Below are 144,179 nucleotides of genomic sequence, written 5' to 3'. Positions count from 1 at the left end.
AAATGGCAATTTTATAAATCTTCACTTAGGAATAATGACAAAGAGAATTTATCTTCCAGATTAATATTTATGTTGCATAAGCTTATTTCAGACATTGCCTATTTGGTGAAAATGCTTAGGAAAAAATGAACATTGGGAGATTAGATTGATGTATACACAGTACTATATATAAAATAGATAACTAGTAAAAACCAACTGTATAGCGTAGGGAACTCTACTCAGTACTCTGAAATGGCCTATATGGAAAAGAATCTAAAAAAGTAGATATATGTGTGTGTATATATATATATATATATATATATATATGATTCATTTTGCTATACACTTGAAACTTACATAACATTGTAAATCAACTGTACTCTAATAATTTTTTTAGAAGAAGAAAGATTAAAAAATAATAAAAAAATAAAAATAATGACTTTTCATCACAGGTGGGTTTTAAGACATATTTCTTGATTGAACTACTAATACAAATGCAAACATTGGATGGCAAATTAAAGCGTTTTAGGTGTGACTTCGACATGTGCAACTGGGTCCAGTTCTCTCTGGTTCTATTCAACCCATTACCCCCAGAAACCTTCTCCTAGTATTTTGAGTTGAAATTCCCTACAATCAGTGGAAGTGACTGTGGATAAAAACTTTGTGAAAAAGCACATTCAGAGCCAGAATTAAACATTCACATTCCTTTTTCCCTTTCAACTTTCTTTGTGAATAAACATGCAGTTTTCATTTATTCCAATCTTTTGAATTATTTTTCTAATTAGTGACTATTATTGAGCATATTTAGAATTAATCAATTTTATGAACATGTTTATAAGAAAGGATGAATTTAGTCATTTTCCCATTTTCACACTTCAGAATTATACAAGATTCTCACTCACTTTTAAGATGGAACAGTAGCTAATCTCAGCCCTACTTACTTGAGAGAATATACATGAAGGTAAATGTATTTTGAGAAAGCTAACTCAGTGTATAGTAGGATATATTCCTTCTGTCCCTAGTCCAGGCCTAGGGAGAGAAAGCTATGAGAACTCTGAGAGAGACAGTCATTTTCTAAAATATCTGTATCAATAGTATCAAGGAATGTGCTTAATATGTTATAGACACTTGACTCAGGCATTTAACAATATATAGCTGGACTTCCTTGGGCTTCTGTTAGAGCAGAGAATTTTTTTTAAATTTATCAGTACTTGGAGAAGGAAAATGGCAACCCACTCCAGTACTCTTGCCTGGAGAATCCCATGGAAGGAGGAGCCTGGTAGGCTACAGTCCATGGTGTCACAAAGAGTCGGAGACGACTGAGCGACTTCACTATACAATATTTCAGATGGTGATAAGTATTGCAGAAAAGATAAATTCTGGGGAAAGTGATCCATGTTCAATGTGAAGATTGCTGTTTTATATAGGAAGAAAATAAAGGCCTTAACTTTGACATTTAAGTGGATACCAGAGAAATGACTCTGTGTTGGAGAAGAACATCCAATACAGGAAACAATAGCAAGTACCAAGGATTGTGCTTAGCTAGTTTTAGGAAGAACAAGGAGACATTGCAAAAGGGAAGAAAGCTAGTGAGAGACAGCAGAGAGAGTCTCATAGATGATGATAAAGGATTTGATCCCTCCTCTCAGTGAGAAAGGACGCCAAGTGAGGACTGTGAGAAGAGGAATGGGGTGAAGGCACTGAAATATTCAAAGGCTGATATTTTGAGAGTAGATGCTGGAGCATGAGGGCAGTGTCTGGGAACTCACTAAAGATGTTGCAATAATCCAGACAAGAGATCATGGCAAAAGAAGTTTTCAGTTTCGAGAATACTTTGCAGAGTCAAGTGTTTGGATGTGTTCTGTTGATTGGGAAGAAAAGAGAAAGCAAGGATTCTTCAAGAGACTTACTGTTTGTTTTGCTGAAAGTTTTACTTTCATTTTAGGTTCAAAGACTTTGTTAACCAAAGAAGCTATTCATTATACACATATATACAATTTCAATTTTTGTAGATTATTTGACTTGATTTCAATATACAGTCATTAAAAGAAAAGAAATAGAAGCAGTCATTAAAAGAAAAGAAATAGTTTTCTTTTTTTGTGGCATCTTTGTCAGGTTTTGGTATTAGGGTGATGGTGGCCTCATAGAATGAGTTTGGAAGTTTACCTTCCTCTGCAATTTTCTGGAAGAGTTTGAGCAGGATAGGTGTTAGCTCTTCTCTAAATTTTTGGTAGAATTCAGCTGTGAAGCCGTCTGGACCTGGGCTTTTGTTTGCTGGAAGATTTTTGATTACAGTTTCAATTTCCATGCTTGTGATGGGTCTGTTAAGGTTTTCTATTTCTTCCTGGTCGAGTTTTGGAAAGTTGTACTTTTCTAAGAATTTGTCCATTTCTTCCTCGTTGTCCATTTTATTGGCATATAATTGTTGATAATAGTCTCTTATGATCCTTTGTATTTCTATGTTGTCTGTTGTGATCTCTCCACTGTCATTTCTAATTTTATTGATTTGATTTTTCTCCCTTTGTTTCTTGATGAGTCTGGCTAATGGTTTGTCAATTTTATTTATCCTTTCAAAGAACCAGCTTTTGGCTTTGTTGATTTTTGCTATGGTCTCTTTTGTTTCTTTTGCATTTATTTCTGCTCTAATTTTTAAGATTTCTTTCCTTCTACTAACCCTGGGGTTCTTCATTTCTTCCTTTTCTAGTTGTTTGAGGTGTAGAGTTAGGTTATTTATTTGACTTTTTTCTTGTTTCTTGAGGTGTGCCTGTATTGCTATGAACTTTCCCCTTAGGACTGCTTTTACTGTGTCCCACAGGTTTTGGGTTGTTGTGTTTTCATTTTCATTCGTTTCTATGCAAATTTTGATTTCTTTTTTGATTTCTTCTGTGATTTGTTTGTTATTCAGCAGCGTGTTGTTCAGCCTCCATATGTTGGAATTTTTAATAGTTTTTCTCCTGTAATTGAGATCTAATCTTACTGCATTGTGGTCAGAAAAGATGCTTGGAATGATTTCTATTTTTTTGAATTTACCAAGGCTAGCTTTATGGCCCAGGATGTGATCTATCCTGGAGAAGGTTCCATGTGTGCTTGAGAAAAAGGTGAAATTCATTGTTTTGGGATGAAATGTCCTATAGATATCAATTAGGTCTAACTGGTCTATTGTATCGTTTAAAGTTTGTGTTTCCTTATTAATTTTCTGTTTAGTTGATCTATCCATAGGTGTGAGTGGGGTATTAAAGTCTCCCACTATTATTGTGTTATTGTTAATTTCTCCTTTCATACTTGTTAGCATTTGTCTTACATACTGCGGTGCTCCCGTGTTGGGTGCATATATATTTATAATTGTTATATCTTCTTCTTGGATTGATCCTTTGATCATTATGTAGTGACCTTCTTTGTCTCTTTTCACAGCCTTTGTTTTAAAGTCTATTTTATCTGATATGAGTATTGCTACTCCTGCTTTCTTTTGGTCCCTATTTGCATGGAAAATCTTTTTCCAGCCCTTCACTTTCAATCTGTATGTGTCCCCTGTTTTGAGGTGGGTCTCCTGTAGACAACATATGTAGGGGTCTTGTTTTTGTATCCATTCAGCCAGTCTTTGTCTTTTGGTTGGGGCATTCAACCCATTTACGTTTAAAAGAAAACTATAGGCCAATATCACTGATGAACATAGATGCAAAAATCCTAAACAAAATTCTAGCAATCAGAATCCAACAACACATTAAAAAGATCATACACCATGACCAAGTGGGCTTTATCCCAGGGATGCAAGGATTCTTCAATATCCGCAAATCAATCAATGTAATACACCACATTAACAAATTGAAAAACAAAAACCATATGATTATCTCAATAGATGCAGAGAAAGCCTTTGACAAAATTCAACACCCATTTATGATAAAAACTCTCCAGAAAGCAGGAATAGAAGGAACATACCTCAACATAATAAAAGCTATATATGACAAACCCACAGCAAACATTATCCTCAATGGTGAAAAATTGAAAGCATTTCCTCTAAAGTCAGGAACAAAACAAGGGTGCCCACTTTCACCATTACTATTCAACATAGTTTTGGAAGTTTTGGCTACAGCAATCAGAGCAGAAAAAGAAATAAAAGGAATCCAAATTGGAAAAGAAGAAGTAAAACTCTCACTATTTGCAGATGACATGATCCTCTACATAGAAAACCCTAAAGACTCCACCAGAAAATTACTAGAACTAATCAATGATTATAGTAAAGTTGCAGGATATAAAATCAACACACAGAAATCCCTTGCATTCCTATACACTAATAATGAGAAAACAGAAAGAGAAATTAAGGAAACAATTCCATTCACCATTGCAACGAAGAGAATAAAATACTTAGGAATATATCTACCTAAAGAAACTAAAGACCTATATATAGAAAACTATAAAACACTGGTGAAAGAAATCAAAGAGGACACTAATAGATGGAGAAATATACCATGTTCATGGATTGGAAGAATCAATATAGTGAAAATGAGTATACTACCCAAAGCAATTTATAGATTCAATGCAATCCCTATCAAGCTACCAACAGTATTCTTCACAGAGCTAGAACAAATAATTTCACAATTTGTATGGAAATACAAAAAACCTCGAATAGCCAAAGCGATCTTGAGAAAGAAAAATGGAACTGGAGGAATCAACCTACCTGACTTCAGGCTCTACTACAAAGCCACAGTTATCAAGACAGTATGGTACTGGCACAAAGACAGAAATATTGATCAATGGAACAAAATAGAAAGCCCAGAGATAAATCCACGCACATATGGACACCTTATCTTTGACAAAGGAGGCAAGAATATACAGTGGATTAAAGACAATCTCTTTAACAAGTGGTGCTGGGAAATCTGGTCAACCACTTGTAAAAGAATGAAACTAGAACACTTTCTAACACCATATACAAAAATAAACTCAAAATGGATTAAAGATCTCAACATAAGACCAGAAACTATAAAACTCCTAGATGAGAACATAGGCAAAACACTCTCTGACATACATCACAGCAGGATCCTCTATGACCCACCTCCCAGAATATTGGAAATAAAAGCAAAAATAAACAAATGGGACCTAATTAACCTTAAAAGCTTCTGCACATCAAAGGAAACTATTAGCAAGGTGAAAAGACAGCCTTCAGAATGGGAGAAAATAATAGCAAATGAAGCAACCGACAAACAACTAATCTCAAAAATATACAAGCAACTCCTACAGCTCAACTCCAGAAAAATAAATGACCCAATCAAAAAATGGGCCAAAGATCTAAATAGACATTTCTCCAAAGAAGACATACAGATGGCTAACAAACACTTGAAAAGATGTTCAACATCACTCTTTATCAGAGAAATGCAAATCAAAACCACTATGAGGTACCATTTCACACCAGTCAGAATGGCTGCGATCCAAAAGTCTACAAATAATAAATGCTGGAGAGGGTGTGGAGAAAAGGGAACCCTCTTACACTGTTGGTGGGAATGCAAATTAGTACAGCCACTATGGAGAACAGTGTGGAGATTCCTTAAAAAACTGGAAATAGAACTGCCTTATGATCCAGCAATCCCACTGCTGGGCATACACACTGAGGAAACCAGAAGGGAAAGAGACACGTGTACCCCAATGTTCATCGCAGCACTGTTTATAATAGCCAGGACATGGAAGCAACCTAGATGTCCATCAGCAGATGAATGGATAAGAAAGCTGTGGTACATATACACAATGGAGTATTACTCAGCCATTAAAAAGAATACATTTGAATCAGTTCTAATGAGGTGGATGAAACTGGAGACTATTATACAGAGTGAAGTAAGCCAGAAGGAAAAACATAAATACAGTATACTAACGCATGTATATGGAATTTAGAAAGATGGTAACGATAACCCTGTGTACGAGACAGCAAAAGAGACACTGATGTATAGAACAGTCTTATGGACTCTGTGGGAGAGGGTGGGAAGATTTGGGAGAATGTCATTGAAACATGTGAAATGTCATGTATGAAACGAGATGCCAGTCCAGGTTCAGTGCACGATGCTGGATGCTTGGGGCTGGTGCGCTGGGAAGGCCCAGGGGGATGGTATGGGGAGGTTGGGAGGGAGGAGGGTTCAGGATGGGGAGCATGTGATTTTTTTTAAAAAATAAAGAAAAAAAAAAAAAAAAAGAAAAGAAATAGAAGCAATAGAAAGAAGTAACAGTGTGTGTACACGCATGCTAAGTTGCTTCACTCATGTCTGACTCTTTGTGACCCCATGGACTACAGCCCACCAGGTTCCGCTGTCTATGGGATTCTCCAGGCAAGAATACTGGAGTGGGTTGCCATGCTCTCCTCCAGAGCATCTTCCTGACCCAGGAATTGAACTGTCATCTCTTATGTCTCCTGTATTAGCAGGCCAGTTCTTTACCACTAGTGCCACCTGGAAGCCCTAAGTAACAGCATACACCCCAAGTTGGTGATGTACACATCCAGACTTGAACAGCTCTGGGAATTCTTGAATGACTGTAATCTGGAGTCCCAGCTGGGAAAGAGTCCCAGACCATGCATCCACCCAGTGGGTGGGACTTCACACTGCAGCTTTGGGGACTCCTGCTTATAATCTCAGGCTACAAACTGATATCATCATCAATTTGTGAGCAAAAACTCTGTTCTGGTTTTAATTTTTACAGTGCAATTTTTTTCACTTTGTTAGTCATAAGATTTCTTAGACCCTGGGGACTGGCCAGGCCCTGTGGAGCTTAAAAAATTTCAAGATCCACTGCCTTTCCTATCTAAGGTGCTGCTTAACTTGCTGGTAAAAATTGGTGTGCTTGCAGGCAGGCATACATGTCCAGGAAGGGCTTAGGCAAAGTCAGAAGTCAGTCAGAGGCCTGCTACCCTATTTCTGAAGCTTGAACAAGACTACTTCCATTTTAATTTATTTAACACTGTTTCTGAACACTGGGGATGAAAATACAGTTGTTTACTAAAAGAAAGAAAGTGAAGTCGCTCAGTTGTATCTGACTTTTTGAGACCCCATGGACTGTAGCCTACCAGGCTCATCCATCCATGGAATTTTCCAGGCAAGAATATTGGAGCAGGTTGCCATTTCCTTCTCCAGAGGATCTTCCTGCCCCAGGGATCAAACCCAGATCTCCCACATTGAAGGCAGATACTTTATTGTCTGAGCCACCAGGGAAGCCCCTGTTGTTTACTAAGGGAGGAAACAATTCAGGACACGGATAGGGATCTGGACTTGGCAAATTTGAGGTGACTGCTGACACCCAAGTGGAGGCATGGACATTTGACTAACTCTATACATGAATGTTGAGTAGAAGGAAGGCAAGCAGAGAGGAAGAATGCACAGGAAGAAAGGATGCACCAACATAAGTAGTAGCAAAAAGTGTGAAATTTAAATATAACTGAAAGTCAAGAAATATTTTCTCAGTGAATAATTTTAGTTCTCTGTGAGCTAAAGCTAATTAGTAATGTAAGAATTAAATGAGCAGAAGTGGAAACTATTTCCCCAGCAGTGACACCTGGATTTTTAAAAGCTATTTTGGCAGATTCATGGCACTCTTCAAATCTAGCAAATGGCTGAAATTCTGTATTTTAGTTAGTGTGACCTGTGTTCTTGTGTTTTTTCATGAATGCCTCATATATATTTGCAAAGAGAGAAAGATCACATTAATTATAATACATTTTTAAAGGAAAACAATTTCAAAATGATTACATATTTGAAAATATAGAATAATGTTTAGTAATTACATGTCATGTCTAACTATTGAAAGTACTTCCATGTGGATTACTAACCAGTGAACAATCATTCACTAGGTATATACTATGTATATTGCATTGCGGTAAAGAAGTAATAATCACAATGTTGAGCAATCCTTGGTTATGCACAGTGATTAGGTTGGAAGAGTCCCCAGGGAAAAGCGCACTTGACCAGAGGATGGAGGTAAACACTACGAGGGCTTGGAGTTATGAATATTTACCAGCAACTTTAGTCGTATTATTATTATTATTATTTTCTATTGTGTTTTGGCTGATAAGAAGGGTATCTCATTACATTCTCACAACAATCTTGAGGTTTGTGCTTCTTTGAAAGTAGTTGAAATTCATGCCCAGAAAAGTCATACTTTTCCAAAGATCATACAACTTTCTGCTTGCAGTTCTAAAATCACATGAAAATGGACTTGATTAGGGGAAAGGCTAGATGTTTTTAGAATTCCTAAGAGTTGTTGATCCTCAAATCTTCCTTCGCAACTAAATCTTATAATCTCTGTTCTGTCAGTTCAGTTCAGTCACTCAGTTGTGTCTGACTATCTGCGACCCCATGAATCACATCACGCCAGGACTCCCTGTCCATCACCAACTCCTGGAGTTCACTCAAATTCACATCCATCGAGTCGGTGATGCCATCCAGCCATCTCATCCTCTGTCGTCCCCTTTTCCTCTTGCCCTCAATCCCTCCCAGCATCAGAGTCTTTTCCAATTAGTCAACTCTTCACATGCGGTGGCCAAAGTACTGGAGTTTCAACTTTAGCATCATTCCTTCCAAAGAACACCAGGACTGACCTCTTTTAGAATGGATTGGTTGGATCTCCTCGCAGTCCAAGTTATCACCTCTTTAATCTAGTCTAGAAGCATTTTCTCCTCTCATAGCCTAAATATCAAACTTTATTATTGTTTTGTACTTTTATTATGCAATGATATGAAATAAAACAACCTTAAAGTGAAGAACTGAAGAGCCTCTTAATGAAAGTGAAAGAGGAGAATGAAGAAGTTAGCTTAAAGCTCAACATTCGGAAAACTAAAATCATGGCATCTGGTCCTATCACTTCACGGCAAATAGAGGGGAAACAGTGGGAACAGTGGCTGACTTATTTTTCTGGGCTCCAAAATCACTGCGGATGATGACTGCAGCCATGAAATTAAAAGGCACTCCTTGGACGGAAAGTTATGACCAACCTAAACAGCAGATTAAAAAACAGAGACATTACTTTGTCATAAAGGTCCGTCTAGTCAAGGCTATGGTTTTTCCAGAAGTCATGTATGGTTGTGAGTTGCACTGTGAAGAAAGCTGAGTGCCAAATAATTGATGCTTTTGAACTGTGGTGTTGGAGAAGACTCTTGAGAGTCCCTTGGATGGCAGGGAGATCAAACCAGTCCATTCTAAAGGAAATCAGTCCTGGGTGTTCATTGGAAGGACTGATGTCGAAGCTGAAGCTCCAATACTTTGGCCATTTAATGCGAAGAGCTGACTTATTGGAAAAGACCCTGATGCTGGGAAAGACTGAGGGCAGGAAAAGAAGGGGACAACAGAGGATGAGATGGTTGGATGGCATCACTGACTCAATGGACATGGGTTTGGGTAAACTCCATGAGTTGGTGATGGGCAGGGAGTCCTGGTGTGCTGCGGTTCATGGGGTCACAAAGAGTTGGACATGACTGAGTGAGTGAACTGAACTGAACTGAAGCTATATTACAAAGGGATTTTCTAAGTTATTAACCTTTCTTACAACTGTCAAAATGGAACAGAGTTTCAGTTGATTCATAGGTTTTATGTATTTTAGCTATGGGGATTACAACTCTGATGATATTTTTAGGTAAGAAGCAGAAAGATGTACAACTGTGCTGACAATACAATATGAAAAAAAGTGAGAAATTAACTCAGCACGAAATCAACATGATGTAGGATCAATGTGACCGCTAAATAGGTGAGAGTTTGCAGGTCAACCTTTCACATGCTCCAAGCAATGTAGTGGTTTTGTTTTCCTGTTGTTGAACATGATATCTGCCTTTGGCTAAAATCCAATTAAATTAAAGAAATATTTATTTCATTCTCACTATGTATCTAGCATCTCAAATAAGTTTTTCCTGACACCACTCATGTATATATTCAGAAACTAAGGCCTATATGAAATTAACTGGCTTAGACTTTGTTCACATGATCAGAAAATTGACTCTTTCTATAACAATGACCAGTTCTACCTGCCAAGATATCTCCCAAACTTTTGAGTCAAGGATTAGACATTTTGACATTAGAAAATTTTGACATTAGCCTTAACTTAATCTATAGTATAGATTGTGTAAACTCTCCACTAATTAATAATAATGACATCATAGAAAAATATACAACAACACTTGTAAGTGTAAGCCTATAGTAAGAGTGAGAATACTCTTAATACCTCAGTATGGTGTTGTGTTAACTATTTCACTATATAAAGGTTAAAAAACAAAGTATATATATAAAATAGCTATATCTATAATAATCATTAATTGAGACACAGCATAAAGAGATGTAAATCATGACATCAAAAACAAAAGAGAGGAATAAAATAGTGAAGTTTTTGGATGCAAATCAAGTTAAAGTGTTATTAGTGTAAAATAGACTGTTATAACTTTAATAATTTTTACGTAAGCCTCATTGTAACCACAAAGTAAAAGCCTACAGTAATTCATAAAAGATATACAGAAGAAAATCAAAACACCCTACTAAGGAAAAAAATCATCAATTCAGAAATGAAAGCAGCAAGAGAGAAAGAAAGGAATAGTGGAATTAGTAAGACAGTATTAGTAAGTCTTTACCTACTGATAATTACTCTAGATGTAAATACATTGTATGTTCCAATTAAGAGACATGAAGTGGTTGAATGAATAAAAAAAACAAGACTGTGTACTGTGTGTTGACACCAAGAGACTTATTTCAGCTTTAAGAATACAAATATGTTCAAATTGAAGGGATAAAAAAAAACATTCATGAGAGGAGAAACCAAAAGAGAGTAGGAATGGGTATATCTATATCAGACAAAACAGACTTTAAGTCAAAAACAGTACAAGACAAAAAATGTTATTATATAATGATAAGGTTGTCAATTCATTAAGAAAATATAACAAATGTAAATATATATGTACTCAACATTGGAGTACTTAAATATAAGTTAAATAAATACTAATATATCTGAAAGGAGAAATAGACTACAATACTAGCTGGGGAGTTCAATATTACACTTTCAATAATGGCTAGAAAATCAATAAGAAAACATTAGATTTGAACCATACTTTATACCAAATGAACCTAACAGACATACAGAACACTTCCATCCAAGAGGATCAGAATACACTTTTTTTTCCCCCCTCAAGCACACACAGACTAAGCTCCATGATAGATCATATGATATATCACAATACAAGTCTTAGCAAATTTAAGAACACTGGAAACATATAAAGTATCTTTTCTTGTCACAATAATATGAAACTCAAAATCAGCAACAGGAGGAAACTGGAAAATTCATAAATGAGTGAAAATAAACAACACATTCCTGACCAGCCAATGAGTCAAGAAGAAATTTAAAGGAAAATAAGACATATATTGAAACAAAATAAAATGGAAACACAGCATATCAAAACCTATGGGATGATTCACAAACAGCTCTGAAACTGAAATTCATTAGAATAAATACCAACACTAAGAAAAAGAAAGATTTCAAATGAAGAACTTCAATAAACTGGAAAAAGAAAATAAACCCAAAGTTAGCACAAAGAAGGAACTGGCAAAGATCAAAGAAGAAATAATTAAATAGAGATCAGCAAAACAATAGAAACTATTAATAAAACTAAAGGCTATTTTTTAAAGATGAACAAATTTGAACAACTTTAGCTTGACTAAGAAAAGAAGAGGGAAGACTCAAATAAAATCAGAAATGAAAGAAGAAACATTACAAATGATATCATTGAATTACAAAGGCTAATGAAAGACTATTATAAACAATTATACACCAACAAACCTTATAACCTAGAAGAAATGGATGAATTCCTAGAAACATACAACCTACCAAAACTAAATCATTGAAGAGAGAGAAAATTTGAACAGATCAATGACAATTGAATTAGTAATCAAAAACTTCCCAATGGATAAAAGTCTAAGACCCGATGCTAATAATGATAGATCCTATCAAACATTTAGAGAAGAATTAATGCCAGTCTTTCTCAGCCCATGTGCAGATGGGCACAAACATTATATGAAGGTAAAAAGTGGAAACTGTAATTTTAAAAAGTGAGGTCATTGTGGAAAATGACAGAAAAGTTTTCCCAGTTAGACCATCTTTAGGACATGAATTTGAGCAAACTTCAGGAGGTAGTAGAGGACAGAGAAGCTTGGCATGCTACAGTCCAATGGGTTGCACAGAGTTGAACACAACTGAGCGACTGAACAATTTTTTATTTTAGAAAGTGAATTTTGGACAACTTTTCTGGAAAAGGCATGTATATTATATTATCTCATAATATCTATGAGATTCAAGATACTTGGATTCTCAGCTCTAGTCTATTTAAGTCATCTAACCAGTTATAAATTTCTGGACTTCAGATGCCTTTTAGCTCTAAAAATGTGTTTGGAGTTGGAAATAGGTTATTTCCCAATTACTTCCACCTCAAAAAATTCTGTTGGATAGTTTGTCTGGGATGGAGGGCACAATTCTTAACTTTAAAAGTTTATAAGTACATAACAATTAAAACAGTGATTATACAGAGTGAAGTAAGCCAGAAAGAAAAACACCAATACAGTGTTTTATATACTGTATTGTATATAAAATACAATACAGTGTTTTATATACTGTTTAGTATATATATATACTAACGCATATATATGGAATTTAGAAAGATGGTAACGATAACCCTGTATGTGAGACAACAAAAGAGACACAGATGTATAGAACAGTCTTTTGGACTCTGTGGGAGAAGGAGGGGGGGATGATTTGGGAGAATGGTATTGAAACATGTATAATATCATATAAGATACAAATCACCAGTCCAGGTTCGATGCAGGATACAAGAAGCTTGGGGCTGGTGCACTGGGATGACCCAGAGGGATGGTATGGGAAGGGAGGTGGGAGGGGGGTTCAGGATGGGGAACATGTATACACCCGTGGCAGATTCATGTTGAGATATGGCAAAACCAATACAATATTGTAAAGTAATTAGCCTGTAATTAAAATAAATAAATTTAAATATAAAAAAACAAACTGATTAAACAGTGATTTAAAATTAAAACAGTTTTACTTTATAGTTATAAACGTCAGATATTTTTTCTTAGGGAGTTTGTTTTCTATTGCTGATGGAAACTATATTTGGAACCTCTCTAGGTGCTTTTTCAGCATTTTTTTTTTTTAAGTAAAATGCTTTATGAATGGGATGTTCTTATATCTTTCTACATAGTCTCTAATCTCTGTTCAATAAAGCCTTCTCTTTTTATTTCCATGGGCCTTATAACTGATTAAATCTACTCTTTACTGCATTATCTTGTCCTTTTTACGTTCTTGCTAAAAAACACATGCAACCATCCTAATCCTCACGCTGAGAAGGAGATAATTATGTTTAACCCAAAGGACACTTGCTTAACTAGGAATGCTAAGTGTGTCAGCTGCAGACAAGGCCCAGCTGCCTGGTTGGCCATTTGGACATCCTCGGTCTCTTCCTACTGATGCACAGATGTCTGAGGCCTTACAGGTGAACCCCAGTGTGCTTGCCCTTAGGGAATGGTGTTGTGAACTGGTGCTCAGCTAGTGAGGTGGCATATGGCATCGTGTGTCTTTTTAACAACTTCATCAGTTTCTTTTTAGAGTTGAAGTCTGTTGGTCTGTAGAATGAAGGGCTGCTACTCAGTCTAGTGCTGTCATTATTTCCTTCCCATTCAACTTCCAGCCTTTGTACAATGGTGGATTGGATACATTTCACAGGGGTTTTGACAATTCCTATTAAGGCAAAGGAAGATCCAGTGATTAGCCTGCATTTAGACACAGTGGTAAAATTCCAAATCAGATGTTGCTTCTATTGCTGAAACTACAGTTAGCATCATAGATGAGCATGAAAATCTCAGAGTATCTGGGGGCTTTAGAGATACCTACATACAGGACAAACATGTCATAGTTTCCTGTGCAGAGACGCATCACTTCATAAATCTTTCAGTGCAGGGTGCTTGTGTGTATTGTAAGTATTTAGAAGAAAAAAGCTTTTATGTACATGTGGATATGCATGTGTGTGTGTGTGTTTGTGTAAGATACTCTCAAAACAGACTCTTTTGGTTATTACAAAACTCAAGACAAAATTTAAAAGTAAGATAGGGAAGTCTGGATCACTGCACTCCATGATATCACAAAGAATTGGACACATCCTAGTTACTGAAAAACACCAGAAGTTCAATATCAGGAAAATATTAATAGTGATCCTTGAACATATGAAGCCATTTAGTTGATATCGTAAAGGTTATACAACAATGTTAAAACAGTTATCAATTAATGTTAAAAGTGGAAAATATAAATTATCTGTACTCTGATCATATCTAAAACTGAATGTATATAGAAAAAATGTGAAAAAGAACACATTAAATTGTTGATATGATAGGATGATTTTTTGTCCTATTTTAGAGCTTAATTTTATTAAAAGGTAATCTATAAGGCATATATCAAAGTATATATGTATTAGGTTTCAATATAAATAAGAAAATGAAATAAAGTGCACTATTTGTCATCTGCTAAGTCTTTTGTATATTTGATAGTTACAGTTACATTGTGAGGCAGGCATTATGCCCATTTTACAAGTTAACAGACCAAGGCCAATTAACCAAGGCTGAATTAATTTCCCAAGGTTACCAGAGCAATAAGTGCAAAGTAAAATTTAATGTTCTTTCATCTGTATTAGACTCTTACAATGCAAATGATTGAAATGAGGTGCATAAAAAATCTGTTAGCTTACTATGAGTGTATGTATCTGAAAAGAAAGAGACAAAAATCTCAAGATTAAAAAATAATCTTGTTAGAACTAGTTTACTCATCAGTTCAGTTCAGTTCAGTTCAATCACTCAGCCGTGTCCGACTCTTTCCGACCCCATGAATTGCAGCACGCCAGGTCTCCCTGTCCATCACCAACTTCCAGAGTTCACACAAACTCATGTTCATCGAGCCAGTGATGCCATCCATCCATCTCATCCTCTGTCATCCCCTTCTCCTCCTGCCCCCAATCCCTCCCAGCATCAGGGTTTTTTTCCAATGAGTCAACTCTTCACATGAGGTGGCCAAAGTACCGAAGTTTCAGCTTTAGCATCATTCCTTCCAAAGAACACCCAGGACTGATCTCCTTTAGGATGGACTGGTTAGATCTCCTTGCAGAACAAGGGACTCTCAAGAGTCTTCTCCAACACCACAGTTCAAAAGCATCAGTTCTTCGGCACTCAGCTTTCTTCACAGTCCAACTCTCGCATCCATACATGACCACTGGAAAAACCATAGCCTTGACTAGACGGACCTTTGTTGGCAAAGTAATATCTCTGCTTTTGAATATGCTATCTAGGTTGGTCATAACTTTCCTTCCAAGGAGTAAGCGTCTTTTAATTTCATGGCTGCAATCACCATCTGCAATGATTTAGGAGCCCCCCAAAATAAACTCTGCCACTGTTTCCACTGTTACCCCATCTATTTCCCATGAAGTGATGGGACAAGATGCCATGATTTAGTTTTCTGAATGTTGAGCTTTAAGCCAACCTTTTCACTCTCCTCTTTCACTTTCATTAAGAGACTTTTGAGTTCCTATTCACTTTCTGCCATAAGGGTGGTGTCATCTGCATATCTGAGGTTATTGATATTTCTGCTGGCAATCTTGATTCCAGCTTGTGCTTCCCCAGCGTTTCTCATGATGTACTCTGCATAGAAGTTAAATAAGCAGGGTGACAATATACAGCCTTGACGTACTCCTTTTCCTATTTGGAACCAGTCTGTTGTTCCACATCCAGTTCTAACTGTTGCTTCCTGACCTGCATACAGATTTCCCAGGAGGCAGGTCAGACGGTCTGGTATTCCCATCTCTTTCAGAATTTTCCACAGTTTATTGTGATCCACACAGCCAAAGGCTTTGGCATAGTCAATAAAGCAGAAATAGATGTTTTTTTGGAACTCTCTGGCTTTTTTGATGATCCAGCGGATGTTGGCAATTTGATCTCTGGTTCCTCTGCCTTTTCTAAAACCAGCTTGAACATCTGGAAGTTCATGGTTCACATATTGCTGAAGCTGGATTGGAGAATTTTGAGAATTACTTTACTAGCATGTGAGATGAGTGCAATTGTGCGGTAGTTTGAGCATTCTTTGGCATTGCCTTTCTTTGGGATCAGAATGAAAACTGACCTTTTCCAGTCCTATGGCCACTGCTGAGTTTCCGAAGCACTTTCACAGCATCATCTTTCAGGATTTGAAATAGCTCAACTGGAATTCCATCACGTCCACTAGCTTTTTTCATAGTGATGCTTTCTAAGGCCCACTGGACTTCACATTGCAGGATGTCTGGCTCTAGGTCAGTAATCACACCATTGTGATTATCTTGGTCATGAAGCTCTTTTTTGTACAGTTTTTCTGTGTATTCTTGCCACCTCTTCTTAATATATTCTGCTTCGGTTAGATCAATACCATTTCTGTCCCTTATCGAGCCCATTTTTGCATGAAATGTTCCCTTGGTATCTCTAATTTTCTTGAAGAGATCTCTAGTCTTTCCCATTCTGTTGTTTTCCTCTATTTCTTTACATTGATCGCTGAGGAAGCCTTTCTTATCTCTCCTTGCTATTCTTTGGAACTCTGCATTCAGATACTTATATATTTCCTTTTCTCCTTTGCTTTTTGCTTCTCTTCTTTTCAGAACTATCTTTAAGCCCTCCTCAGACAGCCATTTTGCTTTTTTGCATTTCTTTTCCATGGGGATGGTCTTCATCCCTGTCCCCTGTACAATGTTACGAACCTCCGTCCATAGTTCATCAGGCACTCTATCTATCAGATCTAGGCCCTTAAATCTATTTCTCACTTCCACTGTATAATCATAAAGAATTTGATTTAGGTCATACCTGAATGGTCTAGTGGTTTCCCCTGCTTTCTTCAATTTAAGTCTGAATTTAGCAATAAGGAGTTCATGATCTGAGCCACAGTCAGCTCCTGGTCTTGTTTTTGCTGACTCTATAGAGCTTCTTCATCTTTGGCTGCAAAGAATATAATCAATCTGATTTTGGTGTTGACCATCTGGTGATGTCCGTGTGTAAAGTCTTCTCTTGTGTTGTTGGAAGAGGGTGTTTTCTATGGCTAGTGCGTTCTCTTGGCAAAACTCTATTAGTCTTTCCCCTTTTTTATTCCATATTCCAAGGCCAAGTTTGCCTGTTACCCCAGTTGTTTCTTGACTTCCTACTTTTGCATTCCAGTCCCCTATAATGAAAAGAACATCTTTTTTTGAGTGTTAGTTCTAAAAGGTCTTGTAGGTCTTCATAGAACCGTTCAGCTTCAGCTTATTCAGTGTTACTGGTTGGGGCATAGACTTGGATTACTGTGATATTGAATGGTTTGCCTTGGAAATGAACAGAGATCATTCTGTCACTTTTGAGATTGCATCCAAGTACTGCATTTCAGACTCTTTTGTTGACCCTGATGACTACTCCATTTCTTCTAAGGGACTCCTGCCCACAGTAGTAGATATAATGGTCATCTGAGTTAAATTCACCCATTCCAGTCCATTTTAGTTCGCTGATTCCTAGAATGTCGACGTTCACTCTTGCCATCTCCTGTTTGACTACTTCCAATTTGCCTTGATTCATGAACCTAACTTTGCAGGTTCCTATGCAATATTGCTCTTTACAGCATCAGACCTTGCATCTATCACCAGTCACATCCACAACTGGGTATTGTTTTTCTTTGGCTCCATCCCTTGATTCTTTCTGGAGTTATTTCTCCACTGATCTCCAGTAGCATATTGGGCGCCTACTGACCTGGGGAGTTCCTCTTTCAGTATCCTATCATTTTGCCTTTTCATGATTATATATTGAAGATGACAAATAGATTTAAGGGATTAGCACTGGTAGACAGAGTGCTTGGAGAACTATGGATGGAGGTTCATAATACTGTACAGGAGGCAGTGACCAAAATTATCCCCCCCCCCCCAAAAAAAAAAGAAAGGCAAGAAGGAAAAGTGGTTGTCTGAAGAGGCTTTAAAAATAGCTGAGGAAAGAAGAGAAGTGAAAGGCAATGGAAAAAGGGAGTGATATGCCAAATTGAATGCAGAGTTCCAAAGAATAGCAAAGAGAGATAAGCAGGCTCTCTTAAGAGAACAATGCAAAGAAATAGAGGAAAACAATAGAATGGGAAATATTAGAGATCTCTTCAAGAAAATTGGAGATATCAAGGGAACATTTCATGCAAGGATAGGCACAATAAAGACAGAAGTGGTAAGGAACTAGCATAAACAGAAGATTTAAGAACAGATGACAAGAATACACAGAAGAACTATAGAGGAAAGATCTTAATGACAAGGATAATGATAATGATATATTCATTCACCTAGATATGGACATCCTGGAGTGTGAAGTCAAGTGGGCCTTAGAACATATTACTATGAATGAAGCTAATAATGATGAAGTTCCCACTGAGTTATTGAAAATCATAAAAGATGATACTAAGTGCTGCACTAAATATGTTAACATATTTGAAAAAATCAGCAGTGGTCACAGGACTGAAAAAAGTCAGTCTTATTCCAATCTCAGAGAATGACAAAGAACATTCAAACTACCACACAATTATACACATTTCACATGCTAGCAATGTGACGCTCAAAATCCTTCAAGGTACATTACAAAAGTACATGAATCAAGAATTTCCAGATGTATAATCTGTGTTTCAAACAGGCAGAGGAATCAGAGATCAACATTTGTTGGATCATGGAGAAAGCAAGGGAATTTCAGAAAAACATCTATTTCTGCTTCTTTTATTACACTAAAGACTTTGACTATGTGGATTACAACAAACTGGAAAATTCTTAAAGTGATGGGAATATTTTAAGACCTTTTAAATATTTAAGACTCAGACCACCTACCTGAGTCCTGTAGAATCTGTATGTAGGTAAAACAACAACGACAACAACAACAACAAAACAGAGTTGGACATGGAAGAAATGACAGGTTCAAAATTGGGAAAGAAGTATAACAAAGCTATATCTTGTTACCATGCTTATTTAACTTATATGCAGAGTGCATCATGTGAAATGCTGGGCTGAATGAATCACAAGCACAAATCAAGATTGCAGGGAGAAATATCAACAACCTCAGATGAACAGATTATACCAGTCTAATGACAGAAAGTGAAGAGGAACTCAAGAGCTTCTTGATGATGGTTAAAGAAGAGAGTGAAAAGGCTGTCTTGAAACTCAACATTCAAAAAACTAAGGTCGTAGCATCCTGATCCAACACTTCATATCAACCATGTTGCTGCTGCTGCTTATCACTTCAGCATGTCTGACCCTCTATGACCCCATGGACCATGCCCTGCCAGGCTCCTCTTCCATGGGATTCTCCAGGCAAGAATAATGGAGTGGGTTGCCATTTTCTTCTCCAATGATAAAGTAAGAAGTGAGTGAAGTGAAGTCACTCAGCTGTGTCCGACTCTTTGCTACCCCAAGGACCGTAGCCTACCAGGCTTCTCAGTCCATGGGATTTTCCAGGCAAGAGGACTGGAGTAGGTTGCCATCGTCTTCTCTCATATCAGCTATAAGGGGGAACAATGGAAGTGGTGACAGATTTTATTTTCTAAGGCTCCAGAATCACTGTGTATGGTGATCAGAGCCATGAAAGTAAAGATACTTTCTCCTTGGAAGGAAAGTAATGCCAAACCTAGACTGAGTATTAAAAAGCAGAGATATCATTTGGCCAACAAGGGTCTGTATAGCCAAATCTATGGTTTTTTCCAGTAGTCATGTATAAATGTAAGAGTTGGACCATAAAACTCTTTTGCTTAGCACCAAAGAATTAATGTTTTAAAATTGTAGTTCTAGAGAAGACTTTTGAGAGTCCCTTGGACTACAAGGAGATCAAACCAGTCAAACCTGTCATTCCATTCTTGTGTCATTGCATTCACAAGAGTCCTCTTTCCTCCACATAGTCAGAAGTCACACTGGGTACCCACAGGAGAAGGGACAGAATCTATGAGGCTAAGCAAGTACCTGCAAGATAATGTGACTTAAAAGGATTACTTAGACCACTGATTGGATAAAGTCTTAAACCAGATTGAACTAAATAAATGTTCTTTTATATCAATTGAATAGAGGATCATGAAGAAACAGCACATCAGTTTTAAGAGCCATTCTCTGCATTTAGTACCAGTGCAGTTAAATTATCTGTATTGATGCACACAAATCCCCTCATATGGAATGTATGTGTATGTATTTATATACTTATAAGTAAACGTGTGTACGCACATATTCATATATCTTACTGACAGTATAACCATTGCTCCAGTGGTTTTTACCACACCAGAGAACAAATAAATCATCTGATCAGGAATCTATTTGCCAAGTATCTGAATCTGCATTACACATGGATTTTGTTATTTCATACCACCTGTAATTCACATTCACATGGAGCTGGGAATGCTTTTGAAATATTACTGAAATACTAATTGCAGCATATTCTCAAGATTTTTACAGCTCCCCCAAATTTAATGTTTACCTAGAACCTGTATTAATGCTTTTATTATAGCACTAGCCACTCTTCTCTCACTTAAAAAAAATGTAGAAGTAAGAAAAGATAGAGTTGTCATTCTTTTATAATCTTGTAAATATACATACAGTTTCAACATTGATTTATCCAGAAAATGCTTTCTTTTCTGTGTGCTGTATAGAAAGGATTCTACATGACTGTATTTGAAGAAAATAGATCACTTACAGTCTAACTCTTATTTGAAATATTTCCTCATTCAATGTTCATTGCAGCACTATTTATAATAACTAGGACATGGAAGCAACCTAGATGTCTATGGACAGATGAATGGATAAAGAAGCTGTGGTACATATATACAATAGAATATTACTTAGCCATAAAAGGAACTCATTTGAGTAAGTTCTAATGCGGTGGATGAACCTAGAGCCTATTATAGAGAGTGCAGTAAGTCAGAAAGATAAAAACAAATATCATATATTAGCATCTATATATGGAATCTGGAAAGATGGTACTGATGAACAAATTTGCAGCTCAGTCATGGAGATGCAGAAACAGAGAACAGATTCGTGGACGCTGAGCAGATAGGGGAGGATGGGAGAAAGGAGAGAGTAGTAAGGAAATATACATTACCATATGTAAAATAGATAACCAATGGGAATTTGCTGTATGACTCAGGGAGCTGAAACCAGGGCTCTGTGACAACCTAGAGGGGTGGGATGGGGTGGGAGATGAGAGGGACGTTCAAGAGGGAGGGGACATATATATACCTATGGCTGACTCATGTTGATGTATGGTAAAAAAAAAAAAAGAAAAAAAGAAAGCAACACAATATTGTAAAGCAGTTATCCATCAAATAAAGAAATTAAAACAAACAAAAAAGCCTATAACCTTTACCTTTTAAGTTGAATAATGAACGTACAGCAGTTTATTTTAAATGAATCACACATCATTTTTATGGTATATGTGTGTATGCTGTGCGTGTTTATGTATAACTGTGAAGACATGTTCACATACATGTGTTTTTATCTGGACATGTACATAAGAAGTACAAAGTATGATATATAACAGCATTATATGTTGTATAGGCCTCCCTGGTAGCTCAGACAGTAAAGTATCTGCCTACAATGTGGGAGACCTGAGTTTGATCCCTGGGTCAGGAAGATACCCTGGAGAAGGAAATGGCAGCCCACTCCAGTATTCACGCCTGAAAAATCCCATGGACTGAGGAGTCTGGTGGGCTACAGCCTATGGGATCACAAAGAGTTGGACACGACTGAGCAACTTCACTTCTTCACTTCACTTCATGTTATATGGATTTCCTAGATGGTGCTAGTGTAAAGAATTTGCTTGCCAGTGCAGGAGATGAAAGAGACATGGGTTCAATCCCTGGGATTGGAAGATCCCCTGGAGAAGGAAATAGCAAGCCACTCCATTATTCTTCCTGGAAAATTATATGAACAGAGAAGCCTGGTGGGCTATAGTCCATGGGGTTGCAAACAGTCAGATAAGACTGAGCGTGCACGCACACACACACACACACACACAATATGTTATATATTTATAATATTTATACTGCTTCCCTGGTGGCTCAGAGGTAAAGCATCTGCCCGAAATGCCGGAGACCTGGGTTCGATCCCTGGGTCGGGAAGATCCCCTGGAGAAGGAAATGGCAAGCCACTCCGGTACTCTTGCCTAAAAAATCCCATGGACAGAGAAGCCTGGTAGGCTATAGTCCATGGGGTCGAAAAGAGTCAGACACGACTGAGCGACTTCACTTATAATATTTACACATATATTTAGATACACATAGTTTACACACATACTTTATTTACACACACACACATAATTTTTAATTAAAAGTCTTATGAACAGCCATGTACAATTTTGTGAGTGACATTGGCAGAACATATTTAAAAAGATTTTGTTGCAAAATATCCCACTCTAAATATTTTTAATTGAAGTATAGCCAATTTACAATACTGTGTTAATTTCAGTTGTACAGCAAAGTGATTCAGTTATATGCATATATATATGCTGCTGCTGCTGCTAAGTTGATTCAGTTGTGTCTGACTCTGTGCGACCCCATAGACGGCAGCCCACCAGGCTCTGCCGTCCCTGGGATTCTCCAGGCAAGAACACTGGAGTGGGTTGCCATTTCCTTCTCCAATGCATATATATATATACATCTATCTATCTATATCTATCTATCTATATATATATATATACACAGATACACACATATATATATATATATATATACACATACATATCAGATTATTTTCTCATTACTGGTTATTGCAAGATATTGAATATAGTTCCCTGTGCTATACAGTAACTCCTTGTTTCCTGTCTATTTTATGTGTAGTGGTTTGTATACAACTATAAACTTCTAAATGTCCCTCTATCAATTTTTAAAAAATTTGTAATGAATATCAAACACAATACTAAAGAAAAATGTAGACCTCAGAAAATTAAGATAGTTTAATTGTTTTTACCAAACTGGAATATTTTGAAATCGAGGGGAAAAAAAGCAATTTTTAATGCCATGATGTGCTGTGTGTATGCTAAGTAGCTTCAGTCATGTCTGACTCTTTGGGACCTTATGGACTGGAGTCCGCCAGGCTCCTCTGTCCATGGGATTCTCCAGACAAGAACACTGAAGTAGGTTGCCATGCCCTTCTCCAGAGGATCTTCTTAACTCAGGATTCAAACCCACATCTCTTACATCTCTTGCACTATTAGGTGGGTTCTATACCAGTAGCGCCATCTGGGAAGTCATAAGAGGCATCAAATGGGACTGTTATAGACAAAGCAACAACCCACTAAAATCAGGCTCTATGATCATATTGTGGAAGAACATACAGAGCTAATCCACTTCTGTCGTTTGGTGCTGGTGCTGGTAGGGGTTTGGACAGGGGTTTAGGCTCTGCCAGCACCTGCCGATGGAGTGCATCCTTCTCTCCTTCAGGCACTGAGTCACTGCTCAGTCAACACCTGCTTAACACTTTAATCCTGTTGCCAGTTTTTTTTCACTCCTTTATTCCCTCCCCACCCAACATTTAAATGAAAACCTGGTTCCCAAGCTGCAATAAATTAAAAGAGGAAAAGAAATGACTTCACCAGAATTTATCTTGTGACCTAAACAAGTTTCTCATGATTGACCAACATTTAAATTCACATATTTAATGAAGTGCTTTCTAAGGAAAGAAGATTAATCTAGATGTTTTCTTCCCTGTATGGTAGATAAAGGCCTGTCATCTTTTGATGTGTTTTCTTTTGTACATTTTCATTCTGAAACTCTTCCGTCTTTAGTCAGTATCACTCATCCTGAAGTTACTCTCTGGAGAAAGATGTCTTTTCTGATCATATTTTCATTTCTCAGAAAAAATTGTATGTTTTAGTACCTCAGTCTCAGCACTATTCTCATATATACTTACTTACTTGAGGAAGATATGAGTGACAGAAAGCTAGTACTTCCTTTTATATGGACAAAAATTGCAAAGGTAATTTTAATATTAGAATTTATTTTGGGTTAGTATATTCAGCAGAATGCATATAGTATACTAGAAAGTAGTATACTCAAACTCCTTCGAAAAGAGAGGTGCCATGATTGTTCACACCTAACTCAAGAGCTATTAGTTTCTTTTTATCTCTTATCACAAGTTTTAGATTCTGTATATCATACTTCATATAAGTAGGACCCTTTGTTTCAGCTGCCTACTCAAACTTTCTATTGTCAAGAAACTGCTCAATGACCTCCAAAAACTTGCCTTGTAATTACATGATTGGATGAACTAAAAGAAAATAGTGACTTTTAATGAACCACAAATAAGATCAATAAACTATCAAAAATTGTATCCCCAAACAGTGCTTCATCAATTGTTTTTTATTCTCCATCTCCCTCAATAAAACTGTGCATTGAAGCTATCCACCTTCTAATGAATGTCTACTGCTGCTGCTAAGTCACCTCAGTCGTGTCCGACTCTGTGCGACCCCATAGATGGCAGCCCACCAGGCTCCCCTGTCCCTGGGATTCTCCAGGCAAGAATACTGGAGTGGGTTGCCATTTCCTTCTCTAATGCAAGAAAGTGAAAAGTGAAAGTGAAGTCACTCAGTCCTGTCTGACCCTCAGCGACCACATGGACTGCAGCCTTCCAGGCTCCTCCATCCATGGGATTTTCCAGGCAAGGGTACTGGAGTGGGGTGCCATTGCCTTCTCTAGTGAATGTCTAGGCTTTACCTAAAGTATTATATCTGATTAGCAACACAATAACCAATATTTTCAGAATGGCATTTGTTTTCACAGATGCAAAGTTTGGGATATAAAGTTGATTCTATATTCCTAGGGAAGAACATCATCTTATTGAAGCAGTCTAATGAGAGCAATCTGTCCAAACTGCATGGTGGCTGAAAACTGACCCAGTCAACAGGAAATTCTAGGCTCCAGGGATGTCCAGAGCTTTTGGCATTATTTACCTGGATGAGTCTACTTCATCCCCTATCTACCTTGTTCCTCATGTCCTTCATCATTCTGTGTGGGTGACATACTGTATCTATGTCCTTCCTCACCCCTTCATACTCACTCCACTTTGTCTCAGTCTTGAATATCCTCCAATCTTTTCTTCAGATCTCAGGGAACTTTTGAACAACTCTCAAAGTAACATTGGTAAGTAGATTCTTGATAACTAGAGCCACTTGAGGTTTGATCTCTGGGTTGGGAAGATCCTCTGGAGTAGTAAATGGCAATCCTCTCCAGTATTCTTGCCTGGAAAAATTCCACAGACAGAGGAGCCTAGCAAGCTACAGTCCATGGGGTCCCAAAGGGTTGGATATGACTAAGCACACACACTAACCACCACACAGAGTAATGTGTTTCTTTGTTTCTAGTGAGCATTTGAAACTTTTCTACACAAAAATAAAAAATGTGTGGTCATGGTCGTGATCCAACACATTATCATGCATTGTTCAGTTATACAATGCTTGAAGCAGATTTCAATTTAAGTTATTTGGAGTCTGGTACTTACACAATTCCATTTCCATAGGCCAGATTATTCAATACTGTGCTAAGTGTTTCTTTGCCTGAATTACCCCTTGCATAATCTTTGTTCTCCAAACTCGGAATTTCAAACATAAACAAAAGTAGAGTAGAATAACATTATGTTATAAAACCTAGTGTATTTATTATCTATATTTGAAAATTCATATTATATAAGTATTTCTGTTAACTTTATGCCCCCACCCCCACTGTCTTCAATGGATTATTTTGAGCCTAATTCCAGGCAATATATAATTTTATATGTAAATAGCTCATAGTTATAAAAATGTAAGGGATTTTTTCTTTAAAAATCACACCTATAAGACCATAGACACACCACATGCAAAAAAATTAAACTGGTTAATAGAATCAAGTGTCAAGTAAGTGTCCAAATGTCCACAGTTATCTTACTCATAGCTTCTCTCTATCTCTTCCACTCTCCGTGAAACTATTGTGCTTAATTTGACTGATTAAAATCAGAACCTAAATAAAGTTGACCAATATCATTTGGTTGTTGTCACCAAAGTCTCCTATAGTCTGTCAATTTCTGCTTTTTTCTATCTTGTAATTTATTCTTGGAGACTTTGAGTTCATCACCTGTGCCTCCATATCCAGCACCCGTTACCTTATTACACTGAGTTCAGTGGCAGGACTTAAGTTCATCTTACGTATAGGCAGGTATCCCATTGCCTCAGTGAGAGACCAGAGTTTCACAAAGAAGACCATTTTGCCCAAGGACATATTTCCTAAAACCGGCAAGGGTGTGCCATTGCTTGAAGTAGAGCTTCATTTCTTGTGATCCCAAAATAGTCTGAGGCAAAGTGGTTTTTATTTAGGAAGGAGGGTGTCAAGAAAATGTCAATCATAGAGGAAAGTGGGCTTTAGTTACATCATCAGGAAGGTGCAAATGTTTCTGTTTCACAGAGACTTCAGGGGCTGAGTCCTGCAGCAGATGTGAGAAGAGCCTGCTGGTAGACCCTAGGCCAAACACTTGCATAAACAGGAGCCCAGGTCCTCAGCTCTTCCACAAACCTCCTCTGTGATGCCAGTGTGGAGCCTGGGGGATTTTGGAATGCCCCAGGAGGACCTGGAGGACCTGGAACAGTTGAGCTGAGCCTATCTGTGTCATTTTGCAATAAGGGCCCATGACATCCATGGTGGAATTCAAGTCAGTCTTTGAAGAGCGACATCACAACAAAGTTGCAGATATAAAGGCAATGATGAGCAATGTGGCAAGAGGTTATAACTGTACAAAAGGAGGAAGAGGTAGGAACCATGGACTAAGGGAACAGGACACAGTAGAGACGGCAAACACAAGGAATCTGAGAGCATAACTGTTATACTTGTTTACTACTGTAGACCCTCAGTGCCTTGCACAAGCACAGTAAACTCTTATGAGACATGAAATACATGCATGAATGAATTATTGAGGGAAAACAAACCCGCCCAACCAATTAAAAGTATAAATCTTGACAGATTGGGACAATATTACAGATATATTACCAAACAGGATGGAGAAACTGGAGGAGGCAGGGAGTTGTCAGGTTGCTCTATTCTTTTGAAATATTTCTTTATTTATCTTTGGCTGTGCCAGGTCTTAGTTGTGGCACTCAGGATCTTCATGCAGCATGAGGGATCTCTAGTTGCAGGATGCAGGTTCTTATTTCTGGCATGTGGGATCTAGTTCCCTGATAAGAATATGAACCTGGGCCTCCCACACTGGCAGCATGGAAACTTAGCCACTGGACCGCCAAGGAAGTCCCCAGATTGCTCTATTCTTGAAATATTTCCAACAAGATTTAAAAAATCAATTATTTAATTTCATTATCATATTTTCATGAATGTCTAGGGATAGAAAATCCAGCCCCTTGGTCCTAATATTCAAAGAGCGTGGGATTTGATTCATGAAACAAACAGCATACAGAGAGGATTTGCTATAGCTAAGGGGTATCCTAAGCAGAGAAGCACAATTGGTAAAGTCAAGATGATGGAAATGAATCTCATATTGTGAAGAGAAACCACACACATGTACTTAGTTTGTATATACAAGGAAGGATGTTGTCTTCACTGTAATTTCAGGGTAAAAGATTAAAAATGAAACAATCAGCTTTCTCGAGCCAGGTCAGAATATTTTATTTAAAATAAACACTTAATGTCTTAGTTTCAGCTGCCATAACAAATTACCATAGATTGGCTACATTATAAAGAACACAAACTTATTTCTCACAGTTCTGGAGGCTGAAAGTCTGAGATCAGGGTTCCAGCATGGTCAGGTTCTTGTGAGAGCCCGAGGAAGCACAGTAAGGGGACATTTTTGGGTTTCTTATAAGAACCCTAATTCAAAGACTCAATCCTAATATCATCACATTAGGAGTTAGGATTTCAACACATCGTAGAGTGACACAAGCGTCCAATTCTTTGCACTTAGTTTTCATAATAATTAAGTAAAGTGGGAACATAATTACGAGATCATCGATTTGTGACTAGATTCCTTCCTTAGGGAAACCAACTTTGTTTACATTCAGGATGAAACTGAGTAAAACTCTCTGATTCTAGTTAATACACTTTGTGAGCCTCAGCTTTTTCTTATAAAAACAAAGAGCTACAACCTATTTTAAATAATAGAAAAGCAGCCTAGCTTTGATGCACTGCTTCTTCCAGGCTTGAGGAGACTGGGAAAGGAGAGCTGTGGTAGTTTTGACAAAGCACAGCATCACCTTTGGCTGCTAAATTAATAGACTATCACTGGCAATGGCATCCCACTCCAGTACTCTTGCCTGGAAAATCCCATGGATGGAGGGGCCTGGAAGGCTGCAGTCCATGGGGTCGCTAAGAGTCGGACACGACTGAGCGACTTCACTTTCACTTTTCACTTTCATGCATTGGAGGAGGAAATGGCAACCCACTCCAGTGTTCTTGCCTGGACAATCCGAGGGACAGGGGAGCATGGTGGGCTGCTGTCTACGGGGTCGCACAAAGTCGGACACGACTGAAGCGACTTAGCAGCAGCAACAGCAGCTTTGCTTTTAAAATTTTCCCACTTCATTTATTGAGAAGTTTGCAGAGAAGATCTCTTCTTGGTAATTAATATGTTTCCACTTTCAGAAATGACAGGCTAAAGTTCTACTTACCCAGATGGGAGCAAACTGCTTTTTGGCTTTTCTTCTTGAGCAGCAGCCAATGCCACCATGGGTTTCTGGGTGAAATCCCAATGCAGCGACTCCCAAATCGCTGGCTTGTAGGCAAAACTCTCAATGTCTACCCACTTCGTGCCAATCAGAAAAAAGAATTAAGAAATATGAAAATATATAACTACATCTTCAAACATTTCCAGATTAGTTCAGAGAGGTTATTTGATAGAGCATTTTTATTTTTTTTAATCGTAAAAAATTATTACAAATATTTTGCTGTATTAAATAGACCTTGCTTTTCTCACACACACACAAAATATGAGTTCATATGTGTGTGTTTGTGTGTATATCAGGTTGATAGGTGTATCACTGAGTAATAAGATCAAGCAAATCTGAGTGGTGAGAAAGGAAAATCTCTCAATCTCTGCTTAGTTACAAAAGTAATTCAATAATTAGTGATAGCTTGAGAATAATGTAAAGATTATCTTTTGCATAAAACTTCATGTTTGTCTTAAGCTGCATAGAGGGTAGAATTTGATTTAAGAGGAACATGGGCACATATTTTTTTTCAAAACTGGAAAATATGATTCTGGTCAAGTCAATGCCTCTGAGAGAAACTTCAGAATGCAGAAATCACTTCAACATTGTGTTCTTTCATGAAGAGAACACATTTCTTCTTAGTTGAGGAGAATCTTTTGGCAGAAGGGAGAAAAGTGGCAAGGAGGGGAAGGAATGGGCTACTTCCTGGTAGTGAGAATCACTCTGTGTTCATTATAAAACATAAGTCACCTTGAAACACTAATTTATGGGTCATTTGAACAGCAAAAAGTAGAAGCCAGGGAGGGTATATCTGAGAATAATTAGGAAGCAACTTAGAGATGGACCCAGAGTCAGGACTAGCATTGAAGGAATGAAGGAATGATGTGCTGAATAGAGAAAATTTCATCATGTCTGAAAGCCTCCTTCAATCCTTTTAAATTATTTGTGAGGACAAAAATGTTCTGTTTTTTCTTTACATAGTAAAGAGTGAAAATAGGTATGTTTACCAGTGTCTGCTGCTGCTAAGTCACTTCAGTGGTGTCGGACTCTGTGGGACCCCATAGACAGAAGCCCACCAGGCTCCCCCATCCCTGGGATTCTCCAGGCAAGAACACTGGAGTGGGTTGCCATTTCCTTCTCCAATGCATGAAAGTGAGAAGTGAAAGTGAAGTAGCTCAGTCGTGTCCAACTCCTAGCAACCCCATGGACTTCTCCATCCATGGGATTTTCCAGGCAAGTCTACAGTGTTTTAAATAAGTAAGTCTTGAAGAAATTAATGACCACGTCTTAAGAGTTTAGATTATATAATTTACTTTTTATAAGCATATATCTAAATAGCACTGGTCTTTGTGTATCTATGTGCACAAGATATACTAATAGCTATGTGCTTAGTTGCTCAGTTGTATCTGACTCTTGCAACCCCATGGACAGTAGCCCACCAAGCACCTCTGTCCATGGGGATTCTCCAGGCAGTAATACAGAAGTGGGTTGTCATGCCCTCCTCCTCAAACCCCAACGCAGGGATTGAACCCAGGTCTCGCATATTGCAGGCAGATTCATTACTGTTTGAGCCACCAGGGAAGTCCCATTAATAGCTAAAGAGAATATTTTCACCAAATATAGGTATGGTAGAGATGGTAGTTCATTGACTTTTCCTCTAGCAATTCCCAATATTCTTTTTTATTTTTAACCTTAAAATTTTAGGAAATTGTTCTCTTGAGACAAGTTCAGCTATGCTGTCAAACCAGCCTTACTGAAAATTCTGGTATTAGAACAAAACAAACAACAAAACCCTCAAAATGTCTTTAAGAAAATGGTGCATTTTCAAGGACTCATGAATGCAAAGTTAGTTATAACTAACTTTATTGTTATATATATTTAGACATTTCTAAGGAGACAAGTTTATGTCCCTGGAAACTTTCTTGGAAGTCCACACCCAAACAAGGAAACCCAGTATAGAAGTTTAACTGAGAAGATAAGCTCTAGAGTCAAGATCAAGATTAATAAGAGGAGACAGTGGAGTTGGACGTCAGGGTCAATGAGCACATCACAGACACAAGAACTAGAGGCACTGAAAGAATTGGGACTAAACTGGTGGAGGTCAAAAGCAGAAGAACTGGCAGAATACACCTTCGTGAAAATAGGGTCCTAAGGTTCAAAAGGAAAGCCCTGTCAAGCTAACTGTAGAGTGTTGAGAAGACTGAGGCCAATGAAATCACAGTCGAGGTCAACTCTGAGTGAAGCTTGATCATCCTCTTTCCCACATATGAATCTTTTTTAAGACTCTCTACTAAAGACATGTTTCTATTTCAAAACTTAGCAACATATTGTCTGGCTCTGACTCTCCTTCCAATTCCTGTCCTTCTAAATCATTTATGAGAGCTAATTAGGTTGAGTGCCATTTTCAACTGCTACTTTGGAAGATAAGGTACACGCCTACATATTGTTCACTTACTGCTGTGCACATCTGTGCTGTATATCCATCTGCAGGGATTTGGAAAATTAACATCTCTTTAAAGGCAAAACAGGATTATAATCAAAGGGATGTATTTCTAATGGGTTTTTAGTCTTCGTTCTTGAGGATACAACCTGGACTGCAATTGAAAATGTATTAAAACAATAGTCAGGCTTTAAAAAATTTTTGGAGGTACTCCTCTTCTAGAAAAACATAATTGGAAAATCTATAGATATCTTAAAAAGAAAATGAGCGTTAAAAATAATAAACACTTTTTGAAAACTTTGCCATGTCAATATAAAATGGAAATCCATTTATAATGTCAAGGAAATGGGTTATTGCAATTTTATATCAATTTTAAGATGCTTGATATGGGGAGATTAAAAACAAAGAAAAATCATTAAATCTTATTGGAATTATGATCTCTGAAGGTTTTAAGGTAGAAAAAGATCCAACTATTCTTTCCCTATTAGAAGCACAAATTTTTCCCCCTATTACTTTCTATTTTATATTCTAGGTCTTAGTCCTTGGATTCAGAACATTTGTGCCTAGGAGAAAGAGAATAAGTTAAAGAAATGTGTATTTGTGACTCTTTATTTAAGTTTTATTTTAATTATTTTTATAAAGAATATTTTAATTAATTAATTAACTTTTATTTATCAAAGTTTAGTTGATTTATAATGTTATATGTCATGTTAGTTTCAGGTGCTATACAGCAGGTCCTTGTTAGTTATCTATTTAATATTGTTGCTGTTGTTCAGTCACTAAATCATGTCAGACTCGCCAGATGGACTGCAGCATGCCAGTCTTCCCTGTCCTCACTGTCTCCCTATATTTCATCTATAGTAGTGTGTATATGTTAATCACAAATTTCTTATTTTTCCCTGCCCATTTCCTCTTTGGTAGCCATAAGCTTGTTTTCTATGTCTATATATACTTTTGTTCTATAGATAAGCTCACATATAAATGGCGAACCACTCCAGTATTCTTGCCTGGAAAATCCCATGGACAGAGGAGCAGGGCTGGCTACAGTCTATGGGGTTGCAAAGAGTTGGACACGACTGAGGAACTGACGCACTGTATCTATGTTTAGATTCCACATGTAAGTGATATCATATGATATTTGTCATTCTCTAGATCCATCCATGTTTCTGCATATAGTATTATTTCCTCCTTTTTATGGTTGAATAATATTTCATTGTGTATATATACCACATCTTCTTTATCTGTTCATCTGTAAGTAGACACTAAGATTCTTTCACATCTTGGCTATTTAAATGTTGCTGCCATGAACAGCAGGGTGCATATATCTTTTTGAATTATGGTTTTCTATTTCTAAATGCCTAAGATTGTGATTACAGGATCATATGGTAGCTCTATTTTTAGATTTTTTAAGGACTCTCCATACTGTTCTTAAAAGTTTCCTCTGCTTATTATGAGAATGCATATTATAGCCACTTGAATACAAAGAGAAAAGTCTTATACTGTTTTTCAATGTCGCTGTACCAATTTACATTCCCACAAATAGTGTAAACAGTTTCCCTTTTTCTCCACACCCTCTCTGGCATTAGTTACTTATGGCAGAAAGTGAAAAAGAACTAAAGAGCCTCTTGATGAAAGTGAAAGAGGAGAGTGAAAACGTTGGCTAAAAGCTCAACATTCAGAAATCTAAGATCATGGCATCCTGTCCCATCACTTAATGGCAAGTAGATGGGGAAACAGTGGAAACAGTTGCTGACTTCATTTTTCGGGCTCCAAAATCACTGCAGATGGTGATTGCAGCCATGAAATTAAAAGATGCTTACTCCTTGGAAGAAAAGTTATGACCAACCTAGACAACATATTGAAAAGCAGAGATATTACTTTGCCAACAAAGGTCTGTCTAGTCAAAGAAAGAAAGAAAGTGAAGTTGCTCAGTCGTGTCCAACTCTGTGTGACCCTATGGACACCAGGTTCTTCTGTCCATGGGATTTTCTAGGCAAGAGTACTTTAGTGGGTTGCCATTTCCTTCTCCAGGGAATCTTGCCAACCCAGGGATTGAACCCAGGCCTCCTGCATTGTAGACAGATGCTTTACCATCTGAACCACCAGGGAAGTCTATGGTTTTTCCCCTAGTCATGTATGGATATAAGAGTTGGACTATAAAGAAAGCTGAGAATTGATGCTTTTGAACTGTGGTGTTGGAGAAGACTCTTAAGAGTCCCTTGGATGGCAGGGAGATCTAACCAGTCCATCCTAAAGGAAACCAATCCTGAATATTCATTGGAAGGACTGATGTTGAAGCTGAAACTCCAATACTTTGGCCACCCGATGGGTAGAGCTGACTCATTTGAAAAGACCCTGATGCGGGGAAAGATTGAGAGCAGGAGGAGAAGGGGACAACAGAGGATGAGATGTTTGGATGGCATCACCAACTCAATGGACATGAGTTTGGGTAGGCTCTGGGAGTTGTTGATGAACAGGGAGGCCTGGCTTGCTGCAGTTCATGGGGTCGTAAAGAGTCGGACACGACTGAGCGACTGAACTGAACTGAACTGAACTGATTCTGACTGGTGCTTCATTCTAGCTTTAATCACAGTACAAATAGTCCTTTCCCCAAGGAAGAAAGGACTGTGTCTCAGATCATAAACTCCTTATTGCCAAATTCAGACTTAAATTGAAGAAAGTAGGGAAAACCACTAGACCATTCAGGTATGACCTAAATCAAATCCCTTATGATTATACAGTGGAAGTGAGAAATAGATTTAAGGGCCTAGATCTAATAGATAGAGTGCCTGATGAACTATGGAATGAGGTTCATGACATTGTATAGGAGACAGGGATTAAGACCATCCCCATGGAAAAGAAATGCAAAAAAGCAAAATGGCTGTCTGGGGAGGCCTTACAAATAGCTGTGAAAAGAAGAGAAGCAAAAAGCAAAGGAGAAAAGGAAAGATATAAGCATCTGAATATCGAGTTCCAAAGAATAGCAAGAAGAGATAAGAAAGCCTTCCTCAGAGATCAATGCAAAGAAATAGAGGAAAACAACAGAATGGGAAAGACTAGAGATCTCTTCAAGAAAATTAGAGATACCAAGGGAATATTTCATGCAAAGATGGGCTCGATAAAGGACAGAAATGGTATGGACCTAACAGAAGCAGAAGATATTAAGAAGAGGTGGCAAGAATACACAGAAGAACTGTACAAAAAAGATCTTCATGACCCAGATAATCACGATGGTGTGATCACTGACCTAGAGCCAGACATCCTGCAATGTGAAGTCAAGTGGGCCTTAGAAAGCATCACTACGAACAAAGCTAGTGGAGGTGATGGAATTCCAGTTGAGCTATTCCAAATCCTGAAAGAAGATGCTGTGAAAGTGCTGCACTCAATATGCCAGCAAATTTGGAAAACTCAGCAGTGGCCACAGGACTGGGAAAGGTCAGTTTTCATTCTGATCCCAAAGAAAGGCAATGCCAAAGAATGCTCAAACTACCACACAATTGCACTCATCTCACATGCTAGTAAAGTAATGCTCAAAATTCTCCAAGCCAGGCTTCAGCAATACACGAACTGTGAAGTTTCTGATGTTCAAGCTGGTTTTAGAAAAGGTAGAGGAACCAGAGATCAAATTGCCAACATCTGCTGAATCATGGAAAAAGGAAGAGAGTTCCAGAAAAATATCTATTTCTGCTTTCTTGACTATGCCAAAGCCTTTGACTGTGTGGATCACAATAAACTGTGGAAAATTCTGAAAGAGATGGGAATACCAGACCATCTGAACTGTCTCCTGGGAAATCTGTATGCAGGTCAGGAAGCAACAGTTAGAACTGGACATGGAACAACAGACTGGTTCCAAATAGGAAAAGGAGTACGTCAAGGCTATATTATCACCCTGCTTATTTAACTTATATGCAGAGTACATCATGAGAAACGCTGGGCTGGAAGAAACACAAGCTGGAATCAAGATTGCTGGGAGAAATATCAGTAACCTCAGATATGCAGATGACATCACCGTTATGGCAGAAAGTGAAGAGGAACTCAAAAGCCTCTTGATGAAAGTGAAAGTGGAGAGTGAAAAAGTTGGCTTAAAGCTCAACATTCAGAAAATGAAGATCATGACATCTGGTCCCATTACTTCATGGGAAATAGATGGGGAAACAGTGTCAGACTTTATTTTTTTGGGCTCCAAAATCACTGCAGATGGTGACTGCAGCCATGAAATTAAAAGATGCTTCCTCCTTGGAAGGAAAGTTATGACCAACCTAGATAGCATATTCAAAAGCAGAGACATTACTTTGCCAACAAAGGTCCGTCTAGTCAAGGCTATGGTTTTTCCTGTGGTCGTGTATGGATGCGAGAGTTGGACTGTGAAGAAGGCTGAGCGCCGAAGAATTGATGCTTTTGAACTGTGGTGTTGGAGAAGACTCTTGAGAGTCCCTTGGACTGCAAGGAGATCCAACCAGTCCATTCTGAAGGAGATCAGCCTTGGGATTTCTTTAGAGGGAATGATGTTGAAGCTGAAACTCCAGTACTTTGACCACCTCATGGGAAGAGTTGACTCATTGGAAAAGACTCTGATGGGAGGGATTGGGGGCAGGAGGAGAAGGGGACGCCAGAGGATGAGATGGCTGGATGGCATCACTGACTCGATGGATGTGAGTCTGAGTGAACTCTGGGAGTTTGTGATGGACAAGGAGGTCTGGCGTGCTGCTATTCATGGGGTCACGAAGAGTCGGACATGACTGAGCGACTGAACTGAACTGAACTGAACTGAGTGGTAACATGGAAAGATGAAGAAATTGACAGGTTTGATGATTTCTTCAAATGGATCTTTAACTCTTTTAAGATAGAAAGAAAAAGAGCAAGATTGGTAGCTAGCAACACCCGGAAGATCAAGCCAAAGTTAGTTTTACAGTGTATTTTGAATTCTCTGGTGCTGTACTAGGCACAAGGAGAAGGGAAAGTGAATGATATAAGAACAGAAACCTACACATCTAGAGGGTCCTGTTTGCTCCATGATTTATAAGTGCAATTTATTACAAATATAATAAAACATAGTATAGGCAGAAATCAAAGCAATAGGATGTATGGGTGAATGAAAAATAAGGTAATGTAAAAGAATAAGGAAGTCAAAACAGCCTGTGGCCCTACTAGATTTGAGACTTTCAGATACTTTGTCAAACCCTTTCTGCAAAGGGGTGGATAGTAAATATTATAGCTTTAGCAACTACTTGATTTTGACATTGTAGCAGAACTGTTACAGATAATATGTCAAAAAATGAGCATTACTTGTTCCAATAAACACTTTGTATGGAAACTTAAGTTTGAATTTTATATAATTTTCTTATGTCACCAAATAAGCTGCTTATTTTTTTTCCAAACCATTAAAATGTATAAACTATTTTGAACTCATGGACCCTACAAAATCAGGCACCAGGATGGATTTCTCCCACAGACCTTTGTCGCTGATTCCTACTTTAGAGCCTTGTGCTTAGACATGATTTTATCTCATATGGGCATAGAGGAAGCACACTGCAAAACCCTCATGTTCTCTCTGACCACTGTGGTGTTTAAAATGCACTCCCTTTGAGTTACTTATTTTCTTGAAGATATAAACTCCCAATTTAGAAATACAGACGTTAGAAGATCTGGCAAATGAAAGAGAATTGTGGATTACTTTTCCACTGAATGCTTTAAAAATAAATAAAAACAACTTTGACTGGCATCACTGAACACACCAAAGCTTATTTCTGCAGATTAAAAAGCCAAGTGCTATCTCATACAAAACAGAGAGACTGACATATATGTCAGACTCATTTGGCATTTCTGATGTGAAAAAAACAACAGAAAACAAAGACTTCAATAAGACCAATTAATTTATTTCTCTTTAGCATTGAGGCAAGTCATCTCACTCATCTCTCTGTGTGCAGGGAAATATGTTTTCTATTGTTCTGTGCTGGGGTGCTCTTAAACATCACTGCTTTTTCAGTTACTCTTTATTACACTAACAGGAAAACAAAGTAACAGGAAAGCTAAATAAGCAATTTTCCCAAGATCAATTTGAAATAGTGGTTCATTTACAGTTTAGTGGCCTTGAAAATAAAGGAATGTTTTGTGTTTTTCATCCAGCTTGTTATGGATACTTTTGTTCAGTGTTAGTTACAAATGTACTATCTATATAAGAATGATTGTAGTCATATAATGTTTACTCAGGCAGGCTGAACAATGAGAAATATTGTCTCATAATATTCTTCAAATAAAAAGATGAGTAATGAGTAGTTCCACCTTGAAAGTATACTGCTTCCATACATTGTCTTGGACTAGAAATTCTAGTACCTACATCTCCATCTGTGGATGTTAGGGAAGCCACCTTCCCATCACATCTTTTCATGGACCCACTTTATTCAACTGTTACTTTATTTCTCAGACTGCATTTATTTTCCAATAAATCCCAGGATTTCTTGAGGGTGTCCACAAGCAGAAAGAGGGGCAAGCAGAAATGCATAGGGTCTGTCATCTCTGCCTCAAAAAAAGATAGTTTTGATATGAATGTTTCATGTCTATTAAACTGCATGAGTTTTATTTGCAAGCATATTTCTGTGGTTTAAGTCATGTGAAAGTCAGAATGACAAACAAAGAATGTTCAGTAGATTATTCCCAAATTACTTGCTAACTAATAATCACATTGATTTCCCATCAGGTTCTCTCTTGAATGTTAACATGTAGGAATACCTGTACTCAAATCATGGTTAATAATAAAAAACACTGAATGAGATCAGTGGTGTTGATGAAAATAATCAGTAAACAATCTATAATATGGATAGGAAAGAGTTTTACATGAGCCCAACTGAGGACTATACCCTTGAAGGCAGCTTCTCAGATGACTCTGAGGAACTGCCCTGGAGAAGAAGCATGGTTGTCAACACAGTTTTCTGTCTTGTCAGAACAAAGAACATCAAAACAAGGCAGAGATACATTCCTTAAAGATTAAAAAAAAGAAGCTCAGCATGTGCACAGTGAGTCAGTATGGCTTTGGTACTTGGGAAGGGTGTCTGCTCAACAGTAGAGTACCAGCACTGAGACCCCAGCATTTACTCTTCATTTATAGCATGGACTTTCTTTACTTTTGGCCAATGTACCCTTTTCTTTAATAATTAAAGTAAATGTACAATGCTTATTTGAAAAGCCACAAACAGGTATAAAATTCACATTAACTCATGTAAAAGTCAGAATGACTTCTCCATATCTCAGTATGTGAACCTTCTGTATCAGTGGGAATGGTGGAGCAAGGACCTCCAAAAACCCATTTCTTCTTAAAAGCAATGAGAACATTATCAAAAGCTGTCAGAATTAACTCCTTTTAGAGGAGTCTGTAAATTAGTCAGAGGCTTGAAAAATCGTGGAATATTTATTCAAGAAAGATAGCTGAATCTTAGCAATAATGAAAGTCTTTATGGCATTTTACTTGCCCTTTTCTCATCACCCTTCCCTCACCTCCATGGTGGCCTTGAAAACCAATATTCTCACAATCACACTGAAAGCCAGAAACCTAGCATGGACTAGTGAAACAGAATGGCTTTCAGTTCAGTTCAGTTCAGTCACTCAGTCATGTCCGACTCTGAGACCTCATGAATCACAGCACGCCAGGACTCCTTGTCCATCACCAACTCCCGGAATTCACTCAGACTCACGTCCATCAAGTCATTGATGCCATCCAGCCATCTCATCCTCTGTCGTCCCCTTTTCCTCCTGCCCCCAATCCCTCCCAGCATCAGAGTCTTTTCCAATAAGTCAACTCTTCACATGAGGTGGCCAAAGTACTGGAGTTTCAGCTTTAGCATCATTCCTTCCAAAGAAATCCCAGGGCTGATCTCCTTCAGAATGGACTGGTTGGATCTCCTTGTAGTCCAAGGGACTCTCAAGAGTCTTCTCCAACACCACAGTTCAAAAGCATCAATTCTTCGGCGCTCAGCTTTCTTCACAGTCCAACTCTCACATCCATACATGACCACAAGAAAAACCATAGCCTTGACTAGACGGTTGGATCTTCCTAAAAGCAATGTTCAAAAAGAATTGTCATTATCTGATTGTTTGTTTCAGTAAATGGCTACATTAAAAATAAAAATCTCAAATGAATTACTGAACTTCTCTGCCTTAAAAATCTAGCAAAATAAGAGTAAATAAACCCAAATAAAGCAGAAAAAATTAAGTTTAGGGTGAAAATGAAACAAAGAGAGAATACAAAAATAATACAAATATCACAAAATCACAGCTGGTTCTTTGAAGAGTTCAACAAAATTGACAAACATTTAGCTACAATGCCCCAGAAAAAAAGAAACAAAACTTGATTTATGAAAATAAAGAATTAAAAGGGGACCTTATCACTGACATTACAAAGTTCTTAATTTTTAAAAAAAAATAATACTATAAAAACTGTATACCAATCTAATAATCTAGATGAAATGGACAAATCCCTAGAAAGGCACAAACTACTGAAAGTGACTCAAGAAAAAATAAAACTAAATAGATTTATGCTAAGTCAATAGATGGAATAAGTAATTATGAAACTCCTACAAGAAATAGGACAGGCTCAAATGCATGAGTGGCCAATGTAAAGAAAAAATGATTTGAAGTAACCTCTAAAGAATTATACTCATATTTTGCAAATTCTTCCAAAAGAGACTTCTCCAACACTATGATGTTCAAAAGCATCAATTTTTCGGCACTCAGCCTTCTTCACAGTCCAACTCTCACATCCATACATGACCACTGGAAAAACCATAACCTTGACTAGACAGACCTTTGTTGGCAAAGTAATGTCTCTGCTTTTGAATATGCTATCTAGGTTGGTCATAACTTTCCTTCCAAGGAGTAAGCGTCTTTTAATAAAGACAATCTCTTTAACAAGTGGTGCTGGGAAATCTGGTCAACCACTTGTAAAAGAATGAAACTGGACCACTTTCTAACACTATACACAAAAATAAACTCAAAATGGATTAAAGATCTAAACGTAAGACCAGAAACTATAAAACTCCTAGAGGAGAACATAGGCAAAACACTCTCCGACATACATCACAGCAGGATCCTCTATGACCCACCTCCCAGAATATTGGAAATAAAAGCAAAAATAAACAAATGGGACCTAATTAACCTTAAAAGCTTCTGCACATCAAAGGAAACTATTAGCAAGGTGAAAAGACAGCCTTCAGAATGGGAGAAAATAATAGCAAATGAAGCAACCGACAAACAACTAATCTCAAAAATATACAAGCAACTCCTACAGCTCAACTCCAGAAAAATAAATGACCCAATCAAAAAATGGGCCAAAGAACTAAATAGACATTTCTCCAAAGAAGACATACAGATGGCTAACAAACACATGAAAAGATGCTCAACATCACTCATTATCAGAGAAATGCAAATCAAAACCACTATGAGGTACCATTTCACACCAGTCAGAATGGCTGCAATCCAAAAGTCTACAAATAATAAATGCTGGAGAGGGTGTGGAGAAAAGGGAACCCTCTTACACTGTTGGTGGGAATGCAAACTAGTACAGCCACTATGGAGAACAGTGTGGAGATTCCTTAAAAAACTGGAAATAGAACTGCCTTATGATCCAGCAACCCCACTGCTGGGCATACACACTGAGGAAACCAGAAGGGAAAGAGACACGTGTACCCCAATGTTCATCGCAGCACTGTTTATAATAGCCAAGACATGGAAGCAACCTAGATGTCCATCAGCAGATGAATGGATAAGAAAGCTGTGGTACATATACACAATGGAGTATTACTCAGCCATTAAAAAGAATACATTTGAATCAGTTCTAATGAGGTGGATGAAACTGGAGCCTATTATACAGAGTGAAGTAAGCCAGAAGGAAAAACATAAATACAGTATACTAACGCATATATATGGAATTTAGAAAGATGGTAACAATAACCCGGTGTACGAGACAGCAAAAGAGACACTGATGTATAGAACAGTCTTATGGACTCTGTGGGAGAGGGAGAGGGTGGGAAGATTTGGGAGAATGGCAATGAAACATGTAAAATATCATGTAGGAAACGAGTTGCCAGTCCAGGTTCGATGCACGATGCTGGATGCTTGGGGCTGGTGCACTGGGACGGCCCAGAGGGATGGTATGGGGAGGGAGGAGGGAGGAGGGTTCGGGATGGGGAACACATGTATACCTGTGGCGGATTCATTTTGATATTTGGCAAAACTAATACAATTATGTAAAATTTAAAAATAAAATACAATTAGAAAAAAAAAATAAAAATAAAACAAATAAATTTAAAAAAAGTAATTTCATGGCTGCAGTCACCATCTGCAGTGATTCTGGAGTCCAAAAAAATAAAGTCTGACACTGTTTCCACTGTTTCCCCATCTATTTCCCATGAAGTGATGGGACCAGATGCCATGATCTTCGTTTTCTGAATGTTGAGCTTTAAGCCAACCTTTTCACTCTCCTCTTTCACTTTCATCAAGAGGCTTTTGAGTTCCTCTTCACTTTCTGCCATATCTGCATATCTGAGGTTATTGATATTTCTGCTGGCAATCTTGATTCCAGCTTGTGCTTCTTCCAGCCCAGCGTTTCTCATGATGTACTCTCCATAGAAGTTAAATAAGCAGGGTGATAATATACAGCCTTGATGTACTCCTTTTCTTATTTGGAACCAGTCTGTTGTTCCATGTCCAGTTCTAACTGTTGCTTCCTGACTTGCATATAGGTTTTTCAAGAGGCAGGTCAGGTGGTCTGGTATTCCCATTCTTGAAGAATTTTCCACAGTTTATTGTGATCCACACAGTCAATAGACACAAGCAATTCATACAACTCAATAGCAAAAAAAAAATCATTCAATTTATAATGCTATTGTAAATATTCTTTCCTGACCATTTATTAGTAAAATATAGCTCTGTAATCACATTTTCCATGTGTTTTCTTGGCTTTTCATTCTCTTTCTCTTCTGCTGCTTCTTTCTCTTCTCTTTGACATGTCAAGTTAGGATGGTCAAGAGGTCAGACCATAGACCTATGTGCTCCCCACATCCTCTCCTTTTATTCTGACTGAAATTGTTATTCTCTACACCAGACCACTCCTTTTACCTTTGTGGTTATACATCCAACAGCATCCTGAACATCTTTACTTGTGTCATTACTAAACCCAACTTCATCTGCTTTTTGCTTTCTCAGTTAATCGTTGAGGTATTCTGGCCAAAACCCTGAAGAAATTCTTTCACAATTATTCTCTCAAACCTGACATCAAATCCATTAACAAATCATGTTGGAGTTTGCTTCCAAATATGTCCAGACTATGACTACTTCTCATCACTGGACCTGCTACTGCTCATGGCCAAGCCATCATCCTATCTCATCTGACATCCTGTTCAAACCTCCTGATTCAACTTCCTGCTTTTGTATTTGTCCTCATTCATTCAATGCAGTTTACACCAACGTTCCCAAACTTACACCAAAGTAGCCAAAATTTCCTTATTAAAATGTAAAATAAATTAATTAATTCTCTGACAAAAATTCTATAATATCTCCCAATCATAAACAACATTCAAAGTTTTTATAATGCCCTACAAAGCTGTATGGTCTTCCCTGGTGTCTCAGTCAATAATGAATATGCCGGAAATGTGGGTTCAATCCCTGGATCAGGGAAGGATCCCTGGAGAAGGGCATGGCGACCCATTCCAGTATTCTCACCTGGAGAAACCCATGTACTGAGGACCATAGCAGGCTATAGTCCATACGGTCACAAAACATACATGCACGCACAAGGCCTTACATAAACTGACCCTATCATTTCTCTGACCTTGCCTTTTAATATGCCTTTGTTCACTTTACTCCAGGCCCCCACTTTGTACTGGTTTCCTTCTCTTCCTTGTCTCAAACTCCCCCACATTGACTAGTATTTCCTGGAATCACTTTCCAAATAAACTAATTGCACTACCATCCAGTGAAAACCTAAACCAGGATTTTTGGCACTAGAAGTATTTCTAAGAAGAAAATCTTAGGAATTCCTTCTAACTTTGGTTCACCTATTATCCAAATGGCAATGATGACGTTATTGTTGGTGTAAGATCAAGGTTGATAACACCTGACACGTTATAACATTAAAAAGTTTAAGACTTCTGTCTATGGTTGATTGAGTTGGGAGAGAGGTAGAAGTGGATGCAGTGGTCTATGCAGTAACCCTAGCACTTTGAGGTATAGGATGTAAATGAAAGTTAAAAGAAGGTGGCTTGGTTGACTATACTTAAATGTCATTGAAACTCTGGCAGAAGAAAATTACTGGTTCAGGTTAGTCAACTCTCAATTTAATGTGTCCAATGAAAGTTCAAATTTAAAGGTTTTCATTTCCTGAAACTGGATGAGATAGTTGCAGACTTACAAAGATAGCTGAATGCACAGTCTTAAGAAGTATCTCTTGGCTAAAGTCAGGATGCAGATAGGAACAAATGGAGTCCTAAGGTCTGGGATGGGCATATGTGGTGGTTGGGCTTGAGAACCAGAAGCATCTAGCTTCCTCTGAATCACTTAGAAGGTAGTGATTCTTGCTTCTTGTTGCTAAAGATTCAGTTCAGTTCAGTCACTCAGTCGTGTCTGACTCTCTGTGACCCCATGAAATGCAGCCCGCCAGGCCTCCCTGTCCATCATCAACTCCCAGAGTTCACTCAAACTCACATCCATCGAGCCAGTGATGCCATCCAGCCATCTCATCCTCTGTCATCCCCTTCTCCTCCTGCCCCCAATCCCTCCTAGCATCAGAGTCTTTTCCAATGAGTCAACTCTTCACATGAGGTGGCCAAAGTACTGGAGTTTCAGCTTTAGCATCATTCCTTAAAGAAATCCCAGGGCTGATCTCCTTCAGAATGGACTGGTTGGATCTCCTTGCAGTCCAAGGGACTCTCAAGAGTCTTCTCCAACACCACAGTTCAAAAGCATCAGTTCTTCGGCACTCAGCTTTCTTCACAGTCCAACTCTCACATCCATACATGGAAAAACCATAGCCTTGACTAGACAGACCTTTGTTGGCAAGTAATGTCACTGCTTTTGAATATGCTATCTAGATTGGTTATAACTTTCCTTCCAAGGAGTAAGCGTCTTTTAATTTCATGGCTGCAATCACCATCTGCAGTGATTTTGGAGCCCCAAAAAATAAAGTCTGACACTGTTTCCCCATCTATTTTCCATGAAGTGATGGGACCAGATGCCATGATCTTCGTTTTCTGAATGTTGAGCTTTAAGCTAACTTTTTCACTCTCCTCTTTCACTTTCATCAAGAGGCTTTTGAGTTCCTCTTCACTTTCTGCCATAAGGGTGGTGTCATCTGCATATCTGAGGTTATTGATATTTCTGCTGGCAATCTTGATTCCAGCTTGTGCTTCTTCCAGCCCAGCGTTTCTCATGATGTACTCTGCATATAAGTTAAATAAGCAGAATGACAATATACAGCCTTGACGTACTCCTTTTCCTATTTGGAACCAGTCTGTTGTTCCATGTCCAGTTCTAACTGTTGCTTCCTGACTTGCACATAGGTTTCTCAAGAGGCAGGCCAGGTGATCTGGTATTCCCATCTCTTGAAGAATTTTCCACAGTTTCTTGTGATCCACACAGTCAAAGTTTTTGGCATAGTCAATAAAGCAGAAATAGATGTTTTTCTGGAACTCTTGCTTTTTTGATGATCCAGTGGATGTTGGCAATTTGATCTCTGGTTCCTCTGCCTTTTCTAAAACCAGCTTGAACATCTGCTAAAGATTAGCAGAGATCTAGTCTCAGTAAGCCTTCCTGCTCCTGATAGAGGAAGAAAAGCATTATTTACAGAAGTACTGAAGGAACTGTCTGATAAGGACGAGCAGAACTAGGATAACAGTTCAGGAATTATTTTGGAGTTTGCTGAACCCTGGTGATGGAGAAATGATAAGGATTGAGAATGGAAATTTGATTGATATCGGGGTACGTTTCTGTAACTCGAGGTTTAATATTCTGACAAGGATAGCTGAGCAAGCCTCAGCACACTGCTGAAACAGATGTTTAAAGGGAATGATGGCATATTGAAAATGAAGTGTACGTGACAGAACTGCAGTAGAAGAATATTGATAAATGGATAAAATGCCTCAGATAACTGTGTTAAAGTTCATCTATTACAGAACAACAGAGAATCTGGCCCTAAACTGTTAGCAACCAGGTGAACCTAAACAGTGTCAAGCACCAAAAAGATTGATTCACTGGGACCAGGTCACTGCTAGAAATTCAAAGAGCTGATGTTGGTGAAACTGCTTTACCGAAAGAACCAAGAGATCAAGAGCAGAGGAAGAGACTGCGGATATTACTAGTACAAAGGAAAAGCATGGATGTGGCTGGGTTTCCATATCTGAGTTCGTTCTTAGATCCAGAGGCATTTTTGAAGAGCACAGCAAACCTCTCCAATAGAAATTCTAGCAGATTTACTCAAAGAAAATGCAGTTATGTGCCAGTATCATTGATCATTGGGGAAAGGGTATACCCATACCCACACCCAAGATGGCAGATCAAAAGCATGTGTGAGATGGCAGATAAGGGATATCCTCAATGGCTAAGTAGTGCAAGAGTTGTTGTCCCTGGCATGTCCACATTTAAGCTTTTATCTTAATGCCTGCAAAACACAGAAGGCACATGTCTCAGCTTATTGAGAGGAGCATGGAGGCAGCAACATTGGAATTTCAGAGATACAAAGTTCTTTAGGTCAATGGGTATTAAGTTTGTAGATTTTTGAAACTTGTATCAATGTCCACAAAAGATCACCTCTCAAGGCACAAATCAACAAGATGAATAATATATTTTGTCCAGAGGAGATGAATCATCTTCCAGCCTGCTCACCCTGTGGATAGAAGAAAGTCGAGTGATTCATAATGGACTATGAAGAAAGCTGTACTAGTCAGAATAGGGAGGATGCGTGGGTCCAAGTGTATGAGTTCCCATTAACCAAAGGAAGTATGGCTGCTATTGAGGCTTAGTGATCAACCTTTTAGCAGCAGAGATGAATGCTGAGCCCTCAGGATGCCTCTGCCTCTTCAAAAGACCAGCAAGCTACTTGGTGGTAAATAAATTATATCCTTCTCCTTTGAATACCTAATGCCATGACCATTGCCTGGTCAGCTTGAGATCTTCATGCTTCAGAGCCTGTGGGCAAAGGAAAGACTTACTACACTGTAAAAGCTGTGATCCTTACCATGTGATCTCTCTTATCATGAAGAGAGAGAATTTGATAGAGACAGGGTTTAGATCAAACACTCAGGAACAAAGGTCTGAGTTACTCCACTTGCACCAGAAACCTTGCCAGCAGAAATAGTAATCCAGGACGTTAGGAATATAGAATAAGAGGTGGAGGATGGACAGAAAGAACTTATTGCCCAACTTTTGTATTCCCTGGTTCAATCCGCTGTTGGTTGAACCAGTGATTAGTGAAACATGAAAAAGCAGAATCTATGATTATAAAGGACTGGCTGTAAAGGACTTGAGCATCCCTGGATTTTGGTATCCACAGTGAGTTCTGGAATCAGACAGTGACCTGTGGATGCCAAGGACAGCTGTACAGATTTGGGATAATATGCACCATCAGGGACTATAGCTAGTCCCACTGAAACTCATAGAACATTTTTTGTTGAGCATTTGTGATTGACTATTCAAAAATAAGTGACCTGATAGAATGAACTTGCAAGTGATGAAATATAGGTGATACTTCAGTGCCTTGCTCTTTTTCCCTGAGCATATATAACTCTACAAGCTGAACTCTGCCTAAGTAGAAATATCTGAGTCTGCTCCTTGGGGCATTTTGTCTGGCTGTGGGGGCATGCTGGGTCTTTGCACAGGGCAGGTATGCCAGAGCATTAACTATGCCAGTCACAGTCCTGGATCATTGAAGAGCAGGGAATCTATGTATAACCACCAGAGCTTCAGGTCAGCCTTCAGTGGACTCAACTCTAATGCCCACAGTAGTGACTGACTTGATCACAAACCAAACTCTTTCTGGCTTGCTTCTATTCTGTGTCTCAAGACTGAACTTCTTTACTGGTATTTCTTGAGATTATTTCCCAAATAAATTGTTGCAATTAAAATCCCTTTTTAAAATTTTTAATTGCTTATTTATTTTAATTGCAGGTTAATTACTTACCATATTCTGATAGCTTTTGCCATACATCTATATGAATTGGCCATAGGTAAACATGTGTCCCCTCCATCCTGAACCCCCTCCCACCACCCTCCCCACCCTATCTCTCCAGGTTTCAGAGATTACCTGCGTTATACCTCAAACATCCACTGCTTATCTATTTTACATATGGTAATGTATATGTTTCAATGTGATATGCTCAAATCATCTGACTTTGTCCCCTTTTAGAGTCTGTTCCTGGAGAAACTCACACTAAGACAATGATCTGTTGAGACTGGAGAAGCTGAGTTTAGGCTTGCATTTTGAGGGAAATATTGCACTTAAAAGATAAATAATTTCAGAAGGTTATAGTTGATGAGATTCTAGAACTCTTTAAATATGCAATTCTAAATACAATATATGTATTTTCTATTGCATATTCTATATGCAATATAATCAGTCTCCGTTTCACAATATATAGGTAAAACAAGCTAGAGTCCACAGAAGTTAGTGGCTTAGCCTAAAATTTTCTTCTAATTTTTAGTTAGTTGCATTAACTTGTCCATGTACCTCTCATTTTTAATTCACTGAGGCCTCTAAGGCAACTACCAAATATCTAAAGAAGCCACAATTACTCCCAATAGGACAGAAAACAGATAACTAAAGTTCCCATAATTTTGATGAATTATGTATTATAAGAAATTATTCAGAGATTGTTGGAACATGAAATTTTGTTCATTAATGTTTATAAATACATTCATTACAACAGTCTATCATGTATTTACCAGTAAGGATAATGGCAGAAATAAAAATCTTACCTCTCTACTAAATTATGTCTCCTGATCTCAGAGATTTTACAGTCATCTCTTTTCCAATAACTACCTATTTTATTTGTTTGCCCTTAAGGCTCTCATTTTTCCTCAACAGTAATATATAGTCTTTACAAAGAATATTTTAAGAACAGAAATATAAGCTTAAAGTGCATACTTTTTTTCCTCTAAACTTTGGCTTCCTTTTTTCTTGAAACAACTATTGTTCCCAGTTCCTTGAATATCTTTCTTGGTATTTTTCTGCAGGTGTGCATATACAATGGCTTTGAAACACCTACGCAACCACATAATCACATCAGGCACATGTGAATGTACATATTTATATATTTACATAAATGAGATTGTATTACCCATAGCACTTAAGAACTTGCATTATTGATGTAATGGATCTTCGAGATGATTTATAGCAAGGTGTCAAGACCCACCCATTTTTTATTTATTATTTTCATTGTATTGCATCATATGGGTATACTCCAATTTTTAACCATGTCTATATTGATAGATTGTAAATTTCTTGTGATTTATATCCTATGACAAACCATAACACTGTAATCAACTTTTTTAGATGCTTATCTTGCAATATTTGAAAGGACAGATTTTTAGAAGTGGAATTTTGGAGTTTAGCGGCTAAGACACTTTAAATTATAAAGATAATGAGAAATTGCTTTCCTTAAATTTATTGTAACATTTTATAAATACCACTTAAATTACTTTTTTTTTAAATTACTTTTTGAATTGGCTTAACACTATTATAGATATATTACTTGTTTTATTATATTAAGCAAAAATGGTATCACTTGTAATGTTGATGATCTATTTAAAATACTTATTGGTTGTTTGTGCTTCTTCTACCATGAATTGTTTATTTAGATATTTTGCTCTTTTTCTACTGCATTGTTATGTATATAAATTTGTGACTTATAAGAGCATTCATGTATTACAAATACTAATTTTAATTTAAATATTGCACATATTTTCCTAGCCTTTCTTTTAAACACTTTGTTGATATTTTCTTCTCTGATAGACTGTCCCATTTTCATGTATTCAAATCACTCACAATAAAAATCAAATCACACGTATTTGGATCATTTACTTATTAACTAAATTCAAGTTTTTTTGTAAAGTTTCTTTGATTATAATTACATGAATTTTGGGAGGCAAACAGCATTTCAAATTATACTTACTTTCTTAAGTTATTTGCAAACTGTCACTCAGCCAGTTCACAGATATTTACTATATTTATGTCATTGACAATATAGCTATGAACAGCAAATTGACAGCTTATTCTTCTCTGTGGGTGATATTTTAACACTCAAAGATCATTGTATATACAAAATAATCTCAGCATCCAAAAGTAGTGAAAGTAAAAGTGAAAGTGAAGTGGCTTAGTCGTGTCCGACTCTTGGCAACCCCATGGACTGTAGACTACCAGGCTCTTCTGTCCATCAGATTCTCCAGGCAAGAACACTGGAGTGGGTTACCATTTCCTTCTCTAAGGGATCTTCCTGATCCAGGGATCGAACTGGGGTCTCTGACATTGTAGGCAGGTGTTTTACCATCTGAACCACCAGGGAAGTCATTTCTCCAAAATAAGTCATTTCTCTTATATCTCTGATTCCTATTACTAACTCTTCTAACATTTTCAATTATCTGGATGCACATTCATACAGCTATATCTTCTAATTTCCTTTTCCTTTCCCCCATCATGACATAGATATTCTGTCCATACTTCCCTGACCTGCATGTACAGGTTTCCCCTTTCTCTTTCCTCTCCTGCATTTTTAGACCATCATGTTGGTTCATGAGTAAGGCAACCTTTATTTCCCCTCATTTCCCTGTTCTCTATGTTTACTGCTGTCGAATAGAAGATCCTAATACACAGCTTTGATCATATTAAATCTCATATCAAGTCCTTCAAACTCTTTTCTTCAAACTTTCAAGAGTACAAACTTGGCCTGGCATTCAAAGGGATCTAACACTGAAAAATCTGGCACAGTGAGAAATGTGATTTGCTTCTGAAAATTAATAGAATCCTTATTTTTAGAAGTAGAGAATGCATGTAGTAGAGAGGAGTGTGGCATCAGCAGATAATGGACAAAAGCAAAGTAGGTGGAATAGGAAAGATTAATAGAATGAACACGAGTTGTGTGTCTGCTTTGTTTCTTGTTCCTTTGAGCATGTTCTGTCACTTTCATATTCACAGTATGGATAGTATTGTCCTCATTATTTAATGAATGTCCAAGGCAGAGAAACAGATGTGGATATAGATTATTTGTTTGGGAGTTGCCTTCCTATTTGAGTAAGGGTCAAGAGGGCTTCCCAAGTGGTGCAGCGGTAAAGAATCTGCCTGCCAATGTAGGAGATACAAGAAACGTGGGTTTGATTCCTGAATGGGGAAGATACCACAGAGTAGGAAATGGCAACCCACTCCAGTATTCTTTGCTGGAGAATTCCATGGACACAGAAGCCTGGTGCCCTATAGTCCATAGGATTGCAAAGACTTGGACACAACTGAGCGACTGAGCAAGCACACATGTACTGATCATGATGGCTCAGGAGAAACCATTTATGGAACAGTAATTTGGTAGTAGTTTGTCAATGCTTATCAGGTACTAGGTATTGCCTAATGCTTTACATTCCTTATATTATTTAATCCCTGAACATCCATATGATATAATTTTATCATTTCTATTCATTTGAAAGATAAAGTAACTGAGGCTTAAAGGGTCTAATTAATCCCCTGGAGAAGGAAATGGCTACCCACTCCAGTATTCTTGCCTGGAGAATTCCATGGACAGAGGAACCTGGCACATTCCAGTCTGTGGGTCACAAAGAGGTGAACATGACTGAGTGACTAACACTTTCACTTTTTTCAGTATATCAGATGCCAAAGCTAAAGGCATGATAGAAACAGAATTTGAACCTACAGAGAATACACAAATTTTATTACATAGAACAGGACCTAAAGTATGTTGGGGTTACAAAATAAGTACAGAAAATGATAATACGGAGTAGAAAACCTAAATATATAAGAAGCATATACTTTAAGTTTTTAAAATGTTAAAAAAAATTAAAAATCAATTCCTTATTATACTATGGTGAATTCTTTCAGATTTTTAGTGTTGACACATTCTAATACTACAGAAGTGTTTCTTGAAAATAATAAATCTTGGAAAGTTTTATATTTAATTTTTCAACATTAATTATTTTTATAAAAAAAGAATGAATATACATAAATATAGATGTAATAATCTTACATAAATTGCCATATGTATAATCAAATAGTATGTAAAACTTATGATTTACTTTGCTGAAACAGACTTTTGGGTTAATTTAGTATTAAGAAATCTGTTTCTATAATTGTTTCATTATATAGAAGGAAAAATATATGTCATAATTTAGAGAATAAGTAGGCACTATAAAAAGTATAGCAACTATGTCTGGTAAAACCTGAAAACAGGTACCATAAGGATATGTTTTTTGCATAATAAAGATTATTTTTCTTGAACCAACAGTTCATCTCATAAGTGAAAGCAAAACCCCAAAGAAGTTCCCATCACATTTAGGATATGTCAAGAATGTGATTATTCTAAAAGTATTTAGCTTTATTCTGAAAGCTGGAATTAATGGAGAAAAGACTAAGAAAACTAGTTTTACTTTTGTTTGATACGTTTATTATGTTAGTATATGGAATGGGAGAGAGTTCTTTTAAAAGACATATGTATACCTATGACACTGAGGTTTGATAAAAACAAAACTCTGTAAAGCAATTATCCTTCAGTTAAAAAATAAATAAATATTTTTTTAAAAAGACGAACTATATGGGAAGCTGATTTTATATATGATTCTTCAATTTATTTTGAAAAAAATCAGTGATTAAGAAGAAAATCTTTCTAGTTTAGTGAAAATAGCACCTTGCTATGGTTGTAATGCTCAAAATTTTCCAAGCCAGGCTTCAGCAATATGTGAACCATGAACTTCCAGATGTTCAAGCTGGTTTTAGAAAAGGCAGAGGAACCAGAGACCAACTTGCCAACATCCGCTGGATCATCAAAAAAGCCAGAGAGTTCCAAAAAAACATCTATTTCTGCTTTATTGACTATGCCAAAGCCTTTGACTGTGTGGAGCACAATAAACTGTGGAAAATTCTGAAAGAGATGGGAATACCAGACCACCTGACCTGCCTCTTGAGAAATTTGTATGCAGGTCAGGAAGCAACAGTTAGAACTGGACATGGAACAACAGACTGGTTCCAAATAGGAAAAGGAGTACATCAAGGCTGTATATTGTCACCCTGCTTATTTAACTTATACACAGAGTACATCATGAGAAACGCTGGGCTGGAAGAAGCACAAGCTGGAATCAAGATTGCCAGGAGAAATATCAATAACCTCAGATATGCAGATGACACCGCTATTATGGCAGAAAGTGAAGAGGAACTAAAGAGCCTCTTGATGAAAGGGAAGGAGGAGAGTGAAAAGTTGGCTTAAAACTCACCATTCAGAAAATGAAGATCATGGCATCCGGTCCCATCACTTCATGGGAAATAGATGGGGAAACAGTGGAAACAGTGTCAGACTTTATTTTTTCAGGCTCCAAAATCACTGCAGGTGGTGACTGCAGCCATGAAATTAAAAGACGCTTCCTCCTTGGAAGAAAAGTTATGACCAACCTAGATAGCATATTCAAAAGCAGAGACATTACTTTGCCAACAAAGGTCCATCTAGTCAAGGCTATGGTTTTTCCTGTGGTCATGTATGGGTGTGAGAGTTGGACTGTGAAGAAAGCTGAGCGCCAAAGAATTGATGCTTTTGAATTGTGGTGTTTGAGAAGACTCTTGAGAGTCCCTTGGACTGCAAGGAGATCCAACCAGTCCATTCTAAAGGAGATCAGTCCTGGGTGTTCTTTGGAAGGAATGATGCTAAAGCTGAAACTCCAGTACTTTGGCCACCTCATGCGAAGAGTTGACTCATTGGAAAAGACTCTGCTGCTGGGAGGGATTGGGGGCAGGAGGAGAAGGGGACGACAGAGGATGAGATGGCTGGATGGCATCACTGTCGATGGACGTGGGTCTGAGTGAACTCCAGGAGTTGGCGATGGACAGGGAGGCCTGGTGTGCTGTGATTCGTGGGGTTGCAAATGGTCGGACACGACTGAGCGACTGAACTGAACTGATGGTTGTTCTATCAGTAGACCCTTTTACAAAAATCTGGAAAGTTCTATCCCAAGGTGTACACTCATTACCATTTATATGCCTTGGAATGTGGCCAGTGTCTTTTGTGCATATTTTTCTAGATTCTACCTCTTATAATATCCTCTGGATAAAAGCGAGACCCAGGTTTTGACATAACAACATCATCAAGCTATCAACCAATGGAAGTAAACCACGTGGCAGTAATTTGAAACATGTTGTACCTCTCTCATTTCAGACTCGTATGAAACCTGAACTTGCTTCTAATTCCTTCATTGCCATGAAGATGAAGTAGAAAATAGGAAGGAGGTATGTGGGAATCTTGGGGCTTAACTCTTATTTTGATATTCTAGGGTTTGGGGACCTTAGAGGAATCCGTTTGAGTTTCAGGCATCTCTGTGAATCTCAGCCTTTTCTACAGCAGTCTCGTATTCTAAATCTTCGATCTTTCCACATTTCCAATTCCATATATCAAAAATTCTAAAATAATGTACTTTAAATACTGAAGTGCAAATCATAGGAGAAGTGATTCTAAAAGTAACAAGTGTAGATATGCAAGCATTTATGGTGAGATATTAAGCTGGGGAAAATGGTAACTTTAGTAGAGTTTATACTCTTTAAATTGAGGTATCGAAAAATTATGCCTTGTTTTGAATGAACGTTTTGTTTTCCATGAAGGTAACACAAAAAGAAACAGCCCTGAATTGATACCCACATATACCTACAAACTAAACTTCCAAATCTCAAATCAACTAAGATACTATTAGAAACAAGTGCAGCAATATAGACAGCTGAAAAATTAGAAACAAAAGCAAAATGATTCCCTGTGAATTATTTTCATGAAATTAGTGTACACTTAGGTATAAAAATTTGTATGCAGACTACATAGTCTGGGTAAATTAGCTTGTGGAATAACTATTACCTGCTGAGAAAAATTATGAAAGCTGGGTAAAATACCAAAAAATATCTATTTGAAGTCATGGAAGAACCATCAAGAGCGCCAAAACTTGAGGAGCCAAGCTTTTATGAAGAAACAATGGAAGATACTTTTAAATTGAAATAAGAACTGTCTTTTACTCTGTTTCAGAAGCAGCTCAAGGCAAGATATAGAGAACCCAAGGACAAACTGAAGGCTAAACTGACCAGATTGGTGGGCTTTTGGTAGTCTCACAGTGCTAGAAAAATGAAAACTGGACATTAGGGCCAACGGAGAAAGAAGAAACCTAGTATACATCTCAGGAGTCATGAAGAAAAAGAAATTGCTCAGTCCAGTTGAAGACTGATACATTTTGTTTACTAACTCAAGCCCTAATTAGGTTAATACAATATACACTTTATTCAAACTATCTGCCAGAAGCTAAGGAGGTTTTGGTACCCCTATAATTTTTCAGTCCAAAAGTCCAGTTTCACTAAACAATTAACCAATCAAAAATAATCAAATAGCACTACCAGAAGGAAAACAGACAACAGACACAGTCACAAGTGATCTAAATAGTGGAGTTATCCTGTGTAACTTTAAAATAACTACAATTGATATGAGAAAATACAGGGAATAATTGACACCTTAAACAGACAATTGTAATCTATACAAAGAGAACAAGTGGAAGTCCGAGGATTAAATAAATCAGGGAAATTGCCTGGTGGTCCAGTGGTTAGAACTTCATGCTTTCAGTACTGAGAGGTAAGTTCAGTCCCTGGTCGAGAAACTACGATCCCACAAGCTTTGTGGTATAACAAAATAAATAAATAAATAAAGCATGTCAGTACTTTAAGACTTTACTAGATGTGTACAATAGCAAATTGGACACAATGGAATAGAGGATTAACAAGCAAAATATAGATTCACAGGATATTATCAAGATTGAAATACTGACAGAAAATGGAAAATTCCTCTGTGAGAGGGTGGAAAAAAATGTTCAAAGGATGTAAGTAAATTCTCAAAAAGAGAGGAGCTAGAAAGAAAAACGAGGGCAGAAACATCTGAAGAGGTAACAGCTAAGAATTTTCAAAAACTGATAAAAGATACAAAGATATTTGCTACCAAGCAAAGTAGGATAAACAAACAGAAAGAGTGCATATATAGACATATTGTAAAAAAAAAAAAACAAAAAAAAACTGGAGTGTTTCCCTAGTGGCTCAGTAGTAAAGAATCCGCCTGCCGAGCAGGAGACACAGGTTTGATCCCTGCATCAGGAAGATGCCTTAGGAAGGAAATGGCAGCCCACCTCAATATTCTTGCCAGGGAAATTCCATAAGCAGAGGAGCCTGGTGGGCTGTAGTCTATGGGGTCCCAAAGACTCAGGCAGAACTTAGCGACTAAACAACAACAACAACAACAGTAAAGCTGAAGAAAGCCACTGAGAAAGTGAACATCTTAAAAGTGTCTGGATTAAAAAAAACCCAAAACTACCTTGTTTTAAATATCAACAATGAAATGACAACTAACTTCTCAGTCTTTTTAGAAGACTTCTAACTTCTCAGAAAAGATGGAAGCTTTAAGATGATGGGATGGCATTTAAAATGCTTGGTTTCTCCACCTTTTGAAGATTTTCTTAAAAAAATTATAGTATCCCCAAAAGCTAGCTGTATAATAATTAGATAATAATTATCTTTGACAAATGAGTGATTTATATTGATAGAGGTCATCAGGCTAATCCCTAAAATTTTATAGACTTCTTAGAAAATAAACTGAAGAACAGACACTGCTTAAATTGAGACAATGATTGCTAGAAAGGAGAGAAATATCTGAAGTACCAGACAGGATCTAGAGAAAACATTTAATGTGAAACAATCCCATGTAGAATAAATACATATTAACATACCTTTAAAAAATGCTGTATAGCTACTTAAAAATGTTGTATTGGTTTCTACTGTACAACAAAGTGAATCAACTGTAGGGATACATATGTCCCCTCCCTTTTAGGTCTCCCATCCACCCCCACCCTTGATTCCACTCACCTAGGTCATCATAGAGAACCAAGCTGATCTCCCTGTGCTAAACAGCAGGTTCCCACCAGCTATCTGTTTCACATACAGTAGTGTACACATGTCATTCCTAATCTTCCAGTTCATCCCACCCACTCCCTCCCACCCTGGGTCCACATGTCCATTCTGTCCTCTGTGTTTGTGTCTCTATTCCTGCCCTGTAAGTAGGTTCATCTGTATCATTTTTATAGGTTCTACATATATACATTAATATATATTTGCTTTTCTCTCTCTGACTTACTTTACTCTGTATGACAGACTCAGTGTCCATCCACATCTCTACAAATGACCCAACTTCTTTCCTTTTTTGGGTGCATAATATTTCATTGTATATATATGTCACATCTTCTTTATCCATTCATCTGTTGGTGGATGTTTAGGTTGCTTCCATGTCTTGTCTATTGTAAATAATGCTGCAATGAACATTGGGGTGCATGCGTCTTTTTGAATTATGGTTTTCTCAGGGTGTATGCCCAGTAATGGGATTACTTCTTCTTATGATAGTCCTATTTTATATAGTTTTATAGTTTAAAGGAACCACCATGCTGTTCTCCATAGTGGTTACACCAATTTACATTTCCACGCACAGCGCATGAGTGTTCCCTTTTCCACACCCTTTCAGTATTTTAAAGGTGCACGGTTTACATGCTCTAGCCATTTTAGATGTTCATTTATTTTTTCTTAGCCTTTATTATTTGTAACTAAAAGGTCTTAGTTTTCATCGTGTACAGTGTCTGAACAATGAGCCCTATCAGACTTTTTAATGGATACTTGTTTTTCTCACATGTGCTCTGCAAAATGTGAATTTCCTGTTCTTTGGTCAATGTTAATAACTTTCTTCCTCATTCTCTCTCCCATCACATGCCTGTGTCTTTGTTCTCTTTGTGAGCTGAGCTTTAAGTGGGTCGATAAACCCTGTGAGATGCGGTGAGCAGGAGGCACTTTTAACCTCTTTCACTGGACGAGTCCCTTGTGTGTCCAATTCTGAGCCAAAAATAGATCTCCCCTCTTCTGGCTACTTCCTGGGTCAAACATCAAACATTGCCCTGGCAGCAATACTTAAGATCATTACTATCTAACCACTCTCTACTGTATCAGACTTCAAGGTGGGAAGGAGTAATGAAGAAAGGAAGGAAGTAAAAATGTGGGATGGGTGGTGAGGTCATAATAAGTGAAGAGCAGGGGATTATAACCCTATCTCATGGAGCACAGTCCATTATGAATTTTATTGACTATCTATGACAGCCATCCCCAACCTTTATGGCACCAGGGATTATTATTACATGGAAGACAAGTTTTCCATGGACCAGAGGGGAGGGATGGCACATTATATTCCATTACATTACAAATGTAATGTACATTCAAGTACATTAGTTATTGTGTGCTTTATTTCTATTATTATTACTTTGTGATAAATAATGAAATAAGTATACAATTCACCAAAATGCAGAATCAGTAGGAGCCCTGAGTTTGTTTTCCTTCAACTAGATGGTCCCTTCTGGGGGTGATGGAAGACACTGACACACAAAGTGTGTTGCTTATGTCCAGTCTACTTTGTAATCTCATTTTGGTTGTCACAGTAGAAAACCCTGCTTCATGAAGATCAGATGTTGGAAACAGAAGTAGGCTTTTCAATGCTTTTTATGGCAATCTCAGGGTATTCTGCTGTGACTTTAATAAGGCCACCATCATTTGTGATCTCAAGCAGTTAATCCTCTTCTAGCAGGGCCAAAGTTGATTCACTTGGCTTATCCACAAATGTGTTGCAGATCCAGTCCTTCCCAGGTCTGGGGTATTTTGTGTTTGGAAAGTAATGTTCAAATTCTTTTGAAAGCTGAGATAGGTGATTATTCACCCACTGGGAGAAAGAAAGACTTGACTCGGTCTCTTTCAAAATCTCTGCTAATGTTTGAAGCATCTCAAAAATCCCCATGTTCTCTCATCACCCCCATAATTCCAGTTCAGCTATGAATGCAGCCCCTTCATCTGTGAACTTGAACACAGTTGTCAGTTGCCATTCTCCACTGAAGTGACAGTTTGAGTTCATTGAGCATGTTGAACATGTCACATAAATAAGCAAGTTTTGCAACCCATTCTGTGTCCCTGAAATGAGCTTCCAATGGTGACTGTTTTTCTAAAAGAAATCTCAGGAGCAGCCCTTGTAAAGCAAAATCTCTGGCCAGTGATCTACCTTTAGAAATCCATCTTATTTCTGTGTATAAGAGAAGATATGTGCTCTGCATCCATTTCCTTACAGAGCTATGTGAATAGACGAGTTAGGTACATGTACTTCAATGTGATTGATGATTTTAATCATATCTGTCAAAATGCTAAGATCAGGTGACATTTTGCAGCTAGCCACCATTTCTATATGGATGACACAGTATGTAGACTCACATTCAGAACTGACCTTTTTCACCTGAGTAGTGAAACCAGAAAGCTCTCTAGTCATAGCAGCTACTCTGGCCCTGCATACACCAACACAAAATGACTAATTCAATTTTCCTGATATGTAATCATTCAAGGACTTGAATAGTTCTGAAGCCTCGGTGTTGGTTGGCAACAGAAGTACACATAACATATCTTCATGCACATCCTCCTGAAAAAATATATGCCAACCAAACTTGTCTTTATGGACTGGTAATTCTCTGTGACTCAGAGATTGGAGGCCAGTGGTCTATAGAATACTGTTCTTTTTAATATCTTTTGATTTTCATGTATAGTTTATTATAATTTTGTGTTAATTTCTATTGTACAGTAAAATGATTCAGTTATATGAATCTACATGTGTGTGCATATGTGTGTGTGGGTATATGTATATCAGCTCAGTTCAGTTCAGTTGCTCAGTCATTTCTGACTCTGTGACCCCATGGTCTCAGTGTGCCAGGCTTCCCTGTCCATCACTAATACCTGTAGCTTGCTCAAATTCATGTCCATTGAGTCGGTGATGCCATCCAACCATCTCATCCTCTGTTGTCCCTTTCTCCTCCAGCTTTAAAACTTTCTCAGCATCAGGGTCTCTTTCAATGAGTCAATACTTCCCATCAGGTGCCAAAGCTTTGGAGTTTCAGCTTCAGCATGAGTCCTTCCAATGAATATTCAGGGCTGATTTCCTTTCGGATGGACTGGTTGGATCTCCTGGCAGTTCAAGGGAGTCTCAAGAGTCTTCTCCAACACCACAATTCAAAAGAATCAATTCTTTGGTGCTCAGCTTTCTTTATGGTCCAGCTGTCACATCCATACATGCCTACTGGAAAAATCACAGCTTTGACTAGATGGATATTTGTCAGCAAAATAATGTCTCTGCTTTTGAATATGCTGTATAGGTTGGTCATAGCTTTTTTTCCAAGGAGTAAACATCTTTTAATTTCGTGGCTGCAGTCATCATCTGCAGTGATTTTGGAGCTCATGAATATAAAGTCTGTCACTGTTTCCACTGTTTCCCCATCTATTTGCCACAAAGTGATGGGACCAGATGCCATGATCTTCATTTTTTGAATGTTGAGTTTTAAGCCAGCTTTTTTCACTCTCCTCTTTCACTTTCAACAAGAGGCTCTTCGGTTCCTCTTCGCTTTCTGCCATAGAGGTGGTGTCATCTGCATATCTGAGGTTACTGATATTTCTCCTGGCAATCTTGATTCCAGATTGTGCTTCATCCAACCTGTCATTTTGTATGATGTACTCTGGATATAAGTTAAATAAACAGGGTGACTATATACATACTTGACACACTCATTTCCCAATTTGGAACCAGTATGTTGTTTCATGTTCTGTTCTAACTAACTGTTGCTTCTTTATCTGCATACAGATTTCTCAGGAGGCAGGTAAGGTGATCTGGTATTTCCTTCTCTTTAAGAATTTTCCACGGTTTGTTGTGATCCACACAGCTAAGGATTTAGCATAGTCAATAAAGCAGAATTAGATGTTTTCTGGAACTCTCTTGCTTTTTCTTTGATCCAACAGATCTTGGCAATTTAATATCTGGTTCCTTTGCCTTTTCAAAATACAACTTTCTACACAAGGACGTCACCAGATGGTGAATACTGAAATCAGACTGATTATATTCTTTGCAGCCTAAGGTGGAGAAGCTCTATACAGTCAGCAAAAACAAGACCAGAACTGACTATGGCTCAGATTATGAACTCCTTATTACAAGATGCAGACTTAAATTGCAGAAAGTAGGGAAAACTACTAGATTATTCAGGTATGACCTAAATTAAATCCCTTATGATTATACAATGGAAGTGACAAACAGATTCAAGGGATTGGATCTGATAGAGTGCTGAAGAACTGCGGATGGAGGTTTGTAACATTGTATAGGAGGCAGTAATCAAGACCATCCCCAAGAAAAAGGAATGCAAAAAGGCAGAATGGTTGTATGAGGAGGCTTTAAAAATACCTGAGAAAAGTAGTGAAGTGAAAGGCCAAGGACAAAAGGAAAGATATACCCACCTGAATGCAGAGTTCAAAGAATAGCAAGAAGAGATAAGAAAGCCTTCCTCATTGATCAATGCAAAGAAATAGAGGTAAACAATAGAATGGGAAAGACTAGAGATCTCTTCAAGAAAATTAGAGATACCAAGGGAACATTTCATGCAAAGATGGGCACAATAAAGGACAGAAATTGTATGGACCTAACAGAAGCAGAAGATATTAAGAAGAGGTGGCAAGAATACACAGAAGAACTACACAAAAAAGATCTTTATGATCCAGATAACCACGATGGTGTGATCACTCACCTGGAGCCAGACATCCAGGAGGCTGAAATCAAGTGGGTCTTATAAAGCATCACTATAAATAAAACTAGTGGAGATGATGAAATTCCAGCTGATCTATATTAAATCCTAAAAGATGATGCTGTGAATGTGCTGCACTTGGTATGCCAGCAAATTTGGAAAACTCAGCAGTGGTCACAGGACTGGAAAAGGTCAGTTTCCATTCCAATCCCAAAGAAAGGCAAAGCCAAAGAATGTTCAAACTACTGCACAATTGCACTCGTCTCATGTGCTAGCAAAGTAATATTCAAAATTCTCCAAGCGAGGCTTCAACAGTGTGTATATTTATACACACACACGCACACACACACACATATATATTATTTTTCAGATTCTTTTCTATTATAGGTGTTATAAGATATTGAGTGTAATTCCCTGTGCTCTACAGTAGGACCTTGTTGTTTATTTTATGCATAGTAGTGTGTATATGTTTCTTAAAAAAATTTTGTTGACGTTTGTTTGCTTTACAGTGTCGTATTAGTGTCTACTGTGTGTGTGCTCAGTCGCTCGCTCAGTCATGTTTGACTCTTTGTGACCACATAGATTGTAGCCCACCAGGCTCCTCTGTTCATGGATTTATTTTTTTCCAGGCAAGGATACTGGAGAGGGTTGCCATTTCCTCCTCCAGGGGATCTTTCTGACTCAAGGTGCCGGGGTCCAGCCCCGGCTGATCCAGGGTATTCGAAGCGGGGACAGTGTCGGCGAGGGTCAGGATACAAAACTTCAATTAGATATTAATTAAAGATATAAAGAGTAATAGAATAAGGATAGCTCAGTAGGAAAATTCAGTGGAGAAAAGAGGCTGAGTAGCTTGGTTTACGCGGGAGACCAACAAAACTTCAAGACAAGAAGCTTGCACCATTTACGTAGGCCGCAGGCGTCCTTCCATTCTCCTGAAGGAGAGGAGACACTGAGGCCTCCCCGGTTGGATCTTAGAAGCCCAGGCATAATTAGTAAGCATGGCGAGTTCCGCGCTCCAGATGGAGACTCAGCCAGAGTGAGAGAGAGAGCGACATGGGGAGACCAGTATTTCGAGAAACTGATCCCAATTCTTTATTTTCCATGGTCTACTTTTATACACTGAGATGTTATGCAAAAGTCATGTGGGGTCAGCAGTCCTGACTTTTATCAAAGTCAGGTGCTTCATACAAATGTATACAGAGGTCTTAGGGGTGTTACATCATCTTCTGGCCAGGGGGCCTGCTGACAATTTATGACCCTCTCCTTGTGACAGCGGTCAGTCAACCAGGACACTTATTTCTCCAGGGGTGATTATTCTTAAAACAGACGCCACCCAAATAAAGTTACATTCCTATAGGGTGAGGGTGTAGTGGGTTTTAGTTAAGGAAAAAATTTACTTAGCCTAAGGTCTAACGTGATTAATATCAAAGGTTAATACTTATTTCTTCTATATATTCATTAATGTGTGTAAGGGCAGGGGATATGGAGACTTAGCAACAAACATTGGCTCAACAAATGAAAAACCCTTCACCAATACCATTTCTAATCAGCCCATTATACTTATACTAACAGTTTTCTAACTTTTCTAAGGAACCTGTTTTTAGAAGGTTTAAAGCATCTCATGCCTCTCACGGTTGGGAGGCTGTGAGCAATCACATGTGGCCGGACAAGCCTGTCAGGCAGGCCAGAGAACCTTCAGAGGAGTTTGTAGGTTAAAACACTCTTGTCACGTCCAGGAGTTTTTATTAACTGGAGCTCTAAGTTAACTCCTTCTCCGAAAGAGGTGGTGGGGGACAGGCCCCCGTAAAGTCAGAGGTGTAGGTGAGAGCACAAAGTAGTAAAGTAGGCAGGCTCTGGTTATGGGGGTAGATGCTCGAGGATTTCCAGCAAAGGCTCGATCCCGCCTTTGCGTATGTCGAGCCTCCTTCCTCATGACCTTTGCCACGGGCGGAGTACCTCACTCTGGCCCCCAACAGCAAGGATTGAACTCACCTGTCCTGTGTCTTCTGTGTTGGAAGGTATATTTTCTATCATTGAGCCATTTAGTTTCTACTGTACAACAATGTGTATCATCTATATTGTGCAAATATCCGCTCTTTTTTGGATTTCCTTCCCATTTAGTCACACAGAGTACTGAGTAGGGTTCCCTGAGCTATACAATAGGTTCTCACTAGTTAGGTACCTATTTTATACATGCTATCAATAGTGTATATATGTCAATCCCAATCGCAATCTCCCCCAACAGATTTTTGGTTACCAAAGGGGAAGGAGGAGAAGGGATAAATTAGTAGTGTGCATATTTTAATCCCAACCTCCTAATTCATCCCTTCCCCCTTTCACTTTTATTAACTATTAGGTTTTTTTTTTTTTTTTTCTATTTTTGTTTCTGTTTTGTAAATAATAATCTGTTTCTAGTTTGTAAATAAATTCATTTCTTTATTTCTTTATTATTATTTTTTTTTAGATTCAACCTATAAATGATGTATTTGTCATTCTCAGTCTGGCTTACTTCACTTAGTATGGTAATCTCTAGGTCCTTGCATAAATATATGGAAGATATTTGTAAAGTAGGAATTTACATTTGATTTCTCATTGTCTTACCAAAATAATGAGTGGATTTGCTGGAATCCAAACACTGGATTATTTGAACATAAAAGATTTTGCTCTAAAATCAAAATGACTGTAATCCAAAATTCCCAATTTTCTTTCTCTCCAGGCTACTGAACATATGTCAGTATCCTATTTCTAAGAGGGCTTCCCTGGTGGCTCAGATGGTAAAGTGTCTGAGCCCACTCCAGTACTCTTGCCTGGAAAATCCCATGAACGGAGGAGCCTGGTAAGCTGCAGTCCATGGGGTCGCTATGAGTCGGACATGACCTAGTGACTTCACTTTCATGCATTGGAAAAGGAAATGGCAACCCACTCCAATGTTCTTGCCTGGAGAATCCCAGAGACGGCAGAGCCTGGTGGGCTGCTGTCTATGGGGTCGTACAGAGTCAGAAACACTGAAGCGACTTAGCAGTAGCAGCAGCAGTGCGGAAGATCCAGGTTCAATCCTGGGGTCGGGAAGACCCTGGAGAAGGAAATGGCAACCCACTCTAGTACTCTTGCCTGGAAAATCCTATGGATGGAGGAGCCTGGTAGGGTATAGTCCATGGGGTCACAAAGAGTCAGAGGTGACTGAGCAACTTCACTCCACTTTTACTTTATTTCTAAGAGACACAGATACATCAGCATGATGCTTAGAAATATTTATTAAAAGATGAAGCCTAATATTGGTGTCAGCATGTTTGCCTTCAAAAAGGTAACATTGGTCTTATGTTGAATTATAATAGGTGCTTATCTTTTAGTTTTAAGTTATCCATGATCACACAATAGTTAGATCATGATTTTATTTCTTCCTAATCCAGAAAACTATTTTCAAGACAGCTATGTATCCCAAGGCTGGGATTTTGCAATTTGTCCCACTAACCATGTATTTCAGTATATTTTGTAGAGATTATCAATATTCTACCCCTTTTTTTTCTTGACATACCAAATGTCAACCCAATACAGTACTTAAATTTTTTTACATCACTAAATGCAGCTTGGTGAGGGTAAATTCTGGCCTTCCAAGGCCAATATATTGTCTGGTATATAGAAAGTATTTAGAAAATAGTATTTATTACTTCAATTATGTTTCCTTTATTTACTAAGTCCTTTATTTACTAATTTGAGTAATTTGTACTTACTCAAATTGTTAATTTTTGGGCAAAATCCTTGTCAAATTTAACTTGGATTCTTTTAAAATAAGAAATCAAGAGTAATTTTATGACAGAAGGGATTTCAGCAGGAGCATAGATGAGTAGCTATTGGCCTTTGTCCTTTACAAAATGATACTCAAGAGCAATCAGAAAATACTTACACTAAATTCAGCCTTCTCTTGACATGTTCTAGCCTTTTGCTTTATGAGGGCTTTTGTTTTGTTTCCCCAAAGTCTGAGCAGTTCTCAACTCCCAGTTGTGGAGAGAAACAAAGGCAGAAGCTTTTTCTTTCATACTGGAGAAAATGCTTCAAGGGAAAAGGTTATTTCAATCCATTTTATAACCTATCTTTGGGCAGAAGTAGTTAGTTTGTTGAATTCTACTCAAAACTACAGTAAGTCATTTGTGATACATTGAGAGACAAGGTTCTCATTCATCCTCATAGCTTCAAGAAACACTGAGCAAATACTGAAGCAAGTTTTTTTTGTTTGTTTGTTTGTTTTTAGCAGGAACTCTGCAAGTGTTGCATGTTTCATGTATTAAAGAAATTTATAATGTTTCATGAAGAATTTTGTTTTCCAAAGGTAGAAACAGAGACATATCTCAGAACAACTTTTTAACAGGCCTAGTTTACCTTTTTCAACTTTTTTTTTTTTTTTGAGTTAAAAAAAAAGAGCATTGCTTATAGAGTGAGCGTCAGGAGACTTGTACAAGGCAGAATAACCAAGTGTCTTCTAGAACAGTTTGTCAGTGAACCAATTTTGAACTAAGTGAATTTGTCATAATTACTTCAGATAAAATGGTAAACTAGACAGTTATCACCACCAATGTGGAATTTGTAGTTAAGTGGAGACAGCTAAATATTAACATGTTTGTTTTGAAAATAAGTACAAGAACATAATGCATTGATGAAGATTGTTAGTGGAACCTGTCTGGAGTTTCAGGGAAATATGGATATGAAAACACCTTTACGGAAGTTGAAGAATGTGTCATAGCCCTGTCTAGATTCCTGCTACCTGATGAAGTACTTTTGTACTTCATGGTACATCTCTGATGAAGTCTTGCTAGCATATTGACCACCATGCTTTCCTGCACAGACACTTTTGATTACATATGCTTATTGTGCTGAATGACAGCTCTAGGTTATCATGAAATATCATTTTCCATGTGCACTTGTGCTAGATTGCAAGCTCTCTGAGGACGTGGGGGTGCCTGGGTTGCCCAGCACAGAGCCTGCCAGAGAAAACACCTTAAAATATATGTATTGAATTGAATGGTAACAGTGTATCCACAACAGAAGTGTCAGACTTGTTAACTTCTTATTTTTCTAATCTGAGGCTGTTGTACATTACTATGTACATAGAAACAATGTTTAATGAGTGTCAGAGGGCAAATAAAGATGTTAGCTGAAAGTGGGGAGTAAATATTAAACATTAGGAAGTATGGCCCCCCAACAGAGATAAAAATAGTTTATTTGTATGGAAAGGATGCTTGGTCTCTTGTGCTTCTCCAGTGCCTGTTTTCATTAGCAATGGTCTCAGGTGTTTTCTTCCAACTTATTACTATTTTTTTTTCCTCAGCTCTTTTTTCCCTGAGCTTCTGAAATATTAGCCTGCTCTTCTGATGGGCATTGGCATTACCAGCTTTATCAAGCGTGACATCTCCTCCTAGTTTCCGATAGTCCTCACAGGTGGTGCTTCTCAACGTGAACTACTTTGTCAAACACGACATTTACTTACAAGATTTCTAAGGGGTGTACAGAGGCCTCCTCATAATTTTTACTGCTATGGGTCATTTTCTCATAATTCCCACTGATAACTTATTAGTTTACACCACCTTGCTTCTCCAAAGGTCCATTGTAAAGAAGTTTAAAATTTACGTTTCACAGACTAGTTAAAATAAACCACCTCTGCTTCAATTCCATTTTTCATTACTATCTAGAAAGGTATCTTTCTGACGATTCCTAAAAATCAAGCAAAAGGGCCAATTCTTTGCTAGCCTGTGTATATGTGTATGTACATGTGTGTGTGCCTACATATATGTCTAATTAAATACTTCAAGTATTAAGTGATCAATGTGTGTGATTGGTATACTGAGCACCAAAGTGTTTGTTTATGGAAATTGAAAAGCTAGAAAAATGTAGAACACAAGAAGACTGTATGAGTGTATGTGTCTGTGTGTATTTAGAAAAAACAGAAACATAGAAAAAGAATTTTGTCTGCATGTTGTTAACTATACATTTATTTGGAAATATCAATTTAAAAGATTAATTTTTAAACAGATACGCAATGCCAGGTAGAGATAGCTTCTGCCAATGTTAATTTTCAGTTGGACTCTGTGGGTACAGTAATTTCTTTTCTGCACTAAATTCTGACATAATATGGGAGATGTTTTTCTGGGTTATGGTTTTAATTTTGTCTGCTTTCTTTTCATTTCTCATAGCTGCGTACATAGATCCCAGCCCCCGGTTGATAATTCCTTCTCCCCACAGCCTTGGTTTTACAAACTTCCTCTCATCATCTGAAAGGAGATCAAAAACTGCCTCCTGTCCCTTCCCTGAGTCCCTGAAAAGTGAGCTGACCCACTGTTCTTGAGATATTAAGACCCCATCGGGTCACACATGGCTACATTATCATTTTAGAAAATAGTATTTGGAGAGAAAAAGTAATTGCAAGGATAGAAAAGAAATAAAAGGCTTCCTGGACACCCAATGATCCTTTACACATTGGCGATTAAGATGCAATGCATACTTTGATTGTCTCTGTAAATCTACAGAGAAGGAGAAAACATGCCTAGCAAAATGGGACATGGAATATCAAGGGTTCAAAACACTATGAAATAAACTCATAAAACATCTAATGCTCTAAGTTCATTAGCCCTTTCCAAAACCAGAGAACATTTGTTCATAAAAAGAAAAGTATGAGAAACAAATTGCAAGTGTACTGATAATTTAAACTCAGGCCACGCAAAAAGAAAATACCACAATTTTAGAAATTAAATTAGTCAGTTAACTGCTATTTCAAATATGGTGTAAGAAGTTAGGCATTAACAATACTTCGTTGCAAGTGGATTTTTATGATTAGTCAGAATGGGCCAATTCCACAGCTGGATGTTAACTGTTTCAATCATTTACATTTCCCGCCATGTTCTTAAATTTCATCTTTATTCTTCTCACTATCAAGAAGCTAGAGTGTGCCTCTTTATGGAAAAAATAGCTTAAAAATCATGTCCTTTCTCTCTCTGGTTCTTGTATATTTGTTTTGGCAGTCAGCTGAAATAGAAATAAACTTTGTATTTCAAGTAAAGTTGAATTATCTGAACTCTATAGTGTGGGGGTCCCAAACCCCCACTTATGGACAAGTGCCAGTCCATGAAACTGGACCCCGGTTCCACAAAGGTTGGGGACCACTGCTATAGTGTCAATGCATACAGATATAACATACTTATTCTTCTACTGAGCCTCAGCATCATCATTTGGCTAGTGAGGACATAGAGGAGAACATCACATCACAGTTGTTGAGATATCATTGTCTCAGTCATCAGATATACACATCGCTGTATATAAAATGGGCATCCTAGGTGGTGCTAGTGGTAAAGAACCCACCTGTCAATGCAGGAGACATAAGAGATGTGGGTTCATCGCTGGCTCAGGAAGATCCTCTGGAGGAGGGCATGGCAACTCACTCTAGTATTCTTGCCTGGGGAATCCTATGGATAGAGGAGCCTGGTGAGTTACAGCCCATGGGGTCACAAACAGTCAGACACTACTAAAGGGATTTAGGGCACACACGTATATAAAATAGGTGAACAACAAGTACCTCCTGTATAGCATATGGAACTCTACTCAATATCCTGTAATAAACCAGAAGGGAAACGAAAAAGAATATATATGTAAAACTGAATGACTTTGCTGTACATTTGAAACTAACACATCATAAATCAACTTTAATTCAATAAAAAAGTTAAAAAATAAAAATTAAAAAAAAAAAAAAGAGAGAGAGAATCATCCTGAACTCCAGAGTACTTTGTCCTCCACAATCATTAAACTTTAAATCCATCAGGAAATGAAATGTAGGAGGGATGGTTAAAACATTGACTGGATTAATTTATCATTTATTCAGTCAGGAAATGCTTTTTAACTCAATGTTTTTATATTCATTTTGAAAATATTCATGATTGTGGAGAGTATCCTATTATAACTAATCATCCATTTACTACTGGAATTGTCTTTTAACTTTCAATTTCCCTAAATTATAATCTCTCCTATACAAAAATCCAGACTACATTCTTTCATCAAATTATCTTGCCACAGACATCATGAAGATTATCTGTTTTCTTAAAACAAACAAGCAAAAAAACCCCACAACTTTGGTTATTTCTCTACAGTCTATTAAATAAGTTTGGGGTCAATACTATGTCATTGAGTCCTCCACAAAGCCAGGCCTCAACTTACCTTTTTAACCTTGTTTCCAAATACTTTCCTTTGGCAAGATATTTCTCCAGAATGGGTTAGTAGACTTTCAAGCTACAAAATAACATTTGAAATTGCATGGTTAGCTACAAGGTGATCTGTACAGAAGAAATAAATAGAAAAAGTGTGATCTATCTTCAAACAGAGTGTCTAACATATAAAAGCCAAATCCTCAGAAACAAAAATTAATTTATATGCATAATGAATACGTTAAGGGTTGAAGGAAGCTGTACCAAAAGTGGATGTTAGGAGTTTAGCTCCTAAATTCCTGCTATGAATGATATAAGAAAAGCCTTTGAGCTTAGTCATGTCTAGAGAAAGGTAGAGCCCCAAGAAATTCAGATCCTTGAGGTTTGGGTACTGATGGATGGTCATCTTCAAATTAGACCCACTATTTACTCATTCTTGCATCATCCAGTTTCTGATAACATGTGTGTGCTCAGTCACTCAGTCATGTCTGACTCTTTGAGACCCCATGGACTGTAGCACACCAGGCACCTTTGTCCATAGGATTTCCCAGGCAAGAACACTGGAGTAGGTTGCCATTTCCTCTTCTGGGGATTTTCCCAATCCAGGGATCAAACCTGCACCTCTGGTGACTCCTGCATTGGTAGGAGGATTCTTTACCACTAAGCCACCTGGGAAGTCCTTCTGATACATAATACTCATTAAGTACAGATTAAATGAATGACAGTATATCACAATGTGCATATTCTTTACAATTGCCTGAAACATTAGGTTGGGTTTTCTTGGGCATTCAAGATATCCAGAAGCCACAAATTAATGATTATTTAGGAAATAATCATAAGTTTGGTAACTCTGGGCAGTATAGTCAGGAGATACTACTGCCTAAGGCCTATAAAGCAATGCATGAAAGTTAGATAATCCTATGTTTTTAATGTAATCTAAAAGCAAATATAAGTCACTAGAAAGAGGAAGGGTTATGAATAAAATAGAAATATATAGAGAATAGATTTGTGGTTTCCAAGGGGGAGATAAGAGGGGGAGGGATGGAGTGGTAGTTTGGGATGAGCAGATACAAACTGTAATGTAAAGAATAAATAACAAATAAGGCCCTACTGTATGGTACAGGGAACTATATTCAGTATCCTGTGATAACCATCAGTTCAGTTCAGTTCAGTCACTCAGTTGTGTACAGCTCTTTGCGACCCCATGGACTGCAGCATGCCAGGCTTCCCTGTCCATCACCAACTCCCAGAGCTTACTCAAACTCATGTCCATCGAGTCATTGATGCCATCCAACCATCTCATCCTCTGTCATCCCCTTCTTCTCCTGCCTTCAATCTTTCCCAGCATCAGGGTCTTTTCAAATGAGCCAGCTCTTCCCATCAGGTGGCCAAAGCATTGGAGTTTCAGCTTCAGCATCAGTCCTTCCAGTGAATATTCAGGACTGATTTCCTTAGGATGGCCTGATTGGATCTCCTTGCAGTCCAAGGGACTCCCAAGGGTCTTCTCCAACACCATAGTTCAAAAGCATCAATTCTTCGGCATTCAGCTTTCTTTATAGTCCAACTCTCACATCCATGCATGACTATTGGAAAACCATAGCTTTGACTAGACGGACCTTTGTTGGCAAAGTAATGTCTCTGCATTTTATGCTGTCTAGGTTGGTCATAGTTTTTCTTCCAAGGAGCAAGCATCTTTTAAGTTCATGACTGCAGTCACCATCTGCAGTGATTTTGGAGTCCCCCAGAAGTAAAGTCTCTCACTGTTTCCATTATTTCCCCATCTATTTGCCATGAAGTGATGGGACCAGATGCCATGATATTATTTTTCTGGATGTTGAATTTTAAGTCAACATTTTCACTTTCTTCTTTCACTTTCATTTAGAGCTCTTTAGTTCTTCTTTGGTTTCTTCCATAAGGGTGGTGTCATCTGCATATCTGAGGTTATTGATATTTCTCCCTACAATCCTGATTCCAGCTTGTGCTTCATCCAGCCCAGTGTTTCTCATGATGTACTCTGCATATAAATTAAATAAGCAGGGTGACAATATACAGCCGTGATGTACTCCTTTCCTGATTCAGAACCAGTCTGTTGTTCCATGTCCAGTTCTAACTGTCTGTTTTTGATCTGCATTCTGATTTTTGAGGGGGCAGGTCAGGTGATCTGGGATTCCCATATCTTTAAGAATTTTCCATAGTTTGTTGTGATAATCATAATGGAAAAGACTATAAATAAAATGTTTATAAATAGCTGAATTGCTTAGCTGTACAGCAGATATTAACACAAGATGGTAAAACAATACTTCAATAAGACACAAAATATAATGGAAATTTAATAGGGGACCTTAATAAGCAACCTTTGCTTTTGTGGGTCCAGCTCTAGGCAGGATAGAGAAACGAGATGATTTACTAAGTCAATGATCTCAGTCTTATTCACATGTATTTTAAGATGACCTTTTTCTTCTTAACTTTCAGGCTCAACAAGCAAATGTCTCAGGACTAAAATGCAATGAGAAAATTACTACAGAAAGAGAATGTTCTGCAGAAAGGGCACATATGCAAAATATCTTGATTGAAAAAGCTATGGTCTCTGCCATTATGAATAGAACATGTACAATCTATTAGAAACAGTTTTATTTATCTGGGTCTACTCATAAAATTTCTGTTTTCTTTTTCTGGGTTTAATTCTGGGTCTGTAAGTTTGATTTGAAGACTCAGAATGCATCATGTCATGTCACATGGTCATGAAATTCACTGAAATCTCTTGACAGCCTCATGTGCCCAGTCTTTCCCTGGGCCTCCTTCCATCTCATGGCCTATACTGCAGCTCTCAGAATAAATCTCTATTTTCCATCATCTCTTCCTTGTTTCATGCAATATTAATAACAATGACTACTACAAGGACCTACTATATAGTATAGGGAGCTCTGATCAGTATTATGTAAAAACCTAAATGGGAAAATAATTTGAAAAAGAATAATTTACATATATGTATAACTGAATCACTTTGCTCTACACCTGAAATTAACACAACATTGTTAATCAACTATTTATTGCTGTTGTTCAGTCACCCAGTCATGTCTGACTTTACGACCCCATAGACTGCAGCCCACCAGGTCTCCATGTCCCTCACCATCTCCTGAAGTTTGCCCAAGTTCATGTCTATTGCATCGGAGATGCCATACATCCATTTCATCCTCTGACACCCTCTTCTCCTTCTGCCCTCAATCTTTACCAGCATCAGGGACAGTTGGCTGTTCGTATCAGATGACCAAAATACTGGAGCTTCAGCATCAGCGTCCGTCCTTCCAATGAGTATTCAAGGTTGATTTCCCTTAAGATTGACTGGCTTGATATCCTTGCTGTCCAAGGGACTTTCAGAAGTCTTCTCTAGCACCACAGTTTGAAGACATCAATTCTTTGGCATTCTGCCTTCTTACAGTCCAGCTTTCACAACCGTAAGTGACTACTGGGAGGACCACAGCCTTGACAATATGGACTTTGTCTGCAGAGTAGTCTCTGGTTTTCAACACACTGTCTAGGTTTGTCATAGCTTTCCTGACAAGAAGCAATCACATTCTCGTTTCATAAGACTGCAGTCACCATTCACAGTGATTTTAGAGCCCAAGAAGAGGAAATCTGTCATTGCTTCCACCTTTCCCCCTTCTATTTGCCATGAAGTAATGGGACTGGGTCCCACGATCTTAGTTTTGTTAATATTTAGCTTTAAGCTGGCTCTTTCACTCTCCTTCTTCACCCTCATCAAGAGTCTATTTCTTCTTAGCTTTCTGCCATTAGAGTTGTATCTCCCATATATCTAAGGTTGTTGATGTTTCACATATCTCTCTTGATTCCAGCTTGTAACTCATCCAGCCAGGCATTTCTCATGATGTGCTCAGTGTATAGGTTAAACAACCATACTCCAATATAAAATAAGAAGTTAAAATTTTTTTAAAAAGGCTTCTTTCAAGGGTGAGTAAGGAGCAATGAGAAGAAAGCAACCCTTCCTTGCACTTTACCAGGACTCTGTTAGCAAAAGGGACCTAAGCAGTTTGGGTTAAAAGTAACTGAGATATTCTTCTTCTGTTATAATTGTCTTGGTTTGCATCTTGTGATTTATCGTATTAAGATAGGTTTTTTTGCATCATTCCCCTCTAAAGGATTTGTTCCATTTCAATGCTGGGTCAAGACATATTTTTACTGCCTTTGATGTTTTATATCATCTGAGATGGGGATCAAGTAATTGTGGCCTTGAAGAGAAGAGGTGGGAGTACTTCGAAGCATTGGCAAATCTAGCTGTCAAAGCTACCATGGGCTGGAGTGGTATCTTGATGTATCAGATGGCAGAGTACATCAGTGGATGCATTAAGAGAAGTCTTAAACAGAGCCTAAGGAAATCACTATTAAATATGTGCTTGAGTCAGTTAGGGTTTATGTAGGTTTAGGCTGGTATGTTAGAGAATATTTTGGCTGGATTGGAACTGAACTATCCATAGAGATTATTAAGTTTCATGTCACTTCACGCTTGTGTTACTTATAGCCTTTCTGTCCTGAACTAGGTATGAGCTCAAATGAATCTTTTGCTTACTCTATTCTAATTGTAAGTAATATGCAAAAATGCAAATAGAAGGCAGGGAGGGAAAGGGATTGAGAGAAGGGGCTTATTGCTGGTGTACTGTAGGTACAGAAGAAAAGGATGTGATCTCGCATGAAAGACCAGGATCAGGGATAGTTCAGGTCAGTTCTGTCACTCAGTCGTGTCTGACTCTTTGCAACCCCATGAATCACAGCACGCCAGGCCTCCCTGTCCATCACCAACTCCCGGAGTTCACTCAAACTCATGTCCATCAAGTTGGTGATACCATCCAGCCATCTCATCCTCTGTCGTCCCCTTCTCCTCCTGCCCCCAGTCCCTCCCAGCATCAGGGTCTTTTCCAATGAGTCAACTCTTCGCATGAGGTGGCCAAAGTATTGGAGTTTCAGCTTTAGCACCAGTCCTTCCAATGAACACCCAGGACTGATCTCCTTTAGGTTGGACTAGTTGGATCTCCTTGTAGTCCAAGGGGCTCTCAAGAGTCTTCTCCAACACTACAGTTCAAAAGCATCAATTTTTTGGTGCTCAGCTTTCTTTACAGTCCAACTCTCACATCCATACATGACCACTGGAAAAACCATAGCCTTGACTACATGGACCTTTGTTGGCAAAGTAATGTCTCTGCTTTTGAATATGCTATCTAGGTTGGTCATAACTTTCCTTCCAAGGAGTAACTGTCTTTTAATTTCATGGCTAGTTCAACTATGTAAAAATGTCATGACTTGGTATAGCTGGGGAAGTCTGTAGATTCAGTGCAATCCTAATTAAAATCCTAACAGACTTTTTTGTAGGTATCAATAATCTAATTTTAAAATTTATGTGGCAAGGAACAATTTATATTGAAAAGTTAGAAAATTGCAGAACTCACAATCCCTCATTTAAAATCTTATTATAATGCTGTAATAACCAAGATGGCATGGAATTAGTGAAAGAATAGACATAAAGATCAATGGAACAGAATAGAGTCCAGATATATATGTCCAGATTAATATAGTCAATTTATTATTGATAAAGGTACAAAAGTAATTAAGGAAAATGTCTTTTGAACAATAATTTTGGAAAAATTAGACATCTATTTGAGTAAAATAGAACTTCAGCCTATTCCTCCATCTTATATAAAATTAACTCAAAATGGATCATGTACATGCGGATAAACTGTTAAACTATGAAACTTCTAGAAAAAGAAAGATAAAAAATATGTGATTTGAACTAAGCAGAGAGTTCTACATAACTTCAAAGTATGGTCCTTTGAACTTTTTAAAAAATAATAAATTGGATGTTACCAAATTCTTAATCTAATGCTATGCAAAAAATTATAGTCAGAGAATAAATAAGGCAAGCTGCAGACTGGAAAAAATACTTTCAGATCATAATTCTCAAAGTACTTGTATGCAGAATATATAGAGAACTTCTAAAAGTTCAACAGTAAGAACAAATTCAATTAGAAAACAAGAAAAATTTCAATAGACATCCTGCCAAAGAAGATCAGTTCAGTTCAGTCACTCAGTCGTGTCCGACTCTTTGCGACCCCGTGAACCACAGCACTCCAGGCCTCCCTGTCCGTCACCAACTCCCAGAGTTTACTCCAACTCATGTCCATTGAGTTGGTAACGCCATCCAACCATCTCATCCTCTGCTGTTCCCTTCTCCTTCTGCCCCCAATTTTTCCCAGCATCTAGGTCTTTTCAAATGAGTTAGCACTTCCCATCAGGTGGCCAAAGTATTGAAGTTTCAGCTTCAACATCTGTCCTTCCAATGAATAGTCAGGACTGATTTCCTTTAGGATGGACTGGTTGGATCTTGTTGCAGTTCAAGGGACTCTCAAGAGTCTTCTCCAACGTCACACTTCAAAAGCATCAATTCTTCAGCTCTCAGCTTTATAGTCCAACTCTTACATCCATACATGACTGCTGGAAAAACTGTAGCATTAACTAGACAGACCTTTGTTGTAAAAGTAGCATCTCTACTTTTTAATAGGCTGTCTAGGTTGGTCATAACTTTTCTCCCAAGGAGTGTCTTTTATTTTCATGGATGCAGTCAGCATCTGCAGTGATTTTGGAGCCCCCAAAATAAAGTCTGCCACTGTTTCCACTGTTTCTCCATCTATTTGCCATGAAGTGATGGGACCAGATGTCATGATCTTTGTTTTCTGAATGTTGAGCTTTAAGTCATCTTTTTCACTCTCCTCCTTCACTTTCATCAAGAGGCTCCTTAGTTCTTCACTGTCTGCCATAAGAATGGTATCATTTGCATATCTGAGGTTATTGATATTTTTTCTGGCAATCTTGATTCCAGCTTGTGCTTCAGCCAGCCCAGCATTTCTCATTATGTACTCTGCATATAAGTTAAATAAGCAGGGTGACAATATATAGCCTTAATGTACCCCTTTCCCTATTTTGAACCAATCTGCTATCCCATGTCCAGTTCTAACTGTTGCTTCCTGACCTGCATACAGATATCTCAAGAGGCAGGTCAGGTGATCTTTTATTCCCATCTATTGAAGAATTTTCCACAGTTTGTGGTGATCTACACAGTCAGAGGCTTTGGCATAGTCAATAAAGCAGAAATAGATGTTTTTCTGGAACTCTCTTGCTTTTTCGATGATCCAGTGGATGTTGGCAATTTGATCTCTGGTTCCTCTGTCTTTTCTAAAACCAGCATGAACATCTGGAAATTCATGGTTCACGTATTGTTGAAGCTTGGCTTGGAGAATTTTGAGCATTACTAGTGTGTGACATGAGTGCAACTGTGCGGTACTTCGAACTTTCTTTGGCATTGCCTTTCTTTGGGATTGGAATGAGAACTGACCTTTTCCAGTCCTGTGGCCACTGCTGAGTTTTCCAAATTTGCTGGCATATTGAGTGTAGCACTTTCACAGCATCATCTTTTAGGATTTGAAATAGCTCAGCTGGAATTCCGTCACTTCCACTAGCTTTGTTCGTAGTGATACTTCCTAAAGCCCACTTGACTTCACATTCCAGGATGTCTGGCTCTAGGTGAGTGATCACACCATTGTGATTATCTGCATTATGAAGATCTTTTCTGTACAGTTCTTCTGTATATTCTTGCCACCTCTTTCTAATATCTTCTGCTTCTGTTAGATCCATACCATTTCTGTCCTTTATTGAGCCCATCTTTGCATGAAATGTTCCCTTTTTATCTCTAATTTTCTTGAAGAGATCTCCTGTCTTTCCCATTCTATTGTTTTCCTCTATTTCTTTGCACTGATAACTGAGGAAGGCTTTCTTATCTCTCCTTGCTCTTCTTTGGAACTCTGCATTCAAATGGGTATGTCTTTCCTTTTCCCCTTTGCTTTTCACTTCTCTTCTTTTCACAGCTATTTGTAAGGCCTTCTCAGACAGCCATTTTGCTTTTTTGCATTTCTTTTTCTTGGGATGGTCTTGCTCCCTGTACAATGTCATGAACCTCCGTCCATAGTTCTTCTCTCACTGTGTCTATTACATCTAGTCCCTTAAATCTATTTTTCACTTCCACCGTGTAATCGTTAGTATTTGATTTAGTTCATACCTGAATGGTCTAGTGGTTTTCCCTGCTGCTATGTCGCTTCAGTCATGTCCGACTCTGTGCGACCCCAGAGATACAGCCCACCAGGCTCCCCCGTCCCTGGGATTCTCCAGGCAAGAACACTGGAGTGGGTTGCCATTTCCTTTTCCAACGCATGAAAGTGAAAAGTGAAAATGAAGTCACTCAATCGTGTCCAACTCTTAGCAACCCCATGGACTGCAGCCTACCAGGCTGCTCTGTCCATGGGATTTTCCAGGCAAGAGTACTGGAGTGGGGTGCCATTGCCTTCTCTGTGGTTTTCCCAAAATCACACTGATTATATTTTCTGCAGCCAAAGATGAAGAAGATCTATACAGTCAGCAAAAGCAAGACCGGGAGCTGACTGTATAGATCTTCTTCATCTTTGGCTGCAGAAAATATAATCAGTGTGATTTTGGTATTGACCATCTGGTGATGTCCATGTGTAGAGTCTTCTCTTGTGTTATTGGAAGAGGGTGTTTGCTATGACCAGTGCATTGTCTTGGCAGAACTCTGTTAGCCTTTGCCTTGCTTCATTCTGTACTCCAAGGCCAAATTTGCCTGTTACTCCAAGTGTTTATTGACTTCCTACTTTTGCATTCCAGTTCCCTATAATGAAAAGGACATCTTTTTTGGGTGTTAGTTCTAGAAGGTCCTGTAGGTCTTCATAGAACCATTCAAATTCTGCTTCTTCAGCATTACTGGTCAGGGCATAGACTTGGATTACCATGATTTACTTGGATTTACCATAAGGAAAAATTATGGGAAGAGAAAACAGACCAGTGGTTGATAGAATTTAAGTCCAGAGTCTCTGACCACAGAGACAGCATGAGGAAAATGTTTGGGGATGAGGAATGCATCTGTATCTTGTGTGGGGTGGTAGATATATTACTCTATGCATTTATCAAAGGGCTTCCCAGGTGGGTCATTGGTAGAGAATCTACCTGCCATTGCAGGAATCACAGGAGACAGGGTTCAGTCCCTGCATCAGCAAGATTCCCTGGAGAACTGAATGGCAACCTGCTCTAGCATTCTGGCCTGGAGAATATCATGGACAGAGGAGCCTGGTGGGCTATAGTGCATGATGTCACAAAAGCATTCCACACAACTGAGCATACATCAAAACCCATGGAGCTGTCCACCAGAGAGAGGTAATTTTACTCTTTGTAAATTTTTTTTAAATTTTATTTTATTTTTAAACTTTACATAATTGTATTAGTTTTGCCAAATATCAAAATGAATCCATCACAGATATACATGTGCTCCCCAAAAGAGTCGGACATGACTTAGCCACTGAATAACAACAAATTTAAAAATAAAACAATTATGAAACATAGAATGGATTGGTTTAGCAAAAGGTAATGTCTCTTTTAGTTTGATTTAACTCTGAATATTATGATGTCTGGATCAAGTGATGGTCCTGCAGACAAAAAAGGTATTAAGGATTTATGGGAAACATGGAAGTGATGAGAGCAAAGGAACGGGTAAGAAAATGAGAGTGATATGGATTGAGTGCAGTGTATTGTGAGCTCATTTCTAGGCTGTTAAAATGCATGATTTCTCTTCATATTGATGATTATTACTATACTCATTTGATGGACAGTGAAACCTAGGCTTGTCCAGAGGAAAGAGAACATTTTCTGAGGATACACGTCTGTATACAGAATACATAACACCAACCCAGGACTATCATTCAGGAAGAGTCATGAAAATGAGGAAATGCATAAGAAAGCATTAAACAAAATTCTGCTTACAGTTTAACAATTTTCTCAGTTTTTTGACAATAATTCTAAATAGTCTTGGGGATATGATTGAGAAACACTGGCTGGTTGATAATGCAAATACATGGAGTTATAGATATTAAAAGAGCAGTGCCCGAGGAGTATTTCACTTTTTAATGGGACAGAGTGATCTAATGGTCTTCCACAGGGTTCTGTGTTGTTCTATAATCTAAGACACAACTCAAGCAAAGGCATATCATGCAAGCTTATCAAATTCACATGTATTACAGAGGCAGATAAATAGTTCATCTGCTGGATAGAATATTCAAAATATCATGTCAGGCTAGAAAATAAGGGAACAAGCAAACTCTTGAAATTCAGCAAGGATCAATGTAAGCATATTCATTTTAATTCAGAAAAAAAACAATTGTATAAAATAGACAGTGTGTTGCCAACATTTTGTGAGAGTGAGACGTGAAGAGTGACAAGTAGGTACTTGTCAATATCCTTTACACTTACAAAAGTAAAAAAGTAGAGGGTGAAAAATTTTGATTTTAAAGCAAGTTTTGGGAACATAAATCTGTTTTTTGTTGGTCAGATTGGAACATGATCAATGATGTAGCCATAAATATATGTCCCATATCAAGTTATATTAATGGACATACAGAATAGAATTGATACCAATGGAGGTGTTAGGTTAGTTCCTCTGCTTTGACCTAACTATAAAAGTGAGCCTGCCCTTGACTTTACTGTATATGTGTATGTGCATCCTTGTTTGTATTTGTGATTTGGGAGCCATTGCGATCTGGTGAAAAACCTTCAGTCTTCTTGATGGAAATGAGATAGCAAGCTTTGTTTTTCTTATCTGTTAAATTAAATAATTAATTCAACCAATATTTGTGCAGGGTATAACGTGCATTCCAGACATGTTTCTGGGGCAATATTACAGTAGTGAATTAAAATAGATAGATTTTTTTAATAAAAATGAAGATATTGCCATTTTGTCATATCTGTCAGAGTTCAAATAACTTGGTTTTTTATTTATGCATATAATCATTGCCAAGCTTGACAGTTACTGGCAGAGGGAACAAGTTAGAATAAACAAACATTTTATGTCCTTATGCCTTTTAGAAATTTCATACAAAGGTATTGATTTGCCAAGACAGAATTAAACCACTTGGCTGGTCTAGGCTGTAACTTCAAAGATCACTTTGGGCATTTTAGTGATAAGCCTATTAAAATGTCTCCTTTTGACCAGTGATTCATTTGAACCTCATCGCATATCCGGCAAATTTGATATTTTAAAATTGAAACTGACAGGAAAAAAAAAAAAAGCATACCAAGAGAAGGTCTTGTTTGAATTGTCAGGTCTCTGTGAATGACTGTATTCTATGGCATGGGGAGGACCCTTCTCATTGGCCAGCCCTAAGCACCAAAGCAGGAAGCCCCTCAAAAGCTGATACCCTGGGAAGCTGAAAACACAGCCAGACCAGCACAGCCAATATGGAAGCCTCACAGGTGTGTAATTAGCATCTTTTTTGCCAGACTGAAAAGTCATAACAAGAAAGGCCCCATGGATTTTGGGCAAATATTTGCCAGAATAGAATTATTTGCAAAAGTAAGAAGGATAGATGACTTAAGCTCCTCTGGAAAGAAAAGGATAACCTACCTCTAATTACAAAGAGAGAAAAGTAACCAGTTGTTTTCTTTTTTAATGGAAGTCTAGTTGGTTTACAATGTTGTGTCAGTTTGAGGTGTAAGGCAAGGTGGTTCAGTTATATATATTTTAAGGAGGAGAAGGCAAATCAAAACTTTATTTGCATAATTGTCATGGAAGGGAAGCAGTGTAATGACCCTGTGAGTGCTGTTCCTTGTCCATTTGCTCCTCTGGGGTGGTCTGCCAGCCAGAGATGCTTCTGAATGTTTGCCTTTCATTAAGGTTTATTCTCAGTGTGCCTAGGAATATATTAGTATATTTATCCTAGAGTTGGAAAATCAGATCATGAATTCCAGGCCAGAGAAAATAAGAGTGTGTGATTGAGACAAATATCCCTGGAGGAGAAAATGGCACCCCACTCCAGTATTCTTGCCTAGAAAATTCCAAAGACTGAAGAGTCTGGCGGGCTATAGTCCATGGGGTCACAAAGAGTCAGACAGGACTGAGCGCACACACACACTATATAATCAATAACTGCCTCCCTACAGCTCATTTGACACCTATGGGTTATTTTCACAAATATACAGCAGCAGTTTAAGCACATTTTGATCATGTCTAGGAGAAGTCTCTGGGTCACCGTCACAGGTTGTAAATGTTTAGGACATGTTTTTTTCCATTGATCAATCATTTACCAAGAATCTACCACCAGGCAGGTGCTGCAAATCCCTACTTGTTAAGATCATATCACTGCTTCCTTCAAACTGTTCACTTGCTAGTGGAAGAGAAACAGACACCCACAGATAATGACAATGTACTATCACAAATTGTTAATTTTCTGGCCAACTTTGTCTCCAAGTGGGTCATGCTAGTGGCCTTCTCAGAGAATAAGTTCAGAACTGAACCTCCAAGAACACATGTATGTTATCTGGTGAAAATGGAAAGAGGTGGAGGGGAACTAGGACATTCTAAATGAGAGGAGAAAGATGAGGATGATCAGATCCTTCAGCAGATTTCACCTAAAAGATGTGGAAATTAGTTGTTCAACAGCTGCATAAAATGACACTGAAACAGTAGGAGGAATTATAACATGAAAAAATTTTGCTATGGAAACTTTATCCTAAAAGCAAGGATGGAGTCCAGTGAGGGAATTCCATGGTGGTCCAGTGGCTAAGACTTCATGCTCCCAACTCTGGTGGCCCAGGTTCGATCCCTGGTCCAGGAACTAGATCCCACATGCTGCAGCTAAAGGTCTCACATGCCACAATGAAGATCAAAGATCCTGCATGTTGCAATGAAGACTGGCACAGCTAAATAATTTCTTTTTTTTAAGACAGAATCCAGTAAACCAGGATGTTCATTTTCTCTCTCAAGATCATCTATGGCATTTTGGTTGGGTTACAGACAGACCTGCAGTCTAGAGATGTGTGCTGAGCCACTGAAAGCACTCAGCAAGAAATTTGCTGGTTGGAGGGGGACAAAAAGGTAACATGTGGCATCAGGTCAGGGTTGCCCCTCAGGAATCTGTTGGGGAACTATTTGAAGCAATAAACCTATGACTGATATGGGATGGGTTCTTTCCTTAATTGCCACGTCTGTATCTGGTTTCAAAAATGGAATGTATGAAAAAGCTGGGAAGTTCTTCAGAATTGGCCATAAAGAAAACCTAAGTTAATTATGACGTGGATGATTGATTTGTATCAATTTCTGTGACATTAGTCGTTCTGAAGAGTAGCTGTAGCTCTTACATCAGTGCAAGTAAGCCTGGTGGTGAATGCTTCATGCAGAATTCTCATCTGAATTTTGTGGGCTGGTGAGGAAGCCTCTGGGAGGTGGACTTGAAGGATCTGGAAAGAAATCTCTAGGACCAAGGGGCTCACTTGTTTGGAATGCTTTTCACATTTGTAAGTAAAAGTCGACAAGTGAAATTCTCAAAAGACTTTTCGTGGAGTTACAGAGTTTACGAACCACATCTTGCCCTTTATAGAGATATGATTTTTTTTTTGGGGGGGGGGGAGCAAATTGTCTTGTCCTGCTCACTTGTGGTCCTGTGTGTCCACATCTCTCTGCCCCACACCACTTCTTTAGTGGTCTATAGTGTGTCGTCTTCTGGAGTTCCATAAAGGGAGGACTGTTGGTTATACTTGAACCTGCCTCCATGGCATTGCTCCTGGATGCAAGGAAATGGCACATTGCTCCTGTGCCTTGACCTTTGGTTTGGTAGTCATAGGATGGACGCAGGCTTCAGTGCCCATAGTCTAAAGGACATGTGACTTGAAGTTCTGCGAGTCTCAGATTGGACTTTGATTTTTCTCCCAAAGGCTTTGATGTCTTTGAGTGACTTCCCATACCTTAGACTTTCTTCACAAGAAACTGAAGAACATCAGCCAAATTGTGTTCTGAGATTTTGCAAGTCCCTAAATATGATATGCTTCTCTGACTTGAGAGGAGAACAGTTGCCTTGAACCCATGTACTTCTGAAATCTAGGCCACAGAGCATGTGAAAGGGAATACAAGTGGTGTTCTGATTTGTGACTCAGATAACCAGGTGAACAGGCCCCATATCAGCAGCCATAATTTCCTCTTCCAGCAGCAGACAGTGAAAGTCACTCAGTCATGTTCAACTCTTTGCAACCCCACAGACTATACAGCCCATGGAATTCTCCAGGCCAGAATACTGGGCTGGGTAGCCTTTCCCTTCTCTAAGGGATCTTCTCAATTCAGGGATCAAACCCAAATCTCCCTCAATGCAGGCATATTCTTTATAAGGTGAGTTACCCAGGAAGCCCAGCAGGAGAACCAGGGCTCAAATCTAATTTAAAAATTTTTTGGTTTTAACCCTCCAGATATCTGTCCTGGAAGCAGGTAGTTTCAGGGCAAAGCTAATCTCTTAAAACAGGGTGTTATAAACTTCCAAAGGGCTCTTTGCTCCAAGATATCTCTCTTATTGACCCTACAAGAGGTCTGTGTTAAGAAGCCAGGGTAAGGTTTGCCCAGGTGCCTCTGTGCGCTTGGCCAACAGCCTCTGAGACCATCCACCCAAGCTCCCCAGGAGCTGGTGGGTGGTGGCCCTTCCCCAGGACCCTCCAGAGCCCCGGGGGACAAAAGTAACTCTAAATCTAGGCATGCATATTGAAGTAAGTTAAAGGATTTAATATGAGGCACAGAAGCAGATAATGCCAAAAAGCAAGCAGTAGTTGGTACACATTTAGTGATTTAGACAGCCTTTCCTTCTCCCACTGCTGCTGAGATGGCTGAAATTAGTCAAATTCAATATAAAATATAATACACCAAAACTGTTAGCAAATGAGGGTCTGGAAAAATTAAAGGTGGCACAACCAAATGCTGACCTGTAACAAGGATTCCAAGAAGGAGTTTCAAATACTAGTGTGATTATGCAGGTTCCAGAGAGAATTGTGGTAGAGGAAATAATGAAAACATTCGATTTTGAAGACCAGTAGATCTTGACCTTATACAGTCAAATCCCTTTAAACCTCTGGCACTAAAAACACCATCTCATGCGCTTATGCTAAATGAAAGACCACCAAATTTTCTGGATTAGAAACACCTCCTCCAGCGCCTCAAAGTCAAGAAATCCATGCAGTTGACAGGATAAAAAGGAGCACTCTGTGAGTGAAAATGCTGTTTGCAAAAATGAACAGCTGGTCAGAACTGACTCCATGTATGGCATTTCAAATATACAGGCAATGACTGAAGGAACTTCAGAAGACATGACAGTTGTAGATGGAGCTTAATTAAGATGACAGATAATCAAACTAAATAGATGTCTACAACTTCTTGAAGAGGAGAACAAAGATTGTGCTAAAAGAGAAATGGTCATATATTCAATTACTGTATCATTCTGGCTGCCTAATAGCTGGCTCTGGCTTTGCCACTAGAGGTAACCTCAACTCTCAAAAATATTGTCTCAACATCTGGAAATATAAAGAATTTGCAAACTTCCAAAAAAACAAAAAGCCAAGGTAAGCCAGGGCCTCCCATATTTTGGCCATTATTGTACCATTCTCTTCGGCTTCTGTTTTATTGACTACATTAAAGCCTTCAACTGTGTGGATCACAACAAACTGTGGAAAACTCTTTAAGAGATGGGAATCCCAGACCACCTGATCTGCCTTCTGAAAAATCTGTATACAGGTTAAGAAGCAACACTTAGACCTGGACGTGGAAAAACAGACTAATTCCAAATCGGGAAAGGAGTACATCAAGGTTGTATATTGTCACCCTGCTTATTTAACTTAGAGTACATCATGTCAAATGCTGGGCTGGATAAAGCACAAGCTGGAATCAAGATTGCGGGGAGAAATAATAATAACGTCAGGTATGCAGATAACACCACCCTTATGGCAGAAAGTGAAGAAAAACCTAAAGAGCCTCTTATGAAAGTGAAAGAGGAGAGAGAAAAAGTTGGCTTAAAACTCAACATCCAGAAAACTAAGATCATGGCATCTGGTCCTATCACTTCATGGCAAATAGATGGGGAAACAATGGAAACAGTGAAAGACTGTTTTTTTGGGCTCAAAAATCACTGCAGATGGTGACTGCAGCCATGAAATTAAAAGATGCTTGCTCCTTGGAAAAAAAGCTATGACCAACCTAGATAGCATATTCAAAAGCAGAGACATAACTTTGCCTACAATGGTCCATCTAGTCAAAGCTATGGTTTTTCCAGTAGTCATGTATGGATGTGAGAGTTGGACTATAAAGAAAGCTGAGAGCCGAAGAATTGATGCTTTTGAACTGTGGTGTTTGAGAAGACTCTTGAGAGTCCCTTGGACTGCAAAGAGATCCAACCAGTCCATCCTAAAGGAAATCAGTCCTGAATATTCACTCGAAGGACTGATGCTGAAGGTGAAACTCCAATGCTTTGGCCACCTGATGTGAAGAACTGATCTTTTCATCTGAAAAGACCTTGATGCTGGGAAAGATTGAAGGAGGGAGAAGGGGACCACAGAGGATGAGATGGTTGGATGGCATCACTGACTTGATGGACGTGAGTTTGAGTAAGCTCTGGGAGTTGGTGATGGACAGAGAAGCCTGGCATGCTGCAGTCCATGGGGCCACAAAGAGTAACACATGACTGAGCAACTGAACTGACTGACTGTACCATTTTCACATTTTTTGACGTTTGGACTAAGTTTTACTTATTTCTCCTCTTTTTCTTTTTTCAAATTAACTTAAAACATTATCAAAAAGAAAATTTCTCATCACTACTAAATAATAAATAATAGGACACAAGTGAAAGATTTTTTTTCAAATAAATATAAAGAAAGCATAACAATTTACATAAATCCTACTCATCTATGGAAAACTCTAAATAATTTCACAAACACTGAGCTAAACATGACTAGCAGTATTTGGTACCATAATAAGTATAATTCCTTTTGTGAAAGAATTCAGATTATAGGAAGAGAGAGAGACACATAAATGGGCCATTAAAAATTGATGTCAGTATTTCTGGGATGAGGATAATCCTAGAGTATTTTACAGGCACATAAGAAGAGCATTTAACACCACAAACTTATGTCAGAGAAAAATTTGCTGGGTCAGGTGATGTCAGATCCAAGTGTTTGGTAAGGGGCATGCAGAGGCCATGGCTAGATGACAAAGTGGCTCCTGAGCAGAGGGACAGTAACAGCAGTTTAGATTCTAGAAAAGGCGTGGGATGAATGGCATTTCTGTTGCCACAGTGAATGGCAGGCTCAAGGAGTGAGGAGAGGCAGTTGAGGTTGAAGGCTAGGCAGGCAGCTTACACTTCATTTTGCAAGTAACGGGCTGAGAGGATGGATTTTACACTTTTCAGCAGGAGGTTTTTAAAAGAATGCTACAGTTGCAGTCTAGTGAGTAAATACCACTTAGTGAACAAGGAACACAAAGGCAAGAGGGAGATGGAAAGAAAGCTCTGTTTGTGGTAACGTGTAGAGGCTTTGGAGAAGACCACTGAGAAAGCAGAACCTCACTGCTTAAAAAGGATAGAGACTGAATGGCCTTCCCTCCTGGTCCAGGCAAGCTTATTCCAAGAATAGAGAGTTGGGGTGAAGGTTGAAGTAGTGAAGATGGGTGGACTCCCAATTATTCTGTGATTGTGGACAGTATACCTTGAAAACTGGCCTTCTTGACATTGAATCTATTCTTCCCCTGAGCTGATCACTTTTAAATACTCTTACAATATTTCTTAGAGTCTCCATACAAGACTTTTTCCGAGGCCAAAATCATGTCTTTGTGCTCTTATATGTGATTATAGGTAAGTATCTTCCTTTTCAAAGGCTTAGTTTTCTCATCTCTAAAATGGGATTATTGAAAGTCTCCTTAAGAAGCAGTTTTGAAAATTGGTAGATATTAAGTATGAAGATACCTTGCCCTGGGGTCTACACACATTGTTGAGACACAGTAATTGTTAGTTTTTTAAATTTCATTTACTACACAATAGTAAGCATGTGAAGGATGCTTGATAATGATGGTGACTGGAAAGGATTGACTAGCACATGCTCTGGTGGATTGGAAATGCAATTAAGGAAACGACATGGACTTTAGGGTTTTGGTTTGATGGCAGTGTTAAATAATTTGGTGTTCAGACTTTAACTGTATTTGAAGTTATTGTAGACTCTTCTATGCTTTAGTTGTGATGAAGTGATGAAAGAGAACCCAGGCTAAGTACATCATCGGTTCTTCATTACCCCTGATACTGACTATAATTACTCCAGTTAATAGACCTTTAGCTTATTAGTCAGCAAGCCTATTGGAGTTTCCCAGGTGGCACTAGTGTTGTGTGTGTGTGTGCACGTGTGTGCACACGCTAAGTCACTTCAGTCGTGTCCAACTCTGTGCCACCTTATGGACTGTAGCCCACCAGACTCCTCTGTCTGTGGGATTCTCCAGGCAAGAATACTGGAGTGGGTTGTGATACTATCCTCCAGGGATTCCCAAGCCAGAGATTGAACCTGTGTTTTTTATGTCTCCTTCATTGGCAGGTGTGTTCTTTACCACTGGTGCCACCTAGGAGCCCAAGCCTATTACAAGGCCCACAAAAGTCTGTATGTGTGTTGGACTCATTGTAGAAGAGTCCAGAAGCTTCTGCTGAACCATGATGCCTCCAGTCACATCCTCAGACCAATCTGGAGGACAAATAATTAGTTTACAAAGATCTTATGTTTAAGACAGTTAATTTTCCTTTGCATTGGTCACTTATACCAATGTGATTAAAAGATCAGATGATGACAAGGACTCTTGAATGGGATGAAGTAAAAAGTAAATTCTCTCCCTCAGAAATATTTTATGCAGGTCAAGGCAATGCTGTTGATCTTCCATTGTTTAAAGTTTTATATGTGCCAGGAATTGTGCTAAGTGCTTGACATACATTATTTCATTGAATATTCCCAATGAGCTTATGATACACATTTTTTAAAGAGATGAAACACACTGAGGCTGAGAAAATTAAATAAATTGCCTAAGGTTACAATGTGAGCTGAGAAGCACTCTAGCTACCGTTTCCTACCTACCTATAGCCAGTGTTCAGCGAGATTGCTAGTTCCTCATTTGTTAGGGGATAAAAAAATATATTTCCACTAATATGAAATACACAGGAGAGGCATAGAAATAAAGTAAGTAAACAAGTGTGAAGGATATTTAAAAAATTAAATGAAATGATTTAGCATGAGAACCATAACTAATGTATCTCTATGTACACAAAGCAGTATCATCATACAAAAGAGATGTCAAATAAGTATTGTGGATGATGTTGGCTATAAGTGTTAATTATACGAGTTAAATTAGAAGCAAACAAATGGGGTGAAGTAGTTGGGGGAAGGTCTATGATTTCTTATCAATGTAATATTCATGTTGATGGAGTTGACATAGACGCTAAATAGATCACCCATTTCTTCAAACTTTGTAGGTAGATAGAAATCTCTTATTACCTACCAATATCTTGAACAAAATGTCATCTTTCTAAGTTTTTTTAATTAAAAATATTTTACTGAAGTATAGTTGATTAATTATATCTTAAATTCTGCTATACAGTAAAGTGATTCAGCTCTACATATATGTATATACACACAAACACACATTCTTTTTCATATCACAGGGTACTGACTATAGCTCCCTGTGCTATACAGTAGGATCATGTTGTTATCCTTTCCATATACATTATTTGCATCTGCTAACCCCAAACTCCCAATTCACTCTTCCCCTATCCCGTTCTCCCCCTTGACAATCACAAGTCTGTTTTCTATGTCTATGAGTCTGTTTCTGTTTCATAGATAAGTTCACTTGTGTCATATTTAAGATTCCACAAGTAAGTGATATTATATGGTATTTATTTGTATCTTTCTGACTTACTTCACTTAGTATGAGAATCTCTAGGTCCATTCATGTTACTGCATGTGTGCATGCTTAGTCGTCTCCAACTCTTTCCAACCGCAGCCTGCATGTAGAAGGTCTGATCTTCCTCCCTACACTCCAGAAGTCTCTGAAATTGATTTGTGCAGAAAATGTTTCCAGATGATGTCCCCAGTCAGATATCACTTTTTCTTTCTTCAATGAACAAAGCAGCATGTGAATAGCTTTTAGACAACATCATTTCTGACCTCTTTGTTTGAAAGTTATTTTCTGGCTTTTATATATGATACCTACAATTGCAGTGCTTCAGTTCAGTTCAGTTCAGTTGCTCAGTCATGTCTGACTCTTTGCGACCCAATGAATCACAGCACGCCAGGCCTCCCTGTCCATCACCAACTCCCAGAGTTCACTCAGACTCACATCCATCGAGTCAGTGATGCCATCCAGCCATCTCATCCTCTGTTGTCCCCTTCTCCTCCTGCCCCCAATCCCTCCCAGCATCAGAGTCTTTTCCAATGAGTCAACCCTTCGCATGAGGTGGCCAAAGTACTGGAGTTTCAGCTTTAGCATCATTCCTTCCAAAGTAATCCCAGGACTAATCTCCTTCAGAATGCACCGGTTGGATCTCCTTGCAGTCCAAGGGACTCTCAAGAGTCTTCTCCAACACCACAGTTCAAAAGCATCAATTCTTCGGCGCTCAGCCTTCTTCACAGTCCAACTCTCACACCCATACATGACCACTGGAAAAATCATAGCCTTGACTAGATGGACCTTTGTTGGCAAAGTAATGTCTCTGCTTTTGAATATGTTATCTAGATTGGACATAACTTTCCTTCCAAGGAGTAAGCGTCTTTTAATTTTATGGCTGCAGTCACCATCTGCAGTGATTTTGGAGCCCCCCAAAATAAAGTCTGACACTGTTTCCACTGTTTCCTCATCTATTTCCCATGAAGTGATAGGACCGGATGCCATGATCTTCGTTTTCTGAATGTTGAGCTTTAAGCCAACTTTTTTCACTCTCCACTTTCACTTTCATCAAGAGGCTTTTGAGTTCCTCTTCACTTTCTGCCATAAGGGTGGTGTCATCTGCATATCTGAGGTTATTGATATTTCTCTCGGCAATCTTGATTCCAGCTTGTGTTTCTTCCAGTCCAGCGTTTCTCATGATGTACTCTGCATAGAAGTTAAATAAGTAGGGTGATAATATACAGCCTTGACGTACTCCTTTTCCTATTTGGAACCAGTCTGTTGTTCCATGTCCAGTTCTAACTGTTGCTTCCTGACCTGCATACAGATTAGCAAATAGCAAACACAATCCTTTTTTTTTTTTTGCTAAATTTAATTAAATTATTACAAATTTCACAGAGATGCATAAATATTGACTGAATGAAAACTCACAGTTGATGTGTCTCAACTTTCTAATGGTCACACTGCAGTCACTAGTTCACAAGTGTTCACCAGCACAGCATGTCTGGAATAAAATATCCAGCTGGAAAAGTCTCGTTAGGCATCACTCTATCTGTATGGGCTCTGAAAGGAAAAGAAAATTGATTCTAAAGTGTGTTGCTCCTGCAGACTTCCTGGATTTGGTTAACGAGATAAACTTGGCAGAAGAATTCCTTGCCACTGGGAATGACTAAGTCACCAGACCATAACTGAACACCTGTTTGGTGGGGAAGGATACCACTGGCAAGGGCAGATATATGTTTTGCTTTTTGTAAAAGGATCATTAAATTTAACTTCCATTTCCTGCTATCATCATAGGCATAGATCTAGATGTGAGCCCAATAGGGATAGAGCTGAGATAGCAGTCTGAGAGTCAGAAAACATGCTGTGATCAGATTCACCCATCTTGTATTTAAACATTATTCCTATATCAAGCAAATTGTGTCTGACTTCATGCTCCTTGTAAAGGGTACGATCATCATGAATGATGGCCACCAAATATGTCCAGTACATGGGTCTAACTAAATTTTCTGGCTTCTTGTAGTTGAATGTATCCATTTGACCAGTTCTGGCAAGGATTTGTGAGCAAAATTTAGGGGTGTTACTTCTCAGCCTGAGCACTTAATTGGTAGCCTGAATGCACAGTCTTTCCAAAACTCTCTTTCCTTCTGCTGGCCATGCAACCAGGATGTGGTTGCTGTATCATCCTGGCTGCAGTGAAGAGACATAAGGGCTGACCCACAATGAGAAAGAAGCCTAAAACCACCTCTTTCTTGTTATAAGTCATTAGCTTCTGTGGTTATTTTTTTACACAGAGTAACCTTGTCTATCTCATGGTACATGGGAACTGCCCAGGTCCTCACAAACACAAACTTTGTGTCAGTTTTCTTATTGAACAAGGAATTCACTGAACACTACTTCAAGATAGACATTATCTAGGCATCAGATATACTACATTGAACAAAACTGTTTATGCTATTTGTAGCTAATGGGAAACATGAGGGGCTGACCTGAAAGAATTTCCAGGTGAGACTGTCCCGTCTATGAATGAATATTGGGATTAACCTGGGTTTCCATGAATTCGGCATGGAAAGAATAATACTAAGTAGGAAACTGTATTCATCCAACAAAATTGCATTGCATTCCTACACGAGCAGAGAATTTACAATGTCATTTATAGCAACATGGATGGACCTAGAGATTGTCAAAGTAAGGGAAATAAACCAGAAAGAAAAAGTCAAATACCATATGCTATCACTTATATGTAGAATCTTAAAAAAATGATACAAATGAACTTATTTACCAAACAGAAAGAGACTTACAGGCACAGAAAACAAACTTGTGGTTACCAAAGGGGAAAGAGGGCAGAGGTACAAATTAGGAGTGTGAGATTAGCGTAGACACACTGCTAGATATAGATATAGATATATAATAGCTAACCAACAAGAACCTACTGTATAGTACAGGGACCTGTGCTCAATATTTTGTAATAACCTTTAAGAGAAAAGAATCTGAAAAAATAGGTTTATATATGTATAACTGAATCACTTTATTTTACACCTGAAACTAACACAATACTGTAAATCAACTATACGTCAATTAAAAAAAGAGTTTATTAGAGTTCTGTCAATTAAAAGAGACATGAAAGTGGAATTCTGATTATCTTCAGATTATAACAATAGTAATTATAGCTTCTATTTGTTGGGCACCTTCTATAGGATAGCTACTTGAATATATACAAATTATCCAGAATTATGCATGAACATGAAATTATATTCATTTTCTATCACTGCATATTAAATTACCATAAATTTAGCAGCTTGAAATCATACCTGTGATCCGCTTCTGTGGGTCAGAGGTCCAAGTGAGCTCCCCTGGTCTCTGCTCAGGTACCACAGAGCTGGAATCAATATGTTAACCAGGTTAAGAGTTTATCTGGAGAACTGGAGAACCTATTTCCAAACTCAGGCAGGTGACTGACAGAATGCCTTTCTATGTGACTGTAAAACTGAGATCCCATTTCTTTGATGGCTGCAGGAGGTCTGTCTCTGCTCCTAGAGGCCTCTGCATTGCTGCCTCCATCTGTAGAGCAGCAATAGCAACTTGAGGACTTCTTGTGCTTCAAATCTCTGTGACATCCTACATCCCCTTCTTCTGCCTTCTTCTTCTGACTTTTTAAAAAAAAATTTTAATTGGTGGAAACATTACAGTGTTGTGTTGGTTGCTGCCATACAGCAATGCAAATAAGTCATAAGCATGTGTGTGTGTGTGTATATTTATATATGTATATGTATATGTATGTATATATATATGAAAGTGAAAGTGAAGTCTCTCAGTTGTGTCCGACTCTTTGTGACCCCATGGACTGTAGCCTATCAGGCTCCTCCATCCATGGGATTTTCCAGGCAAGAGTGCTGGAGTGGATTGCCATTTCCTTCTCCAGGGGATCTTCCCAACCCAGGGATGGAACCCGGGTCTCCTGCATTGCAGGCAGATGCTTTACTGTCTGAGCCACCAAGGAAGCCCTATATATAAATACTCTCCCTCATGAACTGTCCTCCTAATCCCTTCTTTTGCCTTTTAAAATAAGCCTGTAATTTTTTTAAAATTTTATTTTATTTTTAAACTTTACAATATTGTATTGGTTTTGCCAAACATCGAAATGAATCCGCCACAGGTATACACGTGTTCCCCATTCTGAACCCCCCTCCCTTTTCCCTCCCCATTCCATCCCTCTGGGTCGTCCCAGTGCACCAGCCCCAAGCATCCAGCATCCAGCATCGAACTTGGACTGGTGACTCGTTTCATACATGATAGTATACATGTTTCAATGCCATTCTCCCAAATCTTCCCACCCTCTCCCTCTCCCACAGAGTCCATAAGACTGTTCTATACATCAGTGTCTCTTTTGCTGTCTCGTACACAGGGTTATTGTTACCATCTTTCTAAATTCCATATATATGTGTTAGTATACTGTATTGGTGTTTTTCTTTCTGGCTTACTTCACTCTGTATAATAGGCTCCAGTTTCATCCACCTCATTAGAACTGCTTCAAATGCATTCTTTTTAATAGCTGAGTAATACTCCATTGTGTATATGTACCACAGCTTTCTTATCCATTCATCTGCTGATGGACATCTAGGTTGCTTCCATGTCCTGGCTATTATGAACAGTGCTGCGATGAACTCACCTGGATGATCTCCAAAATTTAACCTCAACTGATTCGCACCTTAAATTGCAAAGTCCTTTCACCACAATACCTATATTTATATTTGAATCTCTAGGGAATGGGGATCTTTGGGGGAGAGAGAACAATCCTTGGAATTCTGCCTACCACGTAAAGTTCTAGAATTTCTCAAAATTGAGCATGTTGAGGCCATGCTAAAAAATAAGAATTCCTACTCTGATAATTTTTTTCATCTCTCTGTGTCAACTTCACTCACGTCCATGAATCTGAGAAACCACTTAGCAAAGAGAGCTTTAAAAAAAAAAAAACACCTCCTTGGAGCTTCGCTATTGGTCCAGTGGTTAACAGTGTGCCTGCCAATGCCAACGCAGAATGTGGGCTTGATCCCTGGTCCAGAAAGATTTCACATGCCATTGGGCGACTAAGCCCTTGTGCCACAGCTACTGAGCCCATACATTCTAGAGCCCGTGCTCTACAACAAGAGGAGTCACCACAATAAGACGCTTGCACACTGCAAGTAGAAGGTATGCCCACTCACTGCAACTGGAGAAAGCTTGGTGCAGCAACCAAGACCCAGCACATCCAAAATAAATAAATAAAACTCAAAAAACCAAATTGGCACAGAGTTGTCAATAAGTGTAAAAAAGAATAACCCCCCCATAACCCTTAAATACATACATCCTCCCAATACATATACACATACACAACATGCACACACCCTTTTTGTGATAAGATAGCTCAAATATTGACTTTTGCTTTACTAGTGAGAAAAAAATTGCCACAGAATCCATTAACCTAAAACATCAACAAAAATAAAATTAAAATGTTAAAAAAATGGCATGGCACTAATTTGGGATTATAACTAATTTGTAAAGTGAAGTGAAGACACGCATACTTGCAAACATTCCCTATGCACCCCCAGTTTGAATTCAGAATCAGCTCTAAATCATGTCAGCCTCACAATGATCCTTTGTTTTGAATCCTATATCAAAGTGCCAAAGCCATTCAATGGGCTCGCCTTTGTAAAAGCTGACAGCTTTGTATTTTTACCAATTCATAGTATCTGACTGAAGCTCAGATGTCACAGTTTGTGAACAAACAACTTCCTTCTCTCTTTCTCTTCAGACTGCCAAGAAGCTGGCAATCAACCAAGGCTGGTTCTACTGGGTAACTCCTCATGCTGGCAAGTGTCAAGTGCCCATGAGAGAGACCCCCGGTCTATAATTCCAGAGTTCAGTGGGGAGGAAACAGCTTACTGGCATCTGTTAGCAAATAAAGGACTTCCTTATATGTCCCCTCTGCTCTAATCAGACAGCACTTGACATCTTTCCCGTTCACGCTCTGTTAATTTCCATTTCAGGATTTCCTGTATGTTTGTCCCTTACCTGAAAATCTCCTTCATTTCTACTTAGAGGTTTATATTAATACATTCTTGATTCGATTTATTGAATAGATATAAGCCTACTTGAATGATCTATTTTGTTTGTGTGAGTTCTGATAGTTTGCATTTTATAAGGAATCGGTGCATTTCAACTAGTATCGGGTTCGTGGTTATTTGTTGTTCATAGTTCTGAGCGTTCTTTTACTTTTTAGTTTTTTGTTATTGATTCAATGTCACAGAATCAGCTTTTTAATTAATTCTTTATTGGGATATATTTACTTTACAATGTTGTGTTAGTTTCTGCTGTACAGTGAAGCAAATCAGACACACGTGTATGTTTATTCCCTTCACTTTGTACCTTCTGTCCCTCTGACCCACCCATTTAGGTCACCACAGAACACCAAGCCGAACTCCCTGTGCTATACATAAAATTTACACTAACCACTATGGAGAATAGTATGGTGGCTCCTTAAAAACTAAAAATAGAATTACCATATGAGCCAGCAATCCCATTCCTAAGCATGTACTCTAAGAAAGCCATAATTCAAAAAGACATATGCATGAGATCAATTTTGATGACCCATGGGGCTTCCCTGTGGCTCAGATGGTAAAGAATTTGCCTGCAATTCAGGAGACCCAGGTTTGATCCCTGGGTTGGGAAGATCCCCTGGAGAAGGGAATGGCAACCCACTCTGGCATTCTTGCCTGGGGAATCTCCTGGACAGAGGAGCTTGATGGGTGCCAGAAATGCAGGAGACCCATGTTCTATCCTTGGGTCGAGAATATCCCCTGGAGTAGGAAATGGCTACCCACTACAGTATTCTTGCCTAAAGAATTCCGTGGACAGAGGAGCCTGGCAGGCTATAGTCCATGGGGTCATAAAGAGTTGGACACGACTGAGCTACTAACACACACACATGTACTGTATGGAAAGTGGCGTCTCAGCTCTGTTTTCTTGGAGCCATATAACAACAACCAGACTTAGTCAAGGGTAGATTATGTTGAAAAAACTATTCCAATAGGGAGAACATTCCCGGTATAATCTACAAGCCAATCAAAATCAAATAGAAAGATAATTTTCCATTTTTAAGGGGTTAGAGAATTAGGACCAGTAAGAATGTGGAAATTGAATAGAAACAAACAGCATTGTAATTAAGATGATCTAATGGGGTATGTTTCTGTTCTCACATGGTCAGCCACTTCTCAGGATGAGCTTAAGTAAGGGTATTCTGAGTTTTACTGCTCGTCCAGACTAAAGGACAAGCCAGAGTTCAGGGATCTATGGGGAGGAGAGAAGCCTGTCAAGAGACAGTTCAAGCTAAAGTAGAGGGTAAAAATGAAAGTGTTAGTTCCTCGGTCCTGCCTGACTCTGTGACCCCATGGACTGTAGCCCACTAGCCCACCAGGCTCCTCTGTCTATGGAATTCTCCAGGCAAGAATACTGGAGTGGGTTGCATTCCCATCTCCAAGGCATTTTCCCGACTCAGGAATTGAACCCAGGTCTCCTGCACTGCAGCAGATTCTTTACCACGTGAGGCACCAGGGATCCCCCAAGTAGAGGGTAAATTGTGAGTGATTGTAAACACTTGGTCATTGCTCATCTTGACTACAGGTTTACCAGTTTCATTGATCTTTTCAAAGAACCCACTTTGTTCTTTTCACTCTGAAAAACACTCACTTTGAAAAGATCTTTTCAAAGATCAATGAATCAATTATGAGTTCGTTAATTCTATTATTTTCCTGTTTCCAACATCATTCACTTCTGCTGTAATGTATATATATGTTTTTGTATTCTACTTAGGCTTAAAATGGCCATTCCTCTATTTTCTTAGATGGAACCTTATTATAACATAAGACCTTCCCTCTTGTTTAACATACACACTTAAGGCTAAAATTTTCCATCTAGGTGCTGCTTTTTCTGCATCCCACACATTTTGATAAGTTGCATTTAGATTTTTCCTTTAGTTCAAAATATTTGGACATATTTTTCTTGAGACCTCTTTGACCTATGTGTTATTTAGGTATGTATGTTTAATGACCAAATATTGGGGATTTTCCAACCTTTTTCTGGAATTGATTTCTAGTTCAATTCCATTGTGGTTGGATAACATACTCTATTTATATTTGTATAAATCTGCTAAGGTGTGTTTTACAGTCTGGAATGCCATCTGTCTTGGTGAATGTCTTGTGAGCTTGAGAGAATATGTACTCTATCGTTGTTGAAGGGATATTCTATAAATATCAATTAGATTGAGTGTACTGAGAGTGATATTTAGATCAACTCTATCTTTAGTGATTTTCTACCTACTTGAACTACCAACTGCTAACAGTTTGTATTGAAATCTCTGACTACAATAGTGGGTTTATCTATTTCTTGTAGTTCTGTCAGTTTTTGACTCACATGTTTTGATGCTCTATTAAGTACATACGTGTGTAAGTTTGTTAGGTGTTCTTGGGAAAATGACAACTGGTAATCCCTGATAATTTTCCTTGTTCTGAACTCTACTATCTCTGAAACTGACGGCACTATTTATCAATATATCTTGGGAATTTCCTAATGGTCCAGTGGTTAAAACATGGGATTTCACTGCCAAGGGCCCAGGTTAGATCTCTGGTAGGGGAATTAAGATCCCACAAGCTGCTGGTGTGGCCAACAAATAAATAAATAAAATCTTACAATACATAGTATATCTTTTTTCTTTCCCTTTAGTTTTACCTGAGTTTTTTTTTTTTTTTTTAAGCAGCTTTCATATAGACAACATACCATGTGGTCTTGTTTATTCACTCACTCTGACAATCTCTATCTTTTTAATTGGTATAGTCCTTCTAAATGTTTAGACCTTTTTCACTGTGATTGGCAAAATGTCTCCCCAGTATAGCCATGGACCTAGTATCTGAAAACTGTGACTGTGTTGCATTTCATGGCAAAAGATACTTTGCTGAAATGATTAAAGTTGAGATGGAAAACTCTTCTAGATTTTCAGGGTGAAACCAATCTAAATAATGGTGAAAAATGAAGGCACCTACGTAGGTAAGAGTATATACTATGAGAAAGACCCAACCTTCCATTGCTAGCTTTAAAGGTAGAAGAAAGATTTCATGAGCTAAGGAATGTGAGCAGCCTCTAAAAGGTGGGAAGCACAAGAGAATGGATGCTACCAAAGCCTCCAGTAAAGAGCACAATCCTCCAACACTGATTTTAGCCCAGTGATTTTATCTCAGATTTCTGACCTATAGAGCCATAAGGTAATGCATTTATATTGCTAAACTCTCCAACTTTGTGGTAATTTCTTATGATAGTGATAGAAAAATAAACTTGCATTTCATATTCCAAGATCAAATCCAAACTAAGTCTCCCTGGTATACGTACTGCTTATATACCAACCTGGCTTGTACTTCAATTTCTTTTGTGGTAAATCCTCTTCTTTATCATTCATACGTGTTGTCTGTTTCATGTATTTAGGTTTGTGTATATGAGACAGAGTTAGTGTTTGTGTTGCTGTGGTTCTCGTTTACCAGCCCAGCACTGAGCTACATTAATATTTGTTCCTAACGTTTTTCAGATTTTGTATGTTGCTCAGATGCATGCTAGAAGTATAAAAGAATAAGGCCAATTTCACTGAGGAAAAAGGCCATGTACTGATATTAGATAATCACAGATGCAAAATCCGTGTTGCCTAAGATGACACCCAAATTTCAGTGTTCTCATCTGTGAGATGGGAATAAACATACCTGTCCCAGTGAATATTTGTAAGGAGGCAAGTCAGAAGGATGTGAATTGCTAGTCACTGAGTAGATGTTTAGATATTAGATATTCCAGAGCTTGGTTTTCTTAATAGAGACAAACAAGATAATTATGAGCATGAAATGTTCACTTCTGTTGTTCTAATTAAAAAATAGTACTGGGAGCAAATGAGAAAGTTTATAGCTAGCATTTTCTTAAGTGATTACACACAAATACTGTGATTCTTGAGGGTCAACAGTCCTGTCCATAAGATGACTGGTGTTCAATCCAATTATATAAGTAAACAAGCCACTTGTGCATACATTGCTCATTTCCATGGTTTGAAAAATAACAATTACATTGTTTTCCCTTCATTTAGCTCACACTTATGGGCTAATTGGACATACATTATATTATTTAGAAATTAAGTCTTGTCAACAAAAACAGGCACTTCATATGATCATTTTCATTTTCATATATTTTTGAACTGCTAGGCAAATGGCATTTTACTAAAATAGATCTTGTTTTCACAGCACGCAGAAGAAAAATTTTATTAATTCAAGTTTTGTAGGCTTTTGAAAATACTTTAATTAGATATAACTGACATAATTTTTATTTGACAATGCAGATGTACAGAGCAGGCTCAGAAAAGAGAGATTCAGAAAATTCACCAGAATATCTTTAAATCTATTCATTTCCTTTATATATGTGTATATGAATGGTATATGTCTACATCATATAGATCATTCCTTATATATATATATATATATGATGCACATATATATCATATATACATGATCATATATACATAATGTATATATATTTATACATCATATACACATATTTTTTAACTTTTTGGCCATGCCCCCACAACATGCAGGATCTTTGTGTCCTGACCAAGGATCAAACACATGCCTACTGCACTGGAAGCAGAGTCTTAACCACTGGGCCACAAGGGAAGTCCCCACACATATATGTATATGTTTTAAAATTGTTTCAGATTTATAAGTAAACTTGTTTTACATTACCGAAATGCTATGTTGTTGAAGAAAAGTGGTTTATTTGTGTGACACTACAGTTTGCCTTCTGGTAGGCCCTTTCGGGATTTAATTCTCGAGGGGTCTGTCTTTGCACATCCCAGGAACAGAAGCACTGGGGCCTTTTAAAAAAGACGATCTCTTCAAAGATATTTATGATCCAAATAGGCTTTGTAGATAGGGATTTAATTTTATCTTCTTCCTGAGCAGAAGAAAGTCTTTCTTACTCTCTAGTCTAATAAATGTAATGTTTTCCTCCATGGCACATTGTGTGTAGATGTGCTTATGATCTACTATAAAATATTTTGGTATTCTTGCAGAAGATGAGCACACATCCTTCTACTCTGCCGTCCTGGGCTTCCAAAACCTAGGGTTCCTCTCTATAACAGCAGTGTATGCAAGTGTCCCCTGGCCCTCTTTTTATCACTATTTGGGAACTGGGGCTTGGGAACCCTGAGCGAAAATGATAATATTCTGTACTGTTAATTCTATAAATAATCAATTGTCCTTTGACTTTGACCCAGGACTCAGGTTTGCTGCCAGTGTCCATAAAACTGTGGCAGACTACCTTGTTAGTTTGAAAGTAGAGTAATGCGGGGAGCGAGCTCCGCCTCTGGCAAAGGTCATGAGGAAGGAGCCTTGGCATACGCAAAGGCGGGATCAAGCCTCAGGAGTCTCCCTGGAAATTGTTGAGCAATCTACCCCCAAAACCAGAGTCTGCCTACTTTCTGCTTTGTGCTTTCACCTACACCTCTGACTTTACGGGGGGCTGTCCCCCACTACCTCTCTCTGAAAAAAGAGTTAGCTTACAGCTCCAGTTAATAATTCCTGGGTGTGACAGTGTTTAACCTACAAACTCCTTTGGAAATCGTCTAGCCTGCCTGAATAGGTTTTTCCGGCCACATGTGATTGTTCAGAGCCTCCCAACTGTGAGAGGCAGGAGATGTTCTAAACTGTCTAAACACAGATTCTTTTGAGTAGTTAAAAGATTGATTAGAAATCATCACAGCACTGTTTATAATAGCCAGGACATGGAAGCAACCTAGATGTCCATCAGCAGATGAATGGATAAGAAAGCTGTGGTACATATACACAATGGAGTATTACTCAGCCATTAAAAAGAATACATTTGAATCAGTTCTAATGAGGTGGATGAAACTGGAGCCTATTATACAGAGTGAAGTAAGCCAGAAGGAAAAACATAAATACAGTATACTAACGCATATATATGGAATTTAGAAAGATGGTAACAATAACTCTGTATACGAGACAGCAAAAGAGACACTGATGTATAGAACAGTCTTATGGACTCTGTGGGAGAGGGACAGGGTGGGAAGATTTGGGAGAATGGCATTGAAACATGTAAAATGTCATGTAGGAAACGAGTTGCCAGTCCAGGTTCGATGCACGATGCTGGATGCTTGGGGCTGGTGCACTGGACGGCCCAGAGGGATGGTATGGGGAGGGAGGAGGGAGGAGGGTTCGGGATGGGGAACACATGTATACCTGTGGCGGATTCATTTTAATATTTGGCAAAACTAATACAATTATGTAAAGTTTAAAAATAAAATAAAATTAGAAAAAAAAAAAAGAAATTGTATTGGTGAAGGGATTTTCACTTGTTGGGCCAATGTTTGCTGCTAAGTCTCCATATCCCTTACCTGCTGTGTCCCTGGCAGTGTATTGATTAATATAATTGGTGTAAGTAGTAGCTTTAATGTTTGTAACCTGGGACCCTTGAGTTAATTCTTTTTCTTGTTATAGCCCACCACACCTTTGCGCTGTAGGAATGCAACTTTATCTAATGCTTTTGGAGGGTGGCTCCTGACCAATCACCTTTAGAGAAAAATAAGTTTTCTGAAGGAAAGGTCTTAAAATGTTCACAGGCCTCCGGGCCAGAAGATAATGCAAATCACCTAAGCTTTTGCACATGATACGTTTGAAAGCCTGACTTCGATAAGGATCAGGAACTGCTGTCTTTGCATGCCTCTACCCCTTCCCCCATTATCCTCTATGCACAACTTAAAGTATAAAACTGCTTTGGAAAATAAAGTATCTCCTTTTGTTCACCGGAATTTGGTGTCCCCATGTCGTTCTTTCTTTCACCTTCTGGCTGAATTTTTCCTCTGAGGCAGGGAAGCTTGTCAAGCCTACTAATTTTGCCTGGGCTTCTAAGATCCGACCGGGGAGGCCTTAGTGTCTCCTCTCCTTCGGGAGAACGGGAGGACGCCTGCGGCCTTCGTAGGTGACATTAATTCCCTGCTTTGGAATTTTATTCAGTCTCTTTTCTTCACTGAATTTTCCTACTGAGCTATCCTTATTTCAACCGCTTTTCTCCACTAAATTTCCTCACTGAGCTATCCTCATTCTATTACTCTTTATATCCTTAATTAATATTTAATTAAGCAATTGTCTCCTGATCTTCGCCTACGCCGTCTCTCCTTCGAATACCCTGGATCAGCCGGGGCTGGTCCCCGGCAGAGTAAGATCTCAGACCTATGACAGTTCCTGAAAGAATGAAATAGTGATACCTATGACAAAAGAAGTGTTTCAAGTCAACAAAATAAAGAAGTCTAGAACATGATTTTCACACCTATGCAGAAGTGGGTTAGTATAATGGTACTAACACTAAGCTTATCACAGACATTGGACCCTGTTCTAGCTTCTCCTTGACCTCAGTTTGTGAACTGAACAAATTTATTTGTGTTTAATATGTTTTTCATATATTATCTTATTTGTTGTGATTAAGTAAACAATGCAGTAGGTTTTAAACTGCTGGTTTTTTTTATAAAAAGGTATTTTCCTCTTGTTCTTAGTTGACATTAACAATGTGTGCAATTTTAGTGTGGCCTGAGTTATTTATTCCAAACATGGAGGTATGAAGGACACAGGGCATTAGAAAGGATCACATACAAGTCTTGGGTCCATCATTTTAAGCAGATTTTACTGGAAACCTTTTAGTGTTAATTGGTGTTTTCCATGCATCATTAGACTCCAAGAATTCGCTAGAGGGAGATACAGCATCTTTAAGGTCAAATGGGAGCAAAGGCCAATTGGCCTGTCTGTATCACCTGCATGATGCCTACTATATATCATGGGACAAGGGACATAATGAAATTAGTTCTAAAAGTTGCACCACAAATCAAAGTGACTGTGAAATATCACAATTGAAGGAAAAAAAATGTATTTATTATTTTGGTCTAAGCCAAAGGCCTGTATCTTACACTTCTCACAATAGTGGTAAGCATAATACTGTTGTCTAAGAATCTTTAAACGTTCTATTTTGAGCGTGACGGAGTTCACACTACTGTGTATGTACATTTGTCCAAAGCTGTTGAGCTGTACATTTAAAATGTAGAAATGTTATTTTGTGTAAGTGATTTCTTATCAAATATTAAAGAACACATGAACATGCAATAAGTTTGTACCTGAAGGAAGGTCTTGGTATTATTCTCATCACCTTAGATTCCCAAGGGATCTCAGCTTTTAATGGGAATAAGGACACCATGCAAATGTTCATCACAAGGGATAGACATCTAAGATTTAATGTATATGTGTTTCCCAGATTTATTGTTTTCTGATAATTATTTTTGCTTAGTAGAGAAAGAAAGAAAATATGAAGGGACTAAGATAATGAATAAAGGTAAGAAGGAAAGAGAGGAAGGTCCTCAAAAAAAGTGGTGCCCTGGTTAACCTAGAAATTCCCCCAATACAATCTTGATTTAATCTCACTTTAAATTTTTTTTCTTGTGTTTAAAATGCACAAAGAGAACACCAAGCATTCTTCTGCTCAATGCCTCATTAGTGCATAAACATTTCTTGTTCTTTGGGTCAGTATTTTCAAACAGGTAAAGAAAGAAATGTAGTTCATTGGCTTTATGTTGTTACTACTTAAAATAAATTTAGACTGCTTTGCTAGATTATCTTGTATTTATTTAATTGGCAGAGTTAAATATAACTCTTGAGCTGCCATTAATCTAATAGCCAGTACAAAATGTTGTCTTAGACTTACAGGTTCCATATGTCAAGAGTGAAGTGATCATTATGAGGGATAGAATTATCAATAATTTGTCAACATTATCATCTGTAATTTTTCCTAGCATAGTGCTGGAAGTAGTATAGGATGTTAAAAATATTTCCCTTTCAATTAATCTTCTGCATCCTCAAGGAAAAGTATGAACTATAATATTCTGATACAATTTATTATCTGCACTATTATAGTCAGTTCAAAATGACATAGGACATGTAAAATTAGTATGTAGTTCTCCTTTAAGTGTAGTTAGGCAGACATCCACGGCTGTGGATGTGACTGGTAATAGAAGCAAGGTCCGATGCTGTAAAGAGCAATAGTGCATAGGAACCTGGAATGTCAGGTCCATTAATCAAGGCAAATTGGAAGTGGTCAAACAGGAGATGGCAAGAGTGAATGTCGACATTCTAGGAATCAGCGAACTAAAATGGACTGGAATGGGTGAATTTAACTTAGATGACCATTATTTCTACTACTGCAGGCAGGAATCCCTCAGAAGAAATGGAGTAGCCATCATGGTCAACAAAAGAGTCTGAAATGCAGTACTTGGATGCAATCTCAAAAACGACAGAATGATCTCTGTTCATTTCCAAGGCAAACCATTCAATATCACAGGAATCCAAGTCTATGCCCCAACCAGAAACACTGAAGAAGCTGAAGTTGAGTGGTTCTATGAAGACCTACAAAACTTTTAGAACTAACACCCAAGAAAGATGTCCTTTTCATTATAGGGGACTGGAATGCAAAAGTAGGAAGTCAAGAAACACCTGGAGTAACAGGCAAATTTGGCCTTGGAAGATGGAATAAAGCAGGGCAAAGACTAATAGTTTTGCCAAGAAAATGCACTGGTCATAGCAAACACCCTCTTCCAACAACACAAGAGAAGACTCTACACATGGACATCACCAGATGGTCAACACTGAAATCGGATTGATTATATTCTTTGCAGCCAAAGATGGAGAAGCTCTATACAGTCAACAAAAACAAGACCAGGAGCTGACTGTGGCTCAGATCATGAATTCCTTATTGCCAAATTTAGATTGAAATTGAAGAAAGTAGGGAAAACCACTAGACCATTCAGGTATGACCTAAATCAAATCCCTTATGATTATACAGTGGAAGTGAGAAATAGATTTAAGGGCCTAGATCTGATAGATAGAGTGCATGATGAACTACGGAGTGAGGTTCCTCCTGTGACATTGTACAGGAGACAGGGATCAAGACCAACCCCATGGAAAAGAAATGCAAAAAAGCAAAATGGCTGTCTGGGGAGGCCTTACAAGTAGTTGTGAAAAGAAGAGAAGTGAAAAGCAAAGGAGAAAAGGAAAGATATAAGCATCTGAATGCAGAGTTCCAAAGAATAGCAAGAAGAGCTGAGAAAGTCTTCTTCAGCGATCAATGCAAAGAAATAGACGAAAACAACAGAATGGGAAAAACTAGAGATCTCTTCAAGAAAATTAGAGACACCAAGGGACATTTCATGCAAAGAAGGGCTCGATAAAGGACAGAAATGGTATGGACCTAACAGAACCAGAAGATATCAAGAAGAGGTGGCATGAAAACACAGAATAACTGTACAAAAAAGATCTTCATGACCCAGATAATCACAATGGTGTGATCACTGACCTAGAGCCAGACATCCTGGAATGTGAAGTCCAGTGGGCCTTAGAAAGCATCACTATGAAAAAAGTTAGTGGAAGTGATGGAATTCCAGTTGAGCTATTTCAAATCCTGAAAGATGATGCTGTGAAAGTGCTACACTCAATATGCCAGCAAATTTGGAAAACTCACGGGTGGCCACAGGACTGAAAAAGGTCAGTTTTCATTCCAATCCCAAAGAAAGGCAATGCCAAAGAATGCTCAAACTACCGCACAATTGCACTCATCTCACACGCTAGTAAATTATGCTCAAAATTCTCCAAGCCAGGCTTCAGCAATATGTGAACTGTGAACTTCCTGATGCTCAAGCTGGTTTTAGAAAAGGCAGAGGAACCAGAGATCAAATTGCCAGCATCCGCTGGATCATGGAAAAAGCAAGAGAGTTCCAGAAAAACATCTATTTCTGCTTTATTGACTATGCCAGAATCTTTGACTGTGTGGATTACAATAAGCTGCGGAAAATTCTTCAAGAGATGGGAATACCAGACCACCTGATCTGCCTTTTGAGAAATTTGTATGCAGGTCAGGAAGCAACAGTTAGAACTGGACGTGGAACAACAGACTGGTTCCAAATAGGAAAAGCAGTACGTCAAGGCTGTATATTGTCACCCTATTTATTTAACTTCTATGCAGAGTACATTATGAGAAATGCTGGGCTGGAAGAAACACAAGCTGGAATCAAGATTGCCGGGAGAAATATCAATAACCTCAGATATGCAGATGACATCACCATTATGGCAGAAAGTGAAGAGGAACTGAAAAGCCTCTTGATGAAGGTGAAAGTGGAGAGTGAAAAAGTTGGCTTAAAGCTCAACATTCAGAAAATGAAGATCATGGCATCCAGGCCCATCACTTCATGGGAAATAGATGGGGAAACAGTGGAAACAGTGGCAGACTTTATTTTTGGGGGCTCCAGAATCACTGCAGATGGTGACTACAGCCATGAAATTAAAAGACGCTTACTCCTTGGAAGGAAAGTTATGACCAGCCTAGATAGCATATTCAAAAGCAGAGACATTACTTTGCCAACAAAGGTCTGTCCAGTCAAGGCTATGGTTTTTCCTGTGGTCATGTATGTATGTGAGAGTTGGACTGTGAAGAAGGCTGAGCGCCGAAGAATTGATGCTTTTGAACTGTGGTGTTGGAGAAGACTCTTGAGAGTCCCTTGGACTGCAAGGAGATCCAACCAGTCCATTCTGAGGAGATCAGCCCTGGGATTTCTTTGGAAGGAATGATGCTAAAGCTGAAACTCCAGTACTTTGGCCACCTCATGCGAAGAGTTGACTCATTGAAAAAGACTCTGATGCTGGGAGGGATTGAGGGCAGGAGGAGAAGGGGACAACAGAGGATGTGATGGCTGGATGGCATCACTGACTCGATGGACATGAGTCTGAGTGAACTGCGGGAGTTTGTGAAGTACCGGGAGGCCTGGCGTGCTGCGATTCATGGGGTCGCAAAGAGTTGGACACGACTGAGCGACTGTACTGAACTGAACTGAGGCAGACATTTTTGGGCAGTGGAGTATCTGCCCTCTATATGATAAAATTGAAAGGGCTAAATCTAGTCAGGTTTTTTTTTTCTCAAAATGGCTGGTGAAAACAAGGGAAATCAAAAGCATCATACAAAATGTTTAGGGTAAAGTTAAGGGGAATAAGGATTAGCTATTAGTAGAAGGTAAGACCTGGTTTCTGAAGTCGGCTGTTCATCAACTGTTCTGGAAATTCAGACCAAGGTCAGGTGTGAGGAAATCGACATAAAAATGACATTGCAAAGCTTCCCTTATTATTAAGCCTGGTAGAGTTTGGTACAGGAGTGCTTGTAAAGAACCAGGTTTCATAGATGAAACAAAATTTTTTCTCAAGATGACAAAATATCCATATAGCACATAGTTAGAGCAGTAGTTCTTGACTTTTAGTATAGTGTATAGATATTTCTTGATTTACAATGGGGTTCAATTCAGTTCAATTCAGTCACTAAATCATATCTGACTCTTTGTGACCCCTTGAATCACAACATGCCAGGCCTCCCTGTCCATCACCAACTCCCGGAGTTCACTCAAACTCATGTCCATTGAGTCAGTGATGCCATCCAGCCATCTCATCCTCTGTCATCCCCTTCTCATCCTGCCCCCATCCCTCCCAGCATAAGGGTCTTTTCCAATGAGTCATCTCTTCGCATGAGGTGGTTAAAGTATTGGAGTTTCAGCTTCAGCATCAGTCCTTCCAGTGAATACCCAGAACTGATCTCCTTTAGAATGGACTGCTTGGATCTCCTTGTAGTCCAAGGGACTCTCAAGAGTCTTCTCCAACACCGCAGTTCAAGAGCATCAATTCTTCGGCACTCAGCCTTCTTCACAGTCCAACTCTCACATCCATACATGACCACTGGAAAACCTATAGCCTTGACTAGATGAACCTTTGTTGGCAAAGTAATGTCTCTGCTTTTGAATATGCTATCTAGGTTGGTCATAACTTTCCTTCCAAGGAGTAAGCATCATTTAATTTTATTGCTGCAATCACCATCTGCAGTGATTTTGGAGCCCCCCCAAATAAAGTCTGACACTGTTTCCACTATGGTGGGGTTATGTCCTAATAAATCCATCATCAGTTAAAAATATCATTTAGTTGAAAACACATTTAATGCAAATAGCCAACTGAACATCAAAGACTAGCCTCACCCACCTTAAATGTGGCTGGGAACAGATAACCCAATCAAAAAAATTGGTGAAAGATATAAATAGACATTTCTCCAAAGAAGATATACACAGATGGCCAACAGGCATGTGAAAAGAGGTTCAACATTACTAATTATTAGAGAAATGCCAATCAAAACTACAATCGGGTATCACCTCACACCACTCAGAATGGCCTTCATGAAAAAATCTACAAGAAATAAATGCTAGAGAGGGTGTAGAGAAAAGGGAACCCTCCTACAATGTTGATGGAAATGTAAATTAATATAACCTGTTTGGAGAACAATATGGAAGCTCCAAGTATCATGATATTCAAGTATCATTATTTTATTTTATTTTATTATTTTTTTTATCGTTGGATTTGAGTTTATTTATTGGCCTCCAAACATCCCAAAGTATTCATTTAAAATACCACCCCATTACTTATTATTTTTTTAAGCAGTTTATTTATTTATTCATTTATTTAATTTTATTTTATTTTTAAACTTTACATAATTGTATTAGTTTTGGCAAATATCAAAATGAATCCACCACAGGTATACATGTGTTCCCCATCCTGAACCCTCCTCCCTCCTCCCTCCCCATACCATCCCTCTGGGTCATCCCAGTGCACTAGCCCCAAGTATCCAGTATCGTGCATCGAACCTGGACTGGCATCTCGTTTCATATCATTATTTTAGAATGTATTAATATACCATGTCCTTTAAAAATATTTTTCAATATTAGCTTTTTTTTTTCTTTTTTAAAGTATAGTTGATTTGCAATGTTTTAGTTTCAGGTCTACAGCAAAATGATTCATTTATGCATACATACAGATCTATATTTTTTTCAGATTCTTTTCCCTTATAGGTTATTACAAAATATTGTAATATTGTGCCTTACAGTAGGTCTTTGCTGGTTATCTATTTTACATTTAGTAGTGTGTATATGTTAATTCCAAAATTCTAAATTACCAACCACTCTTTCCCCTTTGGTAACCGTAAATTAGTTTTCCATGTCTGTGGGTCTATTTTGTTTTGTAAATTTCTGTCCTTTTGTGTTAGATTTTAATTCCAAATATAAGCAATATTGTATGATATCCGTGTTTTTCTATTTGGCTTACTTCACTTACTATGATAATCTCTAGGTCAATCCATGTTGCCACAAATGTTATTATTTTACTCCTTTTTATGGTTAAGTAATATTCTATGGTATAAATATACCACATCTTCTTTATCCATTCATCTGACAATGGACACTTAGGCTGCTTCCATATCTTGGCTATTGCAAGTGGTATTATATCTTTTTGAATTATGGTTTTCTCTGAAAAAGGAACTCTTTGTCATTAACATTTGAACCTGATGCAGTTTGCCTATAAGCACTGGTGTTTATTAAGCAAAATGGTATAGTAAAAAGAACTCATTCTTGGAGTCAAAAGTACATAAGGTGAAAAACTCAACCCCTGATATTTGTTAGTCATTCTCTGTTTTGTCGTCTTTAAAATTAAGAAATAGTGGTGTTTATCTAATGAGGCCTTTAGGAGGATTAAATGAGAAAGATGAATGCTAGATGACCAGCAACTGTCCAGGAAAAAAATAGGTATATTATAAATGTGATTTTCCAAACTGGGCAACATATTTCTATACACACTTACCACAATTTGTTTTGATGACCTAAGAATCTTTTTTTTTTTAACTAATATTTTGAAGTAATCTTAAGCCTGCAGAGTAGTTGGGGATTTAGTACAAATAATTGTATCTGTCTCCTGCACCTGTTAATGTTAATGTCTCACATAACCATAGAACAGTTATCAAAAGCAAGAAACTGACATTAGGACAATAGTATAAAGAATTTTTTAAAGTTTCTAATAATTATTCAAATAAGCTTTTTTCTATTCTGGATTGTATCCTAGAGCCCACATTGCATTTATTTGTTATTTCTCTTGTCCCTCGTAACCTGTAATGATTTTTAAGGTTTTTTTTTTTTTTTCTTTCCCCATGACTTTTTACTTTTGCATAGTATTGTTTTGAATATGTCCATACATTTTTGGCAAGAATGCTATATCATCAGTTCATGATATCAAAGGGTTAATGATTTCCTATATATTACTACTAGTGAAGTTTGCAACAATCAGTTGTTTAAATTAGTGTATGTCAGGTTTGCCTATTATAAAATCATCTCTTCTTCCGTAGTTAATAGGATTTTCTTGGTGGCTAAGACAGTGAAGAATCTGCTTGCAATGAAGGAGACCTGGGTTTGGTCCTTGGGTTGGGGAGATCCCCTGAAGAAGGGAATGCCAACTCACTCCAGTATTCTGACCTGGAGAATCCCATGGAGCGAGAAGCCTGGTGGGCTACAGTCCATGGGATTGCAGAGTCAGACACAATTGAGTGACTAACACACTTTGTAGTTAATAAGTATCTTGAGGGAGCATATAAAGACTTTACAAATCCTGTGTTTTCACAAACTTCTCTCAAATTTGATAGCTATGGATCTGCTGTCTTTGCTTTTTTTTTCACTTTGCTTTTTACCTAATGTTGATTCTCCATTATCTATCTTCTTTCTACATTTATTAGTTGGATTCTACTGTAAGTGAAAGATCCTTTTTCTTTCATGTATATATTTATTTTATGATTATTTTTATATCAGTATAAGCTCATAGGTATTTATTTTTATAACAAGTGAAATATAGTATATTGATTTAAAAGTCTTTATTGCTATTTTGATTAAAACTTTCCTCCCTAAACTGATGAAACAGAGCTTGCTGCTAGAAGTCAAATACTTCTTCTATCCCAGTTGTTTTTAAAATGGTGTCTAAATATTATTAACAAAATTAAAAGTAATACAACTACTTAAAGCAAAACTAGGCTAGAAACATCAGATTTATATAGTGCTGGATATGTTTCTAATTGTACAACTAGCAGTTACAATGAAAAACTGTCAACTATCTCTTATCCTCATTTCTCAGAGAGGGCGATGGCACCCCACTCCAGTACTCTTGCCTGGAAAATCCCATGGACAGAGGAGCCTGGTAGGCTGCAGTCCAAGGGGTCACAAAGAGTCGGACACAACTGAGCGACTTCATTTTCACTTTTCACTTTCATGCATTGGAGAAGGAAATGGCAACCCACTCCAGTATTCTTGCCTGGATAATCCCAGGGATGGGGGAGCCTGATGGGCTGCCATCTATGGGGTCACACAGAGTCAGACACGACTGAAGTGACTTAGCAGCAGCAGCATCCGCATTTCTTCATTTTCTGAAGTATACAAGTGAAATATACTTAAAGTATAAATGCATCTTTTCAAAATTATTATTATAAAAAAGCATATGTTAGTATTTTATGTGGTATATAGTGGGTGAAAAATAAATTGAATCTAATATACTGTGTGAGATGATGGATCTTTATTTCCTGAATTTCTTTACAAAGAACAAAGCATTTCACTTTTCCCATGTCATTTTTTCTAGCACTAAAATTGAAAGTAATATTTGCCTTCCCTAACTTCCAGGGGAGAATTTCTAGAGGTTCAATGGTATATAGCATGCCATAAAATTCTCTCCAAAGAAATTTTTTTTTAAAAAAGATGAATCTTACCTTTAAAATGCCTGATGTTCATTTTGGACTTTAGAGGCAATATGTATGATATTTATGTATTTCACAGTATATCTTTCAAAGGAAGACTCAAGAAGCTGATATTTTTGAATATGGCTCAGAGCAAGGAAAGGTTATCCAACCTGATCAAGAATCAGATGGACATGATCTTTGATGATCATAACAAGCCTGATAGAAGACTTAAAGAAGAGTCCATATGGTTTTGAAGCAAAGCAAAGAATCCATCTGTCCAAGTAGGAGATGCAGGTTTGATTCTTTGATTGGAAAGATCCTTTGGAGAAGAAAATGGCAACCCACTACAGTATTCTGCCTGGGAAATCCTATGGACAAAGAAGCCTGGTGGGCTACGGTCCTTGGGGTTGCAAAGAGTTGTACATAACTTAGCAACTAAACAACAGCAACAAAATTCCTCCTAGGTACAACTGTTCTGTAATAAACAAAAAGACTGATATTGACAGCTTTAGTGTCAGACTTTATCTTTTGGGGCTCCCAAATCACTGCAGATGGTGACTGTAGCCATGAAATTAAAAGATGCTTACTCCTTGGAAGGAAAGTTATGACCAGCCCAGATAGCATATTCAAAAGCAGAGACATTACTTTGCCAACAAAGGTCCATCTAGTCAAGGCTATGGTTTTTCCAGTGGTCATGTATGGATATGAGAGTTGGACTGTGAAGAAGGCTGAGTGCCGAAGAACTGATGCTTTGAACTGTGGTGTTGGAGAAGACTCTTGAGAGTCCCTTGGACTGCAAGGAGATCCAACCAGTCCATTCCGAAGGAGATCAGCCCTGGGATTTCTTTGGAGGGAATGATGCTAAAGCTGAAACTCCAGTACTTTGGCCACCTCATGCGAAGAGTTGACTCATTGGAAAAGGCTCTGCTGCTGGGAGGGATTGTGGGCAGGAGGAGAAGGGGATGACAGAGGATGAGATGGCTGGGTGGCATCACTGACTCAATGGACCTGAGTTTGAGTGAACTCTGGGAGTTTGTGATGGACAGGGAGGCCTGACGTGCTGCGATTCATGGGGTCGCAAAAAGTCGGACATGACTGAGCGACTGAACTGAACTGAACTGATACTGTCTTACAGTGGAGCTGGGAGTGTGCTATTTTGGACTCAAGTTGACTTTCTCACAAGAAGCACCTATTGCAAATTAGGTACTATCTTATTAGGATAACAATATATCTCAGTTTGGCAAGTATAGACATTGTTTCAACTCATTGCCTCAACATAGATATAAATCATTCCCCTTTTACTTTCAAAATTGTTTCCCACTAGATAATAAATCATTTACAAAACCATAAAGTTGAATCTAATTCATGGTACTACTATGAAATTGAAGAAGTACATAAAGAATTTGGACTTTACACATCCTGTAGGTCCCAACAGCATTTTGAACAACTTTTTTTCTGCACATTTTATGTCTATCAGCACTACTTTTGTGTGGTATCCTATACAACATTATTTTTAAAATTAATTGTATTTAAGTATAGTTGATTTCAGTGTTGTGTTAATCTCCGCTATACAGCAAAGTGCTTCAGTTATATATCTATCTATCTATGTCTCTATATATTGCAAATATTCTTTAGTCATTCATCTGTTAATAGACATTTAGCTTGCTTCCAAGTCTTGGCTATTCTAAATAATGCTACTATGAATATGGGGTGCATGTACCTTTGTGAATTAATTTACTCTAGATATATGCCCAGGACTAGGATTGTTGGATCATATGGCAACTCTAATTTTGGTTTTTTGAGAAACCTCCATAAGGTGCTCCATAGTGTCTGCACCAATTTATATTCCCACCAACACTGTAAGAGGGTTGCTTTTTCTCCACCCTCTCCAGCATACAAATTGTTTTGAACAAAGGATTTCACATCACATTTAAGGACAGTAAAGAAGCAATGCCCTTGGAAGTTATTAGTATTATTAGAGAATAGAGGGAGATAAAAATGTAGTGGGTAAGAGTCTGATTTCTAAAGATAGATTTCTTGGGTTTATCTTCTCAGCCTTTAAAGCTCTTAACTTTTAACTCAGTGTGCCACTGAATATGTTGCACTCAATATGCCAGCAAATTTAGAAAACTTAGCAGTGGCCACAGGAAAGAAAAAGGTCAGTCTTCATTCCAATCCCAAAGAAAGGCAATGCCAGAGAATGTGCAAACTACCACTCAATTTCACTCGTCTCACACCCTAGCAAAGAAATGCTCAAAATTCTCCAAGCTAGGCTTCAACAGTACATGAACAAAGAACTTCCAGATGTTCAAGCTGGATTTATAAAAGGCAGAGGAACCCTAGAACAAATTGCCAAGATCCATTGGATCATAGAAAAAGCAAGAGAATTTCAGAAAAGCTTCTACTTCTGCTTCATTGACTATGCTAAACCATTTGTGTGGATCACAACGAACTATGGGAAATTCTAAAAGTGATGGGAATAACAGACCACCTGATCTGCCTCCTGAGAAATCTGTATGCAGGTCAAGAAGCAACAGTTAGAATCGGACATGGAATAGCAAACTGCTTCCAAATTGGGAAAGGAATACATAAAGGTTATATACTGTCACCTTACTTATTTAACTTATATGCAGAGTACATCATGTGAAATGCCTGGCTGGATGAAGGACAAGCTGGAATCAAGATTGCTGGGAGAAATATTAATAACCTCAGATATGCAGATAACACCACCCTTATAGCAGAACGCCAAGAGAAACTGAAGAGCCTCTTGATGAAAGTGAAAGAGGAGAGAGAAAAAGCTGGTTTAAAACTCAACAGTCAGAAAACTAAGATCATGACATCTGGTCCCATCACTTCATGGCAAATAGATGGGGGAATAATGGAAACAGTGACATATTTTATTTTCTTAGGCTCCAAAATCACTGCAGATGACTGTAGCCATGAAATTAAAAGATGCTTGCTCCTTGGAAGAAAAGCTATGACCAACCTAGACAGCATATTAAGAAGCAGAGACATTACTTTATTGACAAAAGTCCCTCTAGTCAAAGCTATGGTTTTTCCAGTAGTTATATATGGATGTGAGAGTTGGACTATAAAGAAGGCCGAGTGATTAAGAATTGGTACCTTTGAACTGTGGTGTTGTAGAAGACTCTTGAGAATCCCTTGGACTGCAAGGACATCAAACCAATAAATCCTAAAGAAGATCAGTTCAGAATATTCACTGGAAGGACTGATGCTGAATCTGAAGCTCCAATGCTTTGGTCACCTGATGTGAAGAACTAACTCTTTGTAAAAGACCCTGATGCTGGGAAAGAATCAGGATAGAGGATAAGAGGAGAAGGGGGAAACAGAGGATGGAATGTTTGGATGGCAACAGTGACTCAATGGACATGAATTTGAGCAAACCCTGGGAGACTGTGACGGACAGGGAAGATGTTCTGCAGTCTATGGGATCGCAAAGAGTCAGACATGACTTAGTGACTGAACAACAACAAATGATACTGTATATAGGGTCATCACGAGGATTAACTAATCAATCTGTGACATTCTTAGAACTGTGCTTTATGTACAGTTAGCACTTGATTTTTTATCATCATCTGTTAGTCTTCTGGAAAATTGAAATTTTTTTTTTGAAGACCTAGTTGTACGGCCGACTGAACAACAGATGAACAGTTCCCAGTATTCTGGAAGATTCTGTCTTCTAAACTGCAATAGCTCTGGTTTAGCAAGCTATTTATAGTCAAAGAGATATGTCCATGAAGAAAGAAATGGAATTGAGGGCCAGAGGGAAAATATCTCTCTACTACATCTACTGACCTATTCTCAAAATGATTTTTCCAGTCCCTATGCATCTATCCTCTGTTTAGGTAGATGTTTTATTAACCCAGGGGAAAAATGCTTCCGCAACTAGATAGTAAATTATACCGTTCAACCCAGAAGCTGAACCTGTCACAGGGCTACTTTGGGCTTCTTATGACATTTAGAAAAGCAAGTAAAAAAGGGGTCTATGGAGAACAAAGGTTTATAACACATTGAGGAAGTATAATTCCTTTGAAATCCTTTGTCCAGTGTTAAAAATAATAAGCACTACTGCAGTGTTCATAGACAGAACACTGACCTCTTAAAATTAAATTTATTGAATCTGAACAGCCAAATATGGACCAGATGAAGCAATATATGAGGGCAAAAAGACACTACATACCTAGAAACAAATTTATAAAGGTTTATGTGCTTTTCAAAACTAATTCAATTCTATACATAAGATATGTGAATTTCATAGTGCAAAGATGACATCTTTGTGTAATATATGTAAAGACAGCTTTATTTATTATATATACACAAAACATAATATGTATGCATATATGTATACATATTATACATGCATAGCAAAATTGAAAAAGCAAAATGTAGAACCAGAAAAGTCTACAATGAATCATCATTGTTGAACACTATAACAGACCTCTCAATATAACATCAACTTTAACCAATATTAGCCAATGAAATCCGTTCATGTTTAAAATGGATATAACTTCATGATAAAGTGGGGTTATTTCAGATGTACAAGGTAGTTTGCCACTCAAAAAATCAAAACACCAATACAGTATACTAACGTATATATATGGAATTTAGAAAGATGGTAACAATAACCCTGTATACGAGACAGCAAGGGAGACACTGATGTATAGAACAGTCTTTTGGACTCTGTGGGAGAGGGAGAGGGAGAGGGTGGGATGATTTGGGAGAATGGCATTGAAATATGTATAATATCATATATGAAACGAGTCGCCAGTCCAGGTTCGATGCACAGTACTGGATGCTTGGGGCTGGTGCACTGGGACGACCCAGAGGGATGGTATGGGGAGGGAGGAGGGAGGAGGGTTCAGGATGGGGAACACATGTATACCTGTGACAGATTCATTTTGATATATGGCAAACCAATACAATATTGTAAAGTTAAATAAAATAAAATTTAAAAAAAAAATTGAAAAAAAAAGAAAAAAATCTCCAACAAGGAAAAAAAATAAAATCAATTAAATTTAACATTTATTAATCATTTCAGTTAACATTAATGAGTATTCCTAGCCAGGGCCCAGTCATTACATAGAAAATTCAGATAATCTAAAGACAAAATGGAATAAACTAGCATTTTCTAAGGTGAAATTTGTATAATACACCATTTTAAAGTTACAGTCCAATGGCATTTAGTGAATTAACATTGTTGAAAATTCCAAAGGGGCTTGTCTAGTGGCTCAGAAGTAAAGAATCCACCTGTAATGCAGATTCAATCCTTGGGTGAGGAAGATCCCCCAAAGAAGGACGTGGCAACCCACTCCAGTATTTTTGCCTGAAAAATCCCATGGACAGAGGAACCTTGTGGGCTAGAGTCCATGGGGTTGCAAAGAGTCTGAGATGACTGAAATGACTAAGCACAGCACACAGCAAAATTCAAAAACATTTTCATCACTCCAAAGAGAAACCCTTTACCTCTTAAATAGTGACCACTCATTTCCCCTTCCCCCAGTCCTTTTTAATTACTAATCTGCTTTCTGTCTGTGTAGATTTACTATTCTGGATATTTCAGGCAACTGAGATAGTAGTAATGATAGCTTATGGCGAAGGGTGTTGGATGGTGATCTCCAAAGAAAATTTAGCTTTGGGACCAGGGACTAGGCTTGATCACTCAAGAGCCTTTGTGTAGCAGAGTTTTATTAAAGTCTGGAAAAGGGCCAAAGAAAGCCTCTGACACAGACATCAGAAGTGGTAAGGAGTGTGCCCCACTCACTAGTCTTATTAAAGTTTTATATACTTTTACCAGACCTACTCCCACAACATACATCCTAAATTAACAAGATTAGAACTAACAATAGAAAGATCTTACCAGACCCACTCCCATAATACATATTTTAAGATGACAGGATTAGTCAGAAGATTCTTAATAAGGAGAAACATGTCCTTGAGCAACATACATTGTTATATAGACTAAGACAAAGCAGTGTCTTTTTCTCCTCCCTAAGAACCCCAGACCCCTTTCTCCTCTTCAGGGACCCCAGACTTCTTATCAACCTACCTAGGAATTGACTGTTTCAGTATTAAATACGTGATTTTTGGTGTTGGATTTTACTTAGCATAGTGTTTTTGTGGTTCATGTAAATTTTGATATTTATAAGTATCTCATTCCTTTTTATAGTTGGATGGCATCACCAACTCTGTGGACATGAGTTTGAGTAAGTTCCAGGAGTTGGTGATGGACAAGGAAGCCTGGTGTGCTGCAGGCCATGGGGTCATAAAGAGTTGGACATGAGTGAGTGACTGAACTGAACTGATTATTCTCTTGTATGGATATACTGCATTCAGTCTTTCCATTCATCTGTTACCAACTTTTGGCTATTAAAAATAGTGCTACTGTGAACTATGCCCAAGTATATATTTGAATACTTATTTTCAGTTCTTTTTGGTATATACAAATCTTCCTTCATTTATGACATGCTATGTCCTGATGTACCCACTTAAAATGAATATGTAAAAAGTAAAAAATGTGTTTAGTACACCTAGCCTATGGAATACCACAGCTTAGCCTAGCCTAGCTTAAATGTGCTCAGAACACTCATATTAGCTTACAATAGGGCAAACTCATCTAACACAAAGCCTATTTTAAAATATTGTGTTGAATATCTTATGTAATTTATTGAATACTGAAAGCGTAAAACAGAATGATTATATTGGTACAAGATGGTTTTATGTGTATCCAAAATGGTTATAAGTGTATCAGTTGTTTACCTTTGTGATCATGCAGCTGATGGGAAGCTGTGACCAGCTTCCATTTTCTAGCATCATGACAGAATATCATACCATATATTGCTAGCCCAGGAAAAGATTTTAAAAAATCATAATTTGAAGTACGTTTTCTACTGAATGCATATCACTTTCATACCAGTAACAAGCCAAAAAATTGTAAGCTGAACCACCTTTAAGTAGGAGATAATGTCTGTATACCTACTAATGAAATTGCTAGATTGTATGAAAAATTTGTTTTATTTTTTAGAAAACTGCCAAAACATTTTCTAAAGTGGTTCATGTTTCTCCTAGCAAAGAATGTTTCCAATTTCTCCAGAAATTTTTGTTTTCTACCTTTTATTTATTATAGACACTGTAGTACTATAAAGTATTATCTTACTGTGATTTTAATTTGCATTTTCCTATTAGCTAATTATGTTCAGCATATATTCTTTGAGGAAATATCTGTTTAAGTACTTTGGCCATTTTAAAAATGGTTGGTTTGTCCTTTCAGCATTGAATTGGTTTCACAAAGTTAGGAAGTGTTTCATCATTTCGTATTTTTTGGAAGAGTTTGGGGATATTTGATGTTAATTCTTTACTAAGTGTTTGATAGAATTAACCAGAGAATACATCTAGTCCTAGATTTTCTTGGGACAGATTTATTCAATGAAATATTACTCAGTTACTAAAATGAATGAAATAATGCCATTTGCAGCAATATGGATGGATCTAGAGATTGTCTTACTGGTGAAGTAAGTCAGACAGAAAAGGAGAAGTATTGTATGACATTTCTGATATGTGGAGTCAGAAAAGAAATGATACAAATGAACTTATAAAGCAGAAAGATACTCACACTTAGAGAATGAACTTATGGTTGTCGAGGAGGGGGAAAGCAATAGCTAGGGAGTTGGGATGAAAATGTACAAACTGGTATATTTAAATGTTTAACCAACAAGGACCTACTGTACAGCAAATGGAACTCTACTCAATGTTTTATGGCAGCCTGGATGGGAGGGGAGTTTGGGGAGAATGGTTACATGTATTTGTATGGCTGAGTCTCTTCGCTGTTTACCTGAAACTATCACAACATTGTTAATCAGCTATACCTCAATACAAAATGCAGTTTTAAAAAAAGAAATTTAATTCATTCTTTTTACACACAAATTACTATGTTTGACACTATAATAGTAGATGTATCATTACACAATTGTCAAACCCATAGAATTTATAACACCAAGAGTGAACTCTAATGTAAACTATGGGCTTTGTTTGATAAACATAATTAATATATCAATCTTTGCAGAAATTTTATAGTGAAGGAGGCTGTGTGTGAGGCAGCTTAGGGGTTATATAGGACCTCTAATACTTCCTTTGGTAATATTTTTTCTTTTTGCTATGAACTTTAAACTGCTTTAAAAAATAAAGCCTTTTTAAAAGCAACAAGGTAACAAAAAAAGCTATTCAATCTTCTTTGTTATTTTGTTTATTCTTTTGCTAATTGTAATCAAATGATATTGACTTGACCTCTGTCTTAACAGATTTTATGTGAAAATTATATAAAACATAATGCACTTTAAAATTTATAAATATGAAAAACATGTAGTTTTATTATATTAATATTTATTTACTGTTCATTAATATAGTTTTTCTTGCATTTATATGCAAAAATATTTTCATGTTTCTAAAATGTTATATACTAAAAATTTCAAAACATATATTTATGCATATTGTCTAATATACTGTCTTCCCTGAGCCACCAGGGAAGTCCAATATACTGTCTTAATAGAAACTAAATATAAACACACATTGTTTTCATTGTCATTGTTGTTGTTCAGTCAGTAAGCTGTGTCTGACTCTGTGACTCCATGAAGTGCAGCATGCCAGGCTTCCCTGCCCTTCAGTATCTCCTAGAGTTTACTCAAATTCATGTTCACTGAGTTGGTAATGCCATCCAACCATCTTATCCTCTGTCATGCCCTTCTCCTCCTGCCTTCAATCTTTTCCAGCATCAGCGTCTTTTCAAATGAGTTGACTCTGCATCAGGTGGCCAAAGTATTGGAGCTTCAGCTCCAGCATCAGTCCTTCTAGTGAATATTCAGGCTTGATTTCCTTTACAATTGACTGGTTTGATCTCTTTGGCATTCAAGAGACTCTCAAGAGTTTTCTCCAGTACCATTATTCAAAAGCATCAATTCTTTGGAGTTCAGACTTTATGGTCCAACTCTCACATCTATACACGACTACTAGAAAAACCATAGCTTTCGTCATATGGACTTTTGTTGGCAAAGCCATGCCTCTGCTGTCTAGGTTTGTCATAGCTTTTCTTCCAAGGAGCAAGTGTCTTTTAAATTCATGGATGTAGTCACCATCCTCAGAGATTTTGGAGCCCAAGAAAAGAAAATCTGCCACTGTTTCCACTTTTTCCCTGTATATTTGCCATGAATTGATGGGACTGGATGCCATGATCTTAGTTTTTTAAATGCTGGGTTTTAAGCCAACTTTTCCACTCTCCTCTTTCACCTTCATCAAGAGGCTCTTTAGTTCCTCTCTCTCTCTTTTTTTTTTTTTTTTTTTTTGCCACTAGAGTGATATCATCTGCATATTTGAGGTTGTTGATATTTCTTCTGGCAATATTGATTCCAACTTGTGAGCTAACTAGCCTGGAATTTTACATGATGTACTCTGCATAGAAGTTAAATAAGTAGGATGAAAATGCACATCCTTGATGTACTCCTTGCCCAGTTTTGAACCAGTCTGTTGTTCCATATTTGATTCTAACTGTTGCTTCTTGTCCTGTGTACAGGTGTCTCAGGAGACAGGTAAGGTGGATGTTAGGTTCATGAATCAAGGAAAATTGTACATGGTTAAGCAGGAGATGGCAAGAGTGAACATCAACATTTTAAGAATAGGTGAACTAAAATGAACTGGAGTGGACAAATTTAATTCAGATGACCATTATATCTACTACTGTGGGCAAGAATCCCTTAGAAGAAATGGAGTATCCCTTAGAGTCAACAAAAGAGTCTGAAATGCAGTACTTGAGTAATCTCAAAAATGACAGAGTGATCTCGGTTCGTTTTCAAGTCAAATCATTCAACATCACAAATTTAGGCCCCAACCACTAATGCTGAAAAAGCTGAAATTGAATGGTTCTAAGAAGACCTACAAGACCTTCTAGAACAAACATCAAAAAAGATGTCCTTTACATCACTGGGGGCTGGAATGCAAAAGTAGCTTTTATTGAATTATAATTAACACAAAGTTTTTTCTTTAGAATAAAATCTATGTAAATTTTCTAATTATACATTTAGTATAGACAATACATTTGTATTAGTTTATAATATAAAGTAAGTCAGAGTTTAAAGTGTTAGTCACTCAGTCACGTTGGACTCTTTTCAACCCCATGGTATTTAGCCCACCAGGCTTCTCTGTCCAAGGAATTCTTCAGGCAAGAATATTGAAGTGGATATCCAAAGAAAAATGTTTCAAGCAGAGATGGCATTTAAACTGACTCTTGAATTCATAGGAATCTCACTTAGGAAGAAGTTTACTAAAGACTTTTCAGGCAGACCAATTATTATTGCAAAATATAGGGCTGGCCAAAGGGTTGTTTGTGTTTTTCCATAATATTTATAGAAAAACCTGAACAAACATTTGGCCAACCCAATAACACATGGATATACAGGAGCATGCTTTGGGGAAAGTGAATAATTAAGTGTACCTGGAATTCTGCACTGCTAAGAGCAGCGTAAACTGAATGAGGAAAGACATGCAGAGAAACAGCCATCATGTTTGTGGATGACTCATATTAATGTTTGTGGACAATGTCAATATGGAATCAATGTTTTCACTTTTAAGATTACCATGACATGATTCTATATGACTTTTAGGTTCAGCACTTTGGTAATAATAATGACGTCATAGTCTTTTAGGAAGTAGAAGACAAGGGACTGAATTAAGGCATTTGACATGAAAACAGATGGAAGACATTGGATTTAGAAATTTCTAAGGCAATAAATTTGTTCAAAATTTTGGCCAACTCTTGTTTGGTAAGGGAAGAAGTCAAAACTGATTTCTAGATCTTAGCTGGGTAGATGTTGATGATATCACTTGAATAATGAAAATTAGAAGGGACAATTTAATCATAAGAATTTATGATTACATAGATGTGTCTGTGAAACACATCTCAGGAATCACCAGTAGATAGGACTGGCTACATTACTGATGAAGGCCAGGAGAAAACAAAAACCTGGGGCCCTTATTTAAAAATCACCAAAATTTCCCAGACAGTGACAACAGAGAATTAAACAAATATAGGGCCCTTCTGTACAACAGCAGCAGCAGTACATGGGGATCCTGTGTGACTACACAGATTACATTCCCATGAGCTGGCTTTCTCATCATGCAGTAGATAATATAGCTGTGAACCTTAAGAAAGGATACTGACTCGAAAGCTTGGAAGTGAAAGTGAAGTCGTTCAGTCGTGTCCAACTCTTCGTGACCCCATGAAGTGTAGCCTACCAGGATCCTCCCTCCATGGGATTTTCCAGGCAAGAGTACTGGAGTGGGTTGCCATTTCCTTCTCCAGGGGATCTTCCCGACCCAGGGATCAAACCTGGGTCTCCCGCATTGTAGGCAGATGCTTTACTGTCTGAGCCACCAGGGAAGTCTATATCTGACTTGAAGATATAGATTAAAAAATCAAAAGTGTTATATGTGATCACTGAAGTAATGAGAAAGCATGGAGCACATGCAGGAGAGGAAACCTAGGATGGGTCCTGGAAAGTTTTCACATTCAGGAAAATTAAAAAGAGTAAAGGAGATTAAAAGCAGTGATCAGGACTTCTCTGGTGGTCCGTTCAAGACAACGTTTTCAGTTCCCGCAGTGTGGATTCGATCCCTTGTCTGTGAACTAAGACCCACATGCCTAGTGATGGTCAGAACATGAAAGAGGAATTGGAAAACACACACACACACAAAACTGGAATGTCAAAATCAGAAAAAAAGAAAGCAGCCTGCGTTTTGAAATATGAGGGAAATGGACTAAAATGGAAATTCAGAAGTAAACTTAAGTAAATAGAAGCTATCAGTGGTCTTAGATCAAAATTAGCCAACAGTAGAAATACCATATGGGTCACAGAGCAATGTGATTTGAGAAAGATGAGTAAAGTTTTCGTAATTATGATTCTGCAAAATCTCAATGCATTTTTTGTTGTTGTTAATGGAGAAACAAAGGTGGCTCAGTTTACTCGTTCTGAACATTTCAAAACATCATTTTCTTTGATTCAGGAAATATACTTATTTGGAAATTTTCTAAATACTGAACTTTTGTTGGGAGTGACTACCAAGGCAGAAAAAGTTTACCTTCCTGAGTGGAATCAAGTGCTGTCTAGTGGTAGGATGAGCAAGGCTCCTCTTTTCCCCAGTAAAATCCAGTTGCCAGAATAAGCCAAGAAGGAAAGCACTACTTCTCTGTGCTCCCCTGGACTGTGAAAGAAACACTTTTATGTAACCCAAAGCCAACTTCATTTCCATTGGGGTGGCTCAGGAAAAGGCCTTTTAATACCTCCAGAATTCCATTTGGCTTCATATTGCAATATTTTATTTTTCTTTTTGGTACATACATTATACATTTTTATTATTTTTTTCAATATTGAAAGATTTATGAAAAGCATAAGACTGAAAATGAAATTATTGTTATTATTTATTTATTACTAGACATTTGATATTGAGAGCAATACAAGGTTGCCACTAGCCATATCTTAAATGAAAATAAAAATATAAAATTCTGAATGCCAATAAGGTTGGCATGTTTCTCTTTAAAACATAGCAGATATATTCGTTTAGTTGGAAAGAGAATAGTTGCTTCATGAAAGAAGTAATGGTGGGATACTAAGTCATTGAAAATATTTTACCCACAATCTACTTTTCAGTGGGAGGAGAAAGTGTGAAGGACTAAATTACTGCATAGGATTGAAAAACTAAAGTTGAAACTTTATTTTTCGTGTTATTTGCAGTTGTATATTTTGCTTACAACAAACAAACAAACAAAACACACATTGTCACATAAAATCTTAGAAGAGATTTAGTGTCTGTCACCAGGAAGACTGAGCATGTTTTATAACCCTAATTTTATATAAGAGGAGGTTAAAACACAGAGTCAGAATGCTAAAGGGCATATGTACAAAGGCCAAGCATTGAAGTCACCACCTCTTGGTTAAATGTTCCATCATCTATAAAATGTGCCCTTAGACATTCATTCTCTCTAACCATCTTTTCTTTTTCAGAATAATCTTTGGTTTCCAGCCAATTTACAGCTTGGAGAAAATTACATAGTTGTAAGGCAAAAAATAAAGAGAAATGGGACTTGATAATACTCTAATTTAATAGCTGAAGTTCTAAATTTCAAGAAGTAAATTAAGGATTATCATTCTTCATTTTAATTCTAATTCTTAATTCTAATAGTCAAACACATTCTATTTTACTTTCATTACTGGGACTACGTGAAAGCAAAACATTAATGTAATTTTTGCCTCTTTATTTGATATATAACAGAAACAACATGTCTTTCCCAGCATCAGGGTCTTTTCCAGTGAGTCACTTCTTTGCATCAGGTGGCCAACGTTGAATTTCGGCTTCAACATCAGTCCTTCCAATGAATATTCAGGACTGATCTCCTTTAGGATGGACTGGTTTGATCTCCTTGCAATCCAAGGGACTCTTAAGGGTCTTCTCCAGCATCACAGTTCAAAAGCATAAGTTCTTCAGTGCTCAGCTTTATTTATAGCCCAACTCTCACATCCATACATGACTACTGGAAAAACCTTAGCCTTGACTAGATGGACTTTGTTGGCAAAGTAATTTCTCTGCCTTTTAATATGCCATCTAGGCTGGTCATAATTTTCCTCCCAAGGAGTAAGTGCCTTTTAATTTCATGGATACTTTCACCATCTGCAGTGATTTTGGAGCCGCCCAAAATAAAGTCTGTCACTGTTTCTACTCTTTCCTTATCTATTTGCCATGAGGTGATGGGACCAGATGCCATGACCTTAGTTTTTTGAATGTTGAGCTTTAAGCCAACTTTTTCATACTCCTTTTTCACTTTCATCAAGAGACTCTATAGTTCTTCGCTTTCTGCCATAAAGGTGGTGTCATCTGCATATCTAAGGTTATTGATATTTCTCCTGGCAATCTTGATTCTTGTGCTTGATGCTTGTGTTATTGATATTTCTTCCGGCAATCTTGATTCTTGTATTTGATGCTTGTGCTTCTTCAAGCCCAGCATTTCTCATGATGTACTCTGCATATAAGTTAAATAAGCAGGGTGACAATATACAGGCTTGACATACTCCTTTTCCTATTTGGAACCAGTCTGTTGTTCCATGTCCAGTTCTAACTGTTGCTTCCTGACCTGCACACAGGTTTCTCAAGAGTCAGTCAGGTGGTCAGGTATTCCCATCTTTTACAGTTTGTGGTGATCCACACAGTCAAAAGCTTTGGCATAGTCAATAAAGCAGAAATAGATATTTTTCTGGAACTCTCTTGCTTTTTCGATGATACAGCAGATGCTGGCAATATGATCTGTGGTTTCTCTGCCTTTTCTAAAACCAGCTTAAACATCTGGAAGTTCACACTTCACGTATTGGTGAAGCCTGGCTTGGAAAATTTTGAGCGTTTCTTTTCTTGTGTGTATGATTAATTTATAATAAAGGAGTCATGAATGTACAGTGGGAAAGGGTAGTCCCTAATAAATATGTTAGGAAAACTGGACAGAGACATGCAAAAGAGTGAAATTTGACTACTATCTTATACACAAAAATCAGCTCAAAGTGGATTAAAAACTTGAACGTAGTACCTGAAACTGTAAAACTCTTAGAAGAAAACAGGATAAGCACCTTTACATTGGTCACAGCAATCTTTTATTTTTTAATTTGATATAAAAAACAAAGGCAAAAAAAGTAAAAATAAACAAGTGCTTTTCATTCAATTGCAAAGTTCTTGTATAGGATAGGAAACCACCAACAAAAGGAAAAAGCAACCTATAGAATGAGAGAGAAAGTTTTCACATCATTTATTTGACAAGGGGTTAATCCCTAAAATATATGAAGAACTTTAACAAAGCAATAGAAAAAATCTAAGATATTATGCCACACCAATTAGAATGATTATTATCATAAGACAATAAATAGCAAACCCTATTCTGAGTATTTATTCTAAAGAAACAAATTTCTCTCTTGAAAATATCTGCACTTCCATTTTTGTTGTTTATTCACTAAGTAATGCCTGACTCTTTGCAACCCCATGGGCTGTAGCATTCCAGGCATCCCTGTCCCTCACTATCTCCCAACTTCATGTTCATTGAGTCAGTGATGTTATCCAACCATCTCATCCTATGCCACCCTCTTCTCTTTTTGCCTTCAGTCTTTCCCAGCATCAGGGTAAGGGTCTTTTCTAATGAGCTGTCTGTTCCAACTTCCATTTATACTGCAAAATTATCTACAATGGCCAAGACATGGAAACAATCTAAATGCCCATCTTAGGACAAATGGATAAAGGAGGTAAGGTATAGATATATGAGGGAATGTTGTTTAGCCATAAGGAAAAAAAAAAAAAGGAAATCTTGCCATTTGCAATATCATAACTAGACCTTGAGGGCATTATGCTAAGTGAAGTAAGTCAAACAGAGAAGGACAAATGCTGTATAATCTCACTGATATGTGGAATAACCAAACAAGCTCATAGATATCAAGAGCAGATTGGTGATTGTCAGAAACAGGATTGAGAATGTGGTGGAAGTGGATGAAAGTGATCAAAAAGCAAAAACTGGCAGTTATAAGATAAATGAGTCCTGGAGATGTAATTACAGCATGGTGACTATAGTAGCAATACTGAAAGTTTCTAAGAGGGTGTTAAGTTGCTAAGTTCATGTATGCTAAGTTGCCTCAGTTGTGTCCAACTTTTTGCAACTCTATGGACTGTAGTCTGTCAAGCTCCTCTTTCCATGGGATTCTCCAGGCAAGAATACTGAAGTGTTGCCATTTCCTATACCAGGGGATCTTCCTGACCCAGGGATAGAACCTATTTCTCTTTCATCTCCTGCTTTGGAAGGCAGATTCTTACCACTAACCCTACCTGGAAAACCTTGTTTAGAGGGTAAGTGTTAGAAATCCCTATCATGAGAAAAAAAAAAAAAGTAAATATGCATGGTGATGGAAGTTAACTATAAATATAAAATGGTAATAATTGTATAATACATACATATATGATATTAAAACTAATACAATGTATATGTCAATTTCATCTCAAATATGAAAAAATAAATTTAAAACAGAATCACTTTCTAAAGACAAAAAAACTCTAGTCTCTATTGGGCTTCCCTGGAGACCCAGATGGTAAAGAATCCTTCCACAGTGCAGGAAACTTGGGTTCGATCCCTGGGTTGGGAAGATCCCCTGGGGTAGGACAAGGCAACCCACTCCAGTATTCTTGCCTGGAGAATCCCTATGGACAGAGGAACCTAGAGGACTACAGTTCATGGGGTCACAAAGAGTTGGACACGACTGAGAGACTAAGCATAGCACAGCACATAGTCTCTATTGAGTGTTCACCAGACATTGTGCTAAATCCCATTCATGTCTTATTTTTAAAATCCTTGGTTTGTTTTAAATAAAATAAATTTTCATCTGAACTTGAGAATTTCTTCAACTTCACATCCACAACACTAGAGATTCTTTGCTCTATTTCTTCCAAGAATAGGTTTATCTGGAACCCATCAAGACTTGGCTGAGCTATCTGATTGGTTTCATCAGTCAGTTCTCACCTCAGAGCACCTCATTCTGAAAGATAGTGACTACTAAGATTTTATTTTCAGCCTCTTTTCTCTTGTTTAAAGTAGATATACTACAGCTCTCTTATCTTCTTGACCATCCTTTCTCTTCTGATAACCTAATTTATCTTTCCTCTTTCCTTTACTTCTAACAGGATTTATATCCCACTTTACACTAACAGAGAATTTTATTTTCAGTATTAAATATACACCCTTCGTGTGAAATCTCCTATGAGAAGTTTGCCCTTTAAGTCAGTTATATCTTCATCAAATCCTACATGAATCTACAATTTCACATTATTTTCCATATTTTTCATTTAAAATTTGCCAGATGCTTCTTGAAAACTTCAATCCTCATTTGTAAAAAAATTTTTTACACTACAATTGTTAGGAAACAGCTCCTCAAATGTATGCAAACAATAACATTTCTAAGTTCTGGCCATACAAAATGCACTAGTTTATTCTCCCATATGCATCCTGTGTTGCACTGGTATTGAATTCTAGCTTCACAGGATTTTCCTGAAGAAATTCATAGAAAATGCTGTATTATTCTTGACACAAAGTATCTCAATATGTTTTGACATTCACTTACAAATATATCTTCTAAACATCTAATTTTATTTAGTATGTTTTGTACTTGGTGGGCATTTTCAGTTTAAACAATTTTATTTTCCTTAAATACTGAACAATATTATTCTAATGGTTCTTAGCTTTTTTTTTCTTCCTTCTACTTTGCGGTGAACTCCATCTGCCCAGATTCATTTTTCAGCCTTCCTTCCATGAAGTGTGGCTATATTGTAAGTTCTTCCCCGTGAAACATGACCAGCAAAGATGTGAATCCATTCTATAAATGAAAAGATGTCAGTCATATGTAGCACCTTCATATCACATGTAGCACCTTGCAATATCATAACTAGACCTTGAGGGCATTATGCTAAGTGAAGGAAGTCAGACAGAGGACAAATGCTGTATAATCTCACTGATATGTGGAATCTAAATAAACAAACAAGCTCACAGATACCAAAAGCAGATTGGTGATTGTCAGAAACAGGATTGAGAAGGTGGCCGAAATGGATGAAAGTGATCAAAAAGCAAAAACTGGCAGTTATAAGATAAATGAGTCCTGGAGATGTAACTTACAGCATGCTCTGTCCTTCTCTGGGCTGCTGCTGGTGACTAGAGAGAACTTGCATATGGCTGAATCACTGCCAGTCTGTACTTTGAAATGAACATAAGACAAACTCTCATTGCCAATCAAAGTACTATATGCCTTAGAATATTTGAGGAAGAATAAGCTCTTTCTTCATTGAACCACTGAAATACTGGGACATGTGTGTTCTATCTTCCTGAGGCCACTCAGTCATGTCTGACTCTTTGTGAAGTCACGGACTGTAGCACCCCATGGACTGCATGCAGTTCCTCTGTCCATGGAAGGCGAGGGTACTGTGGTGAGTTGCCATTTCCTCCTCCAGTCTCCTATCCTAGACCTCCCTAAAAATATTTTTTTCTTATGTCCTATGAGATGAATAAATGATAGATTCTCCTTTGTATCTCTTTGAATAGGTTTCATATTTTTCTTCTGTTATTTTTGTATAACTCTTGAGAAAAGTCCTTTAGTCTGTCTCTATTATTATGACTTTTCAGCTGTGCCCATTCTTCTCTTTTTCATTAGTAACAATAATTTTCATTTTCAAGAGTTTTGATTGATTTTTCAAAACAATCCACTTTGATTTCTGGGGTGTAATATCTTGTATCTCTGGAGATACTATTTATACACTGTGAAGTTTTCTGTTTCTTAGTAACAAGCAATTTCTCATTCATTTGTTCTTTGCTTTGGTGACCTGGTTCATCTTTTTCCTGGCTTTTTTCTTCATTGCTCTTTTGTTAATTTTTGATGATTTTTGTTAGTATGTTCATCTTTTTATTAGAGATTCTCTGTTACTCTGTCCATGCTTTTCTTGGGTATCAATGTTTACCTCTGTGGATTCTGTGGGAGAAAAATTCATGTGCTGCAATAGGTCTGTAGGTCTGCACCATTACTGGATCTTCTAGGTTTGGGCATTTTAATTCTGCTAATTGTTTTCTCTCATTTTTGGTAACACTGACCTATCACTCCGTCCTAAATTCCTACACTCACTATTCTAGCCTAATATTAGGTTGGCATCTCTAATGTTCATTAAAAGTAAAATAGAGGACAAAATATCATGTAGAAAACATCCTAGCATGTAAAAAGTAGTGTCTATTAACACCAAATGCCAAAGCGATTGCCCCAGAGCTCCTTCTACCAGGGCATCTTTAATCTCTGAGCCTGAAGCACTTATTGACCAAATCACACCCTTTTTAACTGTTTTCTCCATATTTTTAGTTAATTTCTGATATTACTATCTTTTTCATCTGTAGATACGATGCACTTTATTTTCCATAGATTTTATGACATTCTGTTTTCACATCATATTTTTCTACTATTTCTGGAAATTTTGATTTCTGCTCAGGTTTTCCTTTTTATCCAGTTCCCATCAGGAAAATTTTCAATATTAAAATCAGGTAGTAACCATTCTAAATTATCTCTGCTTTTATGTCTTCAGATAGTAACAGAATTGACTATTTCTTAGAAATTGAAAGACCAAACACAAATCCACCAATGGTTGTGTGGAAGGGACTAGTCTTTTTCTTTTCTTTCTTTCTTTATTTGTTTTTGGCTGTGCTGGGTCTTCATTGCTGCACTGGCTCTTCTCTAGTTACAGAGAGCAGAGATATTCTTCATTGTGGGGTTTGGGCTTCTCATCGTGGTGGCTTCTTTTCTCATGTGGTGCAGAGCATGGGCTCTAGGGCACGTGGACTTCAGTAGATGGGGCACATGGGCTCAGTAGTTGGGGTCCCAGGCTCTAGAGCACAGGCCTAATAGTTGTAGCACATGGGCTTACTTGCTCCACAGCATGTGGGATCTACCTAGATCAGGGATCGAGCCTGTGTCTCCTGCACTGGCAGGTGGATTCTTTACTACTGAACCAGCAGGGAAGCCCTGGGACTAAACTTTAGTGGCACTGTGTATTTTATAGATTAGGGCATTAAAAATCATTCAAAAGTAGTTGCCAGGTTTAAGAAGATAGTGTGTGCATCATTCAATTGGCTGTAACCAGAGCACTGATTCCTTTGTATACTTTTATTCCAATGGATAGCTGATAGGAATCCTTCACCATGACAAATAAAGAATGTCTACATATTTCAAGAGAGTTTCCAATTAATACACTGAGCATTGTGAGCATAATATTTCAACTACAATGATATCCTTTCATTACAATAATAATAGCTAATATTTTCTAGCCCTTAAGTGTTTGCTCCTTTATTAAGTGTTTTTTTTTCTTTTGTATACTGTTTCATTTAACTATCACTACATCTCTGTTAGGTATGTATGTATAGCTGTTTCACCATGGATACTGAAGCACCAAGAGAAAAAGTAACTCATCCAAGGTCATATAAGTAACTCACCCAGTGATAGCATTTGAACTGAAGTCCGCCTGACTACTAAGTGCATAATTTGATCACTATGCTACATTGCTACACTATTTTATGCTATATAGATTCTCCCTTCAGCCCTCCTACTATCCTAATAAATCTAATGAACTTTCTTTCAGTTCAATAATAAATTATATTATTGATTCCATTCCAACCTGAAATGGCAGAATCATCTAGCACAGTCTAAGAGAAAGACCAAGATATATGCTTAAAACACTTAGCATAGGAACTGACAAATAGTACACACTTTGTAGATGAATTTGTCATTGAAACACTCTCATAAGCTTCTTTTCAAAAGGCAGAGTTGTCAACTATTAACACATTACAAATTCATGCTCAGAATTTACATTCATTGAGGTGAACTTAGTGAAATATCAGTCACTGAATCCCCCAAAGTACAAGCTTTAGTGGTGACATTTCTTGCTAGTTCTTACTCTGTCCTCTCTAGAAATTCAAATTTCTGAAATAAACACTTGTTTATTCTCTTAAAATTGTGGTCTAATCATAATACTGGGCTTCTCGGTATTATGGTAGCACAGTGGTAAAGAATCCACCTTCCAGTGCAGGAGATTCAAGAGACCTGGGTTTGATCCCTGGGTCAGGAGGATCCCCTGGAGTAGGAGACGGCAACCTGCTCCAATATTCTTGCCTAGAGAATACCCACAGACAGAGGAGCCTGATGGGCTACAGTGCATGGCATCACAAAGAGTCAGATATGACTGAGCGACTGAGCACACAATCATAATACCAAGATGTGCATTCAGTATGACACACAAGTTTAACTATGTCCTTTTGTGGATAAACTTTGTGTGTGTGTATGTGAGTATGTGTGTATCTGCTGATTTTTTTTTAAGGCTAAATATAATTTACATTGCTTTAATTGTTTTAAGTACCTTCAGGTACTTTTAATTGTATTCACTGCAAACATGGGAAAGTTAGACAGAGTCAGTTGTCAAATGAATGTTTAATACTGTTTAAATTGTGTCTTCTTGGAATATCTACCACCTCCCTATTTTGACAACTCAGCCGTTCTTCCTCTGCTCCCCTTCCCTTTGCCTAAATTACATGAGAGAACTCAAAGGGACAGATTGTAGGTTCAGATCTGAACTGATAATCACCTGCAGCGGCCTATCATTTCCCTAAAGGCAAGAAATAGATATTTCTTTAGTCACGTAATTATGGTTTTATGGGGTATCCTTCACATTTCTATTTGTGTGGAATGCAATTCCCAACTGACTGCCATTTGCTCCTAAAATTGAAATGTAAATCTAATTGGAGGCTAATGCAGGATTATCTCTTTTCCATGTGAGCTATTTATATGTATGTATTGCCTGTATAAATAGCTATTTTCAATTCAAGCATTTCTGGCAAGAGGTAGTCTTAAGGATAGAATGGAAAATATGTTAAATACAGTTTGTTTCAGGGTCTAAAATTTTGTTTGTGACATAGAAGGATATATATATATTCATATATATATATATATATATATATATATATATATATATATATATGAAGTGAAGTGAAAGTTGCTCAGTGGTGTCTGACTCTCTGTGACCCATGGTCTATAAAATTCATGGAATTCTCTGGGACAGAATACTAGAGTGGGTAGCCTTTTACTTCTTTTACTTCTCCAGGGGATCTTCCCAACTCAGGGATTGAACCCAGGTATCCTGCACTGCAGGTGGATTCTTTACCAGTTGAGCAACAAGGGAAGCCCAAGAATTCTGGAGTGGGTAGCCTATCCCTTCTCTAGCGGATCTTCCTGACCCAGGAATTGAACTGATCAAACTGGGGTCTCCTGCCTTGCAGCTGGATTCTTTACCAACTGAGCTGTCAAGGAAGTCCATATATATATATAATCTTTTAAAAACTTTTTTTGATATGGACAAATTTTAAAGTCTTTGTTGAATTTGTTACAGTATTGCTTTTGTTTAGTCTTCCCTGGTGGCTCAGATGGTAAAAGCATCTGCCTACAATGCAGGAGACCTGAGTTCCATCCCTGGGTCGGGAAGATCACCTGGAGAAAGAAATGGCAACCCACTCCAGTACTCTTGCCTGGAAAATCCCATGGATGGATGAGCCTGGTAGGCTACAGTCCATGGGCTCATAAAGAGTAGGACCCAACTAAACGACTTCACTTTGCTTCAATTTTATGTTTTGATTTTTGACCTTGAGGTATGTGGAACCTCTGCTCCCCCACCAGGGATCAAACCCAAACCCCCTGCATTGGAAGGATAAATCTTAGTCAATTAACTAGGGAAGTCTCAAGGAGGATATCGTATATGTCAGTAAAATATTTGATGTCACAAGTTAAAAAAAAAAAAACTTTAGCGAAATACAAACTGTAAAACATTTCCCCAATAAGCTCATTGGTTGATATATTCCAAATGTTTCCTTAATAATACATTGCAGTTCTATTATCAACAAATATGATTTCATATTTCTGAAGATTTTTCTTTCACTTTTGCTCTCTAAGTTCAGTTCAGTCGCTCAGTCCAACTCTTTGCAACCCCATGAACCACAGCACGCCAGGCCTCCCTGTCCATCACCAACTCCTGGAGTCCACCCAAACCCATATCCATTTAGTCGGTGATGCCATCCAACTGTCTCATCCTCTGTCATCCCCTTCTCCTCCTGCTCTCAATCTTTCCCAGCATCAGGGTCTTTTCAAATTAGTCAGCTCTTCACGTCAGGTGGCCAAAGTATTGGAGTTGCAGCTTCAAAATCAGTCCTTCCAATGAATACCCAGGACTGATCTCCTTAGGATGGACTGGTTGGATCTCCTTGCAGTCCAAGGGACTCTCAAGAGTCTTCTCCAACACCACAGTTCAAAAGCATTAACTCTTTGACACTCAGCTTTCTTTATAGTCCAACCCTCACATCCATACATGACCACTGGAAAAACCATAGCCTCGACGAGATAAACCTTTGTGGACAAAGTAATGTCTCTGCTTTTTAATATGCTGTCTAGGTTGGTCATAACTTTCCTTCCAAGGAGTAATCATATTTTAATTTCATGGCTGCAATCACCATCTGCAGTGATTTTGGAGCCCCCAAAAATAAAGTCTGCCACTGTTTCCACTGTTTCCCCATCTATTTGCCATGAAGTGATGGGACCAGATGCCATGATCTTAGTATTCTGAATGTTGAGCTTTAAGCCAACTTTTTCACTTTCCTCTTTCACTTTCATCAAGAGGCTTTTTAGTTCCTCTTCACTATGACTTCACCATAAGGGTGGTTTCATCTGCATATCTGAGGTTATTGATATTTCTCCCAGCCTCTCTACAAGGTCATAATTTTTTGGAACTCAGTCAAAATGAAAAAATATATATGTGTATATATATATATATATATATATATATATATATGCATATATCTATGATTTTATTTGATTAAACATAGTTAAGTCCCTTCTTTTGTTGACCCCAGTTAGTTAACTGGTTTGCTTGGTTTTGTTTATTGACAGCTAGAGTATGCCCCCTTCTTTGAGTCCTGGATCTGCTTTGAGTTTTACTTTGGAAAAAAGAAGAAAATTATGATCTTTTCAAAGCAAAAATACAAAACAAAGAGTAGGAGAGAGAGAATAGCCCCTGGACTTAGTCTCCTGTCAGAGGAAGAAATCTATTCCAAAGGTTCATTCCAACACTTTTTTTCTTTAGCATCATTACTGATAGTCATATCAGGTTTTCACATGATGGTGATTCCTTTTATTTTTAGTATTGTCAAACACATTTTATATTTGCTATTTCTATTTATCCAATGGGCTTCTCTGGTGACTCAGATGGTAGAGAATCCAGCTCAAATGCAGGAGACATGGGGTCAATCCCTGGATTGGGAAGATCCCCTGGAGAAAGGAATGGCTACCCACTCCAGTATTCTTGCCTGGAGAATCCCACAGACAGAGCCTGGTGGGCTATAATCCACGGGATAAGTCAGAGATGAGTGAACACACATGCAGGCAACAACTCTATGTAAGCACCAAACTGTGAAGACAGAGATTGCTGCTGCTGTTGCTGCTGCTAAGTCGCTTCAGTCGTGTCTGACTCTGTGCTACCCCATAGATGGCAGCCCACCAGGCTCCGCCATCCCTGGGATTCTCCAGGCAAGAACACTGGAGTGGGTTGCCATTTCCTTCTCCAATGCATGAAAGTGAAAAGTGAAAGTGAAGTTGTTCAGTCATGTCTGACTCTTCGCAACCCCATGGACTGCGGCCTACCAGGCTCCTCTGTCCATGGGATTTTCCAGGCAAGAGTACTGGAGTGGGGTGCCATTGCCTTCTCCGAAAGACAGAGATTAGGTCCACCTTCTTGGCTATTATGTCCCCAGCAGAGAACAGAGTGCCTGAGACAAAGCTTTTGTTTCTCAAATGAATGTAACTGAATGGGTGGAGGGAGTTTGAGCTTGAGAACACATTTCCACACTTCTCTACCTCAATCCACATTTTTACATCTGTGCCACACAGTTAGGAAGATTCATTTCCTCATTTCCTCTGAGTCCTTCATTTTTAACTTTTATAATCCCATAATCTTTTTACAGACCTGACCACAGATTCTGACAGTGGAGGATCTAAAAGAACTTCCTGAAAGTTAATAGTTTTTAATCATAATCTTAACTTTCTAGATTCAAAAGCTGACTCCAATTACAATCAGTGTCATTATAACTTATATTTCTTAACATTTATTCTCCCTTTAATAATGTAAAAGCACTTCAGAGTTATTTAATGAATAGCCCCAAATTCCCATGGACAATGTTGTCTGCATATTCTCTAGATGAAGATCCTGTTTTGTTGTGTGTGTGTTTTTTTTAGTTTTGGAAGACTATTATTTTTTACAAAAAATTTTTTGGAGTATAATTGATGTGCAATGTTGTGTTAGTTTTAGGTGTATAAGTGAAGAAGTTTGTGTATAGCAATTGGCACCATTGCAAAGTAAAGAAATTTGTCCAAATTTGTGGCTGGAGAAGAGCTGTTATAAAGGATAGTACACTTCTTGCTGTATGTCAAGGGCTGCATTTATTTTTTTTTTCTTCTTAATTTAATTTTATTTTTAAACTTTACATAATTGTATTAGTTTTGCCAAATATCAAAATGAATCCACCACAGGTATACATGTGTTCCCCATCCTGAACCCTCCTCCCTCCTCCCTCCCCATACCATCCCTCTGGGTCGTCCCAGTGCACTAGTCCCAAGCATCCAGTGAAGTAAGCCATTAGAAGGGAAAACACCAATACAGTACAATAACGCATATATATGGAATTTAGAAAGATGGTAACAATAACCCTGTGTACGAGACAGCACGATACAAGGCCTGCATTTAGAAGCTTTCCCTTTTTTGCACCGTGATCAAAGTTCAACGCTCATTTCCTGTGTCACCTTTCGTATTTAACCATGCCTTCACTTAAACCTTTTCTTTCATTTCCCTACTTAACTCAGGAAAATCTCTACTTCTCCTGAAGTTGTATGAAATTAGGGTCATGCAGCACTGAAAGAGAAAGGTGAGTTATTGCAGGGCTGTCCCATGCCAAGCACTCTCCCAGGGACTTTTCCTGCATCCTGTAATTTACAGGATGCTCAGTGAGTTAGGAAAGTATTTGTCTTACTAGATATTGAAGGTTGAAGAAGTTTGCCAAGGTGTGGTTGGCTCCAGAGCACAGGCTCTTCCCGTTGCACTGAGCAGGAGCTGGGATCATGGAATCTGGGTTCTAGAGTCAGCTCTCCTAATAATGAAAATTCTATGTAACCTTGGATGTTTCACTTCAAGGTCAGGAGAATATCACTTGAAAAGGGTTTTCACTTTCTCTGTGATTAATATATTGGCTCTATAATTGTTTATTAAAATTTCACTGTGTGCTGGGTTCTATGATAATGGGACTATTACAACGAGCAAGGTAGACCCAATCCTGCCCTTGATCCTAACTTCACAGTTGATCTTATTTTAAGAAATTATAACTCAAAATAGAAAACTTATACAAAATAAAAAATGAATAGTTTTCCTTACTTATGTGAATGTCAAAAAGCACCTCTTTAGAATTTCAAAAACATCAATGTGTTTTCTTGTCAAAAATTCTTGCTAATTGGGTCTGAGAGATCCCATGTTATTTTTTATTGAACAGATGATAAAATAGCTTAAAGATCAATTTGAAAAGAGGGAGAAAAATCCTTCTTTGTTACATTCTAAGAAAGCAGGCATTTTTTTGCACATAATCTAGTGTATAATTCCCACTCATATATGTTGTTAAACAGACACAGTATATATAGCATTTAGAACCATTTTGTTTTTCACTGACTATTTTGTTTTAGATGCTTTCCACTCTTTTGTAATTAAGACACATATTCATTTCTTATTGTAACTTAACTTTTAAAATGTACTTGACAAGGCATTGAGATTATATATAATGTAAGAGGCAAGATTGAGCACAATGAGTTCAATTTCCAGGTCTACTGTCTAATAAATGTGTGACATTGGGTTGTTATTCAATGTCCAACACCTCAGTTTTCTTTTCTGTAAAGTGGAAATAATATACTCATCTCATAGTGTTATGAGCATTAGATAAGACAATATATTAGAACATTTGGATCACTACCTTGTGCAAAGCCAGCACTCAGAAAAGTGTGTTATTAATTAAAAAAATAGATTACAACAATGGAAATACATAACACTAGACTATTAAGATGAAATCAGAAGTCTTTTGTACCAAAAGCTGAACTCCAGGCTGTTTAATATAGTTAATAAAATAACAGCTCAGTGTGTTAATCTTCAATGTTTAAATGTTTTACATATTAGCATATCGTATTGTTTATTAAGTCAATGTGTTTTTTAAAATGTAGCTTTTTGTTTTCAGTTATAATATATTCTTTTGTAATAAATCCTTCCAAGGAGTTTCTTTTATAGATGTACTCCTTCAAGATAAGAAAGTCAAAAGTTATCAATACAAATATATAAAACAGAAACTGGAAATGTATTTTCAGAATAAGGGGAAATTGATGTTAATTTCATTTTACCAAATACTGGATTTAACTTATTTCAGCATTTAAATTCATCACATAAAATATGTAACACAAAAACATAAAGAAAAAAAATAACATGGCTCTGATAATACTAAAATTCTTGGTGTTTACCATATGATCCAGCAATTTCACTCCTTGATATTTACCCCCAAAATTGACAATGTACATTCACACAAAAATCTGCACAGAAATGTTTACTGAATCTCTGTCCATAATTGCCAGAACTTGGAAGCAAGCAAGATGTCCTTCAGTAAGTGAATGGATAAAATGTGGTTACATAGAAATAATATTACTCAGTACTCAAAGAAATGAGCCATCAAGACATGAAAACACATGGAGGAAACTTAAATGCATATTATCAAGGAAAGAAGCTAATTTGAAAAGTCTACATATGTATGACTCCAATTATATGATCCTGGATAGAACAAACTGTCTCCACCATCAAAGGACAATTTATTGCCAGGGTTGGTGGTGTTTTCAATTTATTGCTAGAGTTGGCGGGATGACTAGACAAAGCTCAGAGGAATTTTAGGGCTGTGAGATTGTTCGGTATGTTCTGTATGATAATGGTGAAGAGATGGCATTATACATTTTCCAAAACCCATGGAAACTCAAGTAATGAGGTTGAGTGGTGATGTGAACTACGGATTTTGGATGAGTTGTTGTCTCTTCATCAGTTGTAACAAATGTAGCATCTGGTGCAGAATATTGATAGCGGGAGGGGGTGTGTTTATGTGGGAGCAGAAAGTATATGGAAAATCTCTGTATCTTCCTCTCAATTTTCTGTGAACCTAAAACTACTCTAAAATAAAGAAGTCTATTGTTTAAAAATACATGATACCAGAGTTTCAAAGTTTTTCACCGTAGTGATCTATCTCAACAGCCATAATTCTTCCAACCAGATGATTTCAAATAATTTACATATCTTCTTTCAAATTCACTACATGTCACCATAAAGAAATTCATATATATATATGATTTTTTAAGTTTATTGATATGAAGAAATAATAGTAACAATGTGATTAGAAATATACTGATCCTATGATATGCATACACGTATATGATAAAATGCTTTGCTAGACATTGGAAATAGTAATAGAAAGAAGAAAGAATTGCTTCCAGGGGGCTCAAGATCTTCTTAGAGAAACTATGTGATGCGGAAGATTTGTAGTCAGCAGTGGGCTGCAGCAGTAATAGGAAAAGGTAAAGTCCCTCCACATTCTCCAGATCTAGCATTTCAGAAAACAAGGTAAAGATGATTTCACATGGTTAAAAATGATTCATTTTAGAAATGCATTTCCTCTATCTAGAAACTCACCTCTCCTACAGGGCTGATACAATCTCATTTTGATCATTTTCCATTCAACTTGTCGGTCCATTATCATATTACTAGGAGTGTATCACTAGCTTTGTTCGTACTGCATGTGCCTCATTTGTAAATGACATTGTCAAGGCTATTATTGTAGCTGTTTGCAGAATGTCGAAAAGCTGTCAAACCCAGCAGAGTCAAACTGTGTGCAGCAAACAGCAAATGAAACATGCTCATAAATGATTAAAGGCACTTCATAAATGATCCTTACCAAGGAAATGGAAATGTTGTCAGACTGAGTCATCATCTGTTTTATGCACCTGGAATCAAGCCAAAGACAGTTGCTGCTAATAACCAGCTAGGGGAATAGCTGCTTTTTGAAAGGAAAGGGGTGCTCTGGAGAAGAGCCTTTCAATTTATTTTTGCTTTTATTTATTTATTTTTAATTTAGTAGTTGATTTACAATATTATGTTAGTTTCAAATATACATTAAGCTCATTCAGTTATGTGTGTGTGTGTGTGTGTGTATAGACATATTCTTTCTCCATTACAGATACTGAGTAGAGTTCCCTGTGATATGTAGTAGGTCCTTGTTGTTTACCTGTTTTACATGCGGTAGTGTGTATCATGTTAATCCCAAACTCTTAATTTATCTCTTCTGTCCTTCACCTTTAGTAACCATGTTTGTTTTCTCAGAGGGTCTATTTTTGTTTTGTATATAAGTTTATTTGTATTTCTTGCAACCCAATGTACTGTAGCCCCAAGGCTCCTCTGTCCATGGGATTCTCCAGGGAAGAATATTGGAGTTGGTTGCCATGCTCTCATCCAGGGGATCTTCCCCATGCTGGAATCAAACTGGCATCTCCTGTGTCTCCTGCATTACAGGCAGATTCTTTACCCACTGAGCCACCTGGGAAGCCCAAAACTGATAGCCCTTAGTGATAAACTGATGACTCTCTTAAAACAAGATATTGATATAAACTTAACAATGTGCAGACAAAAATGAGGGGGAGAAAACAAACAAACTATGGCTCAAGAAGATAGATCCAAATCACAAGTACTTTTTTTTAAATCAGCTTTTAGTTCAAGTCTAATTTATACTCAGTGAAATTATAATGGACGAGTTTAGAGAGTTCTAACAAATGTCTATTACCACAAACACGATACAGAGCACTTCCATAAGCCTCCAAATACTCCACTTCTGTTTGCATAAAACACATTCTCCCTAGCCTGGATCCTGACAGCCAACCACTTACCTGCTTCTCTCACTGTAGACATGCCTTTTCTAGAATCTCATGTAAATGAACTTGCTTTGCCTGTGGCTTATTTCACTTAGTATAATGCTTTTATGGCTCCTCTTGTTGCATATGGTTGCATGTATAGAAACTTCTTAATGTATTCTGCACATTAAAGTTCATTCTCCTTTATTGTATTAGGCTGCCAAAAACTGTAGAAATATGATGATGCAAAGGGACTTATGACAAAATCATGAATAGTATTTGAAAGGGAAGATCAAAGGCCTTGTGCTGGGCATGTTCTACACATTGTTACATTAGATCCCCTTCAAGTGACCCTTCAAGTTAGGGTTTGTTAATGAAAGGAAAATTGAAGCTCATCGGATGTTAAATAAAATTGGAAAGCTCACTTTCTCTAATGATAATAGACAGGTGATCAACTTTTTGTCTTCCAATTCCTGTTAATGTTAATAGGTCTCCTAGAAGTACTCAGAATAAACACTAAGAGGACATATGTTACACTTTGCTGTTTTGCTGCATGATATATTGGGACAATTGATAAAATGAGGAATGAAATAGTTAATGCTAGTATGTTGTTCAGTTGCTGACTCCTGTTTGACTCTTTGTGACCCCCATGAAATGAAGCACACCAGGCTTCCCTGTCCTTCACTATCTCCCAGAGTCTGCTCAGATTTATGTCCTTTGAATCAGTGATGCCACCCAACCATCTCATCCTTCTCCTCCTGCCTTCAATCTTTCCCAGCATCAGGATCTTTTCTAATGAGTCAGTTCTTTGTATCAGGTGACCAAAGTATTGGAGCTTCAGCTTCAGCATCAGTCCTTCCAGTGAATAGTCAGGGTTGATTCCCTTTAGGATGGACTGGTTTGATCTCCTTGCAGTCCAAGGGACTCTCAAGAGTCTTCTCCAACAGCAAGTTTAAAAGCATCAATTTTTCAGAGCTCAGCCTTCTTTATGGTCCAACTCTCACATTCGTACATGACCACTGGAAAAATCATGATTTTGAATACATACACATTTGTCAGCAAAATGATGCCTCTGCTTTTTAATACATTGTCTAGGTTTGTTATAGCTTTCCTTCCAAGGAACAAGCATCTTTTAATTTCATGGCTGCAGTCACTGTCCACAGTGGTTTTGGAGCCTAAGAAAATAAAATCTGTCACTGCTTCCACTTGTTCCCCTTCTTTTTGCCATGAAGTGATGGGACTGGATCCCCTCTTGTTTGTTGTGAATGGAACATGGAATTGCAAAGAAAAAGAAGAGGTATCACTTTGGTTTGATGTGACGGGGAATGTTGTGGAGGTTGGGTTGAGCAAAATGGTTTGGATGCCCCAGAAGCTCAGGTAAGACTACTACTAGTACTAGTAAGATTAGAACTAGGAACAAGGGACCCAGGATATCTGTAATTATTTAGCAAAGATTGAATAGGATTTTGTCCATGTAGGATGAGATTCCTGTCAAACTTTTAAAGCCTGTTTCATGAAGGAATAATAGATGAAGAGTGGAGAGAAAGTTTTGTCCTCCAGTGGAAAACTATGCAGTGTCTAGAGCACAATTTCCAGGTTATCTAATTGTAAAGAGTTTTTTTTGTGTGTGTGTGTGTGTGTTTTTTACAATGCTGTAAGTTGTTGATAATAGGGACAACCATTCAAATAATTTTTATCCATAGACATGCAAATTATGTCCAGTGGAAGATCTTTCTTTCCCTCTGTGGACATTTTAAATCTTCAGCTTCATTTTAGTATTCTTTATCTATGAATAAGTGTTTTTTTTTTTTTTTTTTTGGATTCTCCATTGAATCACCTTAGCATCTTACCAATTTTCTATTAGTGAGTAAAAAATAATACTTAACACACTTTCATTTTCATGCCTGTATGAGAATCATTATTTTACTTTTTTTTCCTTTCTTAAAAATTACCTTCCATATTTTCATGATAGTGTACTGCTGTTTTTATCAATTCTCTTAACATATCAAAATTTCATTTACATTTTGAACTGTCTTTTATCAAGGACAGAACAATCTCCCAGAATAGATTTATACTTTCTACAACAGTCCAGTGTTGTGAATGGCATACTTGGATTTTAGGGGAACTAGATAGTTTTGTTTCATAAAGATCAGGCTTCATTAGGTTGTAGCATTAGTAGGAAGCCTAAACATGAACAAGATGAAGTCACGTCAGAATATCTCCAAGACATGAGACCAATGTCTATCTAAGCCCTGACTTTTTAGATGTCAATATTGTTCAATTCAGTTCAGTTCAGTTCAGTTTCTCAGTCATGTCTGACTCTTTGCTATCCCATGGACTGCAGCACACCAGGCCTCCCTGCATATTACCAACACCTGGAGCTCACTCTAACTCATGTCCATCGAGTTGGAGATGCCATCTGACCATCTCATCCTCTGTCATCCCCTTCTCCTCCTGCCTTCAATCTTTCCCAGCATCAGGGTCTTTTCCAGTGAGTCAGTTCTTCGCATCAGGTGGCCAAAGTATTGGAGTTTCAGCATCAGTCTGTCCAATGAATATTCAGGACTGATTTCTTTTCGAATTGACTGGTTGGATATCCTTGCAGGTCAAGGGACTCTCAAGAGTTTTCTCCAATACAACAGTACAAAGCATCAATTCTTTGGTGCTCAGCTTTCTTTATAGTCCAACTCTCACATCCATACATGACTATTGGAAAAACCATAGCTTTAACTAGACAGACCTTTGCAGGCAAGTAATGTCTCTGCTTTTTAATAT

At 37.9% G+C, this 144,179-nt stretch overlaps 1 pseudogene; it reads left to right on the top strand.

The window, feature by feature from the left end:
- The first annotated feature begins 83,947 nt into the window (after positions 1-83,947).
- On the top strand, positions 83,948-84,596 carry LOC147378143 (mitochondrial fission factor pseudogene; annotated as a pseudogene).
- Positions 84,597-144,179: the final 59,583 nt, after the last annotated feature.

The sequence above is a fragment of the Bos grunniens genome, chromosome 2 (assembly GCF_055505025.1).
Source record: "Bos grunniens cultivar Pamir isolate PY7600 chromosome 2, Bosgru_T2T1.0, whole genome shotgun sequence".
Taxonomy (NCBI): Eukaryota; Metazoa; Chordata; class Mammalia; order Artiodactyla; family Bovidae; genus Bos; species Bos grunniens.
This window is presented reverse-complemented; position numbering and strand designations above follow the sequence as displayed.